At 42.0% G+C, this 144,179-nt stretch overlaps 1 protein-coding gene across 1 annotated transcript; it reads left to right on the top strand.

The window, feature by feature from the left end:
• The first annotated feature begins 36,600 nt into the window (after window positions 1-36,600).
• DPY19L1 (dpy-19 like C-mannosyltransferase 1) lies at window positions 36,601-112,068 on the top strand. The gene is made up of 22 exons (XM_060195833.1): window positions 36,601-36,939; window positions 51,846-51,870; window positions 52,582-52,669; window positions 54,184-54,321; window positions 58,793-58,913; window positions 59,709-59,802; window positions 69,744-69,801; window positions 75,211-75,302; window positions 81,324-81,423; window positions 82,179-82,256; window positions 82,872-82,958; window positions 85,635-85,694; window positions 86,223-86,303; window positions 90,308-90,409; window positions 92,147-92,218; window positions 95,430-95,479; window positions 100,303-100,327; window positions 101,276-101,395; window positions 102,773-102,947; window positions 103,653-103,752; window positions 105,093-105,218; window positions 109,574-112,068. Exons 1-22 carry the CDS (start codon window positions 36,651-36,653, stop codon window positions 109,728-109,730), a joined length of 2,238 nt encoding a protein of 745 aa, XP_060051816.1. The 5' UTR covers window positions 36,601-36,650; the 3' UTR covers window positions 109,731-112,068.
• Window positions 112,069-144,179: the final 32,111 nt, after the last annotated feature.

Genomic DNA, 144,179 nt, shown 5'->3' with positions numbered 1-144,179 from the left:
ATAATTACAACAATAAAACAACAAGGGCAACAAAAGGGAAAATAAATAAATAAATATTAAAAGAAAAAAGAAAGAGGGAGTCGGGCGACAGCGCAGCGGGTTAAGCCCAGGTATTGCGAAGCGCAAGGACCTGAGTAAGGATCCCAGTTCGAGCCCCTGGCTCCCCGTCTGCAGGGGAGTCGCTTCACAAAGAGTGAATCAGGTCTGGAGGTGTCTGTCTTTCTCTCCCCCTCTCTGTCTTCCCCTCCTCTCTCCATTTCTCTCTGTCCTATCCAACAACATCAATAACAACAACAATAATAACTACAACAATAAAGCAACAAGGGCAACAAAAGGGAATAAATATTTTTAAAAAGAGAAAAGAAAAAAGAAAGATAAAACAGAAAATGGAGGGTGGAAGCACATACATAAGCACAAGTGGTGCTGGGAACTGATCTTGAATGGAGGTCAAGCTTGTGCTTGTGATTGGCCAGCAGCCAGAAAGTGCATCAAAGTGTCAAAGCTGTGCGGAGACTGCCTGGGACAGGGTGGCGGTCACACAAGCAGCCCTGCTTCAGGGGGTGCCTTACCTTCTAGCTGTGGACCCAGTAGGGCTCTGGGCTGTGTCCTTGACACAAAGGTCCCTGGTGTCCCAGGAGGTGGGTCAGTGCTGCTCCGTTCTTGGTGTGAACCCACAATCTGTGAGCTCATGATGAAAAGAAACCGTGGTGTGTGGGAAGATAGAATAATGGCTATGTAATGACTTTCTGCCTGAGGTTCCAAGGCTTCAGGTTCAATTCTCAGCACTCCGCCATAAGTCTGATCTGAGCAGTGTTCTGGTCTTACTCTGATTATTTGTTTCCCCAGACCAGTGCTCAGCCCTGTGTGACAGTGTTGTGGTCACCTCAGAGCTTCCGGTAGGAGAGTCTCTTAGCATCTCCAACATGATATCTACCCCTGCCCATCTCACTTTCTCTCTGTGTCTCTCAGTCTCATTTTAATACACAACAATAAAGTAAAATATAACAGCATAGTAAATAGATAAGGAGAGCTTGGGCATAGGGACTGCCTAGTAGTTATCATCTTTCTCTGTTTAAACGTATCACTCATTACTAATAATATTAACAAAGAGTAAAACAAAAAAACTAAAAAAGAATCCCTTGGGCTGGGCGACAACTTCATAGCTAGCATCATTCTCTTTCTGTCTCTCTCAGTAGCTAAATATAATAATAGAATAAAATCCAATATTTAAAACAAGAAGACCTTGGATGTAGGAGCTATCTTAGGAGTTCTGCCAAAGACTTTGATGCCTGTGGCTTCAAGAACCCAGGGGTCAATCCCCAGCACTCCCATTAACCTGAGCTGAGCTGTGTTGTGGTGTTTTTCTGTGTGTTTTCCTCACGGGATCTGTGTCAGGAAGAGAAAATGAAGAGGATATTGGGAGAAATACGGGAGCCCTTGTGTTGGCTCTGGTGTCCAGGAAGGTGTCTACAGCGTGTCCACCAGGCAGCGACATCACACAGCTGTGCCCTGCTGGGTGGGTCTGGCTCCCACGGAGGGGCTGCCCCTTGGTCTGGCCTGTTGTTCATTTGGGGGAGGGTGTTTGCAGTGTGCTGACAGGATCTGTTCTTGGAAGCTTCCTGTCCAGGAGCTAGAGAGAGGCAGGAGCCAGAGCAGCAGGCTTGTGTGGCTGAGGCCCCAGGTTGCCTGGCCTGGTGTGTGTGTGTGGGGGGGGGCACAGAGACAGACAGGTCCTGGAGCTCTGGCTTTGCTCCCCTTCTCTCTGTGCCCTGGGTCAGTGCTTTTCAGTCTCCTGCACTGTGTGGACTCCCTTGCAGGAAAAAGGAGGCTTGGAAACCTAAGCTTGGTGCTGGGCGGTGACGGCGACGAACCCAGTGGAGTCCACAGATGTCCATGTATAAGGACCAGGATTTGAGCCCCTTCCCCACCTGCAGGGGGAGGAGAGGTGAAGCAGGTGTGTGAAGGACTCTCTCTACCTCACCCTCCCTTCTCATGTTCTCAGCACCCTCCCTTCTCATGTTCTCAGTGTACTTAACAGTCAACAAGAAAGAACCAAGTGGAGGTTTTCAGGTGGCGTGGGCATAGCCGCCTGCATTCTGGATTCTGGGTGCTGGCAGAGCCTCAGCAATCAGCCTGGTGGTATCCAAACTAGGATAGGGGGCGGAAAAGACACTCCCCTGCCTCAGGCTCTGCAGTCCCGGGTTCAGTGCCCTTCACCATCATGAGCACAGCTTATCAGTGCTCTGGTAAAATAATAATAATAAAAATAAAAACCAGAAAGGGTAAGAATGTATAGACAATGAGAAAAAAAGAGGGGCTGGGTGTTGGCACACCTGGCTGAGCACATGTTACAGTGCACAAGGACCCAGGTTCCAGCCTCAGCCCCACCTGCAGGGAGAAAGCTTTGTGAGTGGTGAAGCAGGGCTTCAGGTGTCTCCGTCTCTCTCTCTCTATCACCTATTCTCTCTTGATTTCTGTCTCTATCCAATAAATAAATAAAAAGATAATAATTTTTTTTAAAAAAGAAAGCCAAAATTTTGGGCAAAGTGTCCCAGGAGTTGGGTCAGTGCTGCTCCATTCTGGGTGCAAATCAACAATCTGTGGGCTCCTGATGAAAGAAAACCTTGGTGCCCGGGAATATAGAATAATGGTTCTTGGGGGGGCAGGCGATGGTGCACCTTGCTGAGTGCACATGCTACAGTCTGCAAGGACCCAGGTTCAAGATCCAGATCCCCACCTGCAGGTAGCGTCTCAGGTGGTGAAGCTGGGATGCAGGTGTCTCTCTGTCTCTCTCCATCTCTCTACCTCCCCTTTTCTTCTCGATTTCTGGCTGTCTCCATCCAATAAATAAATAAATAAATAAAGATAATTAGAATAATGTGTTTATGCATGAGACCCAAGGCTTCAGCTTCAGTCCCAGTTCCCCACTGTAAGTCTGAGCTGAGCAGTGCTCTGATCTTACGCTCTGATTTCTCCCAAGAGCAGTGCTCAGCCCTGTGTGATGCTGGTGTGGGTTCCTCAGAGCTGCAGGAAGGAGAGTCTCTTGGTGTCACTATTATGATGTCTACGTCTGCCCATCTCACTTTCTCTGTATCTTTTTCTCTGGATCTCTAGTTCTCTCTACTAAACATAACAATAAAAATGAAATATAAAAAATAAATAAAAAGGAGAGCTTGGAAGCAAGTGACTGCCTTGTAGTTATCATCTTTCTCTATAAACCTATCTCTCATTACTGAAAATATTACCAAGGTAGAGTAAAATAAAAATATTTTCAAAAACAAAGAAATCCTTGGGCTGATAGACAATTTAATAGCTAGAATCCTCCTTTCTCTTTCTTTTTATCTCTCCCTCTCTCTCTAGATAAATATAATAATACACTAATATACAAATATTTAAAACAAGAAGACCTTGGGCATAGGAGCTATCTTAGTGTTCAGCCAATGCTTCTCATGCCTGTGCATTCAAGAACTCAGATTCCGTCCCAGGAGCCACCATTAGCTTGAGCTGAGCAGTCTTGTGGTGTCTGTGTTTTTCCTCACTGGATGTGTGTAAGGCAAAGACAAGGAAGATGCTATTCTGAGAAATATGGGAGCCCTTTGGCTGGCTGTGGTCTGCAGGAAGGTGCATTCTACTGCGTGTCCACAAGGCGGTGACATAAACAGCTGTGCCTACAGGAGCCCTTTGGCTGGCTGTGGTCTGCAGGAAGGTGCATTCTACTGCGTGTCCACAAGGTGGCGACATAGCGCAGCAGGGCCTACAGGAACCCTTTGGCTGGCTGTGGTCTGCAGGAAGGTGCATTCTACTGCGTGTCCACAAGGTGGCGACATAGCGCAGCAGGGCCTACAGGAGCCCTTTGGCTGGCTGTGGTCTGCAGGAAGGTGCATTCTACTGCGTGTCCACAAGGTGGCGACATAAACAGCAGGGCCTACAGGAGCCCTTTGGCTGGCTGTGGTCTGCAGGAAGGTGCATTCTACTGCGTGTCCACAAGGTGGTGACATAAACAGCTGTGCCTACAGGAGCCCTTTGGCTGGCTGTGGTCTGCAGGAAGGTGCATTCTACTGCGTGTCCACAAGGCGGCGACATAGAGCAGCTGTGCCTACAGGAGCCCTTTGGCTGGCTGTGGTCTGCAGGAAGGTGCATTCTACTGCGTGTCCACAAGGCGGTGACATAAACAGCTGTGCCTACAGGAGCCCTTTGGCTGGCTGTGGTCTGCAGGAAGGTGCATTCTACTGCGTGTCCACAAGGCGGCGACATAAACAGCAGGGCCTACAGGAGCCCTTTGGCTGGCTGTGGTCTGCAGGAAGGTGCATTCTACTGCGTGTCCACAAGGTGGCGACATAAGTCAGCAGTGCCTACAGGAGCCCTTGGCTGGCTGTGGTCTGCAGGAAGGTGCATTCTACTGCGTGTCCACAAGGTGGCGACATAAGTCAGCAGTGCCTACAGGAGCCCTTTGGCTGGCTGTGGTCTGCAGGAAGGTGCATTCTACTGCGTGTCCACAAGGGGGCGACATAAGTCAGCAGTGCCCCTGCTAAGCAGGCCTGGCTCCCACTGGACGGGCTGCCCCTTGGTCTTGATTTGTTGTCAGTTCATTTTGGGGGAAGATATTTCCAGTTTGTTCACAGGATCTGTTCTTGGGAGCTTCCTTCTCAGGAGCTAGAGAGGCAGGAGACAGAGTTCACTGGGCAAAGCACCAGGCTTGCATGGCTGAGCCGCCAGCATACCTGGCCCGGTGGGGTGGCCTCGGAAAGATGGGTCCTGGAGCTCTGGCTTTGCTCCCCTTCTTTCTGTCTCATAGGCCAGTCCCTTTCAGTCGCCTGCACTGTTCAAACCCCTCCCAGGAGAAAGGGGATTTGAGAATCTCTGCTGCAGTGCTGGGTGGTGGTGAACCCACTGGCATTTCCAGACTTCCATGCACAAGGACCAGGGTTTGAGTCCTGTTCCTGTAGGGGGAGGAGAGGTGAAGCAGGCATGTGGGGGTAGAATCTCTTTCTCTCTCCCTCTCTATCTCACCTGCCCTCTCAACTTCAGTGCATTTTAAAGTCCATGAGAAAGAACAAATGGGGGGGCAAGTGGGGAGCAGCCGCCCGCATCTCTGGATTCCAGGTGCAGGCACAGAGCCTCAGCAGCGACCCGGTGGTGTGCGGACCAGGGAAGCGGCGGGGCCCACCACAGGGCTTCTGCAAAGACTCTTGTCTGAGGTTCTGAGATCCCAGGTTCAGTGCACTCACCTCCATTAGCACAGCTGATCTGTCCTCCACTCAAAAAACAACAGAACAAAAAAGAAAAGAACTAAGAAATAGGGGAGAGAGTACAGACAAGAAGAGTAACAAAAAGAAGAGAGGAAATGGGGGCAGAGCATATCTGCTTGTCCCTGCGCAGGTGACGCTGGGACAGAGCTGGGAGAATGAAGGCCAAGCAGGCACCTGTGACTGACCCTGAGTCAGCAGCTGCATCCAATGTCACAGCTGTGCGCAGGGCCTGGGGTCAGGCTGCAGGTCCCACAGGCACGATTCCTTCAAGGGGATTCGTGCCGTTGCAGCTGTTGAGCCGGGAAGGCTGGGAGCTGTCCCTCTCCTTGACACAAAGGTCTCTGGTGTCCCAGGAGGTGGGTCAGTGCTGCTCCATTCGGGGTTTAAATCAGCAATCTGTGGGCTCACGTTGAGAGAAAAGCCTCGCGGGCTGGGGAGACAGCACACTGGCTACAGAGAGGCTTTCGTGTCTGAGGTCTCAAGGCTTCAGCTCCACCCCCAGTTCTCCATCCCAGGTCTGTGCCCGGCAGTGCTGTGCCCTCACTCTCTGAACGTTTCCCAGAGCAGTGCGCAGCCTGTGTGGTTGGGTGGCAGGGACCTCAGAGCTGCCGTCAGGAGAGTCTCTTGGCATCACCATCTGATAGTGACCCCTGCCCATCTCATGCCTTTTGGTTCTCTCTGTATCCCTAGCTCTCGTTACTAGACATAACAATAAATAAAATATAATAAAATAGTAAATAAAAAAGGAGAGATTGGGTGGAAGGCATTGCCTAGTAGTTATTGTCTTTCTCTCTGTACACCTCTCTCATGACTAAACATATTAACAGAATGAAATAAAAATACCAAAACAAAAACTCTTCATGCTGGGAGACATCTTAATAGCTAGCATCATTCTCTCTCCCTCCCTCCCTCCCTCCTTCTCTCTCTCTCTCTCTCTCTCTCCATATATATATATATTACAATAAAATACAAGTACTTAAAATAAGAAGACCATGGACATAAGAGCTCTTTTAGGAGTTCTGCCAAAGACTTTCATGCCTGTGGCTTCAAGAACTCAGGTTTGATCCCCAGCAGCACCGGGAGCTTGAGCTGAGCAGTGTTGTGGTGTTTCTCCTCACTGGGTCTGTGTCAGGAAAAGAAAATGAAGATGATATTAGGAGAAATACGGGAGCCCTTGGGTTGGCTCTGGTGTCCAGGAAGGTGCATTCTACTGCGTGTCCACAAGGGGGCGACATCAGACAGCTGTGCCCTGCTGGGTGGGTCTGGCTCCCACTGGAGGGGCTGCCCCTTGGTCTGGCCTCCTTGTTCATTTGGGGGAGGGTGTTTGCAGTGTGTTCACAGGATCTGTTCTTGGAAGCTTCCTTCCCAGGAGCTTAAGAGAGGCAGGAGACAGGGTTCACTGAGCAAAGCAGCAGGCTTGCGTGGCTGAGGCACCAGGGATGAGGTGGCCACAGAGACAGATGGGTCCTGGAGCTCTGGCTTTGCTCCCCCTCTGTCCCCTGCATCTGTCCCTTTCAGTCTGTCCTGCTCTGTTCAAACAGACTTCCAGGAGAAAGGAGATTTGAGGACCTGTGCTCGGTGGCGGCTGCTGGGTGTTGATGAACCTGGTGGAGTTCCCACACTTGCATGCACAGGGACCAGGGATTCAGGGGAAGGAGAGGTGAAGCAGATGTGTGTGTATGAGGGTCTCTCTTTCTCTCTGCCTCGCTATCTCACCCTCCCCTCTCAATTTCTCACTGTACTTTATTGGACTTTTAAAAATACTTTTTCTTTATTTTTGCCTCCAGAATTATCTATCACTGATGCTCAGTGCCTGCACTAAGGAATCCTCTGTGGCTGGACGCCATATTTTCCCTCCATTTTATTGTGGAGGGTAGCAGGAGGACGGAGACCTGCCCGAGCAGAGCTGAGGAGGCTGAGGAGGGTGTGAGAGCACAGGCTGAGGCCACCTGCCCTGAGCTGGGGCCAGGCCTGCTGTGGGAAGCAGCCCCTTCTGCCGAGGAAGGGTGTGGTGGCCTGGGCCTCCCAGCTCCTCCGCGCTCTGCCAGCCTCCCCTTCCCTGACTTTCCTGGCTTAATTATGCCTCACTGACCCTGCCAGGCTCCCCTAGGGCCCGTGGTTTTTCATTCAGTGGTTTCCATGACTATTTCTGGGGCAAAAGTGCTCACCGAGTTACCTTTAGGACAAACTTCGTTGCTGCATGCCCATTCGTTTTCTTTTTTAATTCTTTTTTTTTTAAAGACACTAATGTTTTTATTTGCACTTACTGATATTTAACTTTACTAATGTGTTTCACTTCAATTAAAAAATCGTACAGTGGTGAATCTAAGGTTTTCAGAAAGTAGCTCTAAAAATTTTCAGAAATCAAAGTAACAGTTTAATATGTGTAACAAGTTGAAGTTTTAATGAAATAGGAGCTGTACCTTGTTTTTCAAAACGTTTCCAAAAGATTGTTTTATTTTAAACACAGAGTTAGACAATGCCCATTACCCACTGCAAAGAGTACCACACTGATGCTTAACTTGACCGTCTCTTGTCCACGGAGGCCACCGTTCTGAAGTTTTATAAAGATAGGTCTCTTCCTTCACTTTCCTGTTTGTACTTGAGTCCTTACATTGCAGTAATAACGTGACCACATCTTCCATAGCCGCTTGGGATTATTAAAGTTCTGCACTCACTACTTTTCCTTCCAGGGTCTTACAACCAAGCATTTCTTATAATTTTGTTGGGGCAGGTTCCTTCACATAACATATACAGTCATTATTTATCTTCTTCTTCCCTAGCATCTAGCACACCTAGCCTCACAAAAGCTGCTAGGGAATTTTTTATACAGGTATTTGCAAATTATCTGATAACGTTCTACAGAAGGTTGAAGGAGACCTACTAATACTTCTAGCACAGTCTTTCCCTTCTCTGTAACTAGGATGTCCCTGGAATTTGAATGGCCTCACTTTTGCAGGGCAGATAACAGCCTTCTTCAAAGTCCTTTAGTGTGTTTCCTGGGAGGAGGAGGCAGGTGAACTCACCTGGAAACATCATGCAGAAAGCTATGGGGGCGATTCCTTCCTGTGGGCCGGCCTGACCTTGCCTGGGGCGGCAGCGCCCTCTGCTGCCACTCAGCAGGACCCCGGGCACCACCATCTTCTTGTTTAATTCTAGAGGTAAAAAAAAAAAAAAGCCATTTCTTGAACAAGAAAATCCTGATGCAGTGGCCAGGCGGTGGCACACTTGGTTGAGCGCACACATTACAGTGCGCAAGGACCTGGAGTTCAAGTCCCTGATACCCACCTGTCAGGGTCTCTGGTGGGGTGATCTCCAGGGGAAAGGTAATGGACCAGTTCTTTCTAGAGTAGACACCAGGGAGATCTGCAGCATGCTCAGAACTGCCTTATTAGCAGTTGGACATGAGTTAAATAGAAAACCAAACAAAGGGAATTACTGAAATATGTCAGTAATTACAGGTTTCTTAAAGGTCGCCTTGCCCCTATGGTAGGGGGTTGGTATGACAAGAATTGATGCAGATACATAAAGGTCAAGAGAATTAGTCTCCTGATGCAGGCATTTAATTACCCAAAGGCGTTTGAGGGGAGGAGAGGGGTTGAACCAGTTAGGGCAAGATAGAGAGAGGATAAGCAAGGTTTGATGCAAGTTGAGGACATCAAAGGGCACTGCTAGGAGTGTGTGATAAGGTGTGTTCTCCTCTGTGAACTTTGAGTAAGTGAATCTTAAGGTAGGCCTGCAGTTAATGGAGGGAAGTATTGGGGTTTCTGTGGGCTTGAGAGGCTAACAAGGCAAGCTCAGTCTGGGAGACTTTTTCCCTCTTGGCTCACCTCTATGACGAGAGAGACTTACCAGCCGGGTGTCTATCTAGACCTCCATCCAAGGATGGGAGAGCTCCCCTATGCTCTACCCAGCTATCACATAGTCCCAACACCCACCTGTGAGGAAAAGCTTCACAAGTGGTGAGGAAGGGCTACAAGCATCTCTCTCCTTTACCTCCCCTACCCTCTCAATTTCTGTCTCTACTGAATAATAAATATATTCAAAAATATTTTAAAAAGAAAATCCTGACGCAAAAAATTTGTGGTGTGTGCATGTGCCTGTCTGTCTCTATCTATGTATGTTTGTGTGTGTGTCTATACAGTTTTATCTGTGTGTGTGTGAGTGTGAATGCACACATGTGTGGGTGTAGGACTTCATGCAATCTCACTGTGTTGGTGGACTTTCCATTTAAAAATATAGTTATTTGTTTGTCAGAGACAGCCACAATATCTCTCTGGCACATGCGTGCTGGGGCTTGAACTCGGGACCTCCTAGTTGAGAGTTCAGCACTAAACTTTGCACCACTTCCCAGCTATGCTTTTTCCTTCTAATATATATGAGAGGGAGAGAGTGAAAAGAGATACAAGGGTAGATAGCATAATGGTTATGTAAATGCAGGAATCAGAAAAAGGGTCATGACACCTGGAATGCTGGAAAACAGAGTTTAACTCTGGCACCAGAAGCAGCTCTCGCTAAAGATTTCTGACCCTGATGTTTAGAAAGACCCCCCCCTTTATTTTCCTCCAGGGATACAGCTGGGTCCAGTACCCATTTTCCCAATTTTTGTTGACCTTGTTGTCATTAATGTTATTGTTGTTGGATAAAACAGAGAACTTGAGGGGGAGGGGACAGAGAGGAGGGGAATAATTTAAACACCAGTAGGTAGAAAGCCAGGGGATTAAACCAGGACCCTTAAGCCAGTTATTGTGCTTGTTGCCATGTACACATAACCCACAGCATTACAAAAGGGCCACCAAGATTTACCTTTCATACAAAAGAAAGGCTGCAAAAACTTATTCACATTATGCATATGAGGACAAAGAGAGGGGGAAGAGGTCATAAAAGTAGGGCTGTCTGTAATTTTAACACAACAGAAAAGAAGAAAGACAGAAAATGTGGGGAGAGCACATACGGATGCCCTGCACAGGGGATGCTGGGCACAGGTCTGGTAGCGTGAAGGCCCAGGCTGGTGCTTGTGATCGGGCCAGCAGTCAGCACCTGCATCCAAATTTCAAGCCTGTGCCGATGTCCGGAGTCTGGGTGTGTAATAAAAAGTCCATTATAGAGCTCAAACGTAATAAAAAAAACAAGACCTGAGGCCACATGGAGGGCAGGGAGTTGCAGCTAATTTAAGTTAAGGGCTGACAGGCCGGTTCTTACCAGAGCCGCACCCAGCTTTACCTGTTTCAAGCCGGGCGCGGCACAAGCTGATTGGTGACAGGGTCCATCCCAACCAGCAGCACCTTGGCATGTTGCACTTCAGACCGTGTCAACCCTCTGGTTTCATTAATCAGCCACCAGGTTCTAGATGGGTCACTCAGGGTCCATCAGGTGCTGACCGTACAGGTGAGAGCAGGTTGGCTACGGTTTCCAGTCACTCAGAAATAGTACCACCAAGAAAATGTCTCTCCTTTCAGCACAATGACCACTGGTGAGAGAAGACGCTGCTTGTCTGGGAGACACCATTCCTCTCAGAGTTCCAGACCCCGGCTAACTTCAAAGTGCTCAGAATGTAGAAAAGCCCTTTAAGGAAGGTAGAAGCCAGATATTCAAACCATTGAAGCATAGAAAATACATGTTAGGGGCCAGGTGGTGGTTTACCTGACTGAGTACATTTGTTACAATGCTCAAGGAGCCAGATTTGAGCCCCCAGTCCCCACTTGCCAAGGGAAAGCTTTGTTAGTGGGGAAGCAGGGCTGCAGCTGTCTCTCCCTCCCTGTCTTCCCCTACCTGCTCAGTTTCTGGGTGTCTTTATCCAATTAAGATTACAATAAAAATAAAAGTACAGGTTATATGCTTCTATGAAGCACTGGGTAGTGAACCTTGTTCGTAATATTATTCTAGCCAGGTCCAGTCATCTTAGGACAGCAGTTGGATTATATCAAACTGTGTTACTATGAAAAGCAAACCTACCTTGATCTGAAATATAGTTCTTCTTTAGCCTGTGTACTGAAAGAACCACCTGATGTTATGTAAGAATTTGACTGATTTCTCTTAAAATAAGTAGCAGAAAATGTCACTAAAAAGGTGTAAAAAAAAAGAAGAAAAAGTTTACTTTGTAATGCTTAGTGCCATTTACTGGTTATGAAGAGCTATAACATTTGTCTTGAAGCAGCCTGGCCACAAAAAGCGTTCAAGTCCTAGCTTGCATATGTTTTTAAAGAAATCAAAGGAGAAGCAAAGACAACAGCAATATGAGCAGTAGGGTGGCAGCGCACCCAGCAGAGTGTGCACATTGCCGTGCTCGAGGGCCCAGGTTTGAGCCCCCAGCCCCACCTACAGGGGAAAGTTTGAGGAGTGGTGGAGTAGTGCTAGACATCTTCCTTCCTTCCTTCCTTCCTTCCTTCCTTCCTTCCTTCCTTCCTTCCTTCCTCTCTCTCTCTCTCTCTCTCTCTCTCTCTCTCTCTTCTTTTTTGCCTCCAGGGTTATTTCCAGGACTTGGTGCCTGCACCATGAATCCACTGCTCCAGGAGGCCATTTTTTCCCCTTTTGTTACCCTGGTTGTTACCATTGTTGTGGTTATTATTGTTGTTGTTACTGATGTTGTTGTTGTTGGATAGGACAGAGAGAAATGGAGAGAGGAGGGGAAGACAGAGAGGGGGAGAGAAAGACAGACACCTGCAGACCTGCTTCACCGCCTGGGAAGCGACTCCCCTGCAGGTGGGGAGCCGGGGTCCTTATGCTGGTCCTTGTGCTTTGCGCTACATGCACGTAACCTACTGCGCCCCCACCCGACCCTCGCTAGGTATCTTTCCATCTCTGTCTTTCTGTCCCATTATATCTCTCTTTTCCTCTGTGTCTCGCTATTTCTTTCTATTAATCACATTCATGGAAGGAAGGAAGGAAGGAAGGAAGGAAGGAAGGAAGGAAGGAAGGAAGGAAGGGAGGGAGGGAGGGAGGGAGGGAGGGAGGAAAGGAGGAAGGGAGGAAAGAATGGCCACAGGAATGGTAAAGTCATGGAGACACTGATGCCCAACAATAACCTTGTTGGAAAAAAAAATTAAAACTCAGAGAAACACGTGTGTGTGTGTCTCTGTGTGTGTTTCTATGTGTGTATGTGTCTGTCTCTGTGTGTGTGTCTGTGTGTGTGTCTGTCTCTGTGTGTGTGTCTGTGTGTGTGTCTGTGTGTGTGTGTCTGTGTGTGTGTCTGTGTGTGTGTGTCTGTGTGTTTGTGTCTGTGTGTGTGTGTCTGTGTGTCTGTGTGTGTCTGTGTGTGTGTGTCTGTGTGTTTGTGTCTGTGTGTGTGTGTCTGTGTCTGTGTGTGTGTGTGAGTTCATGTGAATCAGATCTCTAGATTCCACATGAGTGAAACCATCCAGTAGTTTTCCTTCATCTCTTATTTAGAAGCAAAATAAATGTAACATCAAGAGAATGTACATGCTGAAAATTATAAGCCCTGAGTGAAGAAGGGCCTGCAAACAAAGCTTAAATAAATAGGGAGATATAATATGCTCGTGGAGTAGGGAAATATATTCATTGTCTTTGAATTGAATTTGTAGATTCAAAGCAATTGAAATCGATATTCTCTAAGAAGTTTTTGTACATGGTAACAAATCATTCTTTTGAAATATTTTTTAATATTTATCTTTCCTTTTGTTGCCTTTGTTTCTTATTGTTGTTTTTAATATTGTTGTTGTTATTGTTGTCATTGTTGGATAGGACAGCGAGAAATGGAGAGAGGAGGGGAAGACAGAGAAGGGAAGAGAAAAAGAGACACCTGCAGACCTGCTTCACCGCCTGTGAAGCGACTCCCCTGCAGGTGGGGAGCCGGGGGGGTTGAACCAGGATCCTTACTCCAGTCCTTGCGCTTCGTGCCACGTGAACAAATCATTCTTAAGTGCACTGCAAAGAACAAAGATGTAGAATAGCTAAACCAAGCTTGAAGAAGAACAAAGTAAGAAAATTCACATTACTTTATTTCAAGACTTAATATAGTCATGTTAATCTCTGACGTATGATACTGGTAAGAGAACACAGGCACACTCCACTGAACAAGAGAGTCTAGGGACGGAACTACACACAGATGGTCAGCTGAATTCTGAGAAAATGCAAAGGCAAAATGTGAAGCTAGATAGAAATTCTAAATGAAAATATAAGAGAAAATTATTGTAAACTTGGATTCAGCCAAAATATTTCTTGTATCTGATACTAAAGTCAATACATAAAAAAATGATAAGTAGGACTTTGTGAAGAATGGGAAATTCACACTGCAAATGACGTTGCCTAGAAAATAAAAGGCAAAGACAAGCTGGGCAAATTTCTGAATCATAAATAACAAAAGTTTGTGTCCAGAATATATTCTAAAACACAAGAATAAGAAAACAAAGAAAGGGTGGAGGGGAGACAGCATAATGGTTATGCACAAAGACTCTCGTGCCTGAGGCTCCAAAGCCCCGGGTTCAGTCCCCCACAACACCATAAGCCGGAGCTGAGTAGTTTTCTGGTAAAAAAAAAATTCTTTTTTCATTTTTTTGTTATTGTTATCTTTATTTATTGGACAGAGATAGAAAGCAAGAGGGGAAGGGAAGATAGATAGAGAGGTGAAGAGTCAGAGAGACACCTGCAGCCCTGCTTCACCCCTCACGAAATTTTTCCCCTGCAAGTAGGGACTGGGGGCTCAAACCCAGGTCCTTGTGCACTATAACATGTGCACTCAAACAGTTACGCCACCACCCAGCCCTCCAAAACAAAAATTTTAATGATCAGCATATTTGAATAGACAAGCCAAAATATTTACCATGTATAACAAGAAAAAAGTTACAAGAAGTGGCCAGGTCTGCCCACTAGAGAGAGAGACAGGCTGGGATGACCTGTCAACGCCCATGTTCAGCGGGGAAGCAATGACAGAAGCCAGACCTTCCACCTTCTGCATCCCACAATGACCCTGTGTCCATACTCCCAGAGGGATAGAGAATAGGAAAGCTGTCAGGGGAGGGGATGGGATACAGATTTCTGGTGGTGGGAATTGTGGGGAGTTGTACCCCTCTTATCCTATGGTTTCTGTCAGTGTTTCCTTTTTATAAATAAAAATAAAAAAAAAACTGTGGCCAGGAGGTGGCAGACCTATTTAAACATATACATTACAGTGCACAAGGCCCCAGGTTCAAGTCCTGTTTGCTCCCTGTGTAGGGGAAAAGCTTCATGAGTGGTGGAACAGGGCTGCAGGTGTCTTTCTGTCCTTATCCCTCTCTCTACCTCCCCTCCCCTCTCAATTTCTCTCTGTCTATATCCAATAATAAAAATTATTTTATTTAATAATGAACGACAAAAGGGAACAGCTCCCACCATCAGAGTTCTTCATCCCACCCCTCCACTGGAAGCTTCTCTATTCTTTATCCCTCTGGGAGTGTGGACCAAAGATCTTTATGGGGTGCGGAAAATGAGATGCCTGACATCTGTGATTGCTTCTCTGCTGGACGTGTTGATAGGTGGATCCACACCCACCCTGTTTCTATCTTTCCATAGTACAGCAGGGCTCTGGAGAAGTGGGGTTCCAGGACACACTGGGAAGTCAGGTTGGCATCACGGTAGCACCTGCAACTTGGTGACTGAAAAGCATTAAGATATACGCAGAACAAATTGTTTAATAATCAGGAACCTAGAGGTAAGAATAGTTCTTACACATCTAGGACCCTGCCTCTGAAAGGCTCCAGAGATACTTACAGCTGGAGGAGGTGAGCATATCTGTCAGTGGAATGTGCTTGGTCCTGTTAATTTGGCCTCATTTGTACCCACCTGGCAGAAAGACTTTAGAAAGGGGGAAATAACGATCGTCAGTAATTCCAATTTATCGCCCCTCCGTCATGGATCCGGCACTGCCCTGGATACTCTACACACATCATTTAGCACAACCCTGAGCATTTCTTTCCCTTCTTCCTCCTTCTTTATTGTTAAGAAATTTTTTAATTAAAGGAAAACCTAGGAAGTGGACCTCTCTTCCACAACAGGCAAAAATAGGTCAGTCCTCATTAAAGAAAAAGATAATTAGCGAAATCAATACTTGGTCAATACTTGGTGTTTAGTTCATGAAATGTTGAATAAATATATCTTTTAAAAATTTTTATTAATGATTTAATAATGACTAAGAAGATTGTAAGGTAACAGGGGTACAGTTCCTACCACCGCAGTTCCATGTCCCTTTCCCTCCACTGGAAACTTTCCTGTTCTTTGTCCCTCTGGGAGGGTGGACCATAATTCTTTATGGGGTGCAGAATAAATGAATATATTTTAATACAGTTCATAAATGAGAAAGATCACTTATTCTTGCCTAGGTACAACGCCTCTTCCATTTTCACCCCCACCCCCACCTTTCTGAAGTGGCCCCAGGATATTGGATGTATGCTGGCCAACCAACAGCCCAGACTTTATTTTAAGAAATAAATTGATTTTTATGCATTTTGTGCTTTTTATCAGTGTACTTGGAAGAAGCAGGTGAAAACTTATAATTTTAACAGGGAATGTTCACTTTAGAACGTAAGTTTGGTTAAAAGATCATCTGGGGCCCAGAACCCACATATTTTTTTCCTGTGGGTCTAGTCAAATGTGAGAGCTGGAACTGGGCGTGAGTCCTCAGAGCCAAGCAGCACTCTGCAGAGAGGCTGTATGCCACCACAGACATCTTTGTAAAACTGTCTGTCTTCAACAGCAAACACAGCCAAAGAATTCAGGAGAAGGTCTGGAGAGAAAACCAGAGCTGGCGGCAGATGTGGCCTGCCTTGGTGCCAGCGGCCACCTGCACACAGCATGGTGCAGAGGAGTCACTAGAACGCAGAAGCCAAGGCCACCGAGAAAGCATCAGTGGCGGAGCTCAGGCTCCCCACACATCCCCATCAAGGGGACTGCTTAGAAGATGAAGTGGAAAGGGGGTACGGGACTAGCACAGGGGCCAGAAATACCTTGTTCTCCTCTGGCCTCTGGGGCCCGAAGCTCTCTGGTTGTCACTGCTCTTAAGGACTGTGTGGTGATGAGTGTGGCCCCAGCTCCACTGGGAGCTTTAAGCACTGATCTTGGAAAGTGATGCCTCTTAGACTCTGCAACAAGCAAACTGCTCTAAACACATTAGCATAAAGCTAATTATTATCCTTCACCGTTTGGAGTTGTCAGGTGTCAGGCAGTCTGTACAGTGAACAAGAACAGATTTCTTTTGAAGTCATTTTCATTCAAGTGTCTGGTGCTCAGAAAAACCTAAATATCTGGTTGGAACATCTGAGGCTCCTTGGGTACCCCTCCTGATCACAGAGTTGTCCCTTCATGGAAGGTCCTTCCATGTGAACTTCCTAGCATCATGATCAGGAAGAGGAGTTTCTCTCTCTCTCTCTCTCTCCCTCTCCCTCTCCCTCTCCCTCTCCCTCTCCCTCTTCCTCTCCCTCTCTCTCTCTCTCCTTTTTAAAAAATTTTCTTTCTGTTTTAACATTTTATTTTTTTTTATTACCTTCATTTCATTTATTTATTGGGTAGAGACAGCCAGAAATTGAGAGAGAAGGAAAGATAAATAGATAGATAGATAGATAGATAGATAGATAGAGAAAGAGAAGGAGAGAGATATCTGCAGCACTGCATTACCACTTTCAAAGCTTTCCTTCTATAGATGGGGACCGGGGGTCTAACCTGGGTCCTTAAGCATTATAACATGTGAGCACAACCAAGTGATGACCTGGTCCCTATTTCTCTATTAATGAGGGGTATAGGAGGGGAGAGAGAGAAAGAAAGGGAAAGAACCGCACATCATTCTGGGACATGTACTGCTGAGGACCGAACTCAGGACACGGTGCTTCAGAGACCAACACTTTACCCACGGTGCCACCTCCTGAACCACCCTTCCTTCCTCCCTTCCTCCCTCCCTCCCTTGCTCCCTTCCTTCCTTCCTCCTTCCTTCCTTCCTTCCTTCCTTCCTTCCTTCCTTCCTTCCTTCCTTCCTTCAATCTTCTTCTTCCTTCCCTCCTCCCTTACTTCCTCTATCTCTCTTTTTATCCTTCCTCCCTCCCTCCCTTACCCCCTTCCTTCCTTTCTTCCTTCACTCCTTCTTTCTTCCTTTTATTGCCACCAAGATCATTGCTGGAGATCCATGTCTGCGCAACAAATCCACGGCTGCTGATGGCATTGCACACACCATCCTCCTTGTTCTTTTTTATTTGACAGGACAGTGAGAAACTGAGACAGGAAAGGGAGATGAAGAAGAAGACAGAGAGACACCTGCAGTCCTGGCTTCACCACTTGGAAAGCTTCACCCACTGCAGGTGGGGAACGGGGGTTAGAAACCAGGGTCCTTATACACTGTAACATGTGCACTTAACCTGGCAAATGATTTTCTTAGATGAAGAATCAAATTCCAAATGTACTTGCCCCAGGAGAGAGGCAAATGGAAATCAATTGTCTTTAGTGACCCATCTCATGTGTCACATGAGGCTCATATTTGCACAGCAATTAAAAGCCCTGCCCACATTTCTGTGGAGAGGATATAAACTCTTTTCTGTAGGAAGCATGTCAAAAATATAACCCCCCTTTAAACCTCCGTACAGTCTTGGTTTCTCCACAGGTTAAATGGGGATAAAGATACTTCTTGGAGTGGAGAAGCAATTATAGAAGCCAGACCTTCCACCTTCTGCAATGATCCTTGGGTCCACACTCCCCGAGGGATAAACAATAAGGAAGCTGTCAAGGGAGGGATTGGATATGGAGCTCTGGGGTTGGGCATTGTGTGGAAATGTACCCCTCTTGTCCTATAGTCTTGTCAATATTTCCATCTTATAAATACAAAAATAGTTTTTGGTAGTCCAGCTTTCTAGTCCTATTTTCAACTCTGACACAATCTTACTAGTCAATAGGCTTAGCCCACCTGCATGTTACCTATTGGGCTCAAGTAAAAATGACTAAAATCATGGGTCTCTTGGAACACATCTAAAATAGACTCCCTAGCTTCTTCTCACATGGAGATCCCTAATTTCATTTGCTGTATTCCAACCTTTGGTTTCATGTTTATTGAACTTTTTGCTTTACATCGTACTGCTTTTCAGCCACCAAGTTGCAGGTGCTATTATGAGGCCATCCTGACCTCCCCAGGCAAACGACCTCACCCATGTGTCCTGGAACCTCCCCAGACAGAGCCCTCCCCACTAGGGAAAGAGAGAGACAGCCTGGAAATATAGATCCACCTGCCAATGTCCTTGTTTAGCAGAGAAGCAATTATCGAAATCAGATATCCCATTTTCAGCACCCCAAAAAGAATTCTGGTCCATACTCCCAGAGAGATAAACAATAGTGAAACTTCCAACAGAGGGGATGGGACATGGAACTCTGGTGATGGGAATTGTATAGAATTGTACCACTTTTATCCTACAATTTTGTTACTCATTATTAAATCACTAATTAAAATATTTCTTGGATAATGTTTTTTTGGGGGGTGCAGGGTAGGCAGTGATTAGACTAAGAATACGTCAACGTCCATGCCCAGCAGAGAAGCTATTATAGAAGCCAGACCTTCCACCTTCTGCACCCCATAATGACCCTGGGTCCATGCTCCAGAGGGATAAAGACTAGGGAAGCTTTCAGTGAAGGGGGTGGGATACGGAACTCTGGTGGTGGGAATTGTGTGGAATTGTACCTCTTTTATCCTATGGTCTTGTTGATCATTATTTAATCAATTAAAAAATACATAAAAAGCATAAGAATATGTCTCTCACACTCCTTCATAGCTATCAGGGCTACAGACCTTTGGTGGGACAGAACAGGTCAGTGGTGGCTAGACAATGGAGCCCACAGCTACCCATAGTCACCTTCTCCCTATTACCATACTGAGAAATGCAGCTGGATGACACATTGCTTCTCCATTTTCCTTACAGGTGATATACAATCACTGTTTCACCATTAGACATGTCCACAATTCCCTCTAACATACATTATTTTTACTAAAAAAAATCCTAAATGTTTCTACATTAAAAAAAGAGAGAGAGAGAGAAAGAGAGACACCTTTTCTAACATCTAATTAGAAGCCCTTGTGTGGCCTTTTTTGGGTCACCCATTCAGTTGTGGTTAAGGGTTCCATCACAAAGTACAAATATAGGCTCCTGCTAGATAGTGAAAAGAAAAGGCCAGGGCAGGAGATGGATCCTTTATAAAGTGGATAGCCATTTTAAAAGGTAGTTTAGGCATACAGTTTCCTACTTTACTAGACATAAAGCAAGGCCATGTTTCTATCATCCTTTGTATCATCAATGGTGATCATTTTGCCCATCCTGTAGTAAGTACTCAGCACATGCTGACTATTTGAATGAATGCTATTAACATCACATTTCTTGGCAATAAAGCCACATGGTTACAGAACTTGACTCATGCTAATTAGCATATTAAATGAGCTTGTCATTTTCAAGTCCAACTTAATCATTTGACATGTAAGCAAGAGACATGTTCAAAGACAAACTTTAGCAAAGCAATTTATTTTCTTTAATGAAATGTCACAAAATGCACATCAGGTGGGCATCTCATTGTTCGAGATGAATGGCAGAGAGAATACATAATAATCAAGGGAGTCTCAGTACACTGCTAGCGGGTATGAGAGCGTTCAGATTCAGATCCCTATAACAAGGAAGTAATAGACAGTGCCCATGCAGAAATTAGCAATAGGAACACACCATGCTCTGCATCTGCTCCTTTTCTTTTTCTGAGGGAACTGAGAGGGTGTTTTCCTAGAGATAGTAGAGGGGGTGGTTAGTTCTGGGTTTTCAGATGCGTACATTTGTTTCCCAGATAAACAATGTAGGTTGTACAAATGACCAACTATTTTGAGTTGAGGTCAACAGATACATCGAAATGTCTTGGACTCAAAGCCTAAATAGTCCTAAAATAGACTGATGATGAAGAGTATATATTTTAGAATGCATGAATCAGACAGAAACCAGAGATTCACAAATCCTATTCATTTGAAATGAAAATGAAAAGAAAATATCTGGGGGTGGATTTGAGGAGAAGACTGGAGGCAGAAGGAAAGCATGCAGTGAACAAGACAGCAGTCTGAGCTAGCCTTTCTCAGAGACAATTCAAACTACACACCAGGCTTGTTTGAATCCAAGCATCATAAGCTTCTGGTATTTGTGAGTTAGGAGGGATTTAGGGACACCTACAGTCTACCTCCTCGCAGGAAAATGAAGTGACTTCAGCAAAGTTGCTTGAAGGAAGTAAAATGCCCAAGAAGAAGTATTCAGATGTTCTCCAAGAAGCTGCTCCTTTTCCCTAGGGCCTGTCATTTGCTATTTCAAAGGGTAGATGGATTTCTCAACCAAGAGTGATTTAATCTTATGCAATAAATGCTACGACTTCTGGGACACATGCCCCATAGTCTTGGCAGGCTTGCAGATGCAAGCTTATCACAGCAATGTGTTTGTTCCTCCACCAGATATTCCTCTTGCCCATCCCCCCCCAAGGTACTAAGCTGAGAGGCCTGACAGGAGCTGCCAATCTCTAGTGTTGTGTTCCTTCCAGCTACCTTTTCCAACTCCGTTACATAAATGTCTCTCTGCTTAGATCTATTTTCCAGGTGGCTGTTCTCACAATGGCAGTGTGGCAACCTGCCGGGGTGTTGCAATGGGCTGTCACTGTTGGTGCAAGTCATCTGTTGCTAGCAATAGAGTTCCAAAGTTTTCAAGTGACTTACTTTTTAATATATAAACTAAAGAGAAAATCAAGTTAGTGCCTGTTAAATGACACAGTCAGTTGCCCTGAACATATTTTCTTGAGGAAATTTATAATGGATGGACTTTTATAGCCATTCTTTTAAAAAAATTTTTCTAAAATTTATTTATAAAATAAAAAATATATAAAAATCATATGATAACAGGGATAAAATTCCACACAATTCCCACCACCAGAATTCCATATTCTTTCTCCTCCCTTGAAAGCTTTCCTATTCTTTAAATTTTTTTTAAAATTTATTCCCTTCTGTTGCTCTTGTTTTATTGTTGTAGTTGTTATTGTTGTAGCTGTTGGATAGGACAGAGAGAAATGGAGAGGAGGGAAAGACAGAGAGGGGGAGAGAAAGATAAGACACCTGCAGACCTGCTTCACCGCCTGTGAAGCGACTCTCCTGCAGGTGGGGAGCCAGGGGCTCGAACCGGGATCCTTACGCCGGTCCTTGTGCTTTGTGCCATGTGCGCTTAACCCACTGCGCTACCGCCCGACTCCCAAAAGCTTTCCTGTTCTTAAGGAAGTAAAGTTTTTTTTTTCCCCTCTTACTTAAAATTACAGCTCATGTGTTTCTTTTACAAATGTTCCACCTTGCAAGACGGTATAGAGTTCAGTGTCAGGCAGAGTGGTCCTATCTAAGTTCACAGCTCAGCTCCACCTCTGGCTAGCCATCTAAGCATGAATAAGCTGCATGGGATCTCTGCCCCTCCCCCCCAGCCTGAAAAGTGGGGGTGGACAATAAAAGTATAAATCTTGTTAATGGCTGTGAGGGTAAAACTAAGTGTTTCAGTGACACATAACAGTGTCCAGAACCTGGTAAAACCTAGGTTTTATTTTATTTTATTTTATTTTGACTTTTGCCATCAAGTTTTATCACTGGGGCTCAGTGCCTGAGTGATTCTACCACTTTATTTATTGGATAGAGAGTCAGAAATGCAGAAGGAAAAGGGAGGCAGAGAGGAAGAGAGACAGAGAGCCATCTGCAGCCCTGCTTCACCACTCACAAAGCTTTCCCCCTGCAGGTGGGGACCTGGGGCTTGAACCTGGGTCTCTGTGCATTGTAACATGTGCACTCAACCAGGTGCACCACCACCCAGCCCCTGCTATTTTTTTTTTTTTTCATTACTAGAGGGTAAGAAATAGAGGGAGAAAGGTGAGGGGCAAAGAAACAGATAATAAGAGACACCTGCATAACTGATCCACTGATCATGAAGCTTCCCCCATGCAGGTGGGGACGGGGCTTGAATCTGGGTCCTCACGCACAGTAACATGTGAGCCTACCAGTGAAGCCATCACCCTGCCCACAGTCTAGTTATAAAAGCTTTTTCTGAAGTTTTATGACTTAGATCATCCTTGGGGGTAAAAACAAATAAATCATGACTGCTCTGAACCAGTTCTGCTCATAAACACGTAGGCTGCTGCTGCTTGGGTTTCTTTTGTTTTCATCTTACTTAAAATTCCTTGGACTCTTTCTTGATTGGCTCCAAAAATATGTCATGGACTTGGGGAATGCTAAGAAAAAATGAGATTTGGCCTGAGTAGCTTTTCTCCAGAATTATTTCATGACTTTCTTCTCAGATTCTTCCTACTTACACTTTGGCTCATTTCTCCTTGTCTGCATCCATCATTCTCACACTCTTTCTCTTTCTTGTCACGCTAGAGAGAAGAGCGCTGAGGAGACTTTGCTCAGGGATTAGGATCTGTAACAAATACGGGCCTGGGACAAGGTGGGGAAGGAGAGGAGTCTACAAAGTGAGCCTCTGTTGAAGTTTCAAGTGTTTCCAGCCGGTACTAATGTATCACTGTGATGTGTATGTGAGTTCAGTGAGTCCGTAGGGCATTATGGAAAGGCTCTGAAAGAAGGAATCATTGTCAAGGACCTCGTGTCAGGGACCACAGCCTGCTTCCATTGCGGAAAAGGGACTCGCATTTTGATTGACATCCCACATTCCTTACTGCTTTGTAGTTTTCCCTTCGACATTATAGACAAAGTATCATGTGTTTAAAACTTATAATAGATACAGCTATATGTAAATAGCATTAAATGGCATAAATCATGATAAGGTCTTGTATGATACAGCAAATCCTAACCATGGGATTTTCAAAGTCAACCAAATTCCCTAATAACTAGGTTATAGTAATAACTATCTATTGCCTTCCTAACCTCCAAGACAGCAGGGACCCTCCCCACTCTCTATAAAACAGGTATTTCTCCCAGTCCTGGAAACTCCAGGGCGTGGCTTGTCTTCCTGCAGGCTTCCCTCCATCCAGACCGTGTGATCCTGCATCAGCTGAGCTCAGCCAAATCAAGGCAACCAGTACCACCTCAACACATTTCACTTTGGACTGTGTCCAGAGGCACCAGGCATGGAATGTCAACCCTTCAGCTCCAGCACTCTGGTGAGACCGTTCCTAGTTCATAGGACTCCTCGATTCCATATTCCATGGTGCACCTCTTAACAAAGCCACAGGACCTAGATATAGGCCAGGGCCCATGAGACAGAACACATGTGTACAAGTACCCATAAGTTGGGGGAAAATAGACACCTTAAGGCAAGAGTGCACAATAGTTTGCCGTGACCCAAAACAGTAAGCAAGTAGAAAGACCTAAAAAAAAAAAAAGACACCACAAAATGATACTTATATACCTTTTTCCATATTTGGGAGCTATTCTCTTCCCTGATCCAGCTTTCTAGTCTTATTTCCAACTCTGACATAATTTCCACAGACATCTTGGGTCCACCTGTATACTAGCTGTCAGGCTCAGGCAAAAACTACTAAAGTCATGGGCTCCTTGGAATATACCCCTAAGAATAGACCTACTAGCTTTTTCCAAAATGGAGACCCAAAAACTCATCTGCTATATTCTTGCCTTTACATTCCTGACTATTAAACAATTTGTTCTGCTTTATATCTTAATGCTTTTTCAGCCACCAAATTGCAGATGCTACCATGATGCCAACCTGACTTCTCCGGGCCGAGGACCTCACCAATGTACCCTGGACCCCCACCTCTCCAGATCTCTGTCCCATTAGGGAAAGATAGAGACAGGCTGAGAGTATGGGTCAACCTGCCAATGCCCATGTTCAGTGGAGAAGCAATTATAAAAGCCGGACCTTCCACCTCTGCACCCCATAATGACCCTGGGTCCATGCTCTCAAAGGGCTAAAGAATAGGAAAGCTTTCAAGGGAGGAGGTAAGACATGAAGCTCTGGTGGTGGGAATTGTGTGGAATTGTACCCCTCTTATCCTATGGTCTTGTCATTATTTTTTATTTTATAAACATATCAATAACAATAAAAACTTATAATCAAGGAATAAGAATAAAAATCAGGTGAGGGTAGATAGCATAATGGTTATACAAACAGACTCTCATGCCTGAGGCTCTGAGGTCCCAGGTTCAATTCCCTGCATCACCATGAGCCAGAGCTGAACAGTGCTCTAGGAAAAAAGAAAAAGAATAAAAATCATTGGGGTCAGGTGCTGACTTAGTGAATAGAGCAAATGTTACTATGCAAGGACTGGCATTCAAGCCTCCTGTCCCCACTGGCATGGAGGAAGTTTTATGATGATCAGTGAAACAGTACTGCAGGTGTTTCTCCTTTCTGTTTCTCTCCTATTCTTTCTGTTTCTCACTGTCAAAAAGAAAGAAAACCCTTTTTATTTTATTATTTATTTATTTATTGGATAGAAAGAAACCAAGAAGGAAGGGGAAGAGAGAGAAGTGGCAGATGGCAGTGCATCTGGTTGAGTGCACATGCTACAGTGCACAAGGACCTGGGTTTGAGCCCCTGTGTTGGGCCTTAAAGCCAGCCCCCCTGCTCTGCTTACATAATCATTGTTTTTGCCTGAAAGATCCCCACCACGTTATCCCCTCAGGGTATTGCTAATTCAGTTAAAACCATCTAAACAATTGCTAAGGACACTTCCCCCTGCCCAGCAGGCCTTTTGCCTCTCTCCACCCCCTTTCCTAGCCAATCCCGTTCCAGACTTGCCACTTCCATCTTTACCCTATAAATCCCACTGCTACTGGGGTTTCCTTCTCTTTCTCTTCTGCGTCCTGACCTGGAGAAGACCTGGAGGAGGGCTGGTGGGCATAGTGGGAGGCGGCCGTTTTGCTAGCTCCACGTGGCCTACACCGCTGTGCCTGCACCCAACCCTGGGACGTCTGTGTGAATAAAGCATTGTGTTCCCACTTCACCAAGAGTTCCAGGTCTCTTCTCGCTCCCCCAGATGCAACCAGACACCCCTGATCCCTACCAACAGGGGAAAAGCTTTATGAGTGGTAAAGCAGGCTGCACGTGTCTCTCTGTCTCTCTCTCTTTCTATCACCTCCTTCCCTCTTGATTTCCGGCCGTCTCTATCCAATAGATAAATAAAGATAATTAAAAAAAAACTTAGAAGAGAGGAGAGAGAAAAAGAGACACTTGCAGCACTGCCTCGCTGCTTGTGAAGCTTTCCCTTTGCAGGTATAGGGACCAGGGACTTATAATTTTTTTAAAGAACAATACTCATTTCTTCTTTCTAAATTTCTCTAAAGTTATGGGTCTCGGTGTCAGCATTTGATAGAGTCGCCTGGGGAAATCTAACGTTCTAGGTCTAGATGTTCTTCTTTCTCATGTCATTGCTTCTGATGAGATAAAGCTATTGCCATGTCTTAACAGTCCTCAAGGTGAGTTCTGTTGTTTACAGGGCTGAAAGGTTGAGGCCTGTTAGGTCCTTTGAAGTCTTCTAACCATCTGTGTATATGCTTCCTGCATCTTTCCTTCTACCATATCAGATTTCAAGGCAAGGGTCAGGGGACATCAAAGAAGCTAGCCCAAAATATTCTAACTCCAGAAACAAATAAACAAATGACAACAACAACAATAACAACCCCCCCCCCCCCCCCGCAAAATAGCATATCTGTGCTGCCTGAGAAGTGGTGCAGTGGATAAAGTGTTGTACTCACCAGCATGAGGCCCCTAGTTCAATCCTTGTTATGACATATGCCACACTGATGCTGATTCTTTTTTTATCCCTCACTAATATACAAGCAAAATATTCAAAGGACAATCTACCTGTGTAAGATTATAAAGCTTAACCACCATTTATAAATAGTGCTTGGCCTACATTACCTGCCTTATTTTCTTGGCAGCATTGTTGAGACCTCTTTCCAAGATTCATCTTAAGATACTAAAGAAGAATTATTATGAGCATTCAATAGATATTCCTCTAAAATACAACTGCAGGAAGATAGATAGATGAAGATGTCTCTCGGCTACTTTTTCCATTTTTATCTGCATAATTTGTTTGCATCTCCTGATGCAAACAGAGTATTAAAGGTTAATGACGGGGGGGGGTGAGAAAATGTCTTTTGGAAACAAAAGAAAAACATGTCAAGGGGCTGGGTGGTGGTGCACCTTGTTGAGCACATGTTACAACATACAAGGATACGGGTTTGAGCACCCAGTCCTCACCTACAGAGGGAAAACTTAGCAATTGGTGAAGTAAGGCTGTAGGTGTCTCTCTGTCTTTCTGTCTCCCCCTTCCCTCTCGATTTCTGACAGACTCTATCTAATAAATAAATAAAGATAATAAAATAAATTAAAAAGTATTTAAAGAAAGAAAAGAAAAACATGTTAATTTACTGGTGAAAATGACCTCTGAAAACTCAGAGCTGTTTTTTTTCAGTGAGTTTTTATTTTTATTCATTTAATTTAATGTATTGGATAGAGACAGAAGGAAATTAAAGAAGATGCTCAGGACGCTCTTCCCTACCTCCTGAAGGGTGGGGTGTGAGGGTCACCAGATCCTTGCTCACTGTAATATGTGTGCTTAATCAGATTTGCCACCACCCAGCTTCTTGAAGTGCATGAGTCTTAAATCACCGTTCAGGCTAGATTTTGCTGTACTTGGTCAAGAGTCACGTGTAAGCTGCTTGTGCACAACCCTATCTGGAGAGAGATGAGTCAATAACCTGAATCCCCCCATTCTTTTTATTTGACAGGACAGAGAGAAATTGGGGGGAGAGAGAGAGAGAGAGAGAGAGAGAGAGAGAGAGAGAGAGAGAAAGACAAACACCTGCAGACCTGCTTTGCAGCTTGTGGAGCTTCCTCCCTGCAGGTGGGGAACCGGGGTCTCAAACCCTGATCCTTGCATGGGCCCTTGCACTTAGTACTATGTGTGCTTGACTGGGTGCACCACAGCCGAGCCCAATGGCTGAATTGTTAGCAAATTTCTTGACTGTTTTGCTGGACTTTGTATTTTAAAGTAGTAGTGCCCATTTTTGAAGTAAAAATTTTCTTGGAAAAAAAAACTGGCTCTTCTCAAGCTGAAGTGGAGCGGCGCTGAGATGAGCTTGCAACTCACTGACTGGCCTTCCCTAGAGGTTCCTTGTCTTCTTCCCCAAGGCACCATGTTCAGCTGCTGAGGGACTTCGAATGGCAGTGTCCTCTGCTCTATGCTCTTCTGTTAAGCTTCTCTCCCCTGACCTGCTCCTTTCTCAGCATTCCACTGTCTTCTCTCCAATCCATGGGCAATCCTTATGGAGGTATTTCACCCCTCTTTTATAATCCTACAATCTCCCTCTTTTTAAACCATTTTACTCAAACAAAAGTTCTCAACCATCTTTAACTACTCTATGACTTCTGAAGCTCTCCCACTTGTCAGAAGACATCGCACAGATATTTAGCCCACATAAGGTTGTAGTAAGACAAACTAAATCTTTAAAAATACTTGTGTATAACTTGCTAAAGGATGGATTTTCAAGTTCCTCAATATCTTTACTTATTTTTTTGTAGGCTTTCTACTTGGAGTAAGATTCAGGTATGCCCAAATACAGCCAGGTTTGCTGTTGAAGGTGGACCTTGCATGTTATTTCCTGGGCTACATCAAATGACTTATCTCAATCTCTTCATACAACTTGCTGTCTTCATGAAGAAAGTCATACTGTTGACTAGAACTGTGCAGTTGACCACGAAGGAGCTGTGTGCCTGGTAGGTGACTCCCGAGAGCCCTAGCTGGGTTTATTTCATTGTGGAAGAGGAGAAGAATAAGCATCAGTCTGTGTGGGACTTGCAAGTTTTATGATAAACTGCCAAATGAACCACAGAGTGGGCAGGACTGATTTTTCCACAGTGCTGTTTTGTATCCAAGTGTGACTAAACTGCACAAAGGAAGACAGAACAACAAGCCAAGTACTTGATATGATACTGTGGTATTTGTTCACCGAGTAATGCAGAGGTCCAGTCTTGGTACATACCTACAGTAGACTTCCTAGCTTCTTCTCACATAAAGACTCCTAATTTCATCTGTTCTATTCCTACCTTTGGGTTCCTGTTTATTAAGCAGTTTGTCTTGCTTTATATCTTGCCACCTTGCAGCACCAAGTTGCAGATGCTACCATGATGCCATCTTGACTTCCCTGGGCAGACAACCTCACCTATGTGTCCCAGAAGCTCACCTCTCCAGAGCCCTGTCCCACGATGGACAGATAGAGTCCACTGGGTCTCAGATAGTCTTTGAAGTACCTACTTCCCAATAAACCTATCATAATGTGAAAACATTCTAAAATGAAGATGCATTCAACACAATGAAACTACAAAATAGCATAGCTTAATCTAGTCTACTTCACATGTGCTTGGGACACTTACATTTGTCTACAGTCAAGCAAAAATCATCTAACATAAAATCTCTTTTATAAGAAATTGTTGAATATTCTGAAGACTTTATTGAATATTTATATGAAAAAGCAACATGCTTGTATGAGTTCTGGCTATCCTCTTACACAGCCAAAGGCATATTTAAACTAAAATTAACTGCTGAATGATAGGGATTCTATTGTGACAGGGTCATCAATTTCTCTCTCAGTGAGACTTGAGAGTAGCTGATAAGACACTATAATGTATCTGTAGAGAAGACACTTGTATATTCTGCTGACAGAGTAGCTGACTGGGAGCTGGGGCTCTCTACTGCTGGCCTGCTATGAAGAACCATCTTAGCACATAGCACCAGCCCAGGAAAACATCAAAATTCAAATTCAAAGTACTGTTTCTACTTTTGAACCATTATACTGTTGACAAATGGCAAGGAATCTAACGATCATAAATTGGAGACTGTCTGTATTACTAAGGCCACCTGAATGTGAGGAGAGGCCACTGTCCTTCATAGAGAAATCTGCGGAGGTCAGATTTGGGAACTCTGTGAGTCAGGTTCCATGTTCAGGCATTCTGGGCAGTCCATGCTTCATTCATTTATTTATTCACTCATTAATTCATGACTTCTTTAATCTACTCATTTATTTCTCAAGTTATATTGGCTGTCTCTCTTTTCTTCATCCCCAAAATAATTTAACAGGCTATATCCAGGTTTACTATGTTGCAGGCACTAAGAGTTTCAAATAGACTCTGTTTCCTATCTGTATCACCTTCTCCATGTCTCCTTCTGCTCCAGCAAGATCTATTATTCCAACAAGACCTGGGTCTTGTTTTATTTCTTCCCTAAAAACTCCCCAGTAATGTCTGTCAGAATCTCTTCACTTTGAAACTTTTAAAAAACTTAGCTCTGAATCCAGCTACACACCTAGAATTTATTCTAGCATAGGCTTCCTCTCCAAAGTAGCTGTAAGACCTTTGGGGGTGGGGTGTTAGATTATGAATGTTTAAAAATTTTTATTATCTTTATTTGATAAAGACAGCCAGAAATGGAGAGGAAGGGGGATATAGAGAGTGAGAGAGACAGAGAGACACCTGCAGCTCTGCTTCGCCACTCCTGAAGCTTTCCTCCTGCAGGTGGGGAGCGGGGGGGGGGGGCATGAACCCAGTTCCTTTTGCATTGTAACATATGTGCTCAATTAGGTGCACCACCACCTGGCCCCTAGATTATGAATTCCTAGTCTCTCATGTAGCTATCAAGACTCTGAAGCCATAGCTTACTATTCCTCAATAATAGGAATTGCAGCCTATTTAGAATGACACACCCTCTGTAAAAGGAGCAGTTGTCAACGCTCCATAACTAGGACTAATAATGAACTTTGAGTTTCTGAGGAATATTCACTGGAGCATGAATAATTTGAATTACAAGGTCAGCCCTGAGAAAGACAGAAGATAAAATCTGAAAAGCAGTAGAGTGGCAATTTACATTTGTTCTCACCAGAGAGTAAAGGAACACATTAGCACACAGTGACAAGTTAATGTTGGAGCTTTGCGCAATGAATGTTGCACAGATAGATACACTGTGTTGTACCCACGGTAGGTTTTGGAGACGTTGCTGGGATCTGCAGGTTCTTCCACTGATACCAACAGCCACTGAGGGAGACAACTGCCAGAATCTACGGGACCTGGAGACACTTGTTCAGTAAAGGAATTAATTGACATTTTTCAAAGAGATCGGAAACATGTACCATACTCAAAGCTCTCCTTTCTTTTGTTGCCAGTCTTTGGGTATAGAGCAAGTGAGAGCAAAAGAGGGGTTTACACAAATTTTAATTGGGGTCTCCAAAATGGCAAAGAAGAGAATTAGAAAATTAATTTCCAACATAAGCTTCTTTTGACCAAGGTTAGCTTTTTAAATGCCTGGTCCCTATGTTTTAATATCACTAAGCTCTATTTTTCAGCATTTATTTCTTTTCCTCCATTCTTTTATTTTCTTCTTTATATGTTCACTGTTGACATCCTCATTTAAAATTTTTTTTATTATCTTTATTTACTGAATAGAGACAGTCAGAAATCGAGAGGGTAGGAGGAGATAGAGAGGGAGAGAGAAAGAGAGACACATGCAGACCTGCTTCACCACTCTCAAAACTTTCCTCCTGCAGGTGGGGACTGGGGGCTTGAACCCTGGTCCTTGCACACCGTAGTGTTATTAATCAGGTGCCCCAACACCAGTCCCCCAACTTCCCCTTTTCTTTTTAAATTTTTATTTATAAAATGGAAATATTGACAAGACCATAGGATAAGAGGGGTACAGTTCCACACAATTCCCACCCCCTGAACTCTGTATCCCATCCCCTCCCTTGAAAGGTTTCTTGTTCTTTATCCCTCTGGGAGTATGGATGCAGGATCATTGTGGGGTGCAGAAGGTGGAAAGTCTAGCTTCTGTCATTGCTTCTCCACTGAACATGGGTGTTGGCAGGTCAACCCATACTTTCAGCCTGTCTCTATCTTTCCGTAGTGGGGCAGAGCTCTGGGGAGGTGGGGCTCCAGGACACACTGGTGAGGTCATCTGCCTAAGGAAGTCAGGTTGGCATCATAGTAGCCTCTGGAACTTGATGGTTGAAAAGTTGTTAAGATATAAAGCAGAATAAAGGACCAGCTTAAGGATCCTGGTTCGAGCCCCCGGCTCCCCACCTGCAGAGGAGTCGCTTCACAAGCGGTAAAGCAGGTCTGCAGGTGTCTGTCTTTCTCTCCTCCTCTCTGTCTTCCCCTCCTCTCTCTGTCCTATCCAACAACATCAGTAACAACAGCAATAATAACTATAACAAGGGCAACAAAAGGGAATAAATAAATGTTAAAAATGAATTAAAAAAGCAGAAAAAATTGTTGACTAATCATGAACCTAAAGGCAAGAATATTGCAGATGGAGACCTCTAATCTAATCTAATTATATTGCAAAATGGAGACCTCTAATCTAATCTACTGACTACAGAAAGATAGAGATGAAGATTAGAGGTCTCCATTTTGTAAAAAGCTAGTAGGTCTATTTAAGGTATGTTCCAAGGGGCCTATAACTTTAGTAGTTTTTCCCTGACCCTGACAGATAACATGCAGGTGGATTCAAGGTATTGTCTGGGGAAATGGTGTCATAGCGAAACTTTTTAAGGTTTCTTTATTTGGGGATTAATGGTTTATAGTCAACAATAAACTACAATAGTTTGCACATGCATAAAATTTCCACATAACAATATAACCCCCATTAGGTCCTCCTCTGCCATCATGTTCCAGGATCTTGAACCCTCCCTCCCACCCCAGTCTTTTACTTTGGTGCAGTGCACCAACTCCAGTCCAAGTTCTGTTTAGTGTTTTCCCTTCCAATCTTAGTTTTCAACTTCTGTGTATGAGTGAGATCAACCTATATTCATACTTCTGTTTTTGACTTATCTCAATTAACATGATTCCTTCAAGAACCATCCAAGATGGGTTGAAGAAGGTGAAATCACTATTTTTAATAGCCGAGTAGTATTCCATTGTGTTTCTAGATCACAACTTACTCAGCCTCTCATCTGTTGTTGGACACTTGGGTTGCTTCCAGCCACTTCCTCATTTTATAACTCTCTCTACTTCCAATGTTTAAGTATATATTTTTATTACTTTTTGTTCTTTTATTTTACTTTACTTTTTTTAATTGCCTCCAGGGTTATCACTGAGGCTTGGTGCCTGCACTGTGAATCCACTGCTCCCAGTAGTCATTCCTTCCCCCCTTTTTTTATTTTCCTTTACTTATTTTTTATTTTATTTATTTATTTTTATATTACAGAATTACATATCTACAGGGGTTTGAATCCACACCATTCCCACCACCAGCGTTCTGAATCTTCACTGTCCCCACTGCAACCCACTACAGTTCATCTAAAGTTGTAGACATGGACCAACTATCTTCTCTACAACTATCTGTCCACATTTATACATAGTTGCCCCTTCTTTTTCTGATGCAATCCTCTCTTCCCCTCAATCCATTCATAATATTGTAGCTATCTCCATATGTTCCTCTCCTTTTCCTTCTCTTTCTCTGAGTGCTGATGGAGCTGGAATGCAGAGTCCTCTGATCTTCATCCTATCACTTCTCCCCTGCTAGAAGTATGGATCAAGGTTCTTTATGGAGAGCAGAAGGTGGGAATTCTGGCTTCTGTAATTGCTTCTCTGCTGAGCATGGGTGTTGACTGGTCGATCCATACCACTAGCCTGTTTCTATCTTTCCTGAGTGGACCAGAGCTCTGGCGATGTGAGAGTCCAGGGCACATTGGTGAGGTCGTCTGCACAGACAAGTCGGAGTGGAGTCATGGTAGCATCTGCAACTTGGTGTTTGGAAGGTGGCATGACCTAAGTTTAGACAAGATGGTTAATGAACAGGAACCAAAAAGTAGGATCAGAGCAGATGAGATTAGATATTTTAGGGTATAAAAAAGCTAGGAGAACCATTTTAGACATGTTTCTGGGGGCATAGAACTATACTCGCTCTGCTTGAGTTTGGTAGCTAGCATGAGGTTGGATGAGAATAGTATCTGAGAGAATGGTGTCAGAGTAGAGAAAAGGGCTAGAAAGTTGGGTTAGGGCAGGGAGTAGCTCCCATTCTTATATATATAAAAAAAAATCTGTGGCTAAAATGAACTATTTACCTCTATCCACCTGCTCCAGGGCCCACAGTAAATGCATCTTTATATTTAGCACCAGAGCCTGTGTGACCTCTGAGTCCCTATTGGTCTGAGCTTTTAGCTCATGGTCACAGCTGAGGAACATTGCAGGCTGCACTCATTTCAGGACCAAGTCTTTTTTGAGTGGCAGGTCAAGATACCCCCAGCCTCCATTCGGAGACTGGGGTCATCCCTACCGTCATTGCTTTATGGTAGAGCCAGGGTCCTGAGAGGGCCCACAAGACACTGTTCCTTATGGAAGTGACCAGTTGTAGTGGAGAGAGAGGGACCCTTTAGAGGTCAAGGCCCATCATATGTGTATGGGAACCCAAGGATTCCCTAACCAGGGCCTCAGATGATGAGGTGGTGTGGTATTGACCAAACAGGCCATTATTAAGTGGGCCAGTCTCTTGCCCTTATCCAACTTTTGTAGTCCTTTCTTTATCTGATCATCTTAGATTTTCTCTCTGTTGTTTAGACATTGAGTATCATTTGTTGAGCCCAATAAGAGTTAAAAAATCTAAAGTTTTTATATAAAATTCCCCAAGTGAAGTATTTTGTGACAAAGTAGTTGCTTCTGCATTCTTGAAGCCAGACCAGGGATTCTTTATGAGTGGTTGCTCTGTTGGGCTCCTGTCCTAGGAGTTTTTCTTTGCCGGACTGCTTTTTTGATGGACACATAAAAATGTACCTTCCTGGCAAATGGAATTCCTGGAAAGAAAAACACATGTAAGGAGGTAAATAACTTCAATGCTTGCTCTATAATTCACTGTAATCTTAAGTCAACTCACAGGATCATCTGTGAACAAAACAATTTTGATGTGAATTTTCAGTTGTTATTAATAGTTTGTTACAAGATCGTAAGATTTCAATGTATAATTTCGTGCCACACACACCACCAAAGTTCTGTATCTCCATCCTGCCACAGATAACCACTATAGTTCTCATAAATCTTACAGGTTTTTTTTTTTTTTGCTTCTCTTTTGTTTGGATTATCAACATCATTATTATTATTTGGCAAGTTCATATAAATCAGATCCATAGATTCCACACGAGTGAAACTATCTGGTTGTTGTCTTCCATCTCTTTACTCTAGTTCCGACTTTTAAATCTATCTTTCAGATTGTCATTTTTTAACAAGCATCTACTATTATGAGGCAGGTATAGGCCTAAAGATACAAATGGGAACAAACTGAATTCCTTGCTCTTGTGGGTCTTGTAGTAACATGAATAAAAAGAAATCGGGCATAGAGCCTTCCAGGACCATACAAAATTTTGCTCCACCACCCACTGTGTGAACAATCTTGTCTGAGGAGAGAGGCAGGAGTTGCTACTTTGTTATCCAGGTTTACTGGAAACTTTACATCAGGCTCAACCTGACGCTGTTAACTGGCTACGGAAGGGCACCCGCTAGAAGAAGAAGAAGAACTGGCCCAGCAGATAGCTATCATTTGTAAAACAAAGGTAGAAAGCAAGGAAATTGATGTGTGTAGTGGGAGAGAGGGAGGAGAGGGAGAAGGGTCAATAGTTCAGTAGCTAAGAAACTTGAAGCCAAAGACAGCAGATCTGATTCAAAGGTCATACAGTTGCCCTTGATTTTCACCCCTGTTCTCTTCATGTCTGTGCTACCCGCATACCCCAACTTGGGCTGTCAGTCACAGTGTCTTCAAGGACAGAAGGCTTGTATTAAACGTCAACTCTAGCTTGGAACATTTATTACTTCAATGGCAATTTTTTTCCAGAAGCTGCACATATATTGATTGTCTTATCACTATTACAAAGTAACAATGTAGATGGTTTTATTAATTCCATTTTAGGGATGAGGAAATTAAGACACAAAAAAGTTGAGTAACGAGCAAAGTCTCGGAACTGATGCACTTTAGAGCAAAGATTGGAACCTGGGTCTGAATCAGGAAGTGTCTGCTTTATATTAAGCCACAAAATTTCAGCGTGAGAAGCTAACCAAGCACTCTCTCAGTATAACATTTTCTTTTTAAATTTTATTAGTGATTTAATAATGATGAACAAGACTTCTAAGATAATAAGAGTACAATTCTTTTTTTTTTAAAATCTATTTATTCCTTTTTGTTGTCCTTGTTGTTTTACTGTTGTCGTTGCTGGATAGGACAGAGGGAAACGGAGAGAGAAGGGGGAGACAAAGATAGACATCTGCAGATCTGCTTCACCGCTTGTGAAGCTGCGCCCCTGCAGGTGGGGAGCCTGGAGCTTGAACTGGGATCTTTAGGCGGGTCCTTGAGCTTTGTGCCATGTGCGCTTAACCTACTTCCAGTAAGAGTACAATTCTATACAATTCCCATCACCAGAATTCTGTGTCCCATCCCCTCCACTGGAAGCTTCCCTATGCTTTATCCCTCGGGAGTATGGACCAAAATTCTTTATGGTGCAGAAGATGGAAGTTCTGGCTTCTGCAATTGCTTCTCTGCTGGACAAGGACACTGGAATGTGTAACCTTTTATCTGACCCATATTTCTACCTTCGCCCTAGACTTCTAGTCTGACTTGAAAGCTCTGCAGTTAGGCGGGACTTGCAGCTCCCGTCTGAGCTACTCTACTGCTATTTCCGATTGCTCTGAGCTATGCACTGTTGCAGAAGCGAGCAGCCAGCGCAGTGCCCCAAGTTTGCAGCCACACAATTCTCCCAGGCCCCTCACAGCAGCCCGGGCAGGGCGGCCTGGATGCTCCGCGCACGCACAGCGCCCACGTGTGGCCACCGCCACGCACTTGCTCCCGGGACGGAGCCGCCCCCGCGCCGCCAGGGCCACGCGGGTTCCCCGCGTCCCAAATCGGAGCAGCAGCCTCTGCCGGGAACAGCCCTTCCTTCTCCCTCGCCACTGCAGCACAGGACGAACAACGGCTCCCAGAACGGCCCCGGGGCCAAAGCCTTACGCCTAACCGGGCAGGACAGGCCAGGGCAGAGGTCAGGGCTTGGCTCGGAGAAGACAGCCTGCGGGAAGTCTGTGCCCGCCCGCGCCGAATGTCAGCGCGTGCGCACTGGACACAGGGGCGTGGCCTCTCGCCGGGTGTCCCCGCCCACTTCCCCATCTTCCCCGCCCCCCCCGCCGGCGTTCCGCGGTTGCTGGGGCAACCAGAGCGGCGGCCCCCCGGGGCTGCGAGCGCGCGAGTCCGGCGCCGCCTCCCGGCCTTGCAGCTCAGCCCGCCTCCCGCCTCCCCGCCCGCCGCCCGCCTCCCCGCCTCCCCGCCCGCGGGAGGGGCCGCCCGCCGCCGTCCACCCTCCGCCCTCCGCCCTCCCGAGAGTGAGCGGCGCCCGGCCGCCCCCCCCCCCCCCCCGGCCCGCCCCGCCGATCGTCGGCCGCCGTCCGGAGCGACTATGCCAAGATGGTCCTGCAGGCGCGGAGCAAGCACCGGGAGGCGGCCCCCAAGGCGCCCCAGCCGACCCGAGCCTCGCAGCCGCCCGCGGACGCCGGCGCCGGGGACCCCGCGGCGGAGCGCGCCCCCCAGTCCCCGGGGCGCAAGGGCGGCGCTGCGGCCAGGAGGGGGCCCCGCGCGGAGTCCCGGGCGCCGGCCGCGGGGGGCGCGCTGGGGGGGCGCCTGCTCGCCGGGCTGCGCGGGGCGCTGGGCCTGCGGCGTGCGGGGCGCGGCCGGACCTGGACCACGCTCCTGCTAGGTGAGCCGGCCCGGCCGGGGCGCCGCCGCTGCAACTTGGGGGCCCCCTGCACCCCACTTGCGCTCCACTTCCCCCCCTCCCCGCACCCCGCTGCCTCGCCGCCGAGTCCCCGCCAGTTGGCAACCCCGCTCCGACTTTTTTCCTGGGACGCCTTTTCCTACTCCTTCTCCTACTCCCTCTCTCTCTTTCTCTCTCCACCCCCCCATCCCCCCAGCTTGTCTGCTCGCTTCCCAACCGCTCCTGGCCTCTGCTTCTTTTATTTATAATTGATTTGTATATTTCTGCAAAAATGGCCCCGCGATCAACAGCTGCCCGGTAACCGGGAAGTGGCAATGTCCGCGCTGCGGGGACACTGGGTGCAGCCTCTGGGCGTGCAGGGGTGAGAGCGAGTGAGTGTGGGGGGGTGGGGGGCAGCCAGCCCGCCCTCTGCGTTCCGGCACCCCCCACCCCTCCTGGGAGGAAGCTCGGCTTTGCGTTTGTTTGCAAGTGTTTCGGCGGAGCTCCCAGCGAAAAAGCACCTTCCCTGTCCTGCAAAGTTGCTCAACTTACAATGCAGCGTTTGCCTGCTTTCTCTTCCTCGGCCGCCAACGCCGCTGGTGGCACTTGATTTGTTGCAAATTCCCCTTCGGTTGGTGGTTCGTCACTTTCCAGGTGCCGGAGCCATATTCTTTCTTCCCGGTTTGAACTGGGGACCTTTGGTGACAAAAGGGATTGGGGGGGGGGGGGGCGGCGGGAGTGTTGCAATGCTCACGGTTTGTTGACCGAGTTGAGGTTTCCAGGTTGGTGATTCTGTCGAGGCAGGCAAGTTAGAGCAGTTAGGATAGTAGGCCTAATAGTATTTTTTTTTTTAAGTCAGCCGGATCCAATGCGATAGCACAGCCTTTGCTGTATAATGCCATTCATGCATGAGCTTTGGCGACTGCCTTGTTGTTTTACTATTGCTGATTTCGCCTTTGTGATCCTTTCAGATATTTTTAAGTGACCCAATAGAATTTGGAATTCAAATAGATCAAGGAATAGGAACAACAAAGCGAGTTTTCCCTGATCATAACCCTACTCGAGGTCAAGCATACATCGGAACTCTCCCGTGTGTGTGTGTGTGTGTGTGTACACATAAAAGGCTGGTAATTGCATTATAGAACCAAGCCTAGAAACACTCAGTATTTTTAGTAAATCCCTGTTTTCAGTAGCGTACTTCAAATGCGTGGTTGAGATGCAGGGTAGATTAAGTTCACCTTGGGGAGGCAGCATGGTACAGTGCATGAGGCAGGAACTTGCGATCCAGTTTGCAGTGGCTGCATTTGATTAAAGTTCCAAGTTGTTTGTGAACCTTTTTTCTGTGACAGATTGTTTCCAGCCCTACCTATCCTGTGAACGCTGTTATGAGGGGTAGAGCTATAAAAGGGTGGGTAGTATATGGAATGACACCTTGTGTCTACAACATTTCACGTTTTTTGTTATTAGTATAAGACATGCTTAGTACAGATTTGAGATCTGGTGATAGAATGAAGTTTTTTTTTTTTTTGAATGGCTAGTAGACATAATATCTACTTCATTGTGAATGAGATATTGAATAACATTGCTTCAGTGAGATTACAATGCCATATCACTGAGTGATATAATGTCTATTGATAGTCTTTTTGGGTGTGTATTTTCTTGTAGTTGCATTTCCTTTGGATTTTCTTAATTTAGATGGGTTTCATTTGGGTTTAATAACATGTGAGGTCAAACAGGTGCACCCCACCCTGCCCCTACTACTTCCAGCGTTTGCCCTTCCGTAGCCAGTCAACAGCATCAGGTTGAGCCTGATGTAAAGTTTTGAGACCTCCTTTGAATCTGGAGAGGTGGCAGTCGTTGACTATGTGGGTCATAGTCTGTCTGGAGCCGCAGGGGCAGTTCGGGTCGTCTCTGGCTCCCCAGCGATGGAACATAGCGGCGCACCGGCCATGGCCTGTTCGATAGCGATTGAGGAGGGCCCAATCATAACGTGCTAGGTCAAAGCCGTGTTGACGCTCGCAGGGGTCTGTGATGAGGTGTTTGTTCTTGACCTCAGCTGACTGCCAGCTCTGTTTCCAAGAGACTGGAACAGAGAAGTTCAGTGTAGGCGTAGGGGACCAGATTGGGTGACGAGAGGTCAAGCGTTGGACAGGGTGGGCGAAGATATCCGCGTATATTGGCAGGTCTGGTCGAGCGTAGACGTGGGAAATGAACTTAGATGCATCCCGACAATATCTGGCGGGGCGATATTGCTGAGAACTGGCAGCCATGGAACCGGGGTTCCAGAAATGATCCTCATGGAGGAATATAATTTGGAATCGACCAAGTGGACCTTATTTGGGTTTAATAATGCCAGTCTTCAGATACAGTTTTGTATTGATTGTGTGGCACTTTATTTGCTTCAGTGCTGTGAAAGATCTTCCTCAAATTCCTTGGGACCAATCTGGATACTCCTTATGTATGTGAAGGCCGGATAATCAGACCAAGAAAACAGATAGTTTCTATCCTTGCTAACCTTCTCCTTGAGGTTGGGGCGCAATTTGAGAGTTGTCTCAACACAGTGATTGGATTTGGTCTCAACACAGTGATTGGATTTGGTCCCCCTCCCCTTCTCCTGTGCCCACAGTGGATTCTGCAAAAAGGAGCAGAATTTAGATTCTTGAAAGCTGATCCTTTTCCGCTCTTTATCCCCCTATCAGGATGAGCAAGAATTGAACTGACTCTCTAGTGTGGGATTTTGCTGTAACAGAATTGTTTTATTATTCTTAGGAAGGCGTTTTTACAGTCTGAGGCTCCCTGATGGAAAGCACGTGTTTTTGAGAGTTAGTACCTGACGACAGGCCCATCAGTTGAGTTTTTCTTATCTCCTTTATGTGTGTTAAGTACTGATGTGAAATTCACTACCTGCCAAAATGGTTTTGTCCACTCTTGGGCATTGTTAGACACTGTTAAATAAATTTTAGTAAATATGTTCTTTGTTCTTTGGGGGATATCATTTATTTATTGGTAGCAGCCATAAAGAAAGATTCTTGAAGTATTTATTACTGCAATTTCCAACCCTATAACTCCTTATATCAGCAGGGGAGGCAGTGAAATAGTAGAAGAACCATGGTAATGTTTCTAAACTTTTTTTTTTTTTTTCATCACAATTCACAGTAAGCAATGTCGTTTTTATTAAACCTACTCACACTTCTGGAAATGCAGCCTAGTCCATTTATGCTTGTGTTTGCCTGTTGATCTATGCTTGTACACTAGTTTCTTGGAAGAAACTTTAGTTAAAGATTTAATGATTGAGTAACTAGTGTGTTTGCAGAAGTTTGAGTATGAAGCAACCAGGAACTTTTAGCAGTGGGAGGGTGCCTGCCACCCCAAGGTCTGAAGGGGAAGGAGAACTTTCTCAGGAGCGGAAGCAGAGAGAGAGCTGTGCAGTGGGGGCAGGATGGCCAAACTGCAATGACCACCACACACTGTCCTTCCAGCCTGCTGTCACTTCCCACAGGTAAACCAACTGGAAACCCTTAGGCAAGGGACCCAACTGAATTATTCTGTAGGGTAGCTTCTGGGACTGGAAACAAAATAGATAAGTGGGGAGAACTGATTTGGAGAGCCTGATGATGACCAAAGGAAGCACATATGGGCAGTGCATAGCGGGTAAGGATCCCAGTTCGAGCCCCCCGGCTCCCCACCGCAAGTGGTGAAGCAGGTCTGCAGGTGTCTGTCTTTCTCCCCCCCCCCCCCGTCTTCCCTCCTCTCTCCATTTCTCTCTGTCATATCCAACAAATGACATCAATAACAATAACTACAATAATAGAAAAAAATGAGGGCAACAGAAGGGCAAATAAATAAATTTAAAAAAAGAAAAAAAAGAAAAAGAAAAAAGGAAGCACATATGAGCATTACTTTAAGTAAAACAAAAGTGTCAGGTAACAATTAAGGGGGCCAGGCTAGGAGGTGGCGCACCTGGCTAAGCACACACATTTCAGTGTGCAAGGCCCCAGTTTTAGACCCCAGTCCCCACCTGTAGGGGAAAAGCTTCACGAGTGGTGAAGCAGAGCTGCAGGTGTCTCTCTGCCTCTCTCACTCTCTATCTCCCCCTGCCCTCTTGATTTCTTTTTGTCTCTATCCAATAAATAAAAATAATATTTTTTTTAATCTTTAAAAAAAGTAATCTGAATATGGAGAGCATGGATGAGAATGACTGCACTGCTTCTCCCTTTCCCTTTTTGTTTTACTTTTCCTCTTTCACATCTGTCCTGCTTGACTTCTCTCTATCCTTTGCCTGGTGCCTGCCCTCAGCAGTTCCGTGCTGGCAGTGTGTCTCTTCCCCTTCAGTGTAACAGCAGTTCGTTTGGGGTGGCATTATGGGATGTTCAGCAGCCTTCGTGAGATGTCAGCTTTACTTCCCTCCAGTTAAGAGAACCAAAAAGTCTCCAGATACTGATAAATGCCACCTGCGAGACAGAATCGCTGTATTTGGAACACCAGCCTGCTTTTATTACTCACAGCTGGAAGTTCAATGTTGGGCAAACCCTGTCAATTGGCATTATTTATTTATTTATTTGTGCTGGCACTTACGTGGAGTGGATCCAGCCAGGGGGTAAGTCACTGACCCTCCCTCACCAGCTCTTAGGGACTGTGTGATACAGAAAGGAGGGCTCGGGGAGTCCTCTGGTACAAACATTTATTTGGAGATGGGTACAGGTTTATATAGAGAGTTAAACAAAGAACATCTTTCGCATATGTCAGAAATTACAGGTTTCTTACAGGTCAGCTTGCCCCTATGGTAGGGGGCTGGTATGACAAGAATTGATGCGATACATAAAGGTCTCAAGACAATTAGTCTCCATGATGCAGACAGGTTAATTATCCAAAGGCATTTTTGAGAGAAGCATAGGGGGTTAAACCAGTAAGGTGAGGTAGAGAAAAGAAAAACAAAGCTTGATGTGAATCATAGATATCAAAGGGCACAAGGAAATAGAATTTGGGGGCTTTTCGTGGTCTGGTGTTGAGGGTGTATCATAGAGTGTGTTCTCCTTTGTGATCAAAAGGTGAAGTGGATGTGTGAACTTTGAGTGAACCCTAAAGCAGGCAGCCATTTGGCCTGCTGCTAGCAGGGGAAACTAAGTGTGAGAGGCTTGTAGGCTTTCTGTGAGCTTGAGAGACTAACAAGGAGAAACTGAGTCTGGGAGACTTTTCCCTCTTGGCTTATCTCTATAAGGAGAGAGGCTAACAAGTGGGGTGTCTTTCCAGACCTCCATCCAAGGATGGGAGAGCTCCCCTAAGTTCTAACAAGCTTTCACATCCCACATATTTCTTTATAATGCCTGACTCAAACTTTGATGCAGAGACATCTATGTTAAAGACAACTAGTTCCAGTGAATACTGCTCTAGGCATTAGAGCCAGGCTTCTTGCCTTTAAGTATTAGATTAGTTCCCAAGGTTCCTTTATTTTATTTTTAGGTATTTTAATCTTTATTGTTGGATAGAGACAGCCAGAAATCGAGAGGGAAGGGGTTGTAGAGAGGGAGAGAGACAGAGAGACATCTGCAGCCCTGCTTCACCAATTGCAAAGCTTTCCCCTTTCAGGTAGGGGCTGGGGGCTTGAACCAGGTTCCATTGTTTTATAGATCCTGGTAGATTTAGATAACTGGTCTTTGGGGGCCAATTGTGGGGCAGGACTTTGTTCTCCCTTCTGTTCTTCCCTGTTCTAAATTCCCAGTAGTGAGCCTTTTAAGCTGTTTTTTGACAATAAGAGCAGGATTCCAGATAATTTTTATAAAAATAGTTTTAATTATTTATTATTGAATAGAGACAAAGAATTTAAGAGGTGAAGGGGAGATGGAGAGATTTAGAGACAGACACCTGCAGCCCTGCTTCACCACTCTTGAAGCTCCCCTTTTGCCCCCCCAGGGGTTTGAATCTGAGTCCTTGCGTACTGTGATTTGTGCACTTAACCAGATGCACCACTACTTGGCCCCCAGGATCCCAGGTCAATGCTTGCTTCATATCTCTCTCTCTCTCTCTCTCTCTCTCCCCTTCCAATGCCTATGACCTGGAGCTGTGTGGGTTAACTACAGTTCTTTACTTAGTTTTCAGTTTCCTTTCTGTTCCTGCGAAGGGGCAGTTTTGCTATCTTTTCTTTCTTTTTTGGTCATCCCCGAGTGTCACTGCTCTAGACTGATTTCCAGATAGATAGATAGGTAGATTTTCAGATAGATAGATAGATAGAGAGAGAGAGAGAGAAAGAGGGAGAGAGAGAGAACAAGACATCACACAGCAGAAGCTTCCCAAATTGTGGTTAAGCACATATGACAAAAACAGGCATTTTCTCAGGAGCTATCTTGTTGGCCCTACACTTTGTAGTTTTGTTGAGAACCATAAGGACTTCTTCAACTGCACCATTGGTTGTTGGTAGGCTGAAACCTTCACTCGCCACCACATAATACAAGAATGACATGTGATAGCTTGGGGATTGAGAGTTAAGAAACTGCATGGAGACAGAAGGTTAAATCTTGGTGTTGGGAATGAGTTGATAGGAGTCATAGTGGTGTGATTGAAATGATACAGGTGTCTCCATACTGTCTTGCATTTGAATCCTATTTCCGCATTTAAAAGCTATGACATGCTTAATGCATCTGACTCTTGTGGCTTCATCCTTAAAATAAGGATACAGAGGCAGCCCTTATAAAGAATGATGTTTGTGGGTGGATGGGGGAGAGAATACTGGTCCTGGAAAAGGATGACAGAGGACCTAGTGGGGGTTGTATTGTTAGGTGGAGAACTGAGAAATGTTATGCATGTACAAACTACTGTATTTACTGTCGAATGCAAAACATTAACCCCCCAATAAAGGAAAAAAACTATTTATTCTGACTAGATACTTGTTCTTCTAGGTTAGAACTATATGCAGTTTTAATGAACATGATCTATTTGCTAGTTACATTTGTATTTGTACTACTTATCTTTGTTGATGAATTAATAATCTTTTTCCTTAATAAGTCAACATAACAATAAAAATAAAAAATAAAGGAATGATGTTTGTGAAATAACAGTTTTTACTCACATCCAGGTTTTATTGAATGCTTATTATGCTAGGTGCTAGCTTGTCGGGCTGAGCTTCACTGACGGGAGATAGACAACCCGGGACTCATGGTTGAGCTGTAGGCAGTATCTCTTTATTCATGGTTGAGCTGTACACAGTATCTCTTTATTCATGCAGGATGTAGCACAATCTAAGCCAAGCTAAACTAAACTAAAACGAACAATGTTGTCTTTATATATACTTTCCAAGTAGGGTGTGAACAGGATGTGACGCAGAGAGGGTGGAGAGAAAAGTGACTGGTGAAAATCAGGGTGTGACAAGGAGAGGGGGCGGAGCAGGCGAGAATTCTACTACTGAACCACCAGTGCCCTGGAGGGAGGGTGGTGCTTTATGTAAATGTAAAGTGATTTATGTAAATAGACTGCAGCTTTGAGTGGGATCAAACCAATCCCATACAGGCATACTGGTGCTTGGTTAAGCAGAAGCCAGGGGAAGCTGGCATACTACCCAACACTAGCTGGTGAAGATAAAATTATGATAATAAGACAAGTATAGCCCCTGCCTTCATGGAAAATGCTGCTCTAGAAGGGACGGAGGGTGCGTAAAGTCCTTGCACACTGCAGGAAGTGGAAGGCGAGTAATGCCCATATACACTGCAGGAAGTGGAGGGTAAGTAAAGTCCATGCACACTGCAGGAAGTGGAGGGTGAGTTAAGTCCATGCACACTGCAGGAAGTTGTGGAAGGTGAGTAAAGTCCATGCACACTGCAGGAAGTGGAGGGTGAGTAAAGTCCATGCATACTGCAGGAAGTTGTGGAGGGTGAGTAAAGTCCATGCACACTGCAGGAAGTTGTGGAGGGTGAGTAAAGTCCATGCACACTGCAGGAAGTGGAGGGTGAGTAAAGTCCATGCACACTGCAGGAAGTGGAGGGTGAGTAAAGTCCATGCACACTGCAGGAAGTTGTGGAGGGTGAGTAAAGTCCATGCACACTACAGGAAGTGGAGGGTGAGTAAAGTCCATACACACTGCAGGAAGTGGAGGGTGAGTAAAGTCCATGCACACTGCAGGAAGTTGTGGAGGGTGAGTAAAGTCCATGCACACTGCAGGAAGTGGGGGGTGAGTAAAGTCCATGCACACTGCAGGAAGTTGTGGAGGGTGAGTAATGTCCATGCACACTGCAGGAAGTTGTGGAGGGTGAGTAATGTCCATGCACACTGCAGGAAGTTGTGGAGGGTGAGTAAAGTTCACGCACACTGCAGAAAGTTGTGGAGGGTGAGTAAAGTCCATGCACACTGCAGGAAGTTGTGGAGGGTGAGTAATGTCCATGCACACTGCAGGAAGTTGTGGAGGGTGAGTAAAGTCCATGCACACTACAGGAAGTGGGGGGTGAGTAAAGTCCATGCACACTGCAGGAAGTTGTGGAGGGTGAGTAAAGTCCATGCACACTGCAGGAAGTTGTGGAGGGTGAGTAAAGTCCATGCACACTGCAGGAAGTTGTGGAGGGTGAGTAAAGTCCATGCACACTGCAGGAAGTGGAGGGTGAGTAAAGTCCATGCACACTGCAGGAAGTTGTGGAGGGTGAGTAAAGTCCATGCACACTGCAGGAAGTGGAGGGTGAGTAAAGTCCATGCACACTGCAGGAAGTGGAGGGTGAGTAAAGTCCATGCACACTGCAGGAAGTTGTGGAGGGTGAGTAAAGTCCATGCACACTGCAGGAAGTTGTGGAGGGTGAGTAAAGTCCATGCACACTGCAGGAAGTGGAGGGTGAGTAAAGTCCATGCGCACTGCAGGAAGTGGGGGGTGAGTAAAGTCCATGCACACTGCAGGAAGTTGTGGAGGGTGAGTAAAGTCCATGCACACTGCAGGAAGTGGAGGGTGAGTAAAGTCCCTGCACACTGCAGGAAGTGGAGGGTGAGTAAAGTCCCTGCACACTGCAGGAAGTGGAGGGTGAGTAAAGTCCCTGCACACTGCAGGAAGTGGAGGGTGAGTAAAGTCCATGCACACTGCAGGAAGTGGAGGGTGAGTAAAGACCATGCACACTGCAGGAAGTGGGGGGTGAGTAAAGTCCCTGCACACTGCAGGAAGTGGAGGGTGAGTAAAGACCATGCACACTGCAGGAAGTTGTGGAGGGTGAGTAAAGACCATGCACACTGCAGGAAGTGGAGGGTGAGTAAAGTCCCTGCACACTGCAGGAAGTGGAGGGTGAGTAAAGTCCATGCACACTGCAGGAAGTGGAGGGTGAGTAAAGACCATGCACACTGCAGGAAGTGGGGGGTGAGTAAAGTCCCTGCACACTGCAGGAAGTGGAGGGTGAGTAAAGACCATGCACACTGCAGGAAGTTGTGGAGGGTGAGTAAAGACCATGCACACTGCAGGAAGTTGTGGAGGAAAGGAGTGATTGAGATAGCTGGGCTTTGATGCTGTACTGCCTTTCATCTTGTCTAGGGTGAGTATAGTGAGAGAATTGCAGCCTCAGGATCAGGTTCTCAGAGGAATTCCCAACACTGAATGCTCAGTAAGTACTAACTTCCTTGTCCTTCCTTCAGGGAAAATAAAATAAGAAAAGGTCAGGTATAGTGATAAGGAGCTGGGAAGTAGAAAGAAAGGATAATGGGAATGACAGAAAGGGCCTGGGGATCCGAGGAAGTATGAGGCACAGGGGCCATCCTATTAGGCCATCTCAGAGAGCTGCCTTTCAAGTCCTTAGATCCCATTGAGTACCAGCTTAGAGGTGTGTTAATACGTAGTTGTCCAGCCAATACATTTCCCCTGGATGGTCATCCAGTAAGATGGAAATTTGGGGATCTGTGAGCTGCTTACCTGGAACGGTCCCTGCTTTAACATAAGCACTCCTGCCCAGGTTCAAGTCCAGCCTCCACCACACCTGGAGAAACTTTGGTGTTTCCTTTCCTTCTTGTCCTTCGACTTTCTCTGTGTCAAACAACCTAGAGTGATCATACGTGGACCCTACAGAACTGATACACACATGAACTTGCAAAACAACAACAACAAAACCCCCCAAAGCAAAAGCAAGCAAACTGTTTCTCCCACTTGTGAAAACTGTGGCGGTTATCTTTGGGAGGTGGGAATGTGGGGACCAAGAACTCTGATGATGGGCGTGGTCCACACCACACCATGTGCACCATGTAACCCTCCAGTCCTGCAGCCCACTAGCGTCCTAAATCAAGACAATAAGAGACAGCCTAGAGTGATGAAAAAAACTAGCAATATTTGGGGTTTTAAAGAGTTTTTTCCTCTTTCAAAGATTTTATTCATGAGAAAGGTAGGAGAGAGAGAAAGAACCAGACATCATTCTGATACATGTGCTGCTGGGAATCGAACTTAGGACTTATCATGCTTCATCCACTACGCCATCTCCTGGACTACATGGATTTTAAAGTGTTTATTCAGTGTTTATTGCCACTTTTCCCCTCTAAGTGTTAGTGTTAAAATAATTTATAATATCCAAAACATTTATTATTACTATTTTTAATTTTGTTTGCTAGGACAGAGAGATTGAGAGAGGAGGGGGAGATAAAAAAGGAGAGAGGCATAATGCTTCTGGGTCCATACTCCTGGAGGGATAAAGAATAGGAAAGCTATCAAGGGAGGGGATGGGATATGGAATTCTGGTGGTGGGAATTGTGTGGAATTGTACCCCTCTTATCCTATGGTCTTGTCAATATTTCAATTTTATTGTATTTTTTAAGTCTTTCTTTAATATTTATTTATGAGAAAGATAGGAGGAGAGAGAGAAAGAACCAGACATCACTGGGGTACATGTGCTGCCGGAGATTGAACTTGGGACCTCCTGCTTGAGAGTCCATTGCTTTATCCACTGCACCACCTCTCAGACCACAATATTTCCATTTTACAAATAAAAAAAAAAAAGGGAGACAGAGACACCTGCAGCCCTGCTCCACCACTGGTGAAGCTTCCCCCCTGCAGGTGGGGAGTAAGGGCTTGAACCTGGGTCCTTGCCCATGGTAACGTGCACTCAACAGCATGTGCCACCTGCTGGCTCTTCTGAATATTTTACTGTTAAAAGATACAACAGAGGGGATTTAAGTATGTGCTCAAATAGCTAATGTGATCCATTTAATTTGTGTCACTATTGGAATATAAATACCAATTCTTGATTGATTTTTGGTCTGAGACTTGGCAATCAACACTGAAAACTAGTACTATTTTATTGTATCCGTAAATGCATTTGAGTGATGCTCAACTCTGGGTGACTGGTTGTTACAAGTTTTGTGTACTTAGTCCCTTAGGTTGTACTAGTGTCTCTTAAACTTTATGATTAAGATGCGACATTTTCATAGAAACTGCAAGCCTGTGTATGTGAGTGATTCTATGTGAATATTGCTTTTTTATTCAGTGTTTTAGTCTTAAATACTTGCTTTACTAGTTCCCTTTTTTAGTTCTATTTTTTAATCGGATAGGACAGACTGAAGTGGAGAGGGAAGGGGGAGACAAAGAAGGAGAGAGACAGAGAAGAGACACCTGCAGACTTACTTCCCCACTCGTGAAGCATCCCCCCTGCAGGTGGGGAGCTGGGGTTCGAACCCAGGTCTTTGTGCGTTGTAATGTGTGCACTTAACCAGATGCACCACCACCTGGCCCTGTTCACTAGGTCATTTTTTACCATCAGATTTTTACCTAAACCATTAGAACATTAATTAGTACTCCAGGGAAGAGTCTGCTAGTTCCCTTTTCAGTCTATTATAATGACTATTCGTCATCAAATTTAGTAAAAGTTAACTCCATTTGTAGATCAGAATCTTTATGTGGTCTGATAGGAGAAACTTTTATTTATTTATTTTTTGGTGGATGTTGAATGGTGAGGCTGTTGTTGTCCTTAGGTGTACAGTTTCACATCTCCCCAGAATAGTAGGTGTCTGCACACTCATTACCCTTCCACCAACCTTGAGTCGAAAGTCTTCCAGTGGATTGAAGGGGACATCCTCAAATACTTTTATTTCATTTTGTCACTGGGAATTTGGCTGAAGCTCTTTAGAAAGCTTTCAATATGGGTTAACCTCCATTTAAGACTAAGTTGTACTTTATACTCTGCAATCAAAAAAGATGAAATCGTGTCCTTTGGGACAAAGTGGATGGGACTGGAGGTGATTATGCTTAGGGAAATAAGTAAGAGATGAAAGAACTCTACCGGTGGTTTCACGCATATGTGGAATCTAGACATCAGAGTTACATGAACTTGCGAAAAACAATAATCACAAAAAAATCCAAAGAAAACAGATGCAAGCAAACTTTTGTGAGAATTTTAGTGGTGGGTGTGGTGGGGACTATACATTGTAATCTTATAATATTATAACAAACTATTAATAAGAAGTAAAAATGAGAAAAAAAGAGTAAGTTGTATTTTTAAAACTTGCAAGTCACTTTGGATTTCAAATACATTTCTCCAGATAAATACTGTTACAAGACTGAGGCTATAGAGTGTGGAGTGGGAACTGAGGCTATAGAGTGTGGAGTGGGAACTGAGGCTATAGAGTGTGGAGTGGGAACTGAGGCTATAGAGTGTGGAGTGGGAACTGAGGCTATAGAGTGTGGAGTGGGAACTGAGGCTACAGAGTGTGGAGTGGGAACTGAGGCTACAGAGTGTGGAGTGGGAACTGAGGCTATAGAGTGTGGAGTGGGAACTGAGGCTACAGAGTGTGGAGTGGGAACTGAGGCTATAGAGTGTGGAGTGGGAACTGAGGCTACAGAGTGTGGAGTGGGAACTGAGGCTATAGAGTGTGGAGTGGGAACTGAGGCTATAGAGTGTGGAGTGGGAACTGAGGCTACAGAGTGTGGAGTGGGAACTGAGGCTACAGAGTGTGGAGTGGGAACTGAGGCTACAGAGTGTGGAGTGGGAACTGAGGCTACAGAGTGTGGAGTGGGAACTGAGGCTACAGAGTGTGGAGTGGGAACTGAGGCTATAGAGTGTGGAGTGGGAACTGAGGCTACAGAGTGTGGAGTGGGAACTGAGGCTACAGAGTGTGGAGAGAAATTAAGACTTGGAGTGAGGATCCTAGCTCCAGGTAGTTCTTGTCATTTACTATCTATTTGAGGAAATAACTTCTCAAAGGCCTCAGTTTTTCATTTCTAAAATGGGAATAAATACTTAGAGGATTGAGAGACTCACGTGAGAGAGCTGGTGAAGGGGCTCTGTGAATTTTAATTCAGACACCAGGCTGCCCACACTGTCACCTCATGGTCCTGTCCTTACCCTGAGAAAGAGCAGAGGAGCGAGAAAGGCTGTGGGTCTCTAACATTCTAGCTAACTGGAGGAGACTCAGCTGAAAAATCTTAAATGCAGGCTAGGGGGCTCTTCCCACAGATCTGGATTAGGAGAGCGTTCTAGGAAGGGGCTCAGGGATTCTGAGGCCAGTGCTAGATAGGGGCAGAGGAAGAGATAAGGAGAGAAGGTGAGTCTGGCCGGCATCCTGATGACACCTGGAACCTGGTGACTAAAAAGAGAGTTAACATACAAAGCCAAACACATTGTTGAGCAATCATGGACCCAAAGCTTGGAAAAGTGGAGAGGAAGTATTAGGGAGGTACTCATTAGGGAGGTACTTCCCTGGATTGAAGACACCACCAATGTGTCCTGGAGCTCAGCTTCCCCAGAGACCCATCCTACTAGGGAAAGAGAGAGGCAGACTGGGAGTATGGACCGACCAGTCAACGCCCATGTTCAGCGGGGAAGCAATTACAGAAGCCAGACCTTCTACCTTCTGCAACCCTCAATGACCCTGGGTCCATGCTCCCAGAGGGATAGAGAATGGGAAAGCTATCGGGGTAGGGGGTGGGATATGGAGATTGGGTGGTGGGAATTGTGTGGAGTTGTACCCCTCCTACCCTATGGTTTTGTTAATTAATCCTTTCTTAAATAAAAAATTAATTAAAAAAAAAAAAGGAGAGAAGGTGAGAGAGGGCTGGGCTTCTGTGCCAGAAGCAAATGGGGCTTAGGGGTGGGGGTAGATAGCATAATGGTTATGCAAAGAGACTCTCATGCCTGAGGCTCCAAAGAAGTCCCAGGTTCAATCCCCCGTACCACCATAAGTCAGAGCTGTTCAGTGCTCTGGTATTTCTCTCTGGTGTCTTTCTCTCTCTGCATCTCTCTCAAAAATAAAATAAATAAAATACTAAACAACAACAATAATAACTGCAACAACAATGAAAAACAACAAGGACAACAAAAGGGAAAATAAATAAATAAATAAATATTTTTTAAAAACTTAAAAAAGAAAGAAAATGGGGCTTGGGAGACCTTGAAGGTTGAGCTCAACACTGAAACAACTCGCTTCTCAGTTTGTTCCCCATTTTTATCTGCACGCTGACTGGTTGGGACTGCTGAGGGCCAGGCATGGGGCATTTTCTTAGAACACAAGACTTGGTTGTGTGAGGAAATAAGGAAGATAGTAAAGAAGGAGGGTAACAGCTGATTGCGGCTGACAGGAGGGGGGACGTCCTAGGGAAGTGAGCTGGGGCTGGCCATGTGCCAATCTACCCCTACCCCCAGGCCAGGTATGCTGAGGTGTGTCAGGGTGTCCCAGGGCCTGTGATCCTGTATTTGTCCTAAGAGTTCAGAATACAAATATAGCAGGTGTTATAGTGGAAAAATAGGGTTGTCAGTGTTATGGTCCATCAAGACTATAGGAAGGATTGATCATTACTGGGATACATTTAGAGAAAATCAACAACAGTATTTTCTGTAGGCGGGCCCTAAGAGTCTGTCATTTACACATCTGTGTAAACATCCCAGGCTTTGCCATGCTTATCTTTGCAATCAATCCTTTTACTGTAAGATGAAAATATTCTTTATGGTAAAGTAGTAATTACAATTTCTTTTTTCTTCTAGCTGCCTTTGCAGCAGTGTTGCACTGGTAAGATTGTTTTTTCTCATGATATACTTTATGCAAATATTTGTAATTTTTCAAATCTATTTCCTATATATGTATGTACATATATATCAGTGTGAGGAGGAATATGTATTATGATTATTATTTTTTAAATTTCTTTATTGGGGAATTAATGTTTTTCATTTGACAGTAAATACAATAGTTTGTACATGTGAATATGTATTATTACACGTGACACATTTGTCCGGGAAAGTAGCTTAATTGACAAATCAGAGTAAGAATAATGTTATTTTTAGTAAAAAAGAAATCCATTATTAAAAAGGCCATATTTAAAATTCTGCCTCACTTAACATTAATATAGTGTTCATGTTGAGAGCAAGATTAATTTCTTTAATCTACTCCATAAGAGAAATATGAATTTTATTAATCAGACATTTATGGAATGGTAACCCAATAGCATTTATAGTTTAATGTATCATCTCCTGTTGTACTTAAAATATTATTATTCTGCTTCATTTTGATTTTAAAATTTAATTTGATTGTGTCTTTTCATAGGAGCTTGAGTAGAAATATAAGGCAGACATAGAAATATTTAGTAGAAATAGTAATAGCAGAAAACATATGAACACCACTGTATTGGAACCTAATTAGAAAACTACCTGTAAGTTTATCCTTTTATTTTTCTTTGGAAAATACTAGTGCAAGCTCCGTAATGTTTCTCCTTTGTCTCTGCAGGAGCCACATAACACACCTCTTTGAAAATGATCGTCACTTTTCTCACCTCTCCACACTGGAAAGGGAGATGGCTTTTCGCACTGAAATGGTTTGTTTCCTTTGGCTAGCTTGTTGTAGTATTTTAAGAACCTGCTAGGATTTTTATCATGGAAACTTGAGAGATGTTCCAGAGTAGCGCACACAACTCCCTCTTCCCCACCCCTCAACTTCAACAGCAAGAAACACGTCCAGCCCCATCTTTGGTTTTAAAAGGATACCTGATTTTTCATTTGTTCTGTCCATGTTTTATATATACCTCAAAGGAAAGTACATTTTTGTTAACCATAGTATCATTCTCATACCTGAAATCAGTGATCGCTTATCGCTAATATCATGTTATTACTGATAATGTCAATTATATTACATATTATCAAATTGAATGGACAGAGGAATTCAAAACATTGGACAGATTATCAGTTGACCTTGAAGATTATCAGATGACCTTGAAGATCTTCAGGGAATTCAGGACTTGTCTCTTCTACTGAGTGAAAGGAATTACATTCCTTCATAGGTTTCTAATATTTGCTCTTTTTTTTTATTACATCCAAACCTTGATTATGTTTTCTACTTAGCATGTCAAACTAAAGTGCTGTGATATCTATCCTTCAAAAAGGGGAGATAGCCTCTGTCCCACTCCCGTTTCCACCACCCTATTCCCATGAAGTGTTACTTATACTGAACTGATAGGATGGAAAATGTCTGTAAAATTTTCCCACCTGAATGTAATTCTGATGCGATACATTGTGTAGCTTTCCTTGTATATTATTTTCATTTTTCCATATAAATCTGAGGACTAAGAAGTAAATAGTGCCACGTGTAGGATTCAGTTAAGCAGTCGAGAGGAACATATTTTGGCTAGGAAAGTTTATTATTATTGTTACTATTGCTATTACTTCGTGGTAAATTTCAGTTCCATAGTAAATCATACATTTACCCTGCTTATTAGATAGTCTTAAAAAAACAAACACACACCTGTCCATGTGGGCTGTAGGGGTCTCTAAGTTATTTTTGAATGTTGAAATGATTTTTGAAGTCATTTTGAACTTTGTTATTTCAGTCAAAACAAAGTCTGCTAAAATGTGTTTTTTTACAGCCTAAGGATTTTCAGTGATAAGGAAGTTGTGAAATTTATTACAACTGTTACTTGCTTGATTGCTTCTCAACACAGTATATTTTAGGTTTTCTTTTTTAAAAAAAATATTTATGTATTCCGTTTTGTTGCCCTTGTTTTATTATTGTAGTTATTGTTGTTATTGATGTCATCGTTGTTGGATAGGACAGAGAGAAATGGAGAGAGGAGGGGAAGACAAAGAGGGGGAGAGAAAGATAAGACACCTGCAGACCTGCTTCACCGCCTGTGAAGCGACTCCCCTGCTGGTAGGGAGCCGGGGGCTCAAACCTGGGTCCTTATGCGGGTCCTCACGCTGGTCTTTACGCTTTGTGCCACTTGCGCTTAACCTGCTGCACTACTGCCCAACTCCCATGTTTTAGGTTTTCTTTGCCCTAATAAAAGGCCTAGAAATGATGTATTTTGATTATGACTACAACACGTGTTTGTTTCAGGGACTATATTATTCCTATTTCAAGACTATTGTGGAAGCACCTTCCTTTTTGAATGGAGTGTGGCTGATTATGAATGACAGGCTGACTGAATATCCACTTGTCATTAATACATTGAAGAGGTTTAACCTTTACCCTGAGGTAAGTTACTTTTCCAACTGTGATTGAAAAAACATTTGGAAGCAAAGATGTAATTCAGTGATTATAGAATTTTCATGAGTAATTGTCAATTTTATTTCATTTTTAAAAAGTTAATATGCATCATCCCAGAAAGAAATATGGAAGAAGATCATATTAATTTGGGAGCAGCTTTAACTGATTATCTGGGATCTGTTAATAATATTGTGTTACTTTTAGAACATGTGCTTATAGTATTTATAGCGAGAGGCCATCATTACTTTTATTCATTTTTTTAGAAAAAATTTTGTATTATCTTTATTTATTTATTGGATAAAGACAGCCAGGAATCAAGGGGGGAGGTGGAGGGAGAGAGGGAGAGAGTCCGAGAGACACCTGCAGCCCTGCTTCACCACTCTGAAAGCTTCCCCCTATAGATGAGCTCGAACCTGGGCCCTTGCTCATTGAAACATGAGCTCAACCAGGTGCACTGCCACTCAGCTGCCCGTCATTACTTTCAAATCTTATTTGACAAATAATTCTTTTGTCCTGTCCGGTATTCTCATTTAATAGAATTAGGGGTGGGGTGGAAAAGGCTGACGCCTGGACACGATAGAAAAAGGCCAGAGATTATTAGTAAGTTTCCTGTTCTTTCCATTACCATCTTTCACTTTGACACGCTGCAAAGCATTCTCCAGGGTGAAGATGATCTTCTCAAGGTCATTCCCTTGACTTGATAGCAGGTGTTCTTACTAAACACACTTCCATTCTATTGCCCCATTATTAAGTGGATACTGCAGAATAGCATGTGGCATGATGCCAGGGGATGGCTGCTGTGATTTCTGTAGGTTTCCAAACCCAGACTCAGCCCTGACCCTTAGTGGGATTCTCTGGCCATCATTTCCCAAGCAGGGAACAGAAGCATTGAACTGAGAGACCTATGAATCAGTTAATAAGGAGATAGAGATGACTAAATAACCAGAAAAGTACTTTGTAGAACTACACGCATACATTTTATTTTTTGAAACATTTATTTATTAACATGAGAGAAGCAGAGCATCTCCCTGACACATGTATTGTTGGGGATTGAACATGGGACTTCATGTTCATAGTCCCAGAGTGCTAGCCATTGTGTCACACACACCCCCCCCATTAGCAGACACTTAACAGAAATGGTGTCACACATGAAAAATTGGATTACATAGTATATTGTTTTTTTTTTTTTTTTAGGAATATATATAGCCTTTTTTTTGTCATGTCTTTTTTTTTTGGTGCCTCCAGGGTTATGGCTGGGGCTCACTGCTCCTGTAGGCCATTTTCCCCATTTTTGTTGCCCTTGTTGTTATCCTTGTTGGATAGGACAGAGAGAAATTGAGAGAGGAGGGGAAGACAGATAGCTATAGACCAGCTTCACCACTGTGAAGCGACCCCCTTGCAGGTGGGGTATCGAAGGCTGGAACTGGGATCCTTGCGCAGGTCCTTATGCTTTGTGCCAAGTGCACTTAACCCACTGCGCTACAGCCTGTTCCCTCATGTCATTTTCACAGCCTCATTTTCTTTTTTAAAGACTTAATGTCCCCCCACCCCCGCCCCTGGCTCCCCACCTGCAGGGGAGTCGCGGTGAAGCAGGTCTGCAGGTGTCTGTCTTTCCCCTCTCTGTCTTCCCCTCCTCTCTTCATTTCTCTCTGTCCTGTCCAACAACAACGATATCAATAACAACAGCAATAATAACTACAACAATAAAACAACACGGACAACAAAGGGAATAAATAAATATTTTTTAAAAATCTTAAAAAAAAAAAGACTTAATGTTTTCACTTGTTATGTGAGGGAGAGAGAAAAGACCAGAACATTGCTCCATCATGCACAGTGCTGAGTACTGACACCAGGACCTCACCTGAGTGAGGCGTGTACTCTTCCCACTAAGCCACTTACCTGGCCGTGCACGTCATTTTTAATAAGTGTATGTGCCGTGTACCATTGTCGAGCCCTTCTGATAAGGACATTTTCACTGTTCTCAACTCTAAATATTCCAAGGCTGCAATAAGTACTTTTTGAACTTAGACACCCGTATGTAAAAAGAAAACAAAATGCACTCATAGAAAAGAAGGAAAAACCCTATAAATTTGTTGCTGTGAAAGTTTATTTACCAGAATATGCACTTTATTTGGGTACCTGTTGCCATAATGTAGACAGGCTAAACTAATAGTTTTTAACTCGCACTGTTTTTGAAAATGCATGCTTATCAATATCCTTGCTCATTTGATAGGCAAAGAAAAAAAGACCCTAAAATTATACTCGGTGTTGTATATCTATATGTGTGTATTTATGTGTATTTCATTCATTGTTAAAATGAACGTTAAAATACACTTTTATTTTTTAAATAATTGAATAGCTTTTGCCTATATTTGTTAAATTTTATATTATGTGTAGGATGCCAGTACTGTGGTATCTGGATAAGACATTTTCCCTAACATTTGTTTGCCTTTACATTTATTTAAAAAAAAAAAATTCCCCCTGCTTTTATGTGAGTATGATAGACTAGAGCACTGGTCAATTTTGTCATAGGACAGTAACAGGGATTGAACCTGGGACCTTTGAAGCCTTAGGGATGGAAATCGTGTGCTGTAATGCTGTGTGAACTCTGGGACCTTTTATGTTTGATGGGCTCCTTTTCTGTATAGAAGTGCCATTGCATGAAATTTTTCTCTAAACTCTGTTAATGAGAAAGAGAGGGGGAGCCCTCAGAGGATCACCCTGTACCATGTGATGTTGTGGGTCCGACTCAGGGCCTTATGCTTGAGAGTTCAGCCCGTGCAATACTCTACCACCTCCCAGACCACCTCAACCCGCACTACTTTCATTTGTCTATCTGTCCTTTGCCAGTACCACACTTTAATTATTATAAAACATCAATTTTAATATCTGTTAAGATAGTCCCTTCAGTTACATCCTATTGATCCCCTCCCCCCACATAATAACTTTTAGATCTGTACTTGGGCTTTTGTCTGGCGCTTATTATGTTTATGAATTAATTTGAGGGAGAATGCACATTTTAAAAATTGGATCTGTTGAACAAGACACAGTATCTATTCAGATCTTTTTAAGGCCCCTTAAAAGAATTTCACAACTTTTGAAAACTATTTATCTTTCATGTTTGTTGTTGGATTTTATGCCAACCCAAGAGTGAGCAGCCATCTGGTCTGCAGGCCTTTTATGGCCCTCACGAGCATTTGATCTGGTCCAGTCAAAGCAGCCACAGGTGGGACCCTAAACTCCACAAATCTAGGAGCTATTTCCACAGAACTGCTGTTTTTTTTTTAAATTTCTTTATTGGGGAATTAATGTTTTACATTTGACAGTAAATACAATAGTTTGTACATGCATAACATTTCCCAGTTTTCCATATAACAGTACAACCCCCACTAGGTCCTCTGTTATCCTTCTTGGATCTGTATTCTCCCCACCCAGCTAATTTTTTTTAAAAATTTTTTTATTGGGGAATTAATGTCTTACATTCAACAGTAAATACAATAGTTTGGACATGCATAACATTTCCCAGTTTTCCACATAACAATACAACCCCCACTAGGTCCTCTGTCATCCTTTTTGGACCTGTATTATCTCCCCCTCCCCCCCCATCCACCCCAGAGTTTTTACTTTGGTGCAATTCGCCAATTCCAGTTAGAACTGCTCATTTTTAAGTCACTTATTCTGTACGGCCTATAAATGATGTTATAAATATCCAAATGGCCCTTGGCAGAAAAAAGGTTCCCACCCCTGTTCTTTTTTTTTTTTTTTTTTAATTTTTTATTTAAGAAAGGATTAATGAACAAAAACATAAGGTAGGAGGGGTACAACTCCACACAATTCCCACCACCCAATCTCCATAACCCACCCCCTCCCATGATAGCTTTCCCATTCTCTAGCCCTCATGGACCCAGGGTCGTTGAGGGTTGCAGAAGGTAGAAGGTCTGGCTTCTTCCCTGCTGAACATGGGCGTTGACTGGTCGGTCCATACTCCCAGTCTGCCTCTCTCTTTCCCTAGTAAGGTGTGTCTCTGGGAAGCTGAGCTCCAGGACACATTGCCCAACCCCGTTCTTATGTATGAGTGAACAATTGAAGACTAGCCAACAAAGAATCCATGCAGGAATTGTTTTTTTAAAATATTTATTTATTTATTCCCTTTTGTTGCCCTTGTTGTTTTAGTGTTGTAGTTAATTATTGTTGTGGTCATTGTTGGATAGGACAGAGAGAAATGGAGAGAGGAGGGGAAGACAGAGGGGGAGAGAAAGACAGACACCTGCAGACCTGCTTCACTGCTTGTGAAGCGACTCCCCTGCAGGGGGGGACTATGCAGATTCCTTAAAAAGTGACCAGGTAAATAGTACAGAAGGGAGAATTTAATAATTACATAGTATCTCAAGAATATTCTTGTATGAAACTATAGAAAATATCTTTTTTAATGATACCTATTTTTTTTTTTCAAAAACAGGTAATTTTAGCCAGCTGGTACAGGATTTATACCAAAATAATGGATATGATTGGTGTTCAAACCAAGATCTGTTGGACGGTGACCAGAGGAGAAGGACTCAGTCCTATTGAAAGCTGTGAAGGTAAGTTTCTTTCTGTGATAGTGTCTAAACTTAAGATAAAAATCACAACAATTATATTGAGTCTGTAAGCAGACTTACAATTGGGAAGGGCATATCAGGGCTGCATTGATTTCAGATTATCAGAGACCTCTGTTAGTAAGACTCAAGTGACTGAGAAGACCAGAGCTAACTAGGGACTGTGTGTTCACATTCTGGCTCCTTAGCTGGCTTGACCGCCAGCTAGATGGTTTCATTTTCAGCCGTCCGCTGGAGTAAGTACATGTCTCCTTTCCCATTAACTTACGCTTTAGTATAGCATGATAGTCGGGCTTCTTACGTGGAAGCTCAAGGCTCCAAGCTGGACAATGCATGCCTCTTATGACCTAGCTTCAGAAGTCAAATACTTCAAGCTTCTGTCCTGTTCCGTTGAAACAGCCACACTTGCAGACACCCATTATGGGGAGAGGAGAGATTATGCTGTGAGTCAACAACTATATTGTAAACTGTTACCCCCCTCACCCCCGCCCCCAGCCCTCCAGTAAAGTAGAAACAAAAATCAGAACAAAGACTATATAGCTCTATAAGGAGGGAGAGTGTCAGTGAATTTTTAGCCCTCTTAAAACAGCTACGGCTCTTACCTGTTCTTGGCTATGCTCTATCCATAGTCATGTAGTCTGTGCAGATATGAGTGAATCCAGGCAACTATTAAATAAATATAGCTGGCAAGTATTTTCAAAATAAATACATTTACTGGAAATTTTTAGACACACACAAAGTGGTTGATACGTAGAATATTTGTTTTGTTTGCTTTTAAAGGATTGGGAGATCCTGCATGCTTTTATGTGGCTGTAATTTTTATTTTAAATGGACTAATGATGGCATTATTCTTCATATATGGCACGTACTTAAGGTAAGATTACTTACTGAGAATATTGTGGTGGGGCTTAGAATAATATACTAGGACAATAAAATAGTGGCATCATGTAATGTAATGGTTAAGTTTCATAACAATGGTATTTTTCACATATCAGCTTTGAGATTAAAATTACTTCCTGTGTGGATAATTTCACTATTGGTGTGGCGAGCCAAACTGAAAATAATTTTTAGAGAATTAAATAGAGCATGGCAGGGATATTTGTCACATTTTAAATATTCAGAGGCACTTGAGCATAAAATTTACATACTGTATATGTAATATATAAAGGAGTGTACCTCTCATTACTAAGTTGTGTTAATGACTCTTATCTTGCTAACAAAATATAAGCATGTTTTATGTAGATATTTTGTAACTGACCCAGTTTTTGAGCAATATTTCTAAAATTATATAAGAAAATAAATAAATGATAGGGAAAAAATAGTTATGCAAGTAGACTCTCATGCCTGAGGCTCTGAGGCCTCAGTTCAATCCCAGCCCCACCATAAGCCAGAGCTGAGCAGGGCTCTGTTCTTTCTGTCTTTCTCTGTATCATTCTCTTAAAATAAAATAAAATAAAATAAAATAAAATAAAATAAAATAAATAAAATACTAGAAAATAAGAACTGAGATTGTTTAGTAGTCCAATTAGGAATTTATAACAACGTTGAGTTTGACCTTTTAAATTTGGAAGTTTATTTATTTTTTAATTAATTAATTAATTTTGCTTTCAGGGTTATTGCTGGGGCTTCATGCCTGCACTATGAATCCAGTGCTCCTGAGGCCATTTTTTGATTTTTTTTTTTTTTGATAGGACAGAGAAATCGAGAGGTGAGAGTAAGATAGAGATAATATCCTTACATGCATTTAAAAGAACAAGGAAGTGAATTCCTGTGTCATTCACTACTCACATTAAGAAATTATTAGTTATGGGGGCCAGGTGGTGCACCTGGTTGCACTCACATTATAAAGCACAAGGGCCCGTGCAGGGGGAAAGCCTTGTGAGTGGTAAATCAGTGTTGCAGGTGTCTCTCTCTGTCTCTCTCCCTCTCTCTCACCCCTTTCTCTCTTGATTTCTGGCTGTCTCTACCCAGATAAAGACAGTAACAATAAAATAAATTACTAGTCATTACCAGAAACTTGGCGGTCATTTAAAATTCCTCCTTAATGCACTTCCTTCTCTTCCCCCATACTTCAAAGGAAACAACATCATAATATTAGGTAATTTTCTCCTTTTTATTAAAAATAAGTTGCACACACACACACTCTTAAATATGGCATATTGTTTAGTTTTTGAAAAAAATAGACAGCACAGACCTGGACGTTCAAGGAAGGGGCAGTGTTGCCATTATTAGATGAGAGTTCCTAGGGGAAGATAACAGAACAAGGTCTGTGGGCAGTGAGCTCCAGGTGAATGTTAGGAACTCACTATCCTGGAGAGGGCCACGGAGTTGCCAGGTGTAGGGGTGGCTAATTAGGGCCCCATATCAGGATGAAAGAGTTAACAGGCGGGTAGATAGCACAATGGTTATACAAGAGACTCTCTTGCCTGAGGCTCCAAAGAGTCAGGTTCAGACTCCTGCAGCACCACATACGTATCAGAGCTGAACAGTGCTCTGGACAAAAAAAGTTAACTAGGCCTTTTATCACTTACACTGGTGAGTCAGGTGGGTCAGTTACGAGTATAATTTTACTCTTGAGGAAGCCTTGAACCAAAGGCTCTGGAGGTTTTATGAGCTCTTAGGTGAGTAGAGAAACCATGAAGGCTTATATTGGAAAAGTAGTAGATACTGAATCTGAGTGGGGAAAGTTCTCTCCAAGACTTCTTTCCCCTTGTGTGAGGAACCCTCATCAGAAATAGCTAAACAGGACTTCTTCAAGCCTTAGAAATGGGGCCTAAAATGAAGGTATCGGGGCCACGCTGACAGATACGTGAAGAGGATCACTTAGGGGTCTAGCAGAAGTGTCCTCTATCAGGTGAACTATTTCCTGGGCTGCTAGGAGGTCAGTTTACTTTGATACTTTGAATGTTTGAAAATGTCATTGTTTTGATACTATATTTGAATATTACTGTTGCATGGATTCAACCTTTTCTGAATATACTGACAGTGTTTTTCCTTGAATTATGATGGCATCTTCTAACCTACTTTTTTATATCTTCTGGCCTTCATCTCCCATGCTAAGCTACCTTAGGCGCACTGATCCTAGGCTTCATGATATGAGTGGAGGGCACAGTGAAGCCTTGGATGGGATGTCTAAATTGTAGGCAGAACTTATGAACACCAAATTTTCATGTAATTTGAATACATGATGTAGGGAGAACTTAAGTGACTGTCATTTTTTCAGTTTCCCTTTGGACATACACTGAAATACAGAAAAAAAAAATTTTTTTTCAAAGTTGTAACTGGAAGGTGAAGTATCTTGCCAGACTAACTGAAAGGAAATGTTGTAGAATTTCTAAGAAGTGGAAGGACAGGAAGGAGAAGATCAAAATGAGTTAGACACTGTCACCTTCCTGAGATTATTATAATGTTTGCAAGTCACCTAGATTATTATAATGTTTTCTAGTCACTAGGACTGTGCCTCCCTTCAGAAAACATCTTTAATTGCATGATGTAAATACATAGCTAAAAAAAAAAAAAAACAGTGGTCTGGAAGGTGGCTCAGTGGGTAAAGCATTGTGCTCTCAAGCATGAGGTCCTGAGTTCAATCTCTGGCAGCACATGTACCAGAGTGATGTCTGGTTCTTTCTCTCTCCTCCTATGTTTCTCATGAATAAATAAATAATTAAAAAACAAACTAACAAACAACAAAAACCTTACCTCGTGGTGGCCTTATATGAAAGGCATCATTGTCAAACTGCCTTTTTCCTCAGTGGACTCATCAAGACTAGTCCCTTTGAAGGTTTCAGTCTTTACTTATGAAGGAAATTTTATTCCATTTTTATTACTTTCCTTTGTATAAAAATATACCACTTAGCATGTACCAGGCTTGAGTGTAAGTTCTATGTAGTCACAGACTGATTCAGTTCTTAGGTGACTCTGTGAAATAATCGATGCAGATGAAGGAACTGGTGCATTAATGCCTTTCCCAAGTTCATGTAGCTAGCTTATTGTAGTCGTTATTTTAACAAAGACAGAGGCTGCAGAGTGCAGGCTTTCAACTGTTGCAGTCTTCTTTCTTTATGAATACATTTGAAATGTTTTTTCAATAGTCGATTCATTTATCCTCACCTTTAATTTACAGCTAAAGATCTTAAGGAATGGAGAAAGAGCTGCTTATTCTCTTTTCAAAGAGAACAATACTATATTTCATTGAAAGATTGACCTAAAATGTTTTTTTAAATGTTACTTAGAATAATTTAAACTTAGTTTTCTCTTTTATGAAATAGTTGGCTCTCTGTGGAGTCTGAGGTTTCCATGGCTTTGCTACTCTTGTCCACATTGTTTGTGATTGATAGGTCACGGTTTCTTCTTTGTTTGTAATATTAGCCTGGATCAGTATCCGGCTTCACTTTGCATTCTCTTACGCGTGACTTTGCAGTCATTCTCAATTCCATCAGTTAATTCTTCTTCAGCTAATTTTATTGATGCTTTAAATACACATTGGAACGAAAGGTAACATACTGAGAGTGGTATTTCTGTTTCCATGAATGTCTATTTTGGAGATTGTACATCTCAATTCCGCATCCATATGGAGTTGCGCCTATGAAACCATAGTTTTGGATGGTTTAAGAGTTTGTGATATTTCACTCTGCTTTTTGAAAAGTTTCTTAAGCCAAAGTTAATAATAAAAAAAAATACTGCTTTATTTCCTTTGGTAGTAAATAAGAACATCTGTTTTAATGAAGCAGAACACTTTTAAGACTTTTTCCCCCTGAGTTTCTGACAAGTACTAACAAGCCCTCAAATCATCTTATGTAACTTTTTTCAGTTACTGTATTTAGCAGTCAAATGGGTCTATTGTCTATAGTCTTCTCTTTTTCTTTCTTTGCTTTTTTTTTTTTTTTTTCCCCCAGGGCATTGCTCAGCTCTGGCTTATGGTGGTGTGGGGTGTTGAACCTGGGACTTCTGATCCTCAGGCATGAGAGTCTCTTTGTATAACCATTATGCTATCCACCCTCACTCACCAGAATGTTTTTAAATGTAATTTTCAGAATTTTGTATGAATATACATGACTTTGGCTTTATTTGACTCCGTAACTAAACACTGGCAGTTTTGTCTGCCCTATCTCCTTTCCATTTTTTTTTCCAAATCTTTGAAGCTTGAGTGATTGATTTTACCATATAAATCAGCAGTTCATATCTACATAACCAGGTTCATGAAAATATTGCTCAATGCTGAGTCAAGTAGCACACGCTTGTTAGTCTAAATCTATTTTGCCGTTAATTATTATCTAACATTTTGATTTCCATGTGTTGATAATTCACATCTCCCACTAAAGTGGAAAACACTTCCTTTATACTTCGCCAAATGTATGAACTCCATTATTTTGACTAACTCACCTCCTTCACCACCATCTCCTTTCTGGAGCCCTCTGGCTGGCTCACCCTCTCATCTTGCTGCTTTTGGCCTCTGTCATCTTGAATCCTGTAGGCGTAGACTTGTTTATGCTTTCCTTCTGACAGCTTACATCTCTAGGCAGCCCTCCAGGAGGGCATGGAGTTCATTTCAAGAAGTATTTGTCCAGCTGTTGGGCAGGAACTCAGAGAGTAATGTGCAGGACTTGCATGCCCAAGACCCCAGGTTTCAGTTATTGGGACCACGTGTGCTTATCCGTGCTCTGCTCCTCCCTCAATAAATAAACCTTTAAAATTTAAAAAAAGAGCGAGATTATCTTTTTTTTTTTTTTTAATTAAATTTACTATTGGATAGAGGTGGAGAAAAATTGAAAGGTAAGGGGAAGATAGAAGGAATGAGACAGAGAGACACCTGCAGCCCTGCTTGACCACTTATGAAGCTTTCCCCCTGCAGGTGGGGACCTGGGGCTTGAACCCAGGTCCTGTGTACTGTAGTGTGTGCACTTAACCAGGACTTGCACTACTGCCTGGCCCCAGACATTATCTACTATGGTGAGATTTTATTTATACATTGGACTGTTACTTTGATAATAGAATTTTAGTTTTCTTCAGACTTGTTCTACTGTCTTTTAAGAGTCCGGATAGTTTTCTAAAAGTTGTGTTTTCCTAAACCCCCTCCAGTAGTTTTAGATTCTCTTTGTATTTCAGTGTATTAAAAGTGATGATGTGGTGGCTTGTGTTTGATTGCTTTTATCAGATACTCTATGGAGTCTGTCCTTTTGTACAGCTCTGTCCTTCTGTACAGTCTTCTAGGGGAAACCGTCAGATTTTATATGATGACTTTCTCTTCGTCAGTGTCCCCCCCCCCCATACTATTGTTTAGATATTAGAACATCTGGATTGAAATGTAATTTTCATAGATTTTTTCCTCCTTTATTTTGTATGTTATGCTTTATTGTCCTTCCTATGAGATTTCCAGTTCTCCTAATGAACTTGAAACTTTTCAATTCCGTCACTATGGAGGTGGTACAGTGATTTGGTTTAGAACTTAGAAGTAGGAGGTATTGGATCCTGGGGATCTCATATGCCAAGTGCTACTCTGGTTCATTCTTAGAGGTAGGCAGGAATATAGATTAGTCAATCTTAATTGTTTTTTTCTTCTTGTGCTTCTTACATGGTTTCTATTACCACTTGGTCTCTGTTGAATTTGTATTAGTCACTTTCCCCCCATGGTTTCTTACAGCCTTTAGTTCTGCAATTATATTTTAGAGTGAAGCAGCTTGTCAAAGCTGAGTGGAAGGTTAGAAGGTTTGTGGGACTTAATTGCTAATGGGTTATACTCTCGAAAGATCAAATTGTGGGGGGATGGCTCATCTTGTAGCCCTTTTGTTGCCCAGCCTCAGTAGTATCTGCCTAGGGCCAGGAGATAGGATTAGAAAGTCATGGAGGCACATAGAAATATATATATATATAGTCAGGCGGTAGCACAGTGGGTTAAGCGCACATGGCGCAAAGTGCAAGGACCATTGTAAGGACTCGGGTTCGAGCCCTGGCTCCTCACCTACAGAGGAGTCATTTCACAAGCGGTGAAGCAGATCTGCAGGTGTCTCTCTTTCTCTCCCCCTCTGTCTTCCCCTCCCCTCTCCATTTCTCTCTGTCCTACACAACAAGCATGACATCAACAACAACAATAATAACTACAACAGTAAAACAAGGGCAACAAAAGGGAAAATAAATAATAAAAAAAATTTAATATATATATATATCTTTAAAAAATTTTTATTATTTAATATATATATATATATATATATATATATATATATATATATATTAAAGCCAAGCGGAGAGGACATAAATAGGGAGGGAGACAGAGAGACACTTGCCCCTGGGTTTATCTGTTTATTTATTTATATGACACTATATGCAATGTGAATTCACACAGGGAACAAGCTGGGATGTAATGACATCATCTAGGAAGATCTGTCTTGCAGAAGAGGATGAATGCTGTTCTGAACTAGAATGGCAGACACGGAATGGAGAGAAGTAGAGAGATTATTTGTAAGACAGAGGTTTGATTGACAGGCAGTTCTGGTTGTCTAACTTTAGAGCAGAGACAGTTGCACTCTGATAAGCTTTTCTCAGTGGTACTGGACAGAGTTAAGAAGCTATGAGTGCCTACAGGAAGAAAACCAGCTATGAATTACTATGGAGAATGTTGTGAGATGACAGCTGTGAAAAGAACAAATCAAAGAAATTAATCCAGGGGGACAAGGATTCAATCAAGGCCCAGGAGAACTGTCTGGTGGTTCCTGGCTCACCAGATGCCCTTGAACCATAGAGCAGCATGCCATAGAAATGGGAGAAGTGTTTCCTTGGAGGAGAATGAGGCTTCAATGCAGGAAGGGTGAAGAAGTGTCTGTGTTGACGCTGAGGACCCTGCAGGGAGGAAGCTACAGGGTGTTAAATCCTACAGGGCATCACAGGAAGCAGTGTGGCAGCTAGGTCATAGCAGAAGCCACCCTGACATGATACGATGGTGCTGAGCATATAACCAGGAACCTACCCCGTCTGGACCAGTGGCTCTTTAGCCCCTAACCACACTGCCTACCCCTCAAAAAAATGACGTATATATATATGAATGCCTGATTGGGCTGTTGAGTGTTTCTTTAGACATTTCACACTTGAGACTGGAACAAATTTTAAATTTAGTTATTTTTAAATCATTATTTTTAAGCATTTACACAAGAAAATATAGCCAGTTATTTAGGATAGTTTTTAAATGAGCCATGATTTATTTTTTTTCTCTTTTCATATTGAACTTCTGCCTGTTTCACCTTTTTTTGGTAAATAGAGATGTAAAAAAAAAAAAAAAAAAAGAACTCATAAATGGAGCTACCAAACTGTGATTATTGATTTGAATCTGTGTCACTTACAGAGGAAAGAAGAGAATTATAGAACTGATAAATGTGAGAGCTTGAAAGTAGTTTTGAGATTTGTTACATTTTTAAAAAATTCCCTTCCAAGGAAAGAGCCTCACTCAGAAGGTGAGTGAGAAGTGGGAGTGCATGTGGTAGATGTTTAGCAAGCTAAGAATGCTCTAAAATTGTACAATGGGAGTTTTTTTTCCCCACCCTTTTGTTGCCCTTGTTGACAATGGGAGTTTTTATGTTCTCTGACGGCTGGTGGTAATTTTGTAGAAGAAACAGTATTTTAACTACTAGAAAATGCTGATACGTCAACTGCTCAGTTGGGAAAAAAATAGTGTGTTTGCATTATATCTTTATTTTATTTTATTTTTTTCACTTGACTTATTTAATGAGAGAGATAGAGTGAAAGGTACAGAGAGCTAGACAGAAAGAGAGAGAGAGAGAGAGAGAGAGAGAGACCGACCAGAACACTGCTCAACTCTGGCTTATGGTGGTGCTGGGGATTGAACCCTTGGTGCTTCAGGCATGAAAGTCTTTTTGCAGAACCATTATGCTGTCTCCCCAGCCTGCAGTATATCTTTTTGTTTGGTAAAATTAATTGATATGGGGAATGCTTATTTTATTGCAGTTCACCACATTTGATTGTAACTTGCAGTATCCATGTAGAATAAACTGAATTTTACCTACCCCTCCTAGTTATGAAGACTTTTGAACATGTACCAGAAAACCTGCCTCCTTAGTGAAGCAGAGCTCTCCACTTTGAGGGTAAATGCCGGAGCTTGATGTCTATCCTAGTCATATATTCTGTTTCTTCTACCTCTGGTCTTTTACCTCTTGTACTTGGCATAATCACCTCCAGATCCACCCACTCTGCTTCAGATGGCACAATCTCATCCTTTTTGGGCCATCAAGATAGCTTGCTTGGATTGTGCGGTACTTTATGATGCCCCAAGGTCTGAGCTCTGATCCCGCTACAGTGAAGAAAGCTTTAGTGCCAACTTGTCTGTCTGTCTGTCTCTCTACCAAAACAGCAGCAACAACAAACAAAAAGAATCTCGTCAGTTTTCATTGTGGAGTCCTGTTCCATTGACTATATATCCCAGAACTTTTTTTTATCCAGTCATCTGGATTCGGGCATTTTCGTCATTTCCATACATTGGCTATTGTAGGTAGAGTCAATGACCTAATTTTAATTTTGATTCTTCTTTGTTTCATTGCATCTTAGAAAAGGAATGTTAGGGGGCCGGGTGATGGCACACCTGGTTGAGCGCACATGTTACAATGCAGAAGGACCCAGGTTCCAAGCCTCCAGGCCCCACCTGCAGGGGAAAAGCTTTGCAAGTGGTGAAGCAGGACTGCAGCTGTCTCTCTGTCTCTCATCCTCCCTGACTCCCCCTTCCTTCTCAATTTTTGATGGTCTCTATTCAATAAATAAATAAAGATAATAATGAAACTTTTTTTAAAAAAGAAAAGGAATTTTACATTAACTCCCCAAATTTCTTAATTAGAAAAGGAACACACTTCAGAGGGAAGGTAGAAGCATGATTACATTAAAGTCTATCAAACCTATGGAGGGTGCCTGCGCTCCTACCTGGGTTACCCGGGATATCTCACGCATTCCCTTGGTGTGTCCTCGTTGCCATGTCCCTAAGAATAAATACAGGATGATTCAGAATATACCTGTGTCTGATTCTCTGCCATCTCTCTGACCTCTTGGGTCATCTTCACACTTGCTCGATGGAAAAGAGTGAAATAATGAGAGAGTAGCGTGAACTAGGAAATGAGATCTCAAGTGTAAAGATGAAGGCTGTGATGAAACCTAAAACAACCTTCATCCCCCCTGCTAGGTATCTCTGGCCACAATGGGTGGAGAGTAGGAGGCGGGGGGTGGTGGTGGTGGTGTTTTATTCTTACTTGAGCCAAGTAAAGCTTCAGTTATTGGCATTACTAATGACACTATGGTGATCCTAGGCGAGAGTTACAAGTCCAGCTGTGTGTTTATTTCACAAGTTAAAAAAAAAAAGAAAGATAAAACTTTATCTAAGAGCAAGGGGTCCCTTCCAGCACTATAATGATGGACTTTATGACCTGCTTGGCACTTTCTCCGCTGCCCTCTCTTAAGTAGTAACCAAGTGTGCCAAGGAAAAATAGAGGAATGCTGAAGGACACAAAGAAATGTACGGTTCTTAATAAGAAGAAAGAAAATGAAAATCAGGTTGCTTGCAGCACAGTAACATGACGAGTAAGAAATTGTGTTATTTCCTGTCAGTTTGTATTTTTATCTATATATACTGAGAAGGCGGAAAATGACTTTTTTTTTAAAATGAAACTTAAAAGAAACACAATAAGCTCTTTTGAAGATAAGCATAGCAAAGTTGTAGCGTGGCTAAACTTTTGAGGCACGAGGTGATTATTAAGCTGTTATTTCAAGGTCTTCTCAGAGTTCACTAGGGTTTCTGTTTGAGTTATGTTTTCTTGTTCTCTTTTCCAGTGGCAGCCGGTTAGGAGGCCTGGTTACAGTTTTGTGTTTCTTTTTCAATCATGGAGAGGTAGGTCAAATATTTTCAAACTCCTTATGGGCTTTTACTTCCAAAGGTGCAGGTTTCCTTTTAGACAAGTAAGAGATTTTACTTGTAGAAATATAGCTTCCTTTCAATTTAATTTCTTTACGTTTAGTTTGTAGCAGTGTTTCAACATGCCTAGATTTATGTTGACTGAAATCGTAAACATTCCTATTTAAACTTTGGCTATTACCTTTCATGGAATAGCTCTCAGTGATTAGAAGAAACACTGAGTTTGTGTCAGTTTTTCAATATGACTTAAAACTCTGGAGAGCCCCTATTCATCTTAATAGAAACCAGTGAGCCACAGACAGTCAGCTTCCTCGTGTGAGGGAATGTTTTGCAGCTGCTTCATACTTACAGTGGCTTTTCCAGATTTTCACTCATTTTGTTAGAAGTCTTATTTTCTATTAGTTTCAACAAGGCAGGTTCCTAATTAAAATAGGTAGCATTTCCCATGTCTGTACCTTTGGACTGTATCTCCTTCCACTGTGAACTGTGTACTAACAAGGGAATACCAAAAAAAAAAAAAAAAAAAAGCACGTTTCCCCCTCCCCAACATTTTATTTTAAAAACGTTAATAAACCTAGCATCAACTTCCTTCACTAGTCTCCCTCCCCACTGTTTTCTGTCTTTTATACTTAGACCTACACAGATTTTTTTTTTTTTCTTCACCATTTGAAGCTAATTGCAGACATTGATGACATTGCACCTCTAAATCAGTATAGTTGTGGCCTGAAACCATACAAAGCCTCCATTATGTAATTGTAGTACTATTATCACACTTGAGAAATGCAATTCTGATCATTGTGTAAAAAAAAGTCTGATTATCATTCATAATCAGATTTTACAGTTAGCCTAGTATATTTACTCTATAAATTTTTGTTTTTAACTCTGCAGCCTCACTTTGCATTTACTATTCATTTGCTCTAGTACATTTACTCTATAAATTTTTGTTTTTAACTCTGCAGCCTCACTTTGCATTTACTATTCATTTGCTCTAGTACATTTACTCTATAAATTTTTGTTTTTAACTCTGCAGCCTCACTTTGCATTTACTATTCATTTGCTCTTCAGTTTCTGTCTTTTTCTTTCTCATGACATCAGCAGTTTTGAGGAGTCCAGGCTTACATGAAAGTGCTCTATGATCTAATTTTTTCTGGTCTTTCTTCATTCATAGTTTCAGGTTAGTCCCTTTTGTGAAGAACCCCACCACATTTCTTTGCATTAGGTTTGGAGATATTTAAGCTCATTTTGACTCATTGTTGAATATGCTAATTTGGCTATGTGGAGAAGTTATATCTTCAGATTTCCATGTTAGAAAGATGCTTTCTTTCCCATTAAATTAATACGTAATCTTTGGAGAATTCTTTGGAATACTCTGAAGATACTTTGAGACACTGCAGATCTTTTTCCAGTGTCATGTTTCAAGTGACTCTAAGGACCACTGATGTCCCTGAAGTACTTACTACACTGTTGCCACACGAATGGTAATTTTTCAGTTCTGTCATTTCCTTTACGTTTATTAAGTGGCAGTTTGTATAAAGACATATGTCCAGAGAGTTGGGCGGTAGCACAGTGGATTAACCCCACGTGGTACAAAGCACAAGGACTGGCATAAGGATCCCGGTTCAAGCCCCTGGCTCCCCACCTGCAGGGGAGTCGCTTCACAAGTGGTGAAGCAGGTCTACAGGTGTCTTTCTCTCTCCCTCTCTGTCTTCCCCTCTTCTTTTCATTTCTCTCTGTCCTATCCAACAACAGTGACATCAATAACAACAACAAAAATAACTATAACAATAAAAAACAAGGGCAACAAAAGGGAATAAATAATTAAACAAAAGACATGTCCCCTTTCTCCAGTTTTCTCTTAGTATCACTAAGATTTTTGTTTTATAATCCATTACTGTTATAATTTTTCATTATCTTCAAATTGCTACACATTTGGTGAGTAAACACCTCCTTCTGTGATGTGTAGTTTTCATCCACAAACTTGACACAATCGGGTAAATTTTTTTTGGCCATGTAGCCAAGATCCTGATGGGGATATGGGCTTGTGTTCAGCCTTCAAGCAGACATGTTCTTCTGATTTGCAGCCCTCTTAATTCTCTCAAAGAAATAGACACTATTCTGTAATTCCTGACATGACACAGGAGGTGCTTTAGCATTATTCTCTCTCCCTCTCCTTCCCCCTCTCCCTCTCCTTTTTCTCCTCCTCCCTCTGAATGAAAAAGTGGCCAGGAGTGCTGAAATCACGCCTGTCTGTGTAAGGCCCAAGTTTCATCAAAATATAGGGAGGAAACACGTCCACCCACACACCCCCCCCCCCCCCCGCACATTGTTCAGCTTCAGCACATGGTGGTGCTGTCCTGGTTCACTACCCTGTGATCTCTCCAACTCCATTTGCACATCTATTTCTAGAGTCTTTTTTTCTTTTTCTTTTTTTGTCACCAGGACTTCACTGCAGACATAAATTCTTGTAAAAATATTCACATGAACTTTAAACAAGTTGTGTTCGATACTCAGTAACTATATTTCATAATTCACTAGTCAATTGCATTTCTAATTGGTTAGATTATGTTAGATATTTAATTGTATAAATTAACTGAAAGTAGAAGTTGAAGAATGAAGCCCTCGCTAAATTCCTCAGTTTTGATTATTGAATGAATTACTAAAAATTCATTCTTTCTATGAAGAAAATAAACTGGAAGTCTGTTATTACCAATATGTAGGTAGTATTTACTAATAGCATTTTTTTTAGTTCTATGAAACATGCTAAACATTATGTGTTAGAGAATGACAATTTAAACTGTAAACTATCAGATTCATGTTCACAACTGCTGGTACATGGTAAACGTGTGTTAGGTAATGACAGTTTAAGCTATGAAATTTGCATTGGATTCATTTTCACAACTATGGTACTTCTTGTGTTTGTTGGAGTACAAAATGCTTCTGTAACGTTCTTTGAAACAGCCTAAATGTATATATATCTCCTGCTTGACTTTTTAAAATTTCAGTTTCAGATCTTTTAAAGGTATTGTTATTTAAACTGTCAGTTAAAAATATATAGACTTAAAACACTATGGATTTTTATTTTCCATTACACATTATAAAGAAGAATATATATATATATATTGTTCTTCTATGTATATATACTTGTTGAAATTTGTTTACTTCTTTCAAGTTACATGAGGTTATCTCAGGCAGCAATTATGCTTGTATTAGACCTACTCAAACACAGTTATTGGATACACAATTAGGACTTTCTGTACTTTCAAATTCACTGCTCTTACTATTCTAGAGGTAAAAGTCCTGAGTGTTTGCTATGATTCTGCAATTGAGTCTCCTTATCCTACTTTACAGAGGATGTGATCCATTCTCATTGTTGTTTGGTTGTCACTGTGACTTTGCCACTCCTGGCTGACATTTTCATATAGAAAGACAGGTACAGAGATAGGAGGACAGAAAGAAACACTCTGCAGAACCAAAATTTCCCTCAGTGCAGTAGGGGAGTCAGGCTCGATCCTGGCTCAGGACCACGACAAAGCAAGCATACTATCCAAGTGAGCTCTCTTGCTGATCTCTAACCCAGTTTTAGAGAACTGATTGACTTCACCTACCAAGAGAAATGAATATGTAAGAGATGACATCATAGTTGAATTTGGATTTAAAAAAATAAATATGGGTGAACAATCTGTATACAGAAAATTTTAAAGTTATCACTAAATATGTTTTTCCATAGAGATGGGTCACTCTCTAGATCTTGGTTGTATATTTACTATCAATCATACTGACATAAATGGACTTTTTAAAAATACATTGCGTTAATAACATACATTTTAAAAGACTTTGTTTTCAAAAATTCTGTGCATAACTCATTCATATATAGATATGCAGATTTCAGAGAGGATCATGAGCTTTGGTAGAAAGAGAAGACTGACTCAAGCTTTCTTTTTTAAATTATTTCTTATTTATAAACAGGAAACATTGACAAAACCATAGGATAAGAGGGGTAGAACTCCACACTGTTCCCACCACCAGAACTCCGTATCCCATCCCCTCCCCTGATAGATTTCCTATTCTCTATCCCTCTGGGAATATGGACCCAGGGTCATTGTGGGATGCAGAGGGTGGAAGGTCTGGCTTCTGTAATTGCTTCCCTGCTGAACATGGGTGTTGACAGGTGGATCCATGCTCCCAGCCTGCCTCTCTCTTTCCCTAGTGGGGCAGGGCTCCAGGACACATTTGTGGGGTTGTCTATTCAGGGAAGTCTGGTTGGCATCATGCTAGCATCTGGAACCTGGTAGCTAAAAAGAGAGTTAACATATAAAGCCAAACAAGTTGTTGACTAATCACGAACCTAAAGGCTGGAATAGTGCAGATGAAGAGTTGGCGGGGGTGTCTCTATTTTGTAGATAGCTAGTAGGCCTATTTTAGTTATATTCCAAAGGGCCCATAGCTATACTGGTTTTTCTCCCCCCCCCCCCCCCCCCCCGTGGCTCAAGCTTTCTATGGCAGTAGTATACATACCTAATAGTCTAAAGTAGACTGAAGGTACAGGCAAGGGTTAATTTCACTTTAGTTTTTTAATTCTACAGTCTTCAGAGTAGTCTTGCTTAATTTGAAAGGTAAACTGATTTGTCTAGGGTGAATAGCTTTGTAGAAAGTATATCAGCTTATTTACATTTATCTAATATTGGTGGAATTGGAAGTTGAATTATTAATATAGAGTATATATAGAGAGAGTAATGATCATTAAAACAGGGATAGCATAGTTATGCTTAAGGTGACCTTTTCAAAAAGATGATTTTTGACCACTTTGGTATTTTTAAAGACATAGTTATTTATTTTGTTTGCTAGGGCAAGGGGACATTGAGAGTGGAAGGGGAGCTAGAGAAAGCGAAAGAGAGACACCTGCGGTAAGCTTCCCTGTTTGTGAAGCTTCCACTCTGCAAGTGGGGACTGGGGGGCTTCAACCCAGTCCTTGTGCGCTGTAACATCTGCACTCAACCAGGTGTGCCACCACCCAGCCCCTGACTATTGTAGGATTTTTGTTATTTGAATTAACCCCCCTTTAACATCTTTCTTTTCTTTCTTTCTTTATCTTGCTGGTACCTTCCCTTCTTTTTAGGCGCTAGTTGAAGTTTACTGGGCACTCTGTTGATGATGATGCGTGATATTCATACTTAGCAAGATCTTTTGCCCATTGTGTTTTCCCTTCAATAGTTTTCCACTTCACAGATACGCTGCTGGAAGGAAAGCTGGAGTTTGCTTTACAGCACACTGTTGAAATGATGTGGGGGACAGAGCTTCTCTTTCGATCTGTAAATAGGGCTTTCCTTCAAACGTCAAACTTAGCAATGTTAACAAGTACACCGTCTGCTTTGCATTTCTCTGTAGTGTACTCGTGTAATGTGGACACCGCCTCTCAGAGAAAGCTTCTCGTACCCCTTTCTTGTACTTCAGATGTTGCTTGTGACTCACATTCTCAGGTAACTTGCTGATTGTTTGTTTTTAGTGCTTGCTTTGCATAAGATATCTTAAACTGTAATTTCTTAACTGAATTCCTTAATGAGCCTGCATATAAAAACGCTGAGCTCCGATGATGCTGTCGCCTGTTTGAACTCATCAAAGCATTTTGATTTGATTTGATTTGATTGGATTTTTGCAGTACTGGAGCCTGCAGTTAGGATCTCAGGCATGTACTGTACTGTAGAGCCACCTCCCTGCCTTACTCACTCACAGATTACGAGAGCCTGAGACAGAGACAGACCACTGAAGCACTGCTGCACTCTTCAAGGAGCTTCTGTTTTCTGTTGGTTACTGAGACCTGGATGCAGGAGGAATTGCTTCCAGGTTTTGGCTATTACAAATTGTGCTGCTGTGAACATACAGATCTTTTTTGGATGGGTGTGTTTGAATCTATCCCCAGGAGAGGAATTGCAGGGCCATAGGGTAGGTCCACTTCTAGTCTTCTGAGAGTTCTCCAGACTGCTCTCCACAGGGCTTAGACCCATTGATATTCCCACCAGCAGTGCAGGAGGGTTCCTTTGACCCCACACCCTCTCCAGCATTTGCTGCTGCTACCTTTTCTTTTTTTATTTCTCTATTGGGGGATTAATGTTTTACATTAACAGTAAATACAATAGTTTGTGCATGCATAGCATTTCTCGGTTTTCCACATAACAATACAACCCCCACTAGGCCCTTTGCTTGTTAGGTGTCATTCAGACAGTTCTTGTATGTCAGGCTGTAGACATTTTGGGGGGCTGTGTTTCTACTTTGCATCATGTACGCTTAACCTGCTGTGCTACTGCCCAGCTAGCTCCCTGATTAATTACTTTTTTAATAGGACATGGAAATCACTCTTTTGTCCATATGTCGTGCTGCAGAGACAATCTGAGGCTTCAGGTTGGCAGAGCGCACTCTACCCACTGAACTGCCTCACGGATCATACTTTGTCTGTTTCTTTCTTTTTTCTTTGCTGTCCTAATCATTGTCTTTTCAAACTCATCCATCTTTTTCTTCTTCTTATTTTTATTCCTGTCTTTACTTTGATTGTTGCAGATGAGTTTTAGGGGACTGTCATTTCTTTAGGCTTTTTTCTTTTTCTCTTCCTTTCCTCCTTCCCTTCTTCCATCCCATTTACCTTTCTTCCCTCTCTTTTTCACTTTTTTTAAAAATATTTAATTTATTTTATTTTTGAGGGAGAGAGAGCGAGCGAGCGAGTGAGTGAGTGCAGGACCAGAGCACTGCTCAGCTCTGGCTTATGGTGGTACAGGGGGATTGAACCTAGGACTTTAGAGCCCCAGACATGAGCGTTTCTTTGCATAACCATTATGCTAGCTCCCCCGCCCTCTTTTCACCCCCCCCCCCCATTTTCCCTTTTCCCTTTTACCCTATTTTCTCCCCAGTCGACATTTTCCTTCTGGTATTGCTGGCCACCTAAACTAGAGCTGCTGGAGCCTTCATATCATCTCCGTCCTCTTCTTCATCATGCTCTGCAGGTCTCCTCTCTCCTCTTTGTTCATGTGGCTCCCTTGTTGCCCCAGGTCACTGCTGCTGTGCGAGGTGTGACTGGTGCTTGGGAAGGTGGCAGCTGCTTTGTTCACACTTACAGTTTTTGCTTATTTGAAGTCCTGGCAGACTTCTTGTTATTTTTGAATGACGTCTTCCTTTTTGTTGGTCATCCAAAACTTCTGATATTTTATCCTTAGAGACTGAACTTGGTCTCTTCTGACAGAGCAACCATTTTCCTTTGGCATCTCGTTATCCTACTGGATAAGCAAAAAAAACTGAGCAATCTTGAGGGTAGATTGTAGATGCTGGGGACAAATTCTTAGGAGTTTGAAAAAAAAAACTTCATTAATACTGTGAATCACTTATAAATAACGGTGGAGAAATTTTACTTCAAGTTAGTTTTGTTCATATTGACTTAGTTATATTTAGAAATTCAGTTGTGTGTAATAATACACACACTGAATAATACACTGACTAATACACTGAATAATACCCAATACATTCATAACTATTGCTTAATCATTTTTGCTAATACTGATGCTTCCCGTTCCTGATATCTTTGTTCAGTGATATAGTGATCATGCCATTGACAATTGGCATTTCCCTTTGTTTTCCCTATTCGTTTCGTTTTTTTTTTTTTTTTTTTTAATTTTTTATTTAAGAAAGGATTAGTGAACAAAAGCATAAGGTAGGAGGGGTACAACTCCACACAATTCCCACCACCCAATCCCCATAACCCACTCCCTCCCATGGTAGCTTTCCCATTCTCTAGCCCTCTGGGAGCATGGACCCAGGGTCATTGTGGGCTGCAGAAGGTAGAAGGTCTGGCTTCTGTAATTGCTTCCCCGCTGAACATGGGCGTTGACTGGTCGGTCCATACTCCCAGTCTGCCTCTCTCTTTCCCTAGTAGGGTGGGGCTCTGGGGAAGCTGAACTCCAGGACACATTGGTGGGGTCTTCAATCCAGGGAAGCCTAGCCAGCATCCTGGTGGCATCTGGAACCTGGTGATTGAAAAGAGAGTTAACATATGAAGCCAAACAATTTGTTGAGCAATCATGGATCCCAAGCTTGGAATAGTGGAGAGGAAGTGTTAGGGAGGTACTCACTGCAAACTCTAGTGTAATCCTGCTTTCAGGTATATATTTTGCAGTAGTTTATGGATACGTGTGCACATAAGCTCTCTCTCACAGAAACTGGTGTATATCTAGGTTATGGGACTTTGTTAGAAAGTGAACTACCTGAGATGAAATTAGAGTGTACTATTAAAGGAAAGGTCTCACCCGAGTAATGAAGCTGAAGGGTTGTCATTCCACACGTGAAGTCTCTGGATACAGTCTGAGGTGAAGCATGTTGAGATGGCAATCGTTGCTTTGGTTAGGTTGTGATCGGCGGATGCAATATTATTTGGTTTGGATTGGGAGATGTATACGGGAAAGTGGGCCCTATCCAAGGGTTCCAGGACTGGGGGAAGTAGGGGCTCTATAGTGAAGATGTGAGGTTCCTGCTGTCTTAGGGTTCAAAAAGACAATCAATAGTTAATATTATCATCACATTATTTGTTAATTGGGTTAACTTTGAAAAGTCCCTTTGTTATGGTTTGCTGTACAGTACCCAGTATCTTGTATATAGCTGTGCTATTGGAAGCTTCTAATCTACTTGGTCTAGGCTTTTGAGAGAGTCCGTATATCAAATACATAGCTTATATACTAAAAAGATTCAGTTTGTGTTTTGAGAAACTTTGAGACATACAATTGATTTCCCCCTCTCATATTAATTAACTACTGATTTATATGTCTACATTTTGCTAGGAGTGTACATAAACACCATTCCCACCACCAAAGGACTGTGACCCATCCCTCCCGCCCACTCCCACCCCCCACTGGCCCAGGAAGCTACATGTCTACCCCTCACCACTGGGTTTTTACTTTGGTGCCCTACTTACAATTTGATCAGGTCCTGCTTTTAGTTTCCCTTTCAGATCTTCTAAGTCAGCTCGTTTGTTTTTCTTTCCATACAGTGCATTCTGTAGCATATTAAACTATACTTAGTCATCTTTATTGTCTCGCAGTATTCATAAAATAAAATCATGTTCGGTATTCAGAAATAGAAAATTATTTGCATTAGACAGTAATTTTTTTTTTAATACTTATTTGTCATATAGAAATTGAGAGGAGGGGGGAAGATAGAGAGGGAGAGAGACACCTGCAGCCCTAATCCACCACTGTGAGGCTTCTTCCTTGCAGTTGGGGATGGGTTTTGAACCTGGGTTCTTATACATGCTAACATGAGGCTCAACCAACCAGATGTCCCACTACCTGACCCTGACAGTGGTGTTCTAACTCTTTGATTACTGCCTATTAGTAGTAAGAAACTCTTTATGTTGTGATCCATGTATGTATACAAGCAGATAGCCAAAGAGAAGTCTCTTGGAATAGAACTAGAACTCTTGTAATATACAATCACATTTTGTTTTACTTTGCTCCATTAAAATACTGTTTGTTTTTATTTTGTGACTTGTTAACTGGTTGCCTGGGTTTTGCAAATACTTGATTCAAGGCATGATTGACAGGACTGATTTAGAAGCCTAGAGAGGCATGTCCCCCATAGGAAGGATACTAGGTGTGTGAATAAAGGTCTCTCCAGTGACTCTGGCTGCTCTAGGCAGGCTCATTTAAAGAGGATGCTTTACTCTTAGCCCACAGTATACACCATGTAATCTCACTATGTAAGATGCAGACTCCACCTTATAAAGGTGCTGGTAGGTATCTGGAAGCTTCATGTGGGACTTAGGGAAAAAGTACTTCCTATTAGTGCCATGAGTGTAAGTTTCTTCGCTCTCTCCCATGAGATCCTCCAAATTCCGATGTTGGGACTAGAGTGAAGCTTCTAAGAGTGACCCCAGAGGAGACTGCCTGCCATGGTCTCATGTTCTCTTCTATGTCCTATGTGTGTAGGACCTAATTTTGTTTTAAAATTTCTTTATTGGGGAATTAATGCATTACATTTGACAGTAAATACAATAGTTGGTACATGCACAACATTTCCGAGTTTTCCATATAACAATACAACCCTCAGTAAGGACACAACTTTTAAAAAATTCTTTTGAAATCATTTTTTTTTGGGGGGGGGAAATGATGGTTGACAGAATAGTCATTGAAACATGAGCACGGTTTCTTACATCCCCGTGATAAATGTCAGCATACCACTCCTATCACCAGCTCAAGGCCTTTCCTGCCATGATGTACTAGGACCCACCTTTTATTCTACAACTCCCACACAGTCTTCCTCAGATGCTTATCCTGATTCTGAATTTTGGACCTGTCTGCGTAATACTTAGCACTTTGAATATGCAACTTTTACTATTTTTAAAAAAATAAATATCATCTTTCCAACTGCTGAATATATTGGACAACATTAAACTTGTTTCATTGTGAAGTCTTCAAAGTAAAGTTAGATAAAATCCGGTGCCTTTACTCACCCACCCACTCATCTCCTCACTCTTGATGATAATGGCTATTTTATTTCTATAGAAAATTGTCATTGAGTGTCAGGAGGTATATTTTATTTATTTAGGACAGAGAAATTGAGAGAGGAAGGGGAGATAGAGAGAGAAAGAGAGACACGGGCAGCCCTGCATCACCTCTTGTGAAGCTTCCCCCTGCAGGTGGGGCTGATCCCTGGTGTCGAGCTGAGTGACGTGTGTGCAACCAGGTATAGCACTGCCTGGCCCGTGGAGAAGGGCCTTCTTTATTTATAAAAAGGAAACACCAACAAAAACCATAGGATAAGAGGGGCACAACTCCACACAGTTCCCACCACCAGAATTCCGTATCCCATCCCCTCCCCTGATAGCTTTCCTATTCTTTATCCCTCTGGGAGTATGGACCCAAGGTCATTGTGGGATGCAGAAGGTGGAAGGTCTGGCTTCTGTAATTGCTTCCTTGCTGAACATGGGCGTTGACAGGTGGATCCATACTCCCAGTCTGTCTCTCTCTTTCCCTAGTGGGACAGGGCTCTGGGGAAGTGGAGCTCCAGGACACACTGGTGTGGTTGTCTGTCCAGGGAAACCTGGCTGGCATCATGCTGGCATCTGGAACCAGTGATTTGGTGGGTTCCTGAAGTCGTTCCAGTCCTGTCTTGTTGCAGTCCTAGGTGTCCTCCTTTGGTATTCCTAGTCGATCGGGGAGGGGAGGGCAGGGGAGGGGAGGGGAAAGGAAAGGAACGGAATAGCTGCTGCTGCTCTGTAGCCCCACCTCGGGAAGTCCTCCTGAGATGGGCCTTCTAACTCCTTGGTTCATTCTCTGTCTGGTTTATGTTAGAGCCAAGCCATTTTCATAGATTCTAATTTGTAGTAGTTTGGTTGTGGTTCTTCTTCTTCTAGCGTTTGCCCTTCTTCCGTAGCCAGTCAACAGCGTCAGGTTGAGCCTGATGTAAAGTTTCGAGACCTCCTTTGGTTGTGGTTAAACTTTCTGATATTTATTTTATTTCTCAAGGGCTACAAAACTTTACAGGGGAAGCTTGATTGCACTCTGCATTTCCAACGTGTTTTTCATGCTCCCGTGGCAGTTTGCGCAGTTTGTACTCCTCACGCAGGTAACGTGCTTACATTCTAAACATTTCTTACATTATGAAGAAAGGTAAAAATACCACTGTGGTGGAAGTTCTGCGTTTGATTGTAACGTTTGAGAGCTCTATGACAAAGAACATTGATGGAGAAACACTTGAAAATTGACCAGCAGGCTGACAGATAACTCACTCTGCCAGGTGCAGGGCCTGGGTTCGAACCCCTGACTAGCATAGGGGTGTATTTTACAACAGGGAAGTGTCAAGTGCAGTCCTGCAATGTCTTCTTCTCTCCCTCTTTCTCCCTCCTCCCTCTCACTCTCCCTCTCTGCCTTTCACCATCTGTCTACCTAGAAAAAAGGAAAAAAAAAAAAAGAGTCCACTGAAAGTGGATGCAAACCACAGGTGCAATGCCCAGCAGCATCTTAGTGGCTAAAAGACAAGGAGCCAACAGTCAGCACTTAGTACACTTCTGCACACGTGTACTGAGTTGTTTTTCAGTTCAGAGTACCTTGTCTGATTATATCCTGTTGTGCCCTGTAATTATGTTTTCACTGAGCCAACATGTTTCAGGTGTACTTGTTGGCAGTAAGGTCCACCTGACATTAGATGTTGTTTCAGATAATTTGCTAAGTAGATAATTCACAGGTTAATAGAGGGAGCTGGGCAGAGAAAATGAAGAGCATTCTTTTAGCATAGAGTTAGTTTACAAGAGCATGAAGGACATTATTTTCTTAGTTGTTTATTACATCCATCATTTTTATATTTATCTTTTTAAATTTCAGATTGCATCATTATTTGCTGTGTATGTGGTGGGATACATTGACATATGCAAATTACGAAAGATCATTTATATACACATGGTAATGGCTGTTTTGTTTTCCTCTTCACTGACTTAAAAAAAAAAATCCTGATTAGTATCGGGTTAATTTTGGTTAGAACTAGTTGTCTTAATTTCAATATTTACCCAAGTGTTATTCAGAATCTATAATATAATTCACATTAAATAGGTCACCCAGAATTTTCTAATCGGGGTCACTATTACATGATTTGGGCTATTCCTGACTTGTGACATTAGTTAAAGAGAGAATTTACAAGAGATAGATCAGTGTGTTAGTATTACCCACAAGCCACCTGTCATGCTGAAGTGGAATGTTCACTTCCTGAGCATGGACTATCCACCATCTGTGGGGCTGCAGTGGACAGGACCACAAGGACCCCAGCATTCAAGCCGTCTGACTCTACTGGGGGAAAGAAAGTAGCAGATCAGTAATAAATACAGGACGTGGATGAGTTCAGCAGCATATCAGGTGGTAAGAACTACAGAAGAAGTGCAGGATAGAGAGTATACTGCTATGTATATAGATTCCCTTTTCATTACTCTTCAGTTCTGTCATGGCCATGTGCAGTTTTCATAATGGAAACCAATGTGCTTTGGTTTTGTGTGCATTCATTATATTTCTCTTGGATGTTTCCAGATTTCCCTTGCACTTTGTTTTGTATTGATGTTTGGAAACTCAATGTTACTGACTTCTTATTATGCATCCTCTTTGGTAATTATTTGGGTAAGTTTTTCTTACTATACTTCCTCTTGGATAATTCTCTGGCTAAGTATCCTTGCTGTCTTTGAAAATAATGGTTTATATAATTTATCACTGACTTGGTATTCATGAACTTCCACAAGAACTATCTCAGTGTATTAGTGTGTTTAAGTATTCAATTCCAAGGCAGGAAAGAAACACCATAAACACCGATTATGTAAAATGTGACACCTTACTTATCTCACAACTCCCATTCAGCTTCCCCCCATCACCTTTTTTGCCACCTACAGTTGGCTTCCATGAATATGTACATATAATTATTTTTTAGGGCATAGTGGTGGCATGAGGTGTTGCACTTGTGTGATTTCACTACTTCATCCCACCTTTTCACTTAGATGTGAGACAGAGGGAGAGAGAGAGAGAGTGCCACCACAGCACTGAGCCTTTCTCTATTGCTATAGCAACTCCCATGAGGTGTCAGGTCTCAAATCTGGGTCACGTGTTGGCTGTGCAGTTACCCCACCCATTGAGCTCTCCAAACCCCAGTACTGTTTTTAGAGTTTTTTTTTGAAATTTTTGTTAAGTCAGAGAGAAGTTGAGAGGGGAAGGGAGGATAGAAAAGGAGAGAGAAAGACACCCGCAGCCCTGTTTCACCACTTGTGAAGCTTCCCCCACCTGGGTGACGAGTGACTTGAGCTCTGGTTTTTGTTCCTAACCTGTGTGCCACCATTTGGCTCCTGTTACTTATTTTAAAAAGATTTCTGTATCTCCTACTTTGGCTCTCTCCCCCTCTCCTTTTTTCAGTTTTTGTCTTATTCCTGGTCTATTCTATGACTCCCATCTTCTTCTCCCTGATTCCTCATGGCAGCCTCCCCTCTTTGTTCCTCTGTGACCATGGCTTTGTTTATTTGAAATCTTTAGATAGTTTAAATCAGGTGGTGATTCAAATGTATTTTTCCTAAGTCTTACTACCAGGAACATATTTAGAGCTTGGGGAACTGTTGTACAGAATAAAACGAACAGTTAGAATCCATCCAGCTCCCTCTTGCCACGTGGGACAGGATGACTACGTTCTGAATATAAATCTTGCTGAAAGTTTTAAAGGTAATTATGCCTTTTTCTTAATCAACAGGGTTTAATTACCACAATGATTTATAAACATTTTTTAAAAATTTTTTATTAGTGATTTAATAATGATTAACAAGATTGTAAGATAACAGGGGCATTATTCCACACAGTTCCCACCACCAGAGTTTCCTGTCCTATTCCCTCCATTGGAAGCTTCCCTATTCTTTATCCCTCTGGGAGTATGGACCAGAATTCTTAATGGGGTGCAGAAGGTGGGAGTTCTGGCTTCTATAATTGCTTCTCTGCTGGACATGGGCATTGACAGCTGGATCCACAACCCCAGCCTGTTTTTATCTTTTCCTCGTGGGGCAAGGCTCTGGGAAGGAGAGGTCCAGGACACATAGGTAAGGATGTCTGCCCAGGGAAGTCAGGGTGGCCTCATGGTAGCATCTGTAACTGGCTAATGAGCTCCCCATTAGGCGGTAAGATATAAAGCTGAACAAACTGTTCAATAAACAGGAACCCAAAGGTAAGGAATAGGTGTTCGGGTGGGAAGAAGCAAATTTTAAGTGCATGTACTATAGGCTGATTGTCTAAGGACAAAGCCCTTTTGCTCTGTCTTGATTGAAACATATTCTGCTTCAGTGGTGTTTAAGGCGCCGCATCACTTTGGCTTTCTTAATTTCTATAACCCTTTAACAAATTGGGATAGTTCTTACAGTGACTTCTGTTTGTAATTAGGAAGAAGGATAATGCACTTAATTTTGCATTTCACATGTCTACAATGCCAAATCCTGCTATTATTCAAGTTAGAGCAATGATTCATGTTTTTCCTCCTTCCCAGGGGAAGTACTGAATTCATGATCACACACCAGTACAAGCTAGTTGAAGTTCATTTAGCAGGAAGTTTCTCTCTAGTTCAGTGGAACCCTTACAGTGTGTCAGGTTTTTGTGAGGTGCTTGGCATGTTTAAACAGGGGTTAAGTGCAGTTTTGATAATAAGCTTATGCATCTTAACTGAGCACAACTTGGTTTACATTTTCTGTATTATCCTTATCACTTTGAAACATGATTCTTAGCATATTTCATCTTTTCAGACATTCAGAAAATTCTGTAAATATGTCATTCGGATTTATTTCTGTATGTCTTGATATCTAACCTTTGCTTAATTTATTTTGCCAAATTTGAAGTAGAATACATTTATTATAGGCTGACTTTTGAGTCTTAATTGAGAAGCTGGAAAAACTTAGTCTTTGATAGAGAAGCATTTAGTTACCATTCATAGTTCATTTCTAGTTCATTCTCAGTCAACAATATTTATGTTAAAGTATTGTTATCTGTTTAAGATTATTTCTGAACATTCTGAAGTTATTCTATTCCTCTTGGTTCCTGGGTAAGTCAGCTGTGGAAAGGTAAATATGGTGATCTGTTTTCCACTTTAACCAAAGTATGACTCCTTATATAAAAGACAGCTAAGTCCTGAGGTCAGTGTGCCTATGATCCTACACTGTTTAACATGGATAGTGTCCTGAATTTTAGATTCTCAAGCCTTATCACATATATGTATTTTTGGCACTTGAATTGAGATCTGTCTGTATTTAACTCTATGCTATGTCATTTTCTCTGTGCAAGGGTGTACTAGCAATGAAGCCACATTTCCTGAAATTACATGTGTCTGAACTTAGTCTATGGGTAAGGATCCATCTATTTGATTGCACAAACTTTTTCTTCTCTAAAATATTTCACTGGTTTTATGTTTGACTCTTAAGCACATGATGTATGTAGTGCAAGGAACCTTAACAGTTTTATAGCAGATTAGGGTTCCGTTTTAATGTGCCAAATAGCCCTTTTTATGAAGCAGGCTGACATTGATATTGGATAGGTAGTTAAGGAATTCCAATTTTATTTATTTTATTACTTTTTTTTCTTTCTAAATAGCAGTGCATATTTAAGAAACTTTAAAGAAGAGAAATCTGTGATTGCTGTGTAAATTTATAAGATCTGTTTTACAATGGAAGTGTATGTATGAGACTTTAGTTGTAGCACTAGTTCCTTGATTTTGGAATCGTTCTTTATGGTGCATTTTTAAATAATTTTCTCACGGACATGGCGATATCTGTTTCGTGTGTAATTAAAGCATCTGCTTTTCTTCTGATATTTTGTCTAAGGAACGGCTATATGAAGCATCAATTTTTGTTCTGTTATCTTTTTATTTCGTAGGTCATCCAAGGAGGTTTTTGGTTATTTGGAACTGTCATACTCAAGTATTTGACATCTAAAATGTTTGGCATTGCAGATGATGTGAGTGTTCCTTATTTAAACTTGGAAAGAATTAAAAAATGAGAATGAGTTACTTAAGTTACCAGAATACTACTGTTTGAAGATGAGATCTGTCACTCGATGTCTTCTCTTTACTATAAGAAGTAACTGGCTATATAGTGTCCAGTCTCCAAATTAATTGCTTGACATAATTCTCTTTATTTTGCTGGTCTACCTATATCACACATATTTTAAAATGTTGAAAGAAGAAAGCTCTAGTAGTTTAAACATACATTTTAAAGGTTTTGTAGGTTTTTTGTTTGTTTTGCCGTCAGGATTGTCTCCGGGGCGCTGTGTCTGCAGGATGACTCCATCGTTCTCTGGGTGGTTTTTGTTTTATTGAATTCATAGGGTGACAGAGGAGAGGAAGGGAAATACAGAGAGCCGCACACAGCTCTGCCTCACTACCCGCCCCGCGAGGCACCCCTCGTGCTGGCAGGGTCAGGCCTCGACGCTGTGGCTTCTTCATGTTTACACATGTGGATTCTGCCGGCTGCACCATCGCCTAGCCCCTCCCTGGAGTCATTTTCCTTTGGTTTCTTTGTACTTGTCTTTTGCAGCAGATACAGACATCTTCCAGAGCTTCTCAGAGATCATAACAGAGTCTCTTTAGCCCCCTTCCTCGTTTTGTCATCAGTCCTTGTAAAAAGTTTATCAGTAAACTTTTCATAAATAACCTAACTGAAATGTGTCTTACAAAGAAAAGCCGTATTTAAATTAAAGAATGAATACTTTCTGACTTGTTTTCCTTTTGGTAAAAATTTAGGAATTGATAAGGTTATTTTTGCAGTTGGGTAAGTGTTACTCTGAGAGAGAACTTGCCAGCTTCTCCCTCCCTCTCCCATGTCTGAAGTCTGATTTTTATTCATTTCTAAGCATTCATTGAGCATGTATTTCTCAGATAACCACACTTGTTCTTAGTGTATTATTCTGTTTATACATTACTGGCTTTGGATAGCTTATATTTTAAAGGTTTTTTGCTTACTCAAGATGGATATTAATTTCAGTTTAAAAGTGGTTTTTTGTTTGTTTTGTTCTGATCTTGAAGTCAGGGTAATCTTAGCTTTTAAAATTCCTGGGAAGTATTCTTATTCTATGATTTCTCAGAGTGGAGTTACTGGTATTTCTCTTGTCATTGTTGAGTAAATTTAACAAAGGAAGCTCTAAAAACCTGGAGCATTCTTTGTGGTAAGATTTTCTACTTTGGATTCATTTTTTTTTTTTTTCCTTTTCTTAGGCAGCCAGGGTCTCCCACATGGGTGACTTCACTCTGAGCTGTTTTAGTTCATTCGGTTAGACACACAGAGCAAGGGTGAGGCATCGGAGCACCAGGATTCTCTCCAGTGCTGTAGCATCTTCCTTGTGCTGGAGCTGGAGCCTGGACTGCACACATGACAAGACGCACACTACTCAGTACACTGTCACTTCATTGTCCAGCTCAACTCCCTTTAAGAAATGGTTTGGTAGGGAGTTGCGTGGTAGCGCAGCGGGTTAAGCACAGGTGGCGCTAAGCACAGGGTCTGGCTCAAAGATCCCTGCTCCAGCCCCAGGCCACCCACTTGTTGGGGAGTCGCTTCATGAGCGGTGAAGCAGGTCTGCAAGTGTCTGTCTTTCTCTCCCCCCTCTGTCTTCCCCTCCTCTCTCCACTTCTCTCTGTTCTATCCAACAACAACAACATCAATGGCAACAATAACAAAACAAGGGCAACAAAAACGGGAATAAATAAATAAATATAAAAAAATGATTTGGTCTTTTGTCTTTAGGAAGACATACCCATTTCCTGCATGTCTCATCAAATAAATGGCTCCTCAAATAATTATTATATGGAGACTGAGGATAGCTTACCTTATAGGATATACTCTTTTTAAATATTTTATTTATTTATTAGATAAAGACAGGGAAAATTTAGAGGGGAGGAGGAGACAGAGAGGGAGAGAGACACTACAGCCCTGTTTCACCACTAGTGAAGCACTGGGGACAGGGGGCTTGAACCTGGGTCCTTGTGCACTGTAATGTATGTGCTAGGATATACGTTTTATCATGCACAAAAACTTGCTCTCAAGCCCCCAGTCACCCAGTGGGAGCTCCTGCATAAGGAAACTTCCTGAATTGAGTGGTGGAGGAGGGCTGTCATGTCTCTCCCTCTCTTTTCATCTCTACCTTTCCCATACCCCCCATTCTCTCTCTCTCATCTCTCTCTCATCTCTCTATCTTTAAAAAGAATAAATAAATCAAATTTCAGAAGCAGTGGAACCATGCGGGCCTGGAGTGCCAGAGATAACCCTGGTACCAAATAAGTAAATGCTAAAGAAATCATTGTGGGACTGGGTTAACTAAAATCCTTACTGATCCTTCTGAGTATTTGTGAAAGGCAAACCTTACATTATGCATGCAAATGCCTTTTAAAATGGACAACCTCCCTCTAGCCTTCAGAGCCCCTCTGAAAACAATCCTTGGGAGCTGGGTGGTAGCGCAGTGGGTTAAAGCGCACATGGCGCAAAGCACAGGGACCGGTGTAAGGATCCCAGTTCAAGTCCCCAGCTCCCCACCTGCAGGGAGTCGCTTCACAGGTGGTGAAGCAGGTCTGCAGGTGTCTGTCTTTCTCTCCCCCTCTCTGTCTTCCCCTCCTCTCTCCGTTTCTCTCTGTCCTATCCAACAACGAATGACATCATCAACAACAATAATAATCACAACAAGGCTACAACAACAAGGGCAACAAGGGGGAAAAATGGCCTCCAGGAGCAGTGGATTCATGGTGCAGGCACCGAGCCCCAGCAGTAACCCTGGAGGCAGAATAAATAAATAAATAAAAACGATCCTTATGTCAGAGACATAGTTGGAGGTCAGCAGACATTTTGCTTGCCTCCAGACTCTCTTTTTTGAGATTTCCCAGCAAGTTTTACTATTCAGAATTTGGGTTGGTCATTCCGTATTTGAATGTGGAGCCAATGTTTTCTTATGCTCCTAGAGAGACATTTTTTGGTCCCTTTTTGTGTCATTGTATCTTTCCTTTATCTTGCTTTGCTCTCATTTCTCTGGCTTTGCTCTATAGCTTTTCTCTGTTTCCTGAAGGAAAGTGCTTGGCTATTCTGATGACTGACTACAGCTGACAGTATCACTTTTCCCACCAGTGCTGCTGCTTCTTTCTGTGCCTTCTGAATGAGCTATTTGTGGTTGCCTTTTTAACTTAGAAGGGTCATTAAATTTTATGTGGTTTAGTTTCTAGTCAAAGAATTTTGTTTACAATCTTTCCTAATCATCTTTACTATAGTTATGATTAGAACGATGTGTATTAGGCCAATTATTAGGAATGTGTTATGGTACTGTATGAGAACACTTAAAAATCATCTTACTTGTGTGCAAGCACAGTGCATATTCTCTTTATGAAAATCACTTTCTGTAAATTTATTCATATTATATTCTGATGTTAGTTTTTGTTGATTTTTTTTTTTTTTGTCAGAGCTCTGCTCAGCTCTGGCTGATGGTGGTGGTGTATGTGATGGGACCTGGGACTTTGGAGCCTTAGGCATGAGAATCTCTTTGCATAACCATTATGCTATCTACCCCTACTTCTTCTTTTTCTTAATCTGCCTCTGTTTGAGTACATATCTCTGCTCTGTCAGTGAACTCCATACAAATGCTTGTGGTATTGAACTAGGAGTGTGGACTTTCTAGTTGAACAACATTGTTTATTTTTAATTATGTTGAGCATTAATTTTTTTTTTCTATGCTAGTAGAAATTGCTTTTTAAATGATCAATCATGTAAACCTGAGTTTTATTGGCACTATCATTTGCCAGTCAAGCAAGGGAGAAGTGAGAAGGTACAGAAGTCCATACAGCCCCTTTTTTTTTTTTTAACAGAAACGAACCTGCTTTGGAAACAGTAGCTCTGCTGTGTGGTGAAAACCAAGTTGTAGATACTATAAAGATTAAAATGCCTTATGATACATAAGAATTCATGGTCCCTCACTTTATTCTTCTCTAGGCTCATATTGGCAACTTGTTAACATCAAAATTCTTCAGTTACAAGGATTTTGATACTTTATTGTACACCTGTGCAGCAGAGTTTGACTTTATGGAAAAGGAGGTAAGATGGCGAATCCTGATTTTCTTTCTTTGCTGAAGTCTTGTGTTGGGCCCCGCACTTTTCATACAGCTCCTGCTTTACCCTGCACCTTCCTTCGTCTTTATTTCAGTTGAAAGGAGAAAGGGAAGTCTGGCAGGTTAGAGGAAGATGTTGCTATTCCACTTCTACATCTCCCTCAAATAGAACCTTCTTTCATTTTGCTGTTTAGAGGCGTGTGTTCAGACTAGCGTTTATTTGGGGGTGAGGAGGCGCAGAGGCTTGTCAGGCTGCCTCTTTTTCAGAGAGAACGCTAATTTCGTGACACTCTAAAGCTCTTAGGTCTTCATTCACTTTCTGACTGTTTGAATGATCTCCTTACTTGGAAATAACTTCAAGCATGGGTGAGTGCACATTTTTCATTCCAAGAACACTACCCCCCAAAAAAAACAAACAAACAAAAATAACTGTTCTTATGTATAGGGGAAAACCAGAGAGTCAACTTGTGAGACTGAAGTCTTACAGAAACTTAAACTTTTTGAACAAGTAACTCTCATTCTCATTTGTGGTAGTGTGCTACAAATACATACAGGGGAAGCAGGTTTTCATATTTGAGTGATGTTTGACATAGACTATTTTACAATACTATATGAGTTTGTAGTGTGTATGTGTTTTTCACACCTATGTGATACTGATTTGTGGTGCTTTATTAGAACTGTATTGTGTATGGATTAAACTTGCTCACAGGGGGTTGGGCGGTAGCACAGTGGGTTGAGCGCACGTGGCACAAAGCACAAGGACCAGCATAAGGACCATGGTTTGAGCCCCCGGCTCCCCACCTGCAGGGGAATCGCTTCACAGGCGGTGAAGCAGGTCTGCAGGTGTCTGTCTTTCTCTCCCCCTCTGTCTTCCCCTCCTCTCTCCATTTCTCTCTGTCCTGTCCAACAACGAACGACATCAACAACAATGATAACCACAACAAGGCTACAACAAGGGCAACAAAAGGGGGAAAATGGCCTCCAGGAGCAGTGGATTCATGATGCAGGCACCGAGCCCCAGAAATAACCCTGGAGGCAAAAAAAAAAAAAAAAACTTGCTCACAGTACTTTTCTGATGGTACATTCATTTTCTCATGTGATTCCCACTGGTTACTCCTATGGCCTAAGTATAGAGCATGTATATGGATGTACTCTCTGTACTGTACATATCAGTGACAGTAGTCTACCACACTAAAAGCTCTATCACCCATTGTTTATCTCTGACAAAAGTAGAGGAAATAGACTTTCACTAAGTGAACAGTAATTTCTCTTTAATCACATGTCGCATGTTTGGGGGGCTGTATTTGTTTGCCTTTTCATTTGATAATTACTATTACTATATAAACATTATCATATTTATTTTCAGATGAGAGTAAGTAGTCTGGACCCTAGATGGGGAAGTGCTGTTATTCTACTTACTCTTATTATTATTTTTAAAATATTTATTTATTTATTTATTACTGGATAGAGACAGAGATAAATTGAGAGGGGTAAGGGAGGTAAAGAGGGAGAGAGACAGAGACACCTGCAGCCCTGCGTCACCACTTGTGAAATTTTCCCCCTGCTGGTGGGGACCAGGGGCTTGAACCTGAGTCCATGCACACTGTAATATGAGCACTTAACCAAGTGCCCACTCTACTTATTCTTTAAAGCCTTACATTAGTTTAATTGCAGTGGAATTTTGTTTACCTGTTTCCTCTTGTAAAACGTTTCTGCATTTCAGACTCCGTTGAGGTACACAAAGACATTGCTGCTTCCGGTTGTTCTCATTATATTTATTGCAATCATTAGAAAGGTATGTCTATCTTACAGTACAAATTTTGCTTTTGCGTAGCAGTTATGTGTACTAAGCTATATACTGATGTTCCATAATTATTTTCTGTGAGTTATTGAAGCATTCATTTTTCATAATAGCCTCTGATAGACACTTCCAAAGCCATGAAAATATTCCTTTATATGCCAGATTAGAAGGAAAAAAAAAACAGTGGTTAAAAGCTAGCTCAAGCTTTGTAGTCATGGATTTTGAAAATTATGTCCAGGGAGATTGTATTAACATAAGTAGAATTGTTTTTTGCCACTGTGAATTATTATCAATTATTTTTTTTTACATTTTTTGTATTGTCTCCATGAAGTAATTAATATATGTCTTTCTACATGAATACTCACTAGCTCTTGGATTGTGTTATTAATCAAAAGAAAAAACAGTGTTAACAATATATTATTGTACTTGAAAAACGGTAAGATGCCTAACTTCGCTTTGATAATGTTGATTTAAAGCCTTTCTTCCCCCTTTATTGAGGGGATTAAATGGTTTAGAGTCAACAGTAAAATACAGTAGTTTATACATGTGTAACATTCCTCAGTTTTCCACAGAACAGTTCAACCCCCACCTAGGTCCTCCTCCATCATCACATTCTAGGACCTGAACACTCTTCCCCACGACCCCAGAGTCCTTTACTTTGGTGCAATATACCAAACCCAGTCCAAGTTCTGCTTTGCACCTAAAACCATTTTTATACCAGCCAGCAAAATTCCAGTCTCTGGGAAAGTCTAGCTAATATGATAATCTTTTTTTTTTTCTTTTATGAACTGTGTTTCTTTTATGACTCAAGTGTTTTAAGAGAATGAATTGAGAATAATCTACATATATAAAAAAGAATAACCTATAATTGAAAGACAGATTTTGGACCCTAAGAACTTCCAGATTTGTAGCTAGTGACTTCTCTGTTAACACGGTGTCATACAATTGTAGAATGCTCCGGAGTATAATTGTTGTTCAGATTATAGTTTGTACTATGCCAAAACATTGCATGTACATTATTTCAGGTGGCTATTTATTAGTGCAATGGGGTACATGAATATTATACCCATTTTGGAAGATAGATCAGGTAGGTCGTTACCAGTTTCACATTGTCCACTAGAAGGCAAGAGAAAAACAAGCAGCAGAGTCAGTACTTTTCACCCCCCATTGGTCACTGGTGGTATTGGGCATTTGGCATTGGGTTTCATAGTCTCAGCCCTAATCAAGGTGAGTCAGGTTGTAGTTGGTATTTTCCTTTAATGTAGCTCCTGCTTCCTTTGCACTTTTGCGTATTTGACAGGGTATATGACACTAAGGAATTAAAAGTGAGATAATGGCAACAGAAGACAATTCAGAAGATGGCAGCATGGGTGATCACAAATGTGGAGAATGTGAGGCTGGGTTAACGAAGCTGGGATGACGTATTTAAAAATACAGAAAGAGGGCAGTTGTTTTCAAATATTTGAAAATCTGTACTTTAAAATAAGATCACACTAATTTTGAATCCTTAGAATTGTAACTGATTTGGAAGTCAGGCAGTAGTGCAGTAGGTTAAGCGCAGGTGGCACAAAGTGCAAGGACCGGCGTAAGGATCCTGGTTCGAGCCCCTAGCTCCCCACCTGCAGGGGAGTCGCTTCACAGGCAGTGAACCAGGTCTGCAGGTGTCTGTCTTTCTCTCTTCCTTTCTGTCTTCCCCATCTCTTCCATTTCTCTCTGTTCTATCCAACAATGACTACAACAACAGTAATAACAACAATAAAAACAACAAGGGCAACAAAAGAGAATAAATATTTAAAAAAAGTAATTGTGACTGATTTTAGGAGACATAACTGTTTTTTTACTTTTCATTTTATTCTTTTTTTTTTTTCATAAAAAGAAAACACTGACAAAACCATAGGATAGGAGGGGTACAACTTCACACAATTCGCACCACCACAACTCCATATCCCATCCCCTCCCTTGATAGCTTTCCTATTCTTTATCCCTCTGGGAGTCTGGATCCAGGGTCATTGTGGGGTGCAGAAGGTGGAAGGTCCAGCTTCTGTAATTGCTTCCCTGCTGAACATGGGTGTTGACAGGTGGATCCATACTTGCCGCCTGCCTCTCTCTTTCCCTAGTGGGGCAGGGTTCTGGGAAATCGGAGCTCCAGGACACATTGGTGGGGTCATCTGTCTAGGGAAGTCTGACTGGCATCATGCTAGCATCTGGAACCTGCTCAATGGGGTTTATAGTCAACAATATTTATACACCTTTCCCATATTTGGGAGCTATTCTTTTCCCAGATCCAGCTTTCTGGACCTTTTTCCAGCTATGACATAGTCTCCCCAGACAATTAACTAGGATCCACCTGCATATCAGATTTCAGGCTCGGTGGGTGGTGGGGGGAAGCTAGTATAGCCACAGGCTCTTTGGAATATAACTAAAATATGCCTACTAGCTATCTACAGAACGAAGACACCCCCCGCCACACACACACACACACACACACACACACACACACACACACACACACACACACACACACACACCAACTCTTCATCTGCACTACTCCAGCCTTTAGGTACATGATTAGTCATTAACTTGTTTGGCTTTTTATGTTAACTCTCTTTTCAGTCACCAGGTTCCGGAGACAGAACTTTTAACCAAAGTTGATTTGGGCCGAATCAGAAAGCATTACAGATTTAAGCAATAGCTCAGCTTCAGAACATCTTGGTCCAGCCCCAGAACTGTATTATAACCTGTCATCTGTGTTAGAGACACTGAGGGCAGCATTTCAGATGAGATAGCGTCCCAGTTACTGCTGAATATGTAGACAGTAACTGTTAACTAGGCTTGTCATCTAATCCGGCTTATATCCAGTCACTTGTATGTGATTGAGAAGCATTGCGTTTGACCTTGGCATGGTACAATTCTCTGAAAGTGAGACAGGAAGCTTTTATGACTCAGCTCTACTCTTTGACTCTCTACTTTGTAGGGAAGCTCGTTTTATCCATCTCAGTCTATTCATTTTAAATAAAATATCTGAACAGGGTTGTTGGGTATCAGATATGGTTAAGTACGATGCAAGCACTATGTTATATTGTTACTATTTTCTTTGTTTCATCTTTGTACTTTTAATTTAAAAAATGAAAATTGAGAAAATAACGTTCAATTTTTGGTTTTCTTCAAATTAGCTGTCCTAAAATATTTAAAAATCTATTTTCAGGTTATTAGTGATATGTGGGGTGTCTTATCTAAACAGCAGACACATCACAGGTAAACATGCTATGAATAATTCCTCTGCTCATGTATTAAATGTATGCTTATAGTTAATTCTGTCATTAACATGTTATAACTCAACATTTGGCAACTGCTATGTTTGGTTGGTGTCATCTTCCTCCTCTGCTTTTCTCATTATTCCCTGTCTGTTCAGAACTTGGTAGAAGCCTTATTCATACCCCCAGTCCCGTCCGGAAAAATCTGACAGTAAACTATATTCTATATGTGAAAATCAGAGCTTTGTGCTTTAAGTTAACGGGGAAAATAAAATCATTCTGGGTCCCCAGTAGGCATTTTTTTTCAATGCTTTAAATCTTTCATTCTTTCATTCTTTCATTCTGATAGAGACAGAGAAAAGCAGGGAGAACAAAGCGGGAGAGATACCTGCAGCACTGCTTCACTGCTCTTGAATCTTCTTCCCTGCATGAATGTGGGTTGGTTTCTTAAACCAGGGTTCCTGCTTAGTAACCTTGTGTGTTCTACTGGGTATGCCAACACTCAGCTCAGATGTACACAGGAGTAATGAATACATGAAAAGATGGTGCTTCTTATAATAATGACAGGTGAAAACTTTTTACTAATAATGAAGGTGAAAACTTTTTACTTCTCAGATGAGTAAAAATTAATAATGCCCAATACTTGTAATTATGAGCAGGAGAAAACAGGTGAGTGGACAGTTTTGGGGGTACCTGGCAAAATATATCTGTCCTGGGAGTCTGGCGGTAGTGCAGCAGGTTAAGTGCAGGTGGCATAAAGCACAAGGACCGGTAAGGATTCCGGTTCGAGCCCCTGGCTCCCCACCTGCAGGGGAATCGCTTCACAGGTGGTGAAGCAGGTCTTCAGGTGTCTGTCTTTCTCTCCCCCTCTGTCTTCCCCTCCTCTCTTCATTTCTCTCTGTCCTAACAACAACAACATCAGTAATAACTACAAAAAAATTACAAGGGCAAGAAAAGGGAATAAATAAATAAATATATATTAAATATATATATATATATATATATATCCATCCTTTAACTTGGTAGTACCAATAATGCAGATGTCTTTAAACATGTTCTCAGGGGAGCAAAGGTAATTCATGGTACAGAGTGACATATAGGGTTGTTGTATGTCATTTTAACTGGAAACAACCAAAATGCCCACTGTTAAGTGATTGGTTTAATTACATGGACTGCTGGGCCATCTTCCCAGAAATATTTCCATCATATGCCACTGAATTAAAAATATATATATGATCCTAATCTTTTAATTTAAAATATGGAAATTTTGTATTTCTGTTTCTGTACAAGAGGGATTTGGAAATACAGAATCCATCTATTCAAAGTGTGGAGTTAGATGATTGAAAAAGACGTTAAAATTCTACTTTCATTATTTTATGAGGTTTTTTTTTTTTGAAGGGAGCGATTGTTATATTTTCTTGTACAGCTTGAATATATACAGCTTCATTTTATTCTCTCAGCTCTAGATTTCTGCCAACCAATGAGAAGTTATTGTGTGCATTCTTGAACAATGATTATTTAAAAAGTTCTCTTTTCCTTTTGTGATTCAATAGTGGTTTACAAGATCATAAGATTACAGGGGTATAGGACTCACTGCTGAAGTGCTGTGACACCACAGGACTCACAAAGTCTTTGAGACAGTTTGGATATATATCTTTTTTTTTTTTTTTTTTTTTTTGTGCAGTACATCTGAGAAACAGTTTCCTGTAGCTCCACAAGCCTATTCCTGAAGCCTTTGAGGGCCAAGGTTATAGGAAAAAGCTTCTGTTTTATAAAGCTAAAACTACTCTTCATTTGACATGTTTTCTAAAGAGTTGAGGACAAAGCTGTAAGCGCCAACTATAGTAAACTGCTTGAGAAGAGAAAGGCAGAACTTTTCACAGAACCAAACCGTTCTTTTCAAGAGTAGCTCAACTCTGCATCCTGGGATTCAAGCCCCCTCCCTCCCCTCCAGTGGGGAAGCTTCACAAGTGGTAGAGCAGGCTTCCTATCAGTGTCTGACTCTCTCTCATTAAAAAATAAAATGAGGTCAGTGTTGCATTTTTTGGAAGAAGGATGGCAGGCACATTGGTATTTGTTTTGCATAAATACCAAAGTCATTTGCAGATATTTAAAGAAGATGGGTGGGAGATACAATCTAATTATCATTGGCATGAGTACCAGTATCCACATTATTCAGAAAACTAGGGTGAAAGTAGAAGACAGACCTTGTGCTGCAGCAGGAAATGTATTGACTCTATTCAGTCAAAATCGGGTCCTGACTTTGCCACATCATAGCTGCATGCCTTGCTTTCTTCTGTAAATTAGAATGGTAAGCCATTGTAAGATCATAGCTAAGAGGAATTACCCAGCATATTACCATTGCATGTCCTCAATAAAGGGTAAGTGATAATTTGTATATGGCATTAGGACAGAATAGAGATGAATCTGTTTAGCTTCTTTTTTTTTTTAACCCCTTATTTTTACCGATACTTTAACAGATCAGTATTTTTGTAAACTTTTAAAAAAAAATATCTTTATTTATTGGATAGAGATAGTCAGAAACTGAGACGGAAGGGAGTGATAGTGTGAAAGACAGACAACTTCAGCCTTGCTTCACCACTTGTGAAGCTTTACCCCTGCAGGTGGGGATCAGGGGCTTGAAACTGGGTCCTTGTACATTGTAATCTGTGTGCTCAACCAGGTGCACCACTGCCCGGCCCCAGTAGGTAAGTATTTTTGAAACCATGTTCTCAGTATAGATTTTTTTCCAGCTTCCTGGGTTAATAAGTTGTTGAATTGTTACTCTAATCATTCAGAAAGGAATTGAACTTTATGTATCAGGTGTTTTCTAAGTCTGGAAGCCAGTCAGTGCTGATGACAGAGAAGATACATGTTATCAGCTCAGATGTGTGTGGAGCTGGGGCTTGGGCACACATGATTTAGCCATGTCTGTGCGGATTTTTCATTCTGAGAGAGAGAAACAGGAAGTGAGAACCACAGCACCATAGCTCCCTCCTGGTTCAGTGACACTCTGACTCACCTAGCCAGGTAAGTTATCTCTTTGTCCCCTCACACACAAGTATAACAGTCTGACCCAGACCTTTTTCTTGAACTCCGGACTTATGCACGAGACTCCTCTTTGTCACGTCCATCAGCCTCAAGCTCTCAGCTCCTTCCAGGCCTTGCTCATGTGTCACTCAGCTGGTGCATATCCGCCTTGCAAGTCACCCAGGATCTCAGCATCTTTTGCTCTGTTTTCTTTTTCTCCATAGTACCTACCACAGCGCCCTGGTGGTTTTTTTTTTTTTTTAATCTCCTTTGACTTTTATGTGAACGCAGCAAGAACAAAGATTTTTTTCCCCATCTTATTTTGTGCTATATCTTAGGGTTAATATGATGGAGTGGATAGATCCATACTCTGTACTCTAAAATAATTAATTTTTAAGAGAAGAGACATACACTAATGCAGTAAGCGAATGAAAGTTTAGCTTTTTAAATCAGCAGTAGTTTTTATTTTGAGATAATTGTGGTTTACAAACCTATAAATGTTTTAGGATTTCTCATCTCCTCCAAATGCACTGCTCTACACCCACCAAAGCACCAATATATGCCAATCTAAAGTTCATTGGACCACAAATTTTGTGGTTTTTAAAAATCTATTATTGGATAGGGACAAAGAGAAATTGAGAGGGGAGAGGGAGTTAGAGAAAGAGATAGAGAGACACCTGCAGCCCTGCTTCACTGCTTGTGAAGCTTTCCCACTGCAGGTGGGGACTAGGGGCTTGAACCTGGGTCCTTGCACACTGTAATGGGTGCACTTAAACAGGTGTGCCACCACCTGGCCTAGATTTTGTTTTTTATGGGAAGATAAAGCAGGGCTTTGGAAGAGGACCCCTTGAGGAGGGAGCACTTATCATGGGAATAAGACAATTCTTATAAGACAATGGAAATTGGGCGGTGGGAATTGTGTGGAGTTGTACCCCTCCTACCCTATGGTTTTGTTAATTAATCCTTTCTTAAATAAAAAAAAATAATAATTAAAAAAAAAAGACAATTCTCATATGTTAAGGGGTGTGATTAGTGTAGCTTGAAGCCCTGTGGTGGAAATGAACAATAGGACTCAGCAATCCGAGGAACCTGGCGCGAGTCAATAGCATAGTGGTTCTCAGAGAGACTCTCATTCCTGAGACTCCAAAGTCCCAGGATCAATCCCCTGCACCACCATTAGCCAGAGCTGAGCAATGCTCTGGTTTTAAAAAACGAAATAGAAGAATTGAGGGGCCAGAAGGAAATGTGGGAAAGACATGGAGGTTTTTTGTTTGTTGTCTGTTTTGCATGTATCTTTTCTCAAGAAATTGAAACTGCGGGTAGAATTTTGTGACTTTTTATATATTTTGCAGCTGCTACTGAAAAATGAGCTCATTTCTGGCTTATGGATTTGTCTCTGGCAGCTGCAGTGGAAGGGAAACTAGGGGATGGTGGGACCACCTGGGTGGAGAGCAAAGGGAGGTGTGGGTTGTCAGAGCTTCCCAGTTCTCCACTCCCTGCCTTGCCAGAATGTCGCCAGTGAGGTCTGCAGTGTAGCACACCACAGTGCTTTATTTGTCTGCCTAATCCCCCTGTAGTTAAATAGATAGGATATGCAACACTGTCTTTAAAAATCTTGTAAGATTGCAGTGCTGATTTTGGTTTGTAATTTTCAGTAATTTTGATTTACACTATGCATCCTGAGGGAATATTTTAGAGGTTATAAAATTCACATTTGGAAATGGAAAAAGTTGCAAAGAGTTGAAGTGCTTCAATAATGATTTCATTGTAGCTTTTTTGTTTTTTCCATTTCAGAAAACACCAGTTGGATCACGGAGAGGTAAAACCTCCAAGTTACTGAAGTTTTACACATCTGAATATCTTAACATATTAACATTTTTCTCATTTCAGTTTCTAGACTTAGTGGTAGATGTCAGTCATCAAACTCAAAGCAGCTCTGTATGTGTTTGCTGAGAGTGCTACATGCATGGCCATCCATTTGTTAAAAACAGTGAAGGAGGAAGTATATTTGGTCTGCTCAGATCTCCTCACAGTAACAGCATTTTTTCAAATATATTTTTTCCCTCTATTGGGGGATTGATGTTTTACATGTTGCTTCAGTCTAGTTGGTCTGGATGTGCCAGTATGGACTCTGGGATCTTCAAGAGGCCCTTGTTTCTGTTTATCACTTTCTACCTCGATTCTAATGATAGCACCAAGGTGTATCTCTCAGCCTTGGCTCTGTTAACTGCTAATAACTTCATTGAGTAACGTGTACTGAACAGCTGCCCTTGGGGACTTTATGGTTTTAGTCCTCTAATAGGGAAGTTTGAAAATGAATTTTTTTAAGACTTAGTATAGAATCTTAGAAGTCATAATAGACTGACTAAAAAAAAAAAATCTCATCTTTTTTTTGTATATTTGATAGGTTAGAAGTAATTTTGGGGGAGTCGGGCTGTAGCGCAGCAGGTTAAGCGCAGGTGGCGCAAAGCACAAGGACTGGCATAAGGATCCCGGTTCGAACCCCGGCTCCCCACCTGCAGGGGAGTCGCTTCACAGGTGGTGAAGCAGGGCTGCAGGTGTCTATCTTTATCTCCTCCTCTCTGTCTTCCCCTCCTCTCTCCATTTCTCTCTGTCCTATCCAACAACGACAACAACAATAATAACTACAACAATAAAACAACAAAGGGCAACTAAAGGGAATAAATAAATAAAATAAATTTTAAAAAGAAGTAATTTTTAAATTTTGTGAATAGTAAGAGTGAAAATTGCATCTTCTTCCTTTCAGCTGGTTTATCACGCACTGCAGCTGTTAGCGTATACAGCTCTTGGCATTTTAATCATGAGACTAAAGCTCTTCTTGACACCACATATGTGTGTCATGGCTTCCTTGATCTGCTCGAGACAGGTAAAGTGGTTGCTTTTAGCGTTTGCTGAATTGTTAACTGCTATGGTATATTCCTCCTTTGCTATAGAGTACTTTAAAATAATATTGAGTTACCCAATTTCCTTGAATTATTGTCTTTAAAGTTCATTGTGACCATGTACTGATCTTTTTTTTTTTTTTTTTAGTTTTTAAAACTTAATTTATTTGAGAGAAATTAAGAGGGAAGAGGGTGAAAGGAAGAGAAAAAGAGAGACACCTGTTGCCCTGCTTTACTGCTTGCAAAGCTTTCCCCTATAGGTGGGAACTGGGGGCTTAAACCCAGATCCTTGCACATTGTAAGGTGCACTCAACTAGGTGCACCATCTCCTGACTGTACTGATGTTTCCAGAGGGTAATACTCCAAGCTTCTAAAACTGAACACGTGTATGCTATAGACCTTGCAGGCAAAAGGGCTCATTATTATATATTGTTGATAGAGAAACAGAGCTTAAAATAGTTTTTTGTTTCAGTATTTATATGAAAACAGTCGAGTAAACTTCTTAAGTCATATCCAACTTTGCTTTTGTTAGGGTTCACTGCTTGCATGGCTCTGCTAGTCCTGGAAACTTGTTTGATAGCAGATGAGAAATAGGGAGGGAGAGACAGAGAAAAGGTGAGACACCTGCAGCACTGCTCTCTGCTTGTGAAGCTTCCTACTTGCAAGTGGGGACTGGGGTCTTGAGCCTGCGTCTCCAGGCCTGGTAGAATAAGCACTTATCCTGTGAGCCACCACCTGACCCCTGTTTAGTTCTTGACCAGAGCTCTATTTAACTTTGGCAAATAGTGGTGCTGAGCATCAAAAATGGGTCCTTTTGCATGCTAGAGATGTGTGCTGCCACTGTTCTTATCTCCCTGGCCCAGGTGACGGAATTGTTTTGATCCTTGTGTAATTTTGGGGGGAACTTTTTACTTAGGATAACAAATCCTCCATCTGTGATTCTCATGGGACCCACATTATTCTTTGGGAGAAGTTTAAAAAAAAATTGGGAGTCGGGCGGTAGCGCAGCGGGTTAAGCGCAGGTGGCGCAAGGCGCAAGGACCAGCATAAGGATCCGGGTTCCAGCCCCCGGCTCCCCACCTGCAGGGGAGTCACTTCACAGGCGGTGAAGCAGGTCTGCAGGTGTCTGTCTTTCTCTCCCCCTCTCTGTCTTCCCCTCCTCTCTCCATTTCTCTCTGTTCTATCCAATCACAACCACATCAATAACAACAACAATAATAACTACAACAACAATAAAAAAAGACAACAAGGGCAACAAAAGAGAAAATAAATAAATAAATAAATAATTAAAAAAATTATTTTAACTGGATATGTGTTGCTTTGTACCAACAGTTATTGATATGTTCTTAATTTGATTTTAGCTGTTTGGATGGCTCTTTTGCAAAGTACACCCCGGTGCTGTTGTTTTTGCTGTGTTGGCAGCAATGTCAATACAAGGTTCAGCCAATCTGCAAACCCAGTGGAATATTGTAGGAGAGTTCAGCAATTTGCCACAAGAAGAACTTTTGGAGTGGATAAAATACAGTACTAAGCCAGGTAAAGGAGGAAAAAAGAAGCTCTATTATTAGCTAATGTTTTTCCCCTAATTTTATATGATACAGAATAACCTTAAACCAGGTTACTCCTACTGACTGTACTCTTTCTAAGCCCCACTGCTCCTAGATTATCCAACAGAAGAGAGATTCCCATCTTACTTAAATTGACTTCAAAGGAAATGTCATTCACATTTTCTTGGTTGTTTATTTTGCCACTTTTTGTAGATGCCAGTTTTTTCAAGATGTATCCGAAATTTTGTACGCCATATTTAAAACTGACGTTGGTATGGCTTCTTTTCTTAGTGAATTTTCAAGCTCAACTCTCCACATTCCTGTTTGGGCACTCATGGAATGTGGTATTCATGTGTAGAATGAGAGATTTTGCTGTCACGTGACTGAACAATGACTGAACCATCTTCTGGAAGTCTTTGGTTCTGAGAAACTTTATAGTAATTTTATATTTCTTTTCTAGAACCACCAAGGTGTCCTAAGACTTTACAAAACAAAACTGCTCAATGATGAAACGATAAGACACTCTCTCTGAAAATGGGCTACCTGTTCATCTTAGATAACTGCCAATATTATTAGACACCTGACTTCACTCTGGCTCTAGGATTGTGTCTCTAAGTCACGACCTGTGAAGTAGCTGAGTTGAACACTCGTAACACACATTGAATGTCTTCCTAAAACTTTTCCTGGTTTCCAGATGCAGTGTTTGCAGGTGCCATGCCCACAATGGCAAGTGTTAAGCTGTCTGCACTCCGACCCATTGTGAATCACCCACATTATGAAGATGCAGGTTTGAGGTCAGTAAGTAGTTCTTGAATTCTTTTTTTTTTAAAGCTTTCTTTTTTTTTTTTTAAGATTTTATTTATTTATGAGAAAGACAGGAGAGAGAAAGAACCAGACATCACTCTGGCACATGTGCTGCTGGGGATCGAACTCGGGACCTCATGCTTGAGAGTCCAAAGCTTTACCACTGCACCACTTCCCGGACCACAGTTCTTGAATTCTTACAAACAGATTTTCCATATCAATAATTTTGGGAGATCCATCTGAGATTATTTCTGCAGATAACGGTCATTGGGAGATGATAAATCATATGCATGGGACAACTACTACAGCAAGCCACTGTAACCCCCTAATAAAATGATTTTTAAAAATTGTGAACTTGGATTTATAAGCTTAGGGAAAGGGAGAATGCTAAGGTGAGTCTGCTAAGTTAGTTACTTAAATGTTAAGGCTTTTCAAGGCAAGAAAGCTACAACCTGTCTCAGGCAGCAATAAAAAATTATTTAGTATCAGCTGTTGTTTGGCCCTGCTGTAAAAGCACCCTGGTACTTAGCAGTCCTGGTCATCTTTAAGATTCTCTGAATACTTCCTGGCACGACTTTTTTTTATTAAGGTATGTTTTGTTTTTCTTTTGTTAGTGATTAATTCTTGAATTCTAACAATCAGTTGAAGTAGTATCTCACTCAGAGTTTTATTCTGGTTTTCACCATTATAGCCTACTAGAATAATCTTTTTTTTGTTGGTTTTACTACTTTTTTTTTTTTTAATGTTAGAGTCTTGTGTTCTCTTCAAAGGAAATGGATTTAATTTTCATGCCATTTCTAGGATCGATTAGGCTCTTCCTTTCTTAAGTGACTGAGTGGATGCTGTTAATATATCCTTTAGTGTAACAGTAGGACATACATTTTACACATAAAGAAGCACATAAAAGCTTTTTCTGTAAAGCCAGTTTCAGCAAGCTAATTTTCAGAGCATGCGATGAATAGTAGTTTTTTTTTTTTTATAGCTCTACAGGGTAAAGTGGGAAACCATTTAATACTGATTATTATTGAACTTAAAGCTGGAATTGTTGCAACTTGAAAGTAGTTTGGTATCAGTGTGGGTAGCTCTTCCCCAGCTACCCACAGGTGCGTTGCTCTTCCTGGTGGTGGGGAGATGTAGGATTTAAAACAAAAGCAAGGAAGTAAATAAACAAAAGGACTTAGAAGTTTGGATGAGTAGACACTTCCATGAAGAAGATTCTCTATAATCAGTTCTTTTGTTATCTCTCTTCCAGTCTCATTCAGTACTTTTCCCAAGTAGTTTCCTTTCTTTTTTATTAATCCTGAAAATCTTCTATTCCATTTTTTTAAAGAGCCAGAACAAAAATAGTGTACTCAATGTATAGTCGGAAAGCAGCAGCAGAAGTGAAGCGGGAGCTGATAAAGCTAAAGGTGAATTATTACATCCTGGAGGAGTCATGGTGTATAAGAAGGTCCAAGTGAGTATCCAGCACGGTTACTGTATCTACAGGATGGAAAACAACTCAGTCTCCCAATAAGTACTTAGCTAGTCTTACTTAGTACTTAGTGTGCGGTGTAAATAAATGTCTTAGCAAAACAAAAGTTTAAAAAACTTCAAAAATTTTAATGTATTAAGATTTATTGTATATAAGGGAGAAATTTGCAGGAGATGGAGAGACATGCCGTTATAAGCTTTGAAGGTGATATTTGAATTAAGTTTGTTTCCTTTTCTAGCCATTTTAAATGTTTCTCTTAGACTGTTCTGGATGTGTGATTCTACTTGAAAGGTATTAAATTGGTTCTGATCCCAAGTGGCTCATCTTAGCCTTTGATGTTTGTAAAGCTTTAAGTCTGAATTTATTTTTCTTTCAAAAGACTTACAGAACGTAGGGGGCCAGGCAGTAGCACAGCAGGTTGAGCGCACATGGCGCAAAGCGCAAGGACCGGCCTAAGGATCCTGGTTTGAGCCCCCGGCTCCCCACCTGCAGGGGGTTTGCTTCACAAGCGGTGAAGCAGGTCTGCAGGTGTCTCTCTGTTTCTCTCCCCCTCTTCCTTCTCCATCTCTCTCAATTTCTCCGTCCTATCCAACAATGACAGCAATAACAACAACAATAGTAACAACGGCAACAAAAGGGAAAAAATAGCCTCTAGGAATTGTGGATTTATAGTGCAGGCATGGAGACACAATAATAACTCTGGAGGCAAAGAAAAAGAAAGACTTACATAACTTTAGACCAAACATTGGAGATGCTTCCATTGTATTGAAGCCATCAGGCAGCTGAGAGTCAGGGTCTCCTCGACTCACATCCCATCTACCACACTGTGTCTGCTCACTATCAACTTAGCGTGAAACTGCTCTCATACCATTTGATGCCCTTTTTGAGGAGAAAATGCTGAACTATTATCTTTCTACAGAGAAGTTCACAGAGCAGAAGAGCTCAGCAGAGTGGGGTGTTGAAAGCAAACGTGAGTTCGAATGCTGATGACTTAGAGATGTCGCACCTGGGAGCCTAGCTAGCACATGGCCATAGTTTGCGTTTCGACATATCAGGACCTTATCTTTACAAGGAGCACAGCTATGATCAGTTTCATAACAAGTCAAGGGTCCTTTGTTGTTCTTGCTGTTGATACTTTTGTGCAGTGTTTTGTATATGTTAAATTGCAAAGGCTGGGGTCCTTTTATCTTCTGAAAGGTTTGAGTGGCTCCCTGGGTTTGCATAACTGTAAGTAGCCTAAAGTTCTAGTGGGCAGAGCACAGTTTTATGTACAAAGAAAGAGGGATGAAAAGACACATGTAGGAAGCATACTAAGCAATAAAGTTTATGTACTAGGCAGTGCTACAGCAAATTAACTACTTTTTTGATTTGCCTCCTTTTAACATGCGTGTACATTTAACATTTGACGTTTGTGTTAGAGGTGACATGGGCATGTGTGTTCGACTCCCCCCTTCTTGCCTTTGGCTTGCCTTTGTGACTTTGCCTCATCTGTTTCCACTCTCAGGAAAAAATGGCAACTACTACAAGATTAAAACCAGATTGTTTCTAAGACTGTGGAAACCCTATATAAGTACGTTCTGATTAAACCTTGAATCAAAACACACACACACACACACTCACACTGTTTTCCGTCTTGATGGGGAAACACAACAAAGAGAAGAGAGAGTGACTGCTGGTGCTGACATTTACAGTGGAAAGAATGAGTTTCTTTACACAGCTCTCTCTCTCGGAGTTAAACTCTTTTTATTGCCGTGGCCTTTACTCTCTGGGTCATTTATGCCAGCCTGAGACTCCTTCAGGTTACTGGGACAGAAAAGATGTGTCAGAACAGGGAACCAGAGAGCCATTCAACTAGAGGAAGGACCAGAAGAGGGATTAATATTTCTTTAGTGCTTTCCCTGTACCCAGAACGCTGGTGAGGACTATGTTTATTTGATCTAGTTTGCTAGTGATTAAATCATGTGGCTTGATCATTCTTCAACTACTCGACGCCCTGCATTCAAATATAAGCACAAAATTACACTCAAAAGCAAGTTGTAGATGAGTTTTTAATTAGCTTTCTTTGACTCTCAGTTCTCTGCTTTCTTTCTCATTAACTCTAATAATAGAGTTGACATAACATTAAAATACATGAATTCAGGGAAAATTTTTCAGGCTTTCACTAACACTGCTTGAAACTGTGACTGACTAGCCTGGGGAAGCTCCAGCACACTGAGGACCAATGTATGTCACATGTAGGCAAGCAGAGCTCACAGAAGCAGCTCTGTTCCCTGGAAAAATTTGCTTCTGAACCTGGTTAGTTTCTTACCTTGTCTATGTTTTGCACTCTACCTCTACCATTGTTTTTAAAGCCTGTCATGGTTTTGAAAATTACCACAAATCCTGTTTAGAATAAGGCAAATGCCACAAAAGTAAAGGAAGAAAAACACCTACAGGATAAATGAGTTCAGGTAGTGGTGTCAAAGAGACATTCGTTTCAGTGACTTATCAAGTATTGGTATTGGGCCAGCAAGATAGCTCACTTGGATAGTGGGGTGCTTGGTCATGTGTGTAACCCAAGTTCAAGCCCAGCCCTCATGGCACTGAAGGAAGCTGTGGTGGTTTCTCTCTATCTCTCTGTTAGCTAAATAACAATCTGATGGTTATTGGAGCGTTCATTCTGCCTTACTCTTGCATTTGGAAAATGCAAAATACTCAAATATTCATGAGATGACTGTGAGAATGGAAATGTGTGTGTCACTGTGCTTAGCATGTAAGAGGTATTGTACTGATTTAAAATATTACAACTGCCTATTATGCTAAGTTCAGATTTCTTCAACATCACAATAACTACTTTAGAGTGAATTAATTTATAGCTCACTCTTAATCTTCAAAACAATCAACTTTGAATGATAAAGAATGGTACACCTCATTTGTTGTTATATAATGCCCATATAAATTCAAGATTACTGCTATATTAATTCTAAATCAAGAACACTTTTACAGATATAATTGCTGACATTTGATTTTTAGAAAAAATCTACAGCAGGAAACTATAGATAATTGAAACTTCTTGTATGTTGTGACAAGTGCTTTCATTTTTTTATAAGAAAAAAAAAACATTCCCAACAAGTCTTTTCTTTCTTTTTTTCTTATTTTTATGGCAGCCCCACTTCAGCGCTCATGACAGGAGTGCATGAGCATTCTGCTTTTAACAAACTTAAAATTTAAGGCAATCAGTCGTTCTGAAAGTCTCAAAAAATAGACCTATGCAAAGTGAAAAAAATGAAAGGTGGACTGACTTTTGAATGGTAATTTTGTAGCCAGGTGTCCCATACTTCTGATGCCACTTCTCAGAAGTAACTTTTGTTAAAAAAAAAAAAAAAAGAAAAGAAACTATAGTATATATTTCACTGAGCCTTACTAGATCCATGTTCAGAAACAAAAACCTGCAGACATAAACATGGACACATACACACAGATGCTGTGGGGCTGCTTTTACTGAAAGAATGCTAACCGAGAACTCCTTGCTTAACAAAAAGGAGCACATCTCCCATCTCTATATAACGACCTACTTATTTTTTTTTGTCATCACTGCGGTTTCAGACGTCCTTTTTTTTTTCTTTTCTTTTTTTTTTCCAGAAAGGAACACAGAAATAGGGAGACAGAGGGGAGAAGGAAACTTCCTCCAGTGCAGTGGGGAGTCAGACTTGAAAATAGGTTGTGGGTCCTGGTAGTGACACACACACATTCGAATGTAAGACCCTGGTTGGAGCCCCAAGTCCCCATCTGCAAGGGAAAAGCTTTGCAAGTGGTGAAGCAGTACTGCAGGGGTCGGTCACTCTTCCTCTCTACCACCGTCTTCCCTCCCCATTTCTGGCTGTCTCTCTATCCAGTAAATAAATAAAGATAATTTTAAAAATGTTAAAAAAAAAAAAAAAAGGAAAGCAAATAGGTCGTGGACATGACAAAGCAGGTACACTGTCCATGTAAACTGTATTACAGGCCCTGTAATGACCACTTTATTCTTACTATTCAATCATTGCACTTTGGAGGTATACTTAGCTTGTCCCCCACTATAAAACTATGCTGTTGGCAACATTTTTTTCACCTTTATTTTTTGTAAGCTAAAGCGCTAAGAGCAGCACTTTTGCTGGCTGTGTCAAAAAGCTACACATCAAATCTTCCCCAAATAAGTTCAGAAGAGAATATTTAGTGTAGAACAACTAGAGGAGAGGGAGAGAGAGAAAGAAATGGAGCCAGAAAGGGGATGACAAGTGTGCTGTGCTTCATCTGATTGACCCTGGGACACCACATCTGACAGACATTGATGTTAATCTTTGTCCTCACTTTTCTAGGCCTGGTTGCAGCATGCCTGAAATTTGGGACGTAGAAGATCCTGATAATACCGGGAAGCCTCCTTTATGTAACCTCTTGGTGAAGGAGTCCAAACCTCACTTCACCACCGTATTCCAAAACAGTGTTTACAAAGTCTTAGAAGTTAAAGAAGAGTGAACTCTGCCTGTGGAGAACTCCATCAGTCATTGTTCTGATGTTTTGCTGACAAGTTGTCCATTGTTGTTCCTTTGAATCCTCCCCCCACCCCCGGAAGTTACAGTTTTCTAAGTAGAAAACATTTTATCTAGTCAATCTGAATGCTACATGATTTTAAAAATACTTTGCACCCTTGTCAGTTACTGTTTCGATTCACCCCTTAAAGTTTGCTGTGCAAATGAGTGTGTGCCTGTACTTGACTTACATGTTTGTGCTACTGTGAGCAGAGCTGACTGTAGAGAACACCTAGTAAGTCATGACAAGCATAGTAAGAAGACAGTCCATTCTAATTATTTTAGAGGCTACTAGTTCCTCTTGCTCTTGTCTTTTGGACATTTCAGTGATTATTGTAAGTTCTCCAGTCATGCCACGCCCTGCCAGTAACGTCAGCAGTAGGTGGGGCAGACATAGGAGTCTGCTATGTGAAGTTATCATTTTTTTAAAATTCTATTTCTTTACAGTCCCTCCTCTTGCTCAGTGTGCATTTCTGCCCATTATTCATTCTGGTGTTCAGGACCAAACTTCTTGAAAAAATACCATGTGGCATTTTTACCTGTTTCCCTCTATTTTTCTCCCCTATGTTAATTGTTAAATGAGGCTTGTTAACTCATCCAATTGGTTATAAAGTACTTATTCTTGGTCTAAAAAAAATAATAGTGGCAATTGTATATTTTTTCAAATTTTAGTATTATTCCAATGTTTACATTTTAATACCTTTAAAACCACTGTAAAAGGTTTTCCTGTTTAATTATAGATTTAAGGAAAACTATTTTGGACAACTCCAGATATGGTGCACCTAGAAATGATGTGTATTTGAGCAGGTACATTTTACAGTGAAAGAACCAACTGTGATGGAGCGCATGGTAATGCTGCTTTTATTATTAAGATGTAGTACATCATGACTAATTTTCTGTCATAAAGTAAACGAATAATGAGAAATGGATGGAGCTTTTACATTTTACTTTAAAAATTGCCTGTCTTTAACAAGACCAAGCCTTAAGCCGTATTCTTATCATTTTGATTCCAAAAACAGTCTTTCTCTATGAGGACCTAACTGATTCAGTCTTACTCCTCTCTTTTTCTTTTTTTTTTTCTTTCTTTCTCTTCCCCCCCCCCCCCACTTAATATTTTGAACAATTGCCAAGCCTGCTTTGAATTTGTTATTTTGAGGTTTTGTTTCTTGGAAGTTAATTTGCGTGAAATGAGATTCTTGAAAATAGAGAATCCTTATAGTTTTGAGAAATAGTTTTTAGGATTTTAAAAGTCTAATCAAACCTTGAAGTCTGGTAAAATACCCTTTTAATTATACAGTGTTCTTTTATTAACCACAGGCAGATTAACCTCATTGTGGATTGTCCTTGAGACCTGAGACCTCAGGGATGGCTTCCAGTGCTCACTCCTGGGAGCCACTGAAGAGCTGTTTTCTTTCTGCCTTCTTACCACAGCCCAAGGACCAGCCTGGTCTGGGTGGAGGACTAGCTGGTTTAGAACAGAAGCTGGAAAGACAGCGTAGACTGGGAGTGTGCAGCCCCAACCTGCCCAGAGCCCTGGTCTTCCTGGTTTGACTGGAGGTTCTGTCAGTATATTCAAGGCCTTGCTCTGTGCATTCTTGCTTGCTGGTGACTTATTCCTTAATTTGCTTATTTCAGAAAACAGAAGCAGCTGGGGAGTTGTGGATCAAGGGAAAATTCTGAGCAAGGATGCAGCAATCTAGAGACTTAAGAGGACTAGTTTGAGATAGCCATCCCAAGCAAGCAGAGAGAAAGGGAAAGTGTACTCTGCTCTCTGCTTGCTTATCACCCAGAGGTGGCTGGTTTTTGCACATGTGTCAGTTAGAGGTCTATTATGACTCCTCTTTTAAAGTTAATGCTTTATTCCAATAATCCCACACTTCCTCACATGTTTATATGTCATGAAAGGAAATTCTGTAGGGAAAACACAACTTTCAAAAGACTGTAGTAATTGTTTCATGTGCTAGGGAAAGAAAAATTGCCACATCAACCCCGCCCACCACCATTTCTTACAGTATTTGTTGAGGTAGGTCTGCCAGCAAGCTCTGATTATCTTTTAGGCCAGTTTAGGATGTAGACTTTGGGCTACACTGCACACTCAGCCTTGGTCACACGCCACAGCCGGTGCTGTAGATAATAAGTACCTTTTATGGTAGCATAGAGTAGTAGTAGGCTTGATATACATAACAAAGCAGTATTAAGACTCAGTATTTTATGCATTTTTAGCATTTAAAAATATTTTTGGTTTAGTGTGAAGAAGGTATGGGTGGACAAGGAAGTGATAGAAATCACTATACTCATTGCTATAAAATTTGAAAAAATTGGGACAGTATTTCTATCCACTGCAGCCTCCCGGACACGACACTATTTCTATAAAAAGATACACCTCTGAATAATGCTTGGCAGAAAAAGTGTTTTGAATTAGGACATGGATATGAAAGAGAAAGTAGAAGGCTGTGTTAAGGATGAAGTAGTATTGCATAGAAGTATTGTATTTTTATGAATTTTATGCCAGTTGTTTACATGTAATATGTATGTTCAATAAAAAAGTTCACGAAAGATATGAGACTGGGCTTTTTTTTAAAAAATTATTCTTATTTTCCTTCCCACCATGACTATGAACATGTCTGACCTCACTTTGCAGTTAGATAACCGTGGGCTGGACTGTAGCAGGTGGCAAACCTTTGTAATGGGGGAGAATACTAATGGGGGTCATGGGTCTGCTTGGTCTTCCTCAGTGATGGACTAGGTGCAGGGACTACTCAGAATTTTCTTATACTTAAGTGCTACCACGATGAACATTGCTTTTATTATCTGCATCAAAGGACACAATCATTCTTAATTTTAAAGTCATATTTTTTTTTAAAATTTTTTATTTAAGAAAGGATTAATGAACAAAAACATAAGGTAGGAGGGGTACAACTCCACACAATTCCCACCACCCAATCTCCATAACCCACCCCCTCCCATGATAGCTTTCCCATTCTCTATCCCTCTGGGAGCATGGACCCAGGGTCGTTGAGGGTTGCAGAAGGTAGAAGGTCTGGCTTCTGTAATTGCTTCCCTGCTGAACATGGGCGTTGACTGGTCGGTCCATACTCCCAGTCTGCCTCTCTCTTTCCCTAGTAGGGTGGGTCTCTGGGGAAGCGGAGCTCCAGGACACATTGGTGGGGTCTTCAATCCAGGGAAGCCTGGCCAGCATAAAGTCATATTTTGAAGATAATTCCAGAGTTGCTAAAAGCTTTTTTTCCAGCCGTTAAAGTATAGACAAAATGATCTCTTGACAAATTCTAAATCACAGCTTTTTTTTTTAATTGTTGTCTATTTAGAGAAGAGTTTATTTAGCTTAATTCCTTAATACAGTGACACCTTAATTCTGAGACATCCTCGGTGAATGAAGTGTTCTTGTACACTGGTTCTTAAGTGTGCACTGGGAGGTGTGTTAAAACACATATGATGCACAGGTCAGAGGTTTCTGATTGAATTGGCCTCACATGGGGCCACAGTTGAAATCCTAACCCCTAAAATGATTGTGTCAGGAGGTGGGGCCCTTAGAGATGACAAGGTCATGATGGTAAATTCTTTATGAATGGGATTCATGCCTTTGCAAAAGTGACCAGATAAACTCCTTATATCTCCCCCATGGAGCTCACAGTCCATGGTCACATCTGGGAACATTCTAGGCTGCATTGATTTCAGGACCCAGCTTCCTCGAGAGGCAGAGTAGTCTGACCTAGCCTCCCTTCAGAGAATGGGATAGTCTAATGTAGGGTTTCTTAAAACTGTCTTCATTTTGCATCTGTGTAAATTATTGTTGTGGTTCCCTGTTTAATCCAGACACATCAAGTTTTGTTGCCACCGAAAGATCCCTCTGGTAATCAAAAGAATCAAGCTGAAATAAGATTTCTGCCCAGAATCAATTTCCTGAATCCAGGAGGCTCTATTATTTGCAGAGTGTGTGCTCAAGGACTTTTTTTAAAAATACTGACTGTGTCCTTTACTGATGACTCCTTTTACCTGGCACCCCATCATCTGCTATCTCACCCTGATTGGAAAAGAATTGGTATGGATACCCTCACCCCTCCCAACCTCAAGTAATTGCAACTCTTCTCTCCCACTGGACATTTAGCTTGGCTGGAGAAACTAGTGGAGATGCCTCTGGCTTTGAGGTGGCCACACAGGACCACTGAGAGTTTAGCTGAAGCTCAACCCTGGCTTATGGTGGCTGATGGGGAGTGAATCTGAGACCTTAGAGACTTAGACATGAGTCTTTTGCATGACCAAAAATTTAAAGATATTTGCAAGTTTACTCCTAAGCAGATGTAAGCACAGATGCTATATGGGCCATAGCAGGCATGTGACCTTTGGCGGTACTTTAATATTTTTGAATGTTTGTTGGCAAATCTGTAAATAGGAATGATTTTTCACCACTAGGGTGTAAGGTTTAAATGAGATCTTATGTTCATGGTCAGTTCCAAGCAGCTCTGAGCATTAGTTTTTTGTTTAATGTACAAACAAAAGTGGTTGAGAATCCGGTTGCATGTTCCCTTGATGATATTTACTGATTACACATGCATCTTGCCTATGACTGTTCCTGCACACTTGACTGTTTTCTTTGATACTGACAGGACTGGTTGCTTCTGCTGCACCTGGTTTAAGATTATAGGTGATTTAGTATTTTTTAATATTTATTTATTTGTTCCCCTTGTTTCATTGTTGTAATTATTATTGATGTCATTGTTGTTGGATAGGACAGAAAAATGGAGAGAGGAGGAGAAGATAGAGGGGGAGAGGAAGACAGACACCTGCAGACCTGCTTCACCGCTTATGAAGTGACTCCCCTGCAGGTGGGGAGCCGAGGGCTCGAACCGAGATCCTTAAGCCGGTCCTTGTGTTTTGCACCACCTGTGCTTAACCAGCTGTGCTACCAGCCAACTCCCTGATTTAGTATATTTTTAAAAAAGTTATTAGAAATATTTTAACAATTTTTTTACATTTACTTATTTTTCCCTTTTGTTGCCCTTTTTTTTAAATTGTTGTTGTAGTTATTGCTGTTTGTTATTGATGTCGTCGTTGTTAGACAGGACAGAGAGAAGTGGAGAGAGGAGGGGAAGACAGAGAGGGAGAGAGAAAGACAGACACCTGCAGACCTGCCTCACCGCCTGTGAAGTGACTCCCCTGCAGGTGGGGAGGCGTGGCTTAAACCGGGATCCTTTTGCTGGTCCTTGCACTTTGCACCACATGCGCTTAACCCACTGTGCTACCACCGGACTCCCATGTTTTAACAATTTAAGCCCAATGACCAAATTTAATCAGTTTACAAATTTGAAACACTAAATGCTTAGAGTAATGGAATATATACTCAAAACTGAAATCTATACATTTAAAGAATTTGAGACATTCTATCCCCCCTGTCTTACTGAATAAATAAATAGTGGATTATAAGTTAATAGGAATAAAGATCAACACTATTACCACCACCAAAGATCTGTGTCCCTATCCCCACCCCGCTACACTGGAGCTGAAAGACCACCCCTTTCCTGCCAGAATATTTTACTTTGGTGAAATACTCCAAATCCAGTCTCAATTCCGCCTTGTGTTTCCCTTTTTCTTCTTTTTCAACTTGTTTATGAGTGGAATCATCTCACACTCAACTTTCTCTTTCTGGCTTACCTCACTTAGCATGATTCTTTCAAACTCCATTCAAGATGGGTCAGAGAAGATGGATTCATTACTCTTAGTAGCTGAGTAGTATTCCTTTGTGTATATAGACCACAACTTGCACAGCCACTCATCCGTTTTTTGGGCACCTGGTTTGCTTCCAGGTTCTTGGCTATTACGAATTGTGCTTCTGTGAACATAGGTGTGCACATAACTTTTTGGATGGATGTGTTTGACTCCTTAGGATATATACCTAAAGGAGGAATTGCTGGATCATAAAGCAGGTCCATTTCTAGCCTTCTGAGAGTTCTCCAGACTTCTCTCCACAGAGGTTGGACCAATCTACATTCCCACCAGCAGTGCAGGAGGCTTCCTTTGTCCCCACAGCCTCTCCAGCATTTGTTGTTGCTGTTGTTACTGATGTGTGACATTCTCACAGGGATGAAGTGGAATCTCATCGCTGTCTTTATTTGCCCCATTGACCTTTTAGTTTAAACTCCCTCTATACTACCAAAACGAGAGCTTATCACAAATTTCCATTGGGGTTTGGGGTGAGAAGGACCTGGTACTGTCATTGAATGAAGTTTCTGTCTCCGTAACTTCTTGGGCTCAGCCACCATCCCTGGTCTTGTCTCCACTGTAGCCCCTGTTCTCATGCTTCTGGTGAGGAGGACTCCTCTCAGTCTTATTTCCAGCCACTGGTGAGGCACCTCTGCTTAAACCCTAAATAACCTTTCACTACACAAACCAAATTATCTCCTCTTTTATCTAACCAGTTTTTTAATAAAATTGTTTAACAGTAGCAAGATATCTGTCCTAGGAAAATTGTTAAGTGTATAACAATAGCATGGTTAACTGTAAAAACAATGTCTCTGATTCTCTAGAATGGATTAACCTTGCATTACTGAAACTTTATATCCATTGATTAGTGGTTCTCCATTTCCTCCTCCCACAAGTGCTTGACACCATCATTCTGCTCTTTGTTTCTGTGAGCTCATAAGCTTTAGATGAGTGAAATCATGCATGTTCGACCTTCTGCAACTAGTTAATTTCACTTAAGATAATGTCCTTAAGGTTCATATGTTAAGAATTCATACACACACACATATATATATGTAGATATAGATACAAATATATATATATAGAGAGAGAGTTGCACAAGGTAGAGAGAGAGAAGAGAGATAGAGAGAGATAAACACCCATAGTGTCCCTCCAGTACAGAAGTATAAATAATCAAACCGGGTTATGCACACATAGTATGAAGTGCAAGGACCCGAGCAAGGATCCCAGTTCAAGCCCCTGGCTCCTCACCTGCAGAGGGGGTCTCTTCACAAGAGGTGAAGCAGGTCTGTGTGTCTTTCTCTCTCTCTCTCTCTCTCACTCTATCCTCCCATCTCAATTTCTCTCTGTCCTATTAAAAAAAAAATCAGAAAAAAAAAACATGGCTACAGGAGCAGTGGATTCGTAGTGCAGGCACCAAGTCACAGGATTTTCCTTTTTTAAAATTAATATTCTATTACATTTATATAGCACAATACACAATTTTTTATTTGCTGTTAGACATCTAGGTTGTTTACTCACCTTGGCTATTATGAGTAGAATACAGGCTATATGTTCCTAAGGGGCTTTACATTTCTAATCAAACATGTCTACTAGGTGACTTCATTCAACCAGAGAATTAAAGGTCTCCTTGAAGTAAATTCCCTATCAAGCTTAAATAGCGGACAACTGAATATATAAGTGACATCTTCCTCCTTCTCCCTTACATAGTCATTGCATCCAAGGCGAATGAGCAAATCAGGAAGGATCTGATCACTAAATCTTTTTTTAAATTTCTTATTGGAGGATTAATGGTTTATAGTCAACAGTAAAATAATAGTTTGTACATGTGTAACATTTCTGTTTACTAAATAACAATTCAACCTCCCACTACACATTTTTTAAAGCTGAAAATCTCAGGTTTTTTTGTGATTTTTCTCCCAGGTGTCTCTCCAAATGCAGAATAATTTCTTGCTGTTCTTTGTTTTGCTTTGAAAACAGGAATAATTCATTCAAACAGGAGGAAAGATGAAAGTTTTTGGGGAAGGAGAGAAAACGAGTCCTCTGTCAAAATAGTCTGTCTCCACACCTGCCCCTCTTACTCAGCCTTTGCTGAACACAGGCCTGGTTGGCAGAGTGAACTGGGGGCTCTGCTCACAGAGCATCTGTCATTCTCGGCAGAGCCAGGACTGCCTTCTGAGATGAACAGGAAAATGACTGAGTGATGACAGAGAAATGGCTGCCAATTTCAAGTGAAATTGCCACCTCTGTGAATGCATGACATTGTCTTTTCAGATGGCATTTTCAAAATGAGCTTGCCCTCCCTGCAGGGGTATATGTTCTCAAGGGTTGACTGGTGTCCAGGCATCTGCTTATTCTTAGAATTATAGAGCTGTGTGCTGGGAGGAAAGACAACCCAAAACCTAGGGTGAAAGGCAAAGCTATAGGCTCTGAGACTGGTTTGGAGTGAGTAGGACATATGGGAAGTTTCAGGGATATAAAGAATTCACATAGTGAGGAAAAGACATCAGATTTAGTCCAGAACACTTAGATATTTGTCTTTGCTCTTACACTGACATTCTTTATGGTCTTGGGCAAATTAGTTCCCTGAACTTTAGTTTTTCCCTGAAATGAGAACATTGAGTGGGATCAATAATCTTCAAATTGTGTTCTGGGGCAATGCTGGGATAAATGACTCCAAACAGGACCCTTTGGCAACGACCTTGCAGAATCTTTAACATGCTAATATGAACAGAGACTTTTCAGGACCAGGATCATGTGCAGGGTTTTTTCTAAGCAATCAAAAGTCTTCTAGTGGAAGATGTATCAGTTGAGAGATTTATGCCTCTATTTATAAGAATGAAACTTGTTCTAAAAATTTTAGAGGTGGAGAAGCCAGGGGAATGTAGTGTAAATTAGAGCAACACAGGCATAGAAAGTGAGTGCCAAATAGAAAAAAAGAGAAAAGAAAAAAGAAAAAGAAAAGAAACACTTCCATGAAGAGCTGGAAGACATGGAGATCCAGGAAGGAAGAATGGACAGAAGTTGAGAAATAAGAACAGAAGGGTAGTGTTCCATTATGTATATATCTTTGCATCCTCTTGGATGAAGCTTGAGGACATCATGTTGAGTGAGATAAGCCAGAAAGAGAAGGAAAAATACCAAATGATCTCACTTATTAGCAGGACTTAATAAAGTAGGGATGAGGGAGGGAGAGCACAAAGTGAGACATGGACTGGGCATTGTGTATTGCACCAAAGCAAAGGACTCTGTGGTGGGGAGGGCAGAGAGAGAGAAAGAGAGAACTTTGAAGGCCTGTTACATAATGGAATTGTATACATAGGCCAATGATTGCACTGTAAAGCAGTAATCCCCCCAATTAAAAAAAATAACAGAAGGGGAAACACAAAACAGAACTTGGACTTGGTAAAAAGGACTCTGGAACAGGGGACAGTGTTCAGGTCCTGGAATATGATGGCAGAGGAGGACCTAGGTGGGGGCTTAGAGTGTTATGTGGAAAAAATGAGAAGTGTCACACATGTGCCAACTACTGTATTTACTAGTGACCACAAGCCATTAATACCCCCAATAAAAACATGAGAAATATTTAAAAGGTAAGGAGAAAGCCGAACGTATTTGCTGACATCATTACCAGTTCCTCCTTTCTTCCTCTGTGTAGACCAGACCTGGTATCATTCTCCTGCCTATTTAAAAGGTAAGGAGAAAGCCGAACGTATTTGCTGACATCATTACCAGTTCCTCCTTTCTTCCTCTGTGTAGACCAGACCTGGTATCATTCTCCTGCCTGGAGGGCTTCTACCCACATACTTTGTAGCCCAGGTCTCCATATGATGCTTAATTCTTGTTTTTATCATATTTGTTTTTTAGATGGAAGCAGAAAGTCAAAGAGACCACAGCTCTGAAGCTTCCTTTGATGTAGTGGGGGCCAGCAAAGCACTGTCCACTGGTGATGGCTTCTTTTGACTTTTTTTTGTAAATGACCGAACATGTCTTTGTTTTGCTCTGGCTGAAAACAGTTCCCATGTCTCTACTTATTAGTGTATTGGAATCCAGTTATAAATGCTTGATGTTCCTCTGTTCACCTTCATGTCAATTTGCATTAATTCTGATCAATTATTCCTTGTGTTTTGTGTTAAGGATAATGCTTTTCTGCACATCTGATAATGTTTGATTAGGTGCCACATGATGTCAATTTTATCCTGTTTGATGCTGAATCTTTTATAATCCCATTACTATTCCTGAAATTTGATATGGAATATAGTGAACTCACTTGTAATATGATCACGTGGGGTTTGCTTTTATGATTTTTAGGTGAGTTCAGAGTCAGGCTTAGTCTAAACTACCCCCAAACATGAAGGCTTGAATTTCCTGACCAATCTGTTTTAAATGCTCTGAATTATGTGGTTTCCTCTAGCTTCCAGAAATAGGTAGCATGCACAGTCTTGCGTAAGCGAGGTCACTGTTAGGTTTCACCTTCGGTGGGAAAGCTCATGTGGTGAGTACTGAAATGGAACATCTCTAAGGCTACTTCTGTGCTCCTCTTCATTGTCCAAAGAGCCCTATATTTTCATATCTATGAATCCATAGATTCTATATTCTGTTTCTCCTTTCTTAGGAAGTCACTGTAAGCTCAAGAAGTAGTCTGGCAAAAATTATAGGCCTTTACTTCATTAGCCATTTCTGGGACTGCTGGCCTTCATTGCCTAATCTTCAATGACTTAAAAATCTTTGTTAAGAGAAAACAAATGTTACAACAAAAATAATGCAATGAATTTCGACAGGAACAGCTGTGTTTTCTAGCAGTTAAAGGAGCATCATTATCTGAGGTTGGCAATTGTATGTGGACACCGAAAGGAGGAGGGGAGGGAGAGAAGGACTTAAGCTGACACAGGAGCTTTACCGACAGGTGTGTCATATTTGCATTCGCTTCAAATCCCTGTGGCTGACTGCCCACTGGGAACCACTAAGTCTCTGAGTGGCTTAAGAAAAGGAGTTTGGTCCTGCTGTTTAGAGCCGTGGAAGCCACAGGCTCTTCAGAGAACCTCAGGGAGCCACCCCAGAGCAACAGGGAGCTAAAGACACCTGGGGAACTTACTGCTCTGAGGTATCCCAACTGCCATAGGGACCCAGTGACTGTGGTCAGACCACCCAGCAGGTGGGAAAGTGGTCTTGACCGCACAACAGAGTTCTCACTTTTTAGGAATCAGTTTGGAAGAAGAAGGAGATCTGGGATCCTTTTTCCTTCTCCATCATACCCCATCCTGAGGCCAGGGTTCTGTTTAAGGCTAGGCAAGTGCCAGAGTGCTACATCCCTTCTTCAAACTCCTCTCCTCCCCACCACAACTCACATACAAAACAGAACCCAGCACTATCTGTTGGCCAAAACAGATGGGTAGAACTAGGAGAATGCTGGTTCTGCGACACCAAGGTGACAGCCAGGAGCTTGATGATACAGAGCCAGAAGAGCTATCACTAGAGAAAAAAAAAATTAGGAAATTCATTAGAGAAAAAAAATTGGAATTTCATTAGAGAAAAAACAATTAGGAATTTCATTAGAGGAAAAAAATTAGGAGCTACATTGTCAGGAAATGTGAAAGATTATGAAGCTCTCAATTTAATAGGAAGAGAAATGAATTAAGAAAGGAAGCCATGACTTTAAAGAGTCACTTGGTAGGAAAATGGAAAACTTGGAAACAGAATCACAGGGTGTGAAGGACACTTTGAATACATTCCAGTCTGAAATAGCAAGTGAAGGAAATAAACTTACCTATGTATGAGAGAGAACATCATAAATAGAAAACACACTGGCCACTCTCTTTGATTTCAAAATAGGAGAAAAAAACTTAGGAAAAATTAATCAAATATTAGATATAATAGAGGAGAGGAGAGAAAGAAGAAAGGAGAAACTTATTAAAAGAAATAACAGGGGAGTCCAGCGGTGGCGCAGCGGGTTAAGCGCATATGGAGCAGAGGGCAGGGACTGGCGTAAGGATCCCAGTTCGAGCCCCGGGCTCTCCACCTGCAGGGGAGTCACTTCACAGGCGGTGAAGCAGGTCTGCAGGTGTCTGTCTTTCTCTCCTCCTCTCTGTCTTCACCTCCTCTCTCCATTTCTCTCTGTCCTATCCAACAACAATAACAAATAACATCAGTAATAACTACAACAATAAAAAAAAAAACAACCAGGGCAACAAAAGGGAATAAAAAACAAACAAACAAACAAAAAAAGAAATAACAGAAAAATTTCCAAATCTGAGGTATGGTCAGAATGTAGATAGATGTTCAGGAAGCAGAGAGAATTTCTAAATTGTTAAACCCAAATATGCCTACACCAAGACAGATCCTTGTGAAATTGTCAGAAGTCAAGGACAAAGAAAAAAAAAATTTACAAATTGTCAGGGAAAAGAAGGAGGTGACATATAAGTGCAGTGTTTTCAGGCTGGGGTCACTTTTCTACAGAAACCAGGGAGGCTAGGCTTGGAGTGGTATAGTCAAGGTTTTAAAAGATACTCACTGCCAGCCATGCGAACTTTACCCTGCAAGACTATCATTCGAATACAAAGGAGAAAGCAAAACAGTACCAGACACGTAAAAGCTAAAGGGGTTTTTCATTACCTGACCTGCCTTGCAAGACTCACTGAAAGGAGAGCTACAGAGAAACAAGGAACATTTAAGTCTTAACAAGGTGACACACAGTAAAGCAGACCAAGAAAACATAAATTTAAAGCATGAAAGAGGAGGAAGAAATGAATAGAAAATGTTTAAGAACGGTGAGACCAGAGCAGTTTTTAAAAAGACTCCTGGATGGAGAGCCGTGTAGGGCTTGTGGTGGTTAGTACAGTGTGGAACGATACTCTTATAATCTTATGATCTTGTAAACCCTTACTAAATCACTATCAAGGTTTAAAATTTTTGTTAGATTTTTTTTTTTTTTTTTGGTCTGCCTATGTGTGAGATTTCAGTAAGGGGGAAAATCCAGTCCCTGTTACTTTTCCTCAGTAGAAGCATAAACATTTAATAATAGCATACATTTGAAGCCAAGCATAAGGAATGCCGAAATAACAGAGTCAGAGGTATTTGATAGTGAGTTTTCATACCTGAAGGCCTTGATAAAAAGACAAGTAGCATTAGTTATGTGCAGTTGAGAATTCTTTATGACGTGTCAGAAAATAAATCCCAACCTTCAGCAAAAAAGGTTAATTAATTGAATTAATGCTTTTCTGGGAAGTCACAGCATTGGGCCAGGCTCATTAGTTACTCAAGGTTTGGCCACTACAAACCCAAGTCTTCCCTTGAGTAGAGGCCCTCTTCCCAGCTAGATAATCGGAATGACCCTGTTTGAGTCACATGAATACTTCAGATTAATTACTTTTTTTAAGGGATGCAATTAAATTACACTGATTAGCTTGGATCTTGACAGACATGATTTACTAGAATCACATAGACCATGTGTGGGGGTCGGGTGAGGAGACACAAGGTAGCCAAGAATTTACCTGTGAAACTGAAGAGAACTCTAAGAGATTTGTAGCTACTCTTAAAAAAAAAAAAAAGGCAAGATTTCCCTCCCCACCTACAGGGGACTCCCTTCACAGGCAGTGAAGCAGATATACAGGTGTCTTTCTCTCTGTCTTCCCCTCCTCTCTTCACTTCTTTCTGTCCTGTATGATAACATCAACAACAACAACAATAATAACTACAACAATGCAACAAAAAAGGAGTAAATAAATATTTTTAAAAAAGGCAAGATTTACACCTAGTCTAAACATTCAGGATCCTAAAGACTAGAATAGATTGAAAGGATTAGAAAAAAATATCACTTACAGGGCTTCAGACACGCACCTACAAATCAATTCTCTTTTTAGAAATGGTCTTTTAAGCTTTAATTATTTCCTGATTAAAATCCCTCTACTCCCTAAAGAAGCACTGATAGTATTTCAAATGCATATCCAAACTGATAAGGAATTTGACTGATCTGAATTAAAAGAAGTCAGACCTGAACAAACAGTGTCACTGATTCCCTTAATCTTTCATGCTCAGAGGCCAAGCTGAATACCAAATTCTGGAACTTCTGGCACTCACACTTCCAGTAACAGTAAGCAGCTTTTTTCCCCAATTAATTATGACATGTTTGCACCTTTGAAGACCTCATTCTTTTAATTACTTACTGGTAGCCACTCTGCTTTGTGCTTTATTCAGTACAATTCACATCATTAATGTCCTACAGAGTCAGTGAGTCATCAGAACACAGTTTATCTGGACACACCTGGACTGAAGCTGCTCTGTTACAAAGGAGTGGTGAGGTGTGTGTTGAACGGAACTTGTATTTAGTTTTGTATCGACTCTGCTTATTCATTCCTGCATTCATCATTTTTCACTCAATCTTTTGTGAATGTTCTGCTGCATTTGTGTTATTTTCAGGCATCTATAGGACAGTGGAAAAATGAATAGGAAGAAAACAGATTTTTTTCTTTCTTGTGGCATAAAGTTTTGTGGGAAATACAGGAAGTAATTATATGATCTAAGTGTTATGACAGAAGCAACTAAGAACAGCATCAATAAATTCAGGAGCACTGAAATCATCCTAAGTATCTTCTCAGACCACAGCAGAATAAAACTAACATTTAACAACAAACAGAAAATTATTAAAAGTCACAGAATTTGGAAACTAAACAACATACTCCTTAAGAACTACTGGGTCAGAGAGTCACTCAAGCAGGAAATTCAAATGTTTCTGGAAACAAATGAAAATGAAGACACAATCTATCAAAATATTTGGGACACAGCTAAAGCAGTATTGAGAGGGAAACTTATAGCCATACAATCACATATTAAACAACAAGAAAAAGCTCAAATGAATGACCTTACTGCACACCTCAAAGACTTAGAGGAAGAGGAACAAAAGAACCCTAAAGCAACCAGAAGGACAGAAATCACTAAAATTAGAGCAGAAATAAACAACATCGAAAATAAGAGAACCATACAAAAGATCAATGAAGCCAAATGTTGGTTCTTTGAAAGATTAAACAAAATTGACAAACCCCTAGCCAGACTCACCAAACAAAAAAGAGAGAAGACTCAAATTAATAGAATTGTAAACAGTGGAGGAGATATCACAACTGACACCACAGAAATCCAGAGAATCATGCAACTTCTATGAAGAACTATATGCCACCAAGCTAGAGAGTCTGGAATAAATGGAACAATTCCTAGAAACATATGCCCTTCCAAAACTGAACCAAGAAGAACTACAAAAACTAAATGCACAAATCACAGACGAAGAAATTGAAACTGTTATTAAGAATCTCCCCAACAACAAAAGTCCTTGACCAGATGGCTTCACAAACAAATTCTACAAAACTTTCAGGAAACAGTTAGTACCCATACTTCTTAAGCTTTTCCATAAGATTGAAGAAACAGGAATACTCCCTTCCACCTTCTATGAAGCCAATATCACCCTGATACCAAAAGCTGACAGGGACACAACAAAAAATGAAAACTATAGACCAGTATCTCTGATGAACATAGATGCCAAAATATTAAACAAGATCTTGGACAACCGGATACAATAGCACATCAAAAAGATTGTTCATCACGACCAAGTGGGATTCATCCCAGGAATGCAAGGCTGGTTCAACATCCGTAAGTCAATCAATGTCATTCACCACATCAATAAAAGCAAAGCCAAAAACCACATGATTATCTCAATAGATGAAGAGAAAGCCTTTGACAAAATTCAACACCCATTCATGCTCAAAACTCTACAAAAAATGGGAATAGATGGGAAATTCCTAAAGATAGTGGAATCTATATATAGCAAACCTACAGCCAACATCATACTCAATGGACAGAAGCTGAAAGCATTCCCCCTCAGATTGGGGACTAGACAGGGCTGTCCACTGTCACCATTACTCTTCAACATAGTATTGGAAGTTCTTGCCATAGCAATCAGGCAAGAGAAAGAAATCAAAGGAATACAGATTGGAAGGGGAGAAGTCAAGCTCTCACTATTTGCAGATGACATGATAGAAAAACCTAAAGAATCCAATAGAAAACTACTGGAAGTTATGAGGCAATATAGCAAGGTGTCAGGCTACAAAATAAATGTACAAAAATCAGTGGCATTTCTTTATGCAAACACTAAATCTGAAGAAGAAGACATCCAGAAATCACTCCCACTTACTGTTTCAGCAAAATCAATCAAATACCTAGGAATAAAGTTGACCCAAAAAGTGAAAGACTTGTATACTGAAAACTGTGAGTCGCTACTCAAGGAAATAGAAACTGATACCAAAAAATGGAAAGCTATCCCATGCTCATGGATTGGAAGAATAAATATCATCAAAAGGAATATTCTCCCCAGAGCCATATACAAATTTAATGCAATACCCATCAAAGTTCCACCAAGCTTCTTTAAGAGAATAGAACAAACACTACAATCATTTATCTGGAACCTGAAAACACCTAGAATTGCCAAAACCATCTTGAGGAAAAGAAACAGAAATGGAGGCATCACACTCCCAGACCTTAAACTATATTATAAAGCCATCATCATCAAAACAGCATGGTACTGGAAGAAAAATAGGCACACAGACCAGTGGAACAGAATTGAAAGCCCAGAAATAAATCCCCACACCTATGGACATCTAATCTTTGATAAGGGGGCCCAAAGCATTAAATGGAAAAAGGAGGCTCTCTTCAATAAATGGTGCTGGGAAAACTGGGTTGTAACATGCAGAAGAATGAAATTGAACTACTTTATCTCACCAGAAACAAAAATCAAATCCAAATGGATCAAAGACTTGTATGTTAGACAAGAAACAATCAAATACTTAGAGGAAAACATTGGTAAAACACTTTCCCACCTACACCTCAAGGACATCTTTGATGAAATAAACTCAATTGCAAGAAAGACTAAAGCAGAAACAAACCAATGGGACTACATCAAATTGAAAAGCTTCTGCACATCCAAAGAAACTATTAAACAAACAAAGAGACCCCTCACTGAATGGGAGATCTTCACATGCCATACATCAGACAAGAAACTAATCACCAAAATATATAAAGAGCTCAGCAAACTTAGCACCAAAAAAGCAAATGACCCCATCCAAAAATGGGCAGAGGATATGAACAAAACATTCACCTCAGAGGAGATCCAAAAGGCTAACAAGCATATGAAAAACTGCTCTAGGTCACTGATTGTCAGGGAAATGCAAATTAAGACAACATTGAGATACCACCTCACTCCTGTAAGAATGGCATACATCAAAAAGGACAGCAGTAACAAATGCTGGAGAGGCTGTGGGGACAGAGGAACCCTTTTACATTACTGGTGGGAATGTAAATTGGTCCAGCCTCTGTGGAGAGCAGTCTGGAAAACTCTCAGAAGGCTAGACATGGACCTTCCATATGATCCAGTAATTCCTCTCCTGGGGTTATACCCCAAGGACTCCATAATACCCAACCAAAAAGAGGTGTGTACTCCTATGTACATAGCAGCACAATTCATAATAGCTAAAACCTGGAAGCAACCAGGTGCCCAACTACAGATGAGTGGCTGAGAAAGCTGTGGTATATATACACAATGGAATACTATACAGCTATCAAGAACAATGAACTCACCTTCTCTGACCCATCTTGGACAGAGCTAGAAGGAATTATGTTAAGTGAGCTAAGTCAGAAAGATAAAGATGAGTATGGGATGATCCCACTCATCAATAGAAGTTGAGTAAGAAGATCTGAAAGGGAAACTAAAAGCAGGACCTGACCAAATTGTAAGTAGGGCATCAAAGTAAAAACCCTGTGGTGAGGGGTAGACATGCAGCTTCTGGGCCAGTGGGGGGTTGGGGTGGGTGGGTGGGATGGGACACAGTCTTTTGGTGGTGGGATTGGTGTTTATGTACACTCCTAGTAAAGTGTAGTCATATAAATCACTAGTTAATATGAGAGGGGGAAAAATAAATAGTATGTCTCGAGGTTTTTAATACACAGACTGAGTCTTTTTAATATATAGGCTGTGTATTTGATATGCGGACTCTCTCAAAAGCCTAGACCAAGTAGATAAGAAGCAACCAGTGGCACAGCTATATACAAGATACTGGGTACTTATACAGCAAACCCTAACAAAAGGACTTTTCAAAGTTAACCCAATTACCAAATAATGTGATGATAACATTAACTATCCATTGTCTTTTTGAACCCTAAGACAGCAGGAACCTCACATCTCCACTATAGAGCCTATATTTCCCCCAGTCCTGGAACCTTAGGATAGGGCCCACTTTCCCGCATGCCTCTCCCAATCCATATCGAATAATATTGCATCTGCCGATCGCAACCTAATCAATGCAACGATTACCACCTCAACATGCTTCAGCTCAGGCTGTGTCCAGAGACTTCAGGTATGGAATGACAACCCTTCAGCTTCATTACTCGGGTGAGGCATTTCCTTTCATAGTATACTCTAATTCCATCCCAGGTGATTCACTTTCTAACCAAGTCCCAAAACCTAGATATAGACCAGGTTCTGTGAGAGAGAGCATATGTTCACACATATCCATAAACTAGTGGAAAATATATACCTGAAAGCAGAAGTACACTAGAGTTTGCAGTGAGTACCCTCCTTACACTTCCTCTCCACTATTCCAACCTTTGGGTCCATGATTCTCAACAATTTGTTTGGCTTTGTATGTTAACTCTCTTTTCAGCCACCAGGTTCCAGATGCCATCAGGATGCCGGCCAGGCTTCCCTGGACTGAACACCCCACCAATGTGTCCTGGAGCTCAGCTTCCCCAAAGACTCACCCTACTAGGGAAAGAGAGAGGCAGACTGGGAGTATGGACCGACCAGTCAACGCCCATGTTCAGCGGGGAAGCAATTACAGAAGCCAGACCTTCCACCTTCTGCAACCCACAATGACCCTGGGTCCATGCTCCCAGAGGGATAGAGAATGGGAAAGCTATCAGGGGAGGGGTGGGATATGGAGATTGGGTGGTGGGAATTGTGTGGAGTTGTACCCCTCCTACCCTATGGTTTTGTTAATTTATCCTTTCTTAAATAAAAAAATAGATTAAAAAAAAGAAGCAACTAAGAGTGTTGAGATTACAAAATTTAAACCAGGGTAAGTTAACCTTTCAAGTCTTCCATAGTTCTGCATTCCCTGTGAATGAAGCCCAACAACACAGCATAACATAACAGCCCCTCCCTTTTAAAAATTTTTTATTTATAAAAAGGAAACACTGGCTTTTTTAAAAAAAAGAAATATAGTTTTAGATAGTGATAGAGAGAAACATATGGAAGGAGGAGGAGGAGGAGGAAGAGGAGAAGGAGAAGGAGAAGGAGAAGGAGAAGAAGAAGAAGAAGAAGAAGACCACAACCCAAGACTTCCTTCAATGCAATGGGAGCTGGGCTTGAACCTTGGTTGTGCACATGGCAAAGTAGGACATTATCCAGCTGAGCTATTTCACTGCCCTTACATTCAAGATTCTGCAAAATACTGACCCGTCTTGGTTCTCTTTATCCACAATGTGCCAGGAGCACATAAGCATTCACTAGTCCCTGAACATGGAAGCATAATTGACCCTTGAACAATATGGAGATTAGGAGCACTGAAACCTGCACAGTAAAAAAATAATCAGTGCAGGGCCAAGTGGGGCACACTGGGTTAAGGGCACATATCACTGAATAGAAGGACCAGGGTTTGAGCCCTGCTCCCAACCTGGGTGCTTGAGGGGGAAGTTTCACAAGTGGCGAAGCAGGTCTGCAAATGTCTCTCTTTCTCCTTCTCTGTCTTTCCCTCTCAATTTGTCCCATCAGATAAAATAGAGAAAAAAAAAAACAGGAAAAAAAACAAACCACAGCTTCGGGGAGCAGTGGACTCACAGTGTTGCAACCAAGCCCCAGTGATAACCTTGGTGGAAAAAAATTCACTGACGCTTTTGTCACCTCCCAACCCCCCCCACACACACATTAAATAACTATAACCAACTATTGACTGAAACCTTACTTTTTTAGTTTTGCTACTATTTATATAGAGACAGGAAGACAGGAAGAGAGGAAGAGGGAGTGAAAGAGATCACAGCACTGAAATTTCTTTGATGTGGTGGGATCCAGACTTGAACTTGGGTTACTCACAGAACACAGTACACTATTCAAATGAGCTATTTTGACTGCCTTTATAGTATTCCTTTTCCCTCCCTTCCCCCCCCCCTTTCATTCCTTCTTTGTCCTCTTCCTTCTACATCAGATTTATCACTGGTGCTCAGTGCCTCACACCTCCACCATTCCTAGCTAGCATCTTCCCCCCCCCCTTTGATATATGGTGAGATGTAGAGAGATTAGGAGAAGAGAAACACTGCAATACTGCTCCATGGCTTTCCCCCCTTACTCTTTCTTCCTTTATTTTTATTTTTTTTATCGCCACCAAAATTATTGCTAAATCTCAGTGCTGACACTATAAGAACCATTTTTAGGGGGTGGGCCAGTATTGCAGCATGTTAAGTGCACATAGCGCAAAGCACAAGGATCCCGGTTCAAGCCCCAGGCTCCCCACCTGCAGGGGAGTCACTTCACAAGCGGTGAAGCAGGTCTGCAGGTGTCTGTCTTTCTCTCCCCCTCTCTGTCTTCCCCTCCTCTCTCCATTTCTCTCTGTCCTATCCAACAACAGTGAAATTAATAGCAACAATAATAATAACCACAACAACAATAAACAAGGTCAACAAAAGGGAAAAAATAGTCTACAAGAGCAGTGGATTCGTGGTGCAGGCACAAACCCAGCAGTAACCCTGGAGGCCAAAACAACAACAACAAAAAGAAGCATTTTTATTTTTGGTTTTCTTTTTCCTTTGTTTGAAATTGAGAGGTTGGGGGAGATAGAAAGCGGGCGAGACACAGCAGACGTGCTTGATTGCTCCTGAACTACCCGCTTCCCTCTTCCCTCCCACCCTGAGATGGGGAGCAGGGGTTGGAACCCCGGTCCCTGTGCTTGGTAATGTGTGCGCTCAGCAAGTGTGCCACTACCCGGTAGTGCCCGCGCCATTGCTCTTACAGCTCCCCTCTGTAGGCTTCCTCATGTGGTATCCTGGAACTTACTGAAACAGTACAGAATAGGGGGCCATCAGTACCTGACCTGGCAGAGTTCACACTTACCAAGCTTCATGAATAGTGAAACAAAGCTGCAAGTGTCTCTGTCTCTCCCTTCACTCTCAATGTTCTGTTTCTCTTCAAAATAAATAAACTAACAAATGATCAAAAATAAACACAACACTGTTTCCATAAAGCAAGCTAGAGAAAAGAAGATGATATTAAGACAATCATAAGGAAGAGATAAACACAGTGCTGTGTTTATTTGTTTTTAATCATTTATTAATTTATTTATTTTGAAGAGAAACAGAGAGAACATTGAGGAGAAGGGGGAGATAGAGACACTTGCAGCATTGTTTCACTATTCGTGAAGCTTCAACCCCTGCCTCTGGGTAGGGACTGGGGGCTTGATCCTGGGTCCTGTCACATTGTAATATGTGTGCTACCGTCCAGTCCCCAGGTACTGTGCTTATCAGTATCACAGCTTTTTGTTACTACCACAAGGTGCTGTAACTTAAATAGGGGTTTTATGCTGCATTGCACAAAGGATTGACAGCAGAGCTGAGAACAGGTTTAAACAAGAGGCTTTATTTGGGTTGATATATGGGTGCTGTAAAATAAGCAATTACCATCAGGAGTTAAGAGCACTAGGTTCATAACGTCTGAGTATAGTTACCAAAAGTTTAGTCCCATAAGATAAACAATGATCAGCTAAGGTAAAGGTTGCTCATGGCTGTAGAGGGTCTAAAAGTTTACCAGCTAGCAGAGTCACACGTGCTCAGTTCCCAGGAGAAGTAGCCATGGCAGTTACCTGGCGCACCTCCATCGAGATGCTTCTGACCAGGAGAAGCAGCAGCAGCCATAGAGAGCCTGACTTCTGGCTGGCTGTGCTTTTAAGTCTATTCAGTGCACCCACAATGCTTTGCACACTAGCACACATTGGATCCACCCACAGCCCACCATGCACTACGCAGATCACTGCACACTCTGTGGCCAAGGCTGACGTCAGCCCTGTGCCAGGACTTCCATCCAAGGTCGATGGTATACTGCACCACCACTACAATGTCACAAGAAAACTTCAGTTATTTCTTTTTTGTTTGTTTTTGCCTCCAGTGTTATCGCTGGAGTTCGGTGCCAGCACTATGAATCCATTGCTCCTAGTGACCTTTATTTCTGTTTTATTGGACAGTAGAGAGAGAAATTGAGAGGGGAGGGGCAAATACAGAGGAAGAGAGAAAGAGAGACACCTGCAGACTTGCTTCATCGCTTGTGAAGCGACCCCCTTCGGGTGGAGTGCAGGGACTTGAACCTGGATCCTTGTGCCTGTCCTTGCACTTTGAACTTTGTGCAATTAACTGGGTGCGCTCCCACCCAGCCACAAGAAAATCTTTGCATCAATGGATCCTTGTAGTTTACAATCCTCTTGTTCAAGGCTCAAAAGCAGTGCTGAGAAGCTGAGAGTCTGGCTTGTTAGTGATAAGGAATCTCTCAGAGATTTGAAGCAAAGCAGAGCTACATCCTTACACATGTGTACTTGCATCTCTCTCTCTCTCTCTCTCTCTCTCTCTGTGTTTGTGATGGTAACTTTGCATAGCAGAATTCACAAGAGTCCATCTGATCAAGTGAAGGCAAAATCTGTTATGAATCACCAACAGGGCATCAGAGTGAGAATGGTCAGGCCTGAGTGTTGGGGCAGACGCCCATCTCTGAGATACTGCAGTGTTTCATCTTCTCTGACTAGGTCACAGACTGGCTGTGAGGGGGAGGGGAAGGAGATGGCAGGTGACTCTTAGCCTCCTGCCAATCTTGGCAAGCTTCCAGCTGAAGCAGTAAAAGTGGCAGTAAAGTGGTGTTAAGGCAGTAACACTGCTTTAATCAATATATAGATTCTTCCAGAGAAAAGTCAGAAATAATTTCTTCCTCTGGAGCTCCTTAGAGTCTTATAAGAAAAGTGTCCAGACTTTTTACTTGGGTGCTTTCACACCAAAGGACACAGTGGGAGGAATTATTTCATAAGCCTCTGACCTGGGGTCTTACAAGACTGGCCCATAGGCTGAGTCAAGGCTCATACACCAACAGGGCTGGTTTATCTTGCACAGTATTTTGGGACTAGAAATCTCCCCATACAATGTCTGTTTCCAGGTTCTCTCTCTCTCTCTCTCTTTAATTTGTTATTTGTAATTTAATAATGATCAAGAAGATTAAAAAATAACAAAGGTACAACTCCATACAGTCCCCACCACCAAAGTTCTATGCCCCATCCCCTCCACTGGAAGTTTCTTGATTCTTTATCCCACTGGGAATATAGACCAAAGATCTTTATGGGCAGAGGAAGATGGGAGGTCTGGCTTCTGTAATTGTTTCTTTTTTATTTTCAATATCTTTATTTATTTGTTTATTAGGTAGAGACAGCTAGGAATTGAGAGAGGAAGGGGGAGAGAGAGGGAGAGACAGAGAGATACCTCCAGCATTACTTCACCACTCGGAAAGCTTTCCCCCTGCAATTGGGGACCGGTGTACCTAGGACCCTGTGCACTGTAATGTGTGCACTCAGCCAGATGTGCCACTGCCTGGCCCCTGGGACCCTGTGCACTGTAATGTGTGCACTCAGCCAGATGTGCCACTGCCTGCCCCCTGGGACACTGTGCACTGTAATGTGTGCACTCAGCCAGATGTGCCACTGCCTGCCCCCTGGGACCCTGTGCACTGTAATGTGTGCACTCAACCAGATGTGCCACTGTCTGGCCCCCTGTAATTGCTTCTCTGCTGGACAAGGACGTTGGCAGATTGATTGATACTCCCAGTCTGTTTCTTTTCTTTTTTTTAAGCTCCCCCCTTTAAAAAAGTTTATTTAATTTATTTATTATTGGATAGAGACAGAGAGATATTGGGGGGGTGACAGAGTGGGAGAGAGGCAGACAGATACCTGCAGACCTGGTTCAACACTTGTCAAGATTTCCCCCTTCAGGTGGGGACCTGGGGTTTGAACCTAGGTCCTTCTGGACTGTAGTGTGAGTAATTAACCAGGTATGCCACTTCTTCTTTTTTTGTGTAGCCCTTAGTGTTTTTTAATGTTGTTGTTATTGATGTCATCATTGTTAAGACAGAGAAATGGAGAGGGGAGGGGAAGACAGAGAGGGGGAGAGAAAGATAGACACCTGCAGACCTGCTTCATTGCCTATGAAGCGACTCCCCTGCAGTTGGGGAGCTGGGGGGCTCGAACCAGGATCCTCACGCTGGTCCTTGTGCTTCACACCACATGCGCTTAACCCACTGTGCTAACACCCGATCCCCCCCCCCCCCCAGATACTTTTTAAGAATAAGATCTGTTCATATCTCATGGGATGACCACTGGCTAGAACAGAGTTGTGACTCTGCCCTTCCAGCTGCTTCTGCACCACCGACTCATCACAGGTCCTGCCACTCTCGTGTGTCCACCCAGGTGCAGAGTGAGAAACCCTAAGCAGCTGCTTTGCTAAAGGCCCCCTGTGCAATATGGGCAGGGCTTTTGCAGGCTGAGACCACAAAGTGTGAAGGTGAGATTGTCAACTATCCTGCCTTGTTAGAGAAGGCTTGGATTTTCTCCATGGCGCTCTGCCAGGCTAGTGTCAGTCGTGGGAGAGAGACCAGGAACTCGTGGTGGCATGGTAATACAATTGTTTATCCATGCGGAGTCCCAGAGTCCGGCGTGAGCACAGCGGGTTAAGCCACATGGCGCCAAACCACAACTGCTACCTCTCGCTCTGCACACCAGCCCTTCTCCAAGCCGGGATGTGGGAGAGAAATAAGAGAAGAAGAGAGCGAAACCAGGAACAGAAGTGGGCAGGGTAAAACTGGAAGTGGCAAGTCAGGAACGGAGATGGCTGGGAAAGGGGGTGGAGAAAACAAAGAGCAGGAAGGTGGAAAGCTTCCATAGCAACGGTTGCTAGAGTTTTAACTGGCGGGATTAATGGACCCTGCGGGCAGGGTGGGTGTCGAGGTAGAAAGAAGATAGATCTTTCAGGCAAAACAATGATGATGTAAATAGACCATAGTGTCAGCAATGGAGGATGGAGTAGAGCAGGGGGAGGGGGCTGGCTTACGGCCTGACAGGACTCCTCCATGTGTGTGCCTCCAGATCAAACTCCTTGAGAGGCTGCTTCTGTCACGAACTTCTCCTATTACAGAGAAATTCCTATCACCCGCCCAAGCTGGTTTCCGCCCAGGAAGATCTACCTGCGAACAAGCCCTGGCCCTCTCAACTTACATTGAAAATGGATTCCAGAAGAATTTAAAGACGGGTGCTGTCTTTGTTGATCTCACAGCAGCCTATGACACGGTCTGGCACCGTGGTCTCCTGGTCAAGATCTCAAGATGCCTGCCTCCATGGGTGGCCAACACTATATCGTTTCTTCTCCAAAACAGAAGATTCCGGGTGCATCTGGGTGACAAGTCTAGCAGATGGAGACTTGTCTCAAGTGGCCTCTCCCGGGGCTCTGTTCTGGCTCCTACGCTATTTAATATTTACATCAATGTCCTCCCAGAAACTTCTTCAAAGAAGTTCATCTACGCCGATGACATCTGCTGTGCAACTCAGGCATCCAAGTTTGACATCCTCGAGGAAACACTCACGAAAGACATGTCTCTGATATCTGATTACTGTAAAAAATGGCGACTAATCCCTAGCACTGCAAAAAGGGTATCATCTGTTTTCCACCTACACCATGCCTCGGCCTCGCGTGAGCTTAATGTGCAACTTGACGATACGAGAATCCGGCATGAAGCCCAGCCAGTCTATCTTGGCATTACTCTTGATCGCACTCTGTCATTTCACAACCATCTCATAAAAACTGCAGCAAAGGTGGGCACGAGGAATCACATCATTGCAAGACTGGCCAGCTCCTCATGGGGCGCGAGCGCTTCCACACTACGATCATCATCTCTGGCATTATGCTACTCCACTGCAGAATACTGTGCCCCAGTATGGTTCCGTAGGCCCTATGTCTACTTGGTCGATTCCAAATTATATTCCTCCATGAGGATAATTTCTGGAACCATCCGTTCCACCCCGGTTCCATGGCTGCCAGTTCTTAGCAACATCGCCCCGCCAGATATTCGTCAGGATGCAGCATCATCTAAGTTCATTTCCCACATCTACGCTCAACCGGACCTGCCAATATACGCGGATATCTTCGCCCATCCTGTCCAATGCTTGACGTCTTGTCACCCAATCTGGTCCCCTACGCCTACACTGAACTTCTCTGTTCCAGACTCTTGGAAACAGAGTTGGCAGTCAGCTGAGGTAAAGAACAAACACCTCATCACAGACCCCTGCGAGCGTCAACCCGGCTTTGACCTAGCACGTTATGATCGGGCCCTCCTCAATCGCTATCGAATAGGCCATGGTCATTGCGCCACTATGTTCCCTCGCTGGGGAGCCAGAGATGACCCGAACTGCCCCTGAGGCTCCAGACAGACTATGACCCACATAGTCAACGACTGCCACCTCTCCAGATTCAAAGGAGGTCTCGAAACTTTACATCAGGCTCAACCTGACGCTGTTAACTGGCTACGGAAGAAGGGCAAACACTAGAAGAAGGGCCACATCCTAGTACTGCCTCTCTCCACACAGTGTGTGGCAGGGTCCTGGTGGGAAGGGTTAGTCCTGTGGACTGAGACCTATTGATCATTGGAAGCACTACTAACAAGAATTTTTTAAATGTTTTCTTTATATATTTTATTTTTGTATTTATTATTAAACAGAGACCGAAAAGTTGAAGGGGGAAGGGGAGATAAAGCAAAGAAACAGACCTACCTACAGCCCTGCTTCACCTCTCATGAAGCTTCCCCCCTGCAGGTGGGGACTAGGGGCTTGAATCCAGGTCCTTGCACACTGTAATGTGTGTGCTTAACCAAATGCACCACCTCCTGGCCCCAATAATAATTGTCATAATAGTAATAATGAACAATCTTAAATTACTTACCACCAGGGTCCCTACACCCTATCAAAGTCTTGATGAGGACAAACTGTTAATATACTCACAGGTCGGCATTATTATTATTACTCCTATTTGATAACGGTGGAGTCTTTGTTGGAGTGAAAAACATGCTTATACAATAGATGATCAGAGAGAGAGAAGAATCTAGGTAAAGTCCTTAGTGTCTACTCTTGAAGAATTTCTTCACCAGTGGCATATTTATTTATTTATTTATTTATTTATTTTTGCCACCAGGCTTATCACTGGGGCTCGGTGCCTGCATGACAAATCTCAGTGGCCTTTTTTGTTTTGTTTTGAGACAGAGAGAACTTGAGAGAGTATGGGGAGATAGAGAGGGAGAGAGAGACATTGTAGCATTGCCTTTTCTCTTTTTAAAAAAATATAATATTTTTATTTATTTATTATTGGATAGAGACAGAGAGAAACTGAAATGAAAGGGGAGAGAGAGAGCGAGAGAGAGAGAGAGACCTGTAGCCCTGACTCATCACTCCTGAAGCGTTCTCCCTGCAGGTGGGGACTGGGGGCTTGAACCTGGGTCCTTGTGTGCTTAACCAGGCTTGCCATCACTTGACCCCTGCAGCACTGTTTCCTCACTCATGAAGCTCTTCCACTGAAGCCGAAGGCTGGGGACTTGAACTGAAGTCCTTGAGCATAGTAATGTGCCCCCATTCAGAGTTGACATAATTTTCCATATATAAAGTGGGGACCAGCAAGATAGCTCACCCAGATAACATATTCGATTTATCATGGTGACAACCCAAGCAAGGGCCTAGCCCCTACCATACAACAGGAAGGGTTGGCAGAGTGGCAGTGTTCCCTTTCTTTGACTCTCTATTTTTTCTTCTTTTATTTGGGAAAAAAAGTCATCTCAGAGCAGTGAAATTTCAGTGGTAGTTTTGTTTTTCTTTCTCTAGTAGAAGGTAGAAAAATTGGAGCAGCTTTGTGACTTTATTAAACCTCACTCACACAATGCACAAATTCTGTAAGACCATCCAGCTACCTGCTCAAAGCCCAGTGTGGTCTAAAAAGGTATTTTTAAAAACTGAGAATACGGAAGTCGGGCTGTAGCGGGTTAAGCGCAGGTGGCGCAAAGCACAAGGACCGGCATAAGGATCCCGGTTTGAACCCCGGCTCCCCACCTGCAGGGGAGTCGCTTCACAGGCGGTGAAGCAGGTCTGCAGGTGTCTATCTTTCTCTCCTCCTCTCTGTCTTCCCCTCCTCTCTCCATTTCTCTCTGTCTTATCCAACAACGACAATAACAATAATAACTACAACAATAAAACAACAAGGGCAACAAAAGGGAATAAATAAATAAAATAAATATTTAAAAAAAACCAAAAAAACTGAGAATACTATTTCCTCTTTTGAAAAAGTTTAGCTAGGCATCTTTGGTATTATTTTCAAATGGTCACTTCTAGTTAGTTAATTCTAAATTGTGAGCCATGGGACATTATATGAAACTTCCTTGTTTTTCATCTGTACATTTTTGTCTTATATAGGTTACTGTTCCCTTTGCCTATTCTTTGCCCAGGTTAGTCTCTGCTCTGGAAATTCCCAGTAACAATTGGCATATATATGACTTACCAATGGCATGTCTATATTTTTTGAGGTGTAAGTCTTGATTTCAAATACTTGGCATGATTCTTCCATTTTTAGCTCTATTCCTACCTTGTATTTTTGATTCAGAATCATTGACCACAGTACATTTTTAGCCCTTTTATTTTATATCGAGAGTTAAAAAAAATGTATGGACATCTTCTTTGTGGAAACGCTGAGGTTCTAGGAGCAGAAATCAAATCTTTGTCAAGTGCCTATTTCAGCTTACCTTCAAGGACAGAGAGGACTTCACGTTTTCAAAGAAAAAAAAATAGTTGTGTTATAATGTTAAAAATAAGTCTGACAGTTGCTGAACAAAAAAGCACCATTATTTGAGAACCTGCTTTTGTTTTATTCCCCGTGTTAAAGTCTCATTTTCTGAGGACCTGTCTAGGACATTAAGTGGAGACTCACTGGTATGGAGTGTCCAGCGTTTGTCCTCCACCAACCACACCTTCATTCTTTACCCTTCTCTCTTAACAACACATTCAGCAAACTACTGCTTCTCTCTTCCCGAGGAACTGGCTTTGTAAATGTGATGGACATCAAGACACAGATGACAGTGTTGTTGGCGACTTCCTCTGTCCTTAATTTTTAGTTGGAATCAAAGGCCTTATTTAGCTCAAGGACCAGAATCCCAGTGTGTGAAAGTGTATGTATGTTCCAATATGGCAACTACAGTGAGCGGCCTGGAGCTGTTCTTGGTTGCTACAACTTGTGGGGAGGGGTTTCTACTGCCACCTAGTGAGTGGAAGAAAGGAGTCTTAAACAGCCTACAATTCACCAAGGGAGCAACCGCAACAAAGAATTTTCCAACCCACAATGTCTGTAGCACCAATGTTGAAGGACTCAGGGTTGGGGGCGGGGTGGGCAGGGAGGGCTTTCTATTGATGCCGTAACAATTTCCTACAAACACAGGGACTTGAAACAAATTTATTATCTTCACAGTGCCTGAGGTCAGAGGTCTTTAATGAGTCCGAATGTTGGCAAGGTTGAATTCTCTCTGAAGCCTCTCGGGGAAGCGTGACTTCTTTGTCCTTTCCAGCTTCTAAAGGTCACTCTCAGTTGCTAACTTGCTGCCCCCACCTTTTTCTTTCAAACCAGTCTGCCTGGCCATGCCAAAATTCTTAGGCCGCCTAATCATGGACCCCTCTCATTTACCTTCCTATTTCACTCTCTGTTGCTTCCATATTCACTTAAGGATACTTTGGATTATGCCGGATCTACCCAAAGGAAAGGAAATAAACTATTTTTAAAAATTTATTTAACTTTTAATTTTTTAATTGCCACCAGGGTTATCACTGGGGCTCTGTGCCAACACTATGAATCGACTGCTTACTGGTAGCCATTTTTCCTCTTTTTGTTTTCTATTTTCTTTCTATTTTATTTGATTGATTGGGCAGAGAGACATTGAGAGAGGAGGGGATGCTGTAGAGGGAAAGAGAAAGACAGACCCCTGCAAGCCTACTTGACTGCTTGTGAAACTTCCCCACTGTAGGTGGGGAACAGGGGCTCAAACCTGGGACCTTGTGCATAGTGTACACTCAGTGGGGTGCACCATTGCCTGACCCTAGGAAATAATCTATCCGCAGGTCACCTGATTAGTAGCCTTGATTCCATTTTAAAGCATATTTCCTCTTTTCTATGTGACCTCCCATACTTGTAACTTGGGGGATGAGAGCATGCATCTCCTTGAGTGGAGGGAGTATTCTGCTTACCACAAAGGCCAGTCTTACATATGTTTGTTAGATTTAATAAGATCAACTTTCAAGTAATTTAAATAATAGCCACATCTCTTACGATTTTTGGAAATTAAGTGTAAATGAGTCAGTCCATTACTCTTCAACTGTTGCTAGTTACTAATCAAGGTTGCTATAAATCCTCCAGTGAATTTACTTCCCTGACTTGTAGAGTTTGTTAGGGGATCTGGCAACATTCACATCTGCCTCCCAGTGTGATTCCCAGGTAAGGAAGGAGCTTATAGGAGGCCAGGTGGTGCTGTACTAGTTAAGCACACGTAATTCCAAGTGCAAAGATCTGAGTTCCAGCCTCGGCTCCCCACCTGCAGGGGATCTGCTTCACAGGCGGTGAAGCAGGTCAGCAGTGGTCTATCTTTCTCTCTCCCTCTCTATCTCTCCTCCCCTCTCAGTGTCTTTCTGTCTTATCCAATAAAATGGAAAAAGATGGCCACCAGGAGCAGTGGACTCATAGTGTGGGTACCGAACCCCAGCAATAACCCTGGAGGCAAAGATCAGTAGCCAAATGGTACTCGATACATGCCATTAAAGTGTCAGGAACATTAACTTCTTTATTTTTAATTTTCTTTTTATTTGTAATTTAATATTGGTTTACAAAATTAAAAGGTGACAGGTACAACTCTGCACTGGCCCACTACCAGAGTTCTGAATCCTCAGTCCCTCCTTTGTAAGCTATAGAAGTTCTCCCAAGTTTGCAGATAAGTGTTAACTATTATTTCTGTAGCTGTTTACATTTGTATATAGTTGACTCTCTTTTTTCCCCCATGGTCCCATCTTCTCTTACGTTCCAATCACACACACATCTATTATTACATCCAAATCTCCCTCCCTTTCCCTCTTCTTTCTCTGGGTCCTGATGGAGTTGGAGTTCAGAGTTCATGGTCATCTTCCCCCTATTATTTCTCCCCCACTAGGAATAGGGGTCAAAATTCCTTATGGGGTACAGAAGGTGGGAGTTCTGACTTCTGTAGTTGCTTCTCTGCTGGACATGGGTGTCGGCAGGTCATACTTTCAGCCTCTTTCTGTCTTTCCTTAGTAGGTAGGGCTCTGGCGAGGTGAGGAGGAACAGCAACTTCTAATATAGGGGTAGGAGATCCAAAAAAGGACTTCATTCCACTTCTCAGAAAGTTTAAGACACTGGTCTACACTTCCTACCCTGTTATAGACAGAGTGGGACTGTAAGACAAACAGCCCTGGCTGGGTCTACACCGAGAGGAAGGTGCTGCTAAGGTCTGCTCCTTGTGGAGTGTGAGTGTGAGTGAATGTCCCAGACTCTGATCAAGCAGTGACTATTTTTTGTTTCTTTGAAGCAGCTTAGAATATCAGGCTTATAAAAGAAGCTTTGGGGAACTTGCAGGCTGCATGGCCACAGAGTAACAAGAAACAGAAATAATCTTCCCCAGAAAAAAAAAAAAAAAGGCTGGCTCGTGGTTTGACCTATCAATGTCCATGTCCAGTGGAGAAGCAATTACAGAAGCCAGAACTCCCACCTTCTGCACCCCTAAAGAATTTTGGTCCACACTCCCAGAGGGATAAGAACAGGGTAGCTTTCAATGGAGGGGATGGGACACGGAACTCTTGTGGTGGGAAGTGTGTGGAATTGTGTGGGTTATCTTACAGTCTTGTTAATCACTATTAAATCACAAATACTAATAATAATAGTAATAATAATAATAATAAAAGACAAGACAAAAGAAGGTTGGGTCACAGAGTTAGCATGGTGGTTATGCAAAGACTTTCCTGCCTGAGCCTTCAGTATACCAGGTTCAATCCCCAATAGCACCATAAATCAGAGTTAATCAGTGCTTAGTTTAAAAACTACATAAGGAAATAAAATAAAGGCTAACGCAAGCTTAGGTGACCTATATTGGAAGAGTCATACTAACCCTAAAAATGCATGTTTGAATTCAGAGGCCTTTGGCAAGAGGATTGATTGGGGTTGCCTTTGGGGTTACTGATAGTGGTATTAGTGGGTGGGGCAGGAAATGGTGACAACTGAGTCAGGAACAGTATCAATTCTGTGGTTAGGATCACAGAGCTCTGGGACCAGTCCACCTCTGTCTAGCAAAATTATCTTTCACAGCCCTTTAGGGTGTGGGCGGGGGCCTTGCTGCCTGGTGTTACTGCCCCCGTCAAGCAGGACAGGTGAATGCAAAGTAATATTCCTTTTTTTTTTTTTTTTTTTTAATTTTTTATTAAAGAAAGGATTAATTAACAAAACCATAGGGTAGGAGGGGTACAACTCCACACAATTCCCACCACCCAATCTCCATATCCCACCCCCTCCCCTGATAGCTTTCCCATTCTCTATCCCTCTGGGAGCATGGACCCAGGGTCATTGAGGGTTGCAGAAGGTAGAAGGTCTGGCTTCTGTAATTGCTTCCTCGCTGAACATGGGTGTTGACTGGTCAGTCCATACTCCCAGTCTGCCTCTCTCTTTCCCTAGTAGGATGGGTCTCTGGGGAAGCTGAGCTCCAGGACACATTGGTGGTGTCTTCAATCCAGGGAAGTCTGGCCGGCATCCTGATGACACCTGGAACCTGGTGACTGAAAAGAGAGTTAACATACAAAGCCAAACAAATTGTTGAGCAATCCTGGTCCCAAAGCTTGGAAAAGTGGAGAGGAAGTATTAGGGAGGTACTCACTGCAAACTCTAGTGTACTTCTGCTTTCTTACTTTGGTGCCATACTCCAAACTCAGTCAATTTCTGCTTTGCGTTTCTACTTCTTTTTTTTTTTTTTTTTACATGCATAACATTCCCCAGATTCCCATTCAACAATACAACCCCCACTATTTCATTCATCATTTTTCATGGACCTGTATTCTCCCCACCCACCCACCCACCCACCCCAGAGTCTTTTACTTTGGTGTAATACTCCAATTCCATTTCAGGTTCGACTTGTGTTTTCTTTTCTAATCTTGTTTTTCAACTTCGGCCTGAGAGTGAGATCATCCCATATTCATCCTTCTGTTTCTGACTTATTTCACTCAACATGATTTTTTCAAGGTCCATCCAAGATTGGCTGAAAACGGTGAAGTCACCATTTTTTACAGCTGAGTAGTATTCCATTGTGTATATATACCACAACTTGCTCAGCCACTCATCTGTTGTTGGACACCTGGGTTGCTTCCAGGTTTTGACTATTACAAATTGTGCTGCCAAGAACATATGTGTACACAGATTTTTTTTGGATAGATATGTTGTGTTCCTTAGGATATATCCCCAGGAGAGGAATTGCAGGATCATAGGGTAGTCTATCATGTCAGATATGAGAATAGCTGTTCCTGCCCTTTTTTGTGGGCCATTGGCTTGAATGATAGTTTTCCATCCTTTCACTTTAAGTCTGTGTTTGTCTTGTTACGTTAGGTGAGTTTCCTGTAGACAACATATTGTTGGGTTGTGTTTTCTGATCCATCTTCCTACTCTGTGTCTTTTAATAGGTGAATTCAGGCCATTCACATTTATTGATATCAAAGATTGAAGATATTTTAACGCCATTCTTGTAGAGTTTTAGAGTGTTTTGATATGTGTTCTATTTGTGGTGGTCTGGTTGTTTATAGGAAACCTTTCAGAACTTCTTTCAAGGCAGGCTTGGTGATGGTTGCTTCCTTCAACTGTTGCTTGTCTGAGAAGGTTTTGATGCTTCCATCTAGTCTGAATGACAATCTAGCAGGATATAGTATTCTTGGCTGAAAGCCTTTCTCATTGAGCACTCGATAGATATCTTGCCATTCTCTTCTGGCCTGTAGTGTTTGTATGGAGAAGTCTGCTGCTAATCTTATGGGTTTTCCTTTGTAGGTGACTCTTTGTTTTTCTCTTGCAGCCTTGAGGATCCTTTCTTTATCCTTATTCCTTTCCAATCTAAGTATGACATGTCTTGGTGTCTTTAGGTCTGTGTTAATTCTGTTTGGGACCCTCTGGGCTTCTTGAATCTTTATGTCTTTGGTGTTGTCTAGACTAGAGAAATTTTCAGCTATTATGGCCTGGAGAATGCTTTCTTCCTCCCCTTCTCTTTCTTCCTCTGGTAAGCCAATAATGCGTATATTGTTTCTTTTGAAGTCATCCCATAGGACTCTGTTGTTGTTTTCAGCATCTCTTAATCTCTTTTTGAGATCTCTTACTTCTTCTTTAGTTGTCTCTAATTCATCCTCAATCTTGCTAATTCTGTCTTCAGCCTCATTGATTCTATTCTCTCTGCCCTCTACTGCTTTCTGGAGTTCATCTATTTTGTTGCCCTGCTCTGATACTGTTTTAGCTTGTTCAGCTAGTTGCC

The sequence above is a fragment of the Erinaceus europaeus genome, chromosome 8 (genome assembly GCF_950295315.1).
Source record: "Erinaceus europaeus chromosome 8, mEriEur2.1, whole genome shotgun sequence".
In the NCBI taxonomy this organism is placed as follows: Eukaryota; Metazoa; Chordata; class Mammalia; order Eulipotyphla; family Erinaceidae; genus Erinaceus; species Erinaceus europaeus.
Note: the sequence above shows the minus strand (reverse complement) of the source record. Positions and strands in the feature narration are given on the sequence as shown.

What these genes read in the sequence shown, in the direction of transcription:
- DPY19L1 (XM_060195833.1), top strand. Translation starts at nt 36,651, where the DNA reads ATGGTCCTGCAGGCGCGGAGCAAGCACCGGGAGGCGGCCCCCAAGGCG. An exon ending in CCTCTTTGGTAATTATTTGG is followed by an intron (nt 82,959 to 85,634) that starts GTAAGTTTTTCT and finishes TCTCTGTGCAAG; the next exon opens with GGTGTACTAGCAATGAAGCC. An exon ending in TGGTGTATAAGAAGGTCCAA is followed by an intron (nt 105,219 to 109,573) that starts GTGAGTATCCAG and finishes TCACTTTTCTAG; the next exon opens with GCCTGGTTGCAGCATGCCTG.